Source organism: Hyaena hyaena, unplaced genomic scaffold (assembly GCF_003009895.1).
Source record: "Hyaena hyaena isolate Hyena2069 unplaced genomic scaffold, ASM300989v1 scaffold_52, whole genome shotgun sequence".
Taxonomy (NCBI): Eukaryota; Metazoa; Chordata; class Mammalia; order Carnivora; family Hyaenidae; genus Hyaena; species Hyaena hyaena.
In genome coordinates, this window is record NW_024080684.1 from 3,829,676 (window position 1) to 3,956,111 (window position 126,436).

At 39.8% G+C, this 126,436-nt stretch overlaps 4 protein-coding genes and 2 pseudogenes across 7 annotated transcripts; 2 read left to right on the top strand and 4 right to left on the bottom strand.

Moving 5' to 3' along the window:
- Positions 1-20,150: 20,150 nt before the first annotated feature.
- Positions 20,151-21,099, bottom strand: LOC120231044 (annotated as a pseudogene).
- A 9,659-nt stretch (positions 21,100-30,758) lies between these two features.
- FUCA2 (alpha-L-fucosidase 2) lies at positions 30,759-47,549 on the top strand. Of its 2 annotated transcripts, XM_039230873.1 has the most exons (7): positions 30,831-31,148; positions 34,841-35,028; positions 38,193-38,532; positions 40,562-40,772; positions 41,019-41,206; positions 44,915-45,023; positions 46,783-47,549. In XM_039230873.1, the coding sequence occupies exons 1-7, from the start codon at positions 30,925-30,927 to the stop codon at positions 46,921-46,923; spliced, it is 1,401 nt and encodes a 466-aa protein (XP_039086804.1). In that variant the 5' UTR covers positions 30,831-30,924; the 3' UTR covers positions 46,924-47,549. The 2 variants fall into 2 exon arrangements, with proteins under 2 accessions (XP_039086805.1, XP_039086804.1); XM_039230874.1 differs by lacking the exons at positions 44,915-45,023; positions 46,783-47,549 and adding an exon at positions 43,187-43,291 and having other exon boundaries at positions 30,759-31,148.
- LOC120231034 lies at positions 36,802-37,748 on the bottom strand (annotated as a pseudogene).
- Positions 47,550-51,433: 3,884 nt separating the features above from the next.
- Positions 51,434-89,683, bottom strand: PEX3 (peroxisomal biogenesis factor 3). 3 transcript variants are annotated; one of them, XR_005528233.1, is made up of 13 exons: positions 89,409-89,677; positions 83,911-84,042; positions 71,207-71,288; positions 65,084-65,127; positions 64,406-64,530; positions 63,843-63,909; positions 63,681-63,735; positions 62,967-63,135; positions 60,346-60,416; positions 58,221-58,343; positions 55,161-55,257; positions 52,723-52,884; positions 51,434-51,470 (listed from the first exon to the last, which is right to left on the bottom strand). XR_005528233.1 is itself a non-coding variant. In XM_039230871.1 (12 exons), exons 1-12 carry the CDS (start codon positions 89,479-89,481, stop codon positions 52,801-52,803), a joined length of 1,122 nt encoding a protein of 373 aa, XP_039086802.1. In that variant the 5' UTR covers positions 89,482-89,677; the 3' UTR covers positions 52,064-52,800. The 3 variants fall into 3 exon arrangements, 2 of the variants coding, with proteins under 2 accessions (XP_039086803.1, XP_039086802.1); XM_039230871.1 differs by lacking the exon at positions 51,434-51,470 and having other exon boundaries at positions 52,064-52,884; XM_039230872.1 differs by lacking the exons at positions 51,434-51,470; positions 58,221-58,343 and having other exon boundaries at positions 52,063-52,884; positions 89,409-89,683.
- A 149-nt stretch (positions 89,684-89,832) lies between these two features.
- Positions 89,833-110,869, top strand: ADAT2 (adenosine deaminase tRNA specific 2). The gene is made up of 6 exons (XM_039230875.1): positions 89,833-89,988; positions 100,600-100,704; positions 103,405-103,555; positions 104,237-104,343; positions 109,143-109,215; positions 109,332-110,869. Exons 1-6 carry the CDS (start codon positions 89,890-89,892, stop codon positions 109,373-109,375), a joined length of 579 nt encoding a protein of 192 aa, XP_039086806.1. The 5' UTR covers positions 89,833-89,889; the 3' UTR covers positions 109,376-110,869.
- LOC120231035 (40S ribosomal protein S21-like) lies at positions 91,241-91,543 on the bottom strand. The gene has a single exon (XM_039230907.1). The coding sequence runs from the start codon at positions 91,541-91,543 to the stop codon at positions 91,241-91,243; it is 303 nt and encodes a 100-aa protein (XP_039086838.1).
- Positions 110,870-126,436: the final 15,567 nt, after the last annotated feature.

Genomic DNA, 126,436 nt, shown 5'->3' on the forward strand with positions numbered 1-126,436 from the left:
TAAGAATATAAAAGACAATGAAATTTATCAGTTACTTCAATCTGCCCATTAGAACCTAGAATACTCTAAGCTTTCAGCAGGAGCACTTGGATGTGGCATGAAATGCACATCCTTCAAGGCCACTGTCTTCCTCCTCCCTCACCAGGCCAGGTGAGCCTCTCCTAAAGTCACAACTGACTTCAGGGCTCTTTGTATATTATAGTTTCACCTATGGAAGGAGGTCTTTTTATTCAAAGATTTTAATACATAGTGAAAGGTACTGGTAATTTCTGAACTAAAGATGCTAGTGAGCTGAAGGATATTTAGTAAATCGTTGATATTTCGCAGCATAGTAGTTTTGGGATATGAGTGGTGCCCAACATTTGTGCTGCTCAGGTTAAAGTCAAAATCCCTGAAGACACTCCTTGAAGACAATACCAGTCCCCTTGTAACTTAAATTACTTTTATAATGTAATTTTATTGTCCTATCTTCCCCTGCCCACCCCCATATACAGAAATTTCCATTTATGACATTTTCTATATAAAGCATGCCCACAGCAATACCATTCCAGAATACATTGCACCAGAAATGAGTATCTCTGATGGACAATATTATTTCCTTAATACAGGTAGATAAAAATCACCACAAGTAAAGGAAGGGAAATCAAACTAATATCTGAAAAGCAGTGTCAGAGATCAGAATGGATGATATACAGTCAAAATGAAATAACAGAGAAGCAGGGAATACAGGTAATAAACAAAGCTTGGTAATAAAAACAAAAAACAAAAAAAAATTAAGATAAAGGACCATAATGTGTGAATATGGGTCTGCATTTAAGGCTGCACTATAAAAGAAAAAGAAATAGGAAACTCTTTATGATGACCTCTATGGTTTCTTCTGGTCTGAGATTTGAGAACTCTACAATAATTTTTCTTTGCATTTGTTTTAAAATTGAAGATTAAATTGTTTTGTGGGAGAGCCCAAAGCTGGTTCAGAGCTTTGAGCCCAACCTGCCATTTCTCTGTGGGGCACAAGATGCCTACAAAAGTAAGCATCTTCCTCCGTTTTCGTCTTCCCTCTCTTCTTCCTTTCTCGCTCTACGTTAAACAGATACTCTGTCCTATGTGTAGGCTCTGTGCCGGATGCAGAGGTAAAGGAAACTCTCCAACCTCAGACTAACAGCCACGGAGACAAGGGTGTACAAACAACACTGGCAAGAAAAAGGGGGCAATCGCTGATCCCCTGGCATGGGTCAGGAAAAACGTCAAGGGGAAGAGCAGAAGAAGGAGGTCCTAAAAAACCGAGTGGGGTTGAAAAAGAGAAAGAGGCAGGGAAAGCATGGCAGGAAGATAGAATACCACCGCAGGGGCCCAGGAGGAGAGTGCAGAAATAGGATATGAAACAGAGAGGGTCATCAAGGGATTTAAGCAGTGTTGCAACATGATCAGAGTCATCTTTTGTTTCCATTTTGATACCTTAATTTGATACCTAAATGATACCTATACTTAATTTGTTGAGTTGTTTTAAGGATTTGATATAATGTACATAAAGTGCTGAGTGTAATGACTGGCATAAACAGGTACTTGGAACTCAATACAATGCTCTAAGACAAATGGGATATGCATTATATTTCTTTATTTCCACAAATCATACCCAGCTCAGCCCTATCTCCAAGGTGGCCCAAAAGACATTTTCCAGAATTCCTTCCTTCTCCTTGAAACAAACAAGAACTTTAGTGTATACAGCTTTAAGAAGATAGGAAGGGAGTGTCCTGTGGTTCCCAAGGTCAACTACAGGGTCCTTCACCCAGACTTCCAGGCATCAGCATGTCCCCATGACACTCAGTCAACACAGAAGTCACCATGTCCTGACTCCCCAGAGACTGTTAAATGCTAAGGTGCCCCCCATTAAGATATCAAAAGTCTCAACCCCATTCCCAGTTAGAGCTGGGGGTGTCCAACCCTGCTGGGGACTGGGTCCTCCTCAATTCAACCCTCAAAACGCTAAAATTAGTTTGTTGGTGGAAATGCAAAGTGGCCCAGCCCCTTTGGAAATTAGTTTGGCAGTTTCTTGTAAGGTGGCATGCACACTTACTCTGTGACTCAATGATCCCATTCATAAGTGTTTACCCAAGGGAAATGAAAACATGTGCATGCAAAAATCTGATCCAAGTGTTTATAGCAGCTTTATTCATAATCTTCAAAAACTGAAAACAACCCAAAAAAGTACATCCGTACAATGGAATACTACTCAGCAAGATAAAGGTATGAACTACTGATAGATACAAGATTCAGGAACCTCAAAAGCATTATGGTAAGTAAAAGAAGCCATATGCAAATGACTTCATGCAGTATTATTCTACTTCAGTAGCATTCTGGAAAAGGCAGAGGAGAGACAGAGCAGTTGCTGGGCATACAGAGAGGGGATGATTTTTTGGCTAATGAAACTGTTCTATGTCTTGACTGTAATGGTGATTGCACAACTGTGTTTGTCAAAAGTCATAGAATAATATGCTAAAAAGAGGAAATTTCACTGTGATTAAATTATACCTCAAGAGAAAAAAAAGGGAAAAAAAATCCCCACCATGTTGCCCTCCCTTTCCTTCCCTTAAGGAAATTAACCAAACCAAAGGAGAGTTCACCCACCTGATGTGCAGTAGGCCAATAGAAACTCACATTGGGCTTCACAGTGGAGGAAGATAGGTTTTTTACTGGGTGCGGTGCCTTCTAGAAGAAAGGGAGCTAATCCTCAAGTTCCAGATACCCTGATGGCTTACAATCAGGAGTTTTAAAGGGTGAAAAAGCAGGATAAGGGTCTCAGGGTCTTGGATCATGATGATTGATTAGGTGTAATCAGTATCAGCTACAATATTTCCTTTCTTGATCATCTTGTCCCTTCTGGTGACTCTGTCTGGTTTCAGTGTGATTGTAGTGAGGTGGTGGTTCTGCTTTATTATTTTTTTTTAATGTTTATTTATCTTTGAGAGACAGAGAGAGACAGAGTGTAAGTGGGGGATGGGCAGAGAAAGAGAGGGAGACACAGAATTAGAAGTAGGCTCCAGGCTCTGAGCTGTCAGCACAGAGCCCAACACAGGGCTTGAACTCATGAGCTGTGAGATCATGACCTAAGTCGAAGTTGGACGTCCCACCGACGGAACCACTCAGATGCCCTGACTGGTTCAGCTTTAGGGACCTGGAACTGCAGAACACTTCTGGGCAGATGGAGAAAGGCAAAGGTTCTACATCCTGTGACTATTATCACTATTTGCTTGCAAACATGGCACATTATGTTTGTTATCTCAGGCGGAACAGCATCCCACAGACTTGTTGGGAAGCAACTTTATATGGTATTTCCTGAGGCAATTTTAGAGGCTTCTTTAACAGTCACTAAGGGCTATGTGACTCTGGCCAGAGGCAGGGAGGAGCCATAAGTCTGAATTGTGGGATGGGGGGGAGGGGTTGGGGGCAGCTTCTGTCCCTGGTTTCAGGAACAATCCAGCCAAGGTTCCTTGAATGGCCAAAATGTCCAGCAAACAGAAACCTGCTTAAAAGTTGTTCTATGCTTAAAAATAAACTTTTGGGACCTCATCAAGATTAAAAGCTTCTGCACAGCCAAGGAAACAACCCAGAAAATTAATAGGCAACCAATGGAATGGGAAAAGATAGTTGCAAATGACATATCAGATAAAGGGTTAATATCCAGAATCTATAAGGAACTCACCAAACTACACGCCCAAAAAACAAACAACCCAGTGAAGAAATGGGCAGAAGATATGAACAGACACTTCTCCAAAGAGGACATCCAGATGGCCAACAGACACATGAAACGATGCTCAGCATCCCTCATCAGGGAAATACAAATCAAAACCACACTGAGATACCACCTCACGCCAGTCAGAGTGGCTAAAATGAGCAAATCAGAGAACTCTAGATGCTGGCGAGGATGTGGAGAAACGGGCACCCTCCTACACTGTTGGTGGGAATGTAAACTGGTACAGCCCCTCTGGAAAACAGTGTGGAGGTTCCTCAGGAAACTCACACTAGAACTCCCCTATGACCCAGCAATAGCACTGCTAGGAATTTACCCAAGGGATACAGAAATGCTGAGGCATAGGAGCACAGGTACCCCAATGTTCATAGCAGCACTCTCCACAATAGCTAAAACATGGAAAGAGCCTAAGTGTCCATCAACAGATGAATGGATCAAGAAGATGTGGTTTATCTATACCATGGAATACTACATGGCAATGAGAAGGAATGAAATCTGGCCATGTGTAGCAACATGGATGGACCTTGAGGGTGTTATGCTGAGCGAAATAAGTCAGGCAGAGAAGGACAAATACCATATGTGTGCACGTATAGGAGGATTAGGAGGAACTTAACAGAGGACCAAGGGGGAGAAGAAGGGCGGGAATGGTGGGGGAAAGGGAGAGAGGCAAACCATGAGAGACTCTTGAATGCTGACAAAAACTGAGGACTGATGGATGTGGGGGGGAGGGGGGGTGGGCATGGAGGAGGGCACTTGTGGGGATGAGCACTGGGTGTTATGTGGAAACTAATTTGATAATAAACTATTTGTAAAAAAAAAAAAGTTGTTCTATGCTTAGAAACTTCTCTGGTTTGGAGGCCTTGTAATCACATATAAAGATAAATATAAAAGTGCTGTTATATGGCTCCCATGAAACAAAGGTCTACTCTTCTGGAAGGGAGACAAAAGTATCTTTTGTCCCTTCTTGATTCATCTGCAGCTGCATGGGGTGGTGGTGGTGGGTGGGGGACCCAAAAAACAAAACACAGATGCCAGTATAGAAGTTTCCTTTTGGACTTGGTGATTTCGAGTTTGTTTTTAAGCAAATAAGCCCCAAACAAATTGAACTTTCAGAAGGCGGACGGGTAAATAATTCCTTGATGAGTTGACCCTGCAGGAAAAAGAAAAATAAAAACAAAAAACTCTTGAACTATTTTCTGCTCCATTCTTTCTCAGAATAGCATCCCACCACAGGATGGGGATGCAGCCTGGGTCTGCTGGAGTGAGAAGGGGAGATGGAAGCTGTAGAAGGTTGAAGAGAAACAGGAAGTGCAGAGAAACAGGTGGGGAAAAAGAAATAGGGAAATAAGGTCAATCGTCATGGGTATAATCCTTCCAAAAGTGCTCCAACAGGAAAGAGCTGGAAGAGAGGGTACTTTACCTAGGTTGGCCAGGGACGCCTTCCAGAAGATGGGACCTGTGCACGGATCTAAAAGATGAGGCATCATAGGTACCAAGGGCACAGAAGTCACCATTCCAGGAAGAGGGATGAGCAGATGGGAAAGCTCTGCAGAAGGAATGAGCCCTGGAAAGGCAGCCAGGAAGGCTGGGAAGTAATGAGAGAGTGTGAGCAGGGCATGGTAAGGGTGACACAGAGAAGTAAGATGACAGATCCAAGGGCCTCCACTAATCCACAAAGAACAAAATATATCAGATTCTAAGCGGGAGAGTGAGATAATCTTCATTACACCAATTTGGGTTTATTTGTCTATTTTGTGTATGTGCATGCATGGGTGGATTAGAGGTTGGAAAGCAGTGAACGGAGGTCACTTTGAGAATTTTGGCTTTGAAAAAAGTGGCAAAATTTGCTTTTTTTTAAAGAAATAGGAGTGAGAAAAACTGGTTTTATTCTATATGTAGAAAATAAGCAAAGCTAGGAGCGCCTGGGTGGCTCAATTGGTTAAGCAACCAACTTCAGCTCAGGTCATGATCTCACAGTTTGTGAGTTCAAGCCCCATATCAGGCGCTGTGCTGACAGCTCAGAGCCTGGAACCTGCTTGGGATTCTGTGTCTCCCTCGCTCTCTGTCCCTCCCTCGCTCATGCTCTGTCTCTCTCTGTCTCAAAAATAAATTAAAAAAATTTTTTTAAAAATAAGCAAAACTATAATAATTAAAATAATGTGGTGCTGGCAGATTAACAACTGTTAAGATTTCTTTAACACATAAAATTTACCAGATATCATTCTAAGAACTTTATATGTATAACATCTTTAAGCCTCACAAAAACCCTACAAAAAGGGACTTTGCAGCACTATTTTAAGGATAAGGAACAAAGGCACAGAGCGATTAAGTAAAATGTCCCAAGTCCCATTGCTCTTGCATGGTCTGGCTCTAGAGCTCATGTTGTAATCACATATCACATTGGCACCAATGAGATGGCCAAACTCATGGACAGAATATGGAATCCTAACCAGTCCCAAATATATCCAATTTTCTATCATAAAGGCACCATCACAAATCAATGGGAATTAATCAATAAACAGTGCTGGAAATTTTTCCAAAGTATTTTGAAACTATTTTGATAAACTTCCTTTGACACATTCACTAATAAAGGTACATTAAATAAATATGGATTAAAGAAATAAATGCTAAAAACACAAGCCATGAAAAGTTAGGGGAAAAAATGGGACAGAAAAGCACTTTCTAGGGAAAAAAAGGAAAAATACTTTCTAGAAATGAAAGTAAGGGAAGAAGTCACAAAGTAAAAAATCAATAGCTTTGACTTCATAAAAATTTAGGACTATAATGTAAAATAATTCAGAAACAACATGAAAAAAATTGCTTTCCAGAAATATTGTATCCAAGTTTCATTATGGTTCACAAGATTGCATCAATTTATACACCTGCTTGCAGCATTTGAGAGCTCTGATACTTTGCCAGGATTGGCCATAAAATTTTAAAAAACATTTTCTAAATTGACAAGAAAGAAAATGATAGATTTCTGTTATTATAATTAGCATTTTAAAAGTCAAGTGATTTGGAATACCTACGTGATTGCTTTATTGGCCATTTGTATTTTCTGTTTGTGAAATGGTTGCTCATGCCTTTCTCTGTCTATCTGTGGGGACTTTAGCCTTATTGATTTTGGGAGCACTTTATGGATTAAGGAGAGTACAATTTTTTTCATATTTGTAGAAAACATATTTTCCCAGTTCATTGTTTACTTTTTCATTTCTATTTTACTTTTTTTTTTTTTTTTTGCTTCTGTTAATGGATTTTTTTTCCAAGCCAGTTGTTGTGTGTACAGGAAAGCTATTGATTTTTACATCTTTGTGATCTGGTATCTTATTGAACTCTTTTTAGCTGTAGGAGTTTTCAGTTTATTCTCTCTTGGGTTTTTTTTGTTCCATAATAATATTATCCACAAAAACAAGGGAGGGATAAAGGGAGGAAAAGAGGAAAGGGATGGGTGGGGTGGACATGGGGAAGATGCATAAAAGGACAATAAACTCTTATTTAGGCTTGATATGCTATTTTTTTTAGCTAGAATTTCCAGCAACTATGGTCATAATCAGTGTCATAGTTTCTTCTTTATTCTAATGAGAATGTCCCTACGATTTCACTCTTAAGTACGAAGACCTTGATTTTGTCTACAACAGTTTGTGAACTGAAGGAGCTGACTACAAAGCGCTAGCACTCTGAGAACCTCACGCCAGCATCCCGGGCACGCAGGAGAGGGCCATCCATGTGAGTTCAATTTTCCAGCCATGGAGAGCGTACTGCATGAGAGCCCATCCACAGTCGTCCTGGGCAATCAGGGAAATGACCATGAGTGGGAAGGAAAAACTGTGAAGAATCCAGGAGGCCAGCCCTAAATGTGCCACAGCACAAACCCGGGATTGTTTGTTCAACTCTGTAGGGCAACAAAATTCACAGGCAGGTTGGGGAGCAGCAAAAGCAGTTGTGGATGATTCAACACCGGTGCTCTTCCCACTGGGGGTGTGGAAGTTGGGACTTACTGTTTTTTAAAACAGCCTTTTTTTTTTTTTTAAAGAGAGTAAGAGCAAGCAAGAGCATGAGCAGGGGAGGAGGGGAAGAGGGAGAAACGGAGAGGAGAATCTTAAGCATGGGGCTTGATCCCATGACCCTGGGATCATGACCTGAGCCAAAATCAAGAGTAGGTGGCTTAACCAACTGAGTCACCCAGGTGCGCAGGGACTTACTTTTTTTTTTTTCCTAATATTGTGAGCAGCAACAACAGCTCATGTGGAAAGGGAGAGATATTAGCATATTAAGCCTTCTGCCAAGAAGATAAGTAGGTATTTGAGGCAGAATTACTGAAAAGAAACAAAGCACAATGAACAAGGTATCAGAATTTTAAATAAAGATAGGATCCAGCACTGTACTTAAAATGAAAGAGCAAACGAAAAAATCCTGTTATTGTGAGAATGAATCCATACATGTAAGATCGTGTTTCAACATTTTACAAAAGTAAGGCAGTCCTGAGAGTTCTTTCTTTATTTGTTATGTTGCTCAGTAGCTGATATGGAAAGATTCAGATATGGATCTTGCCTTCAAAATTAAGCAAGAAGGTTGCATAGTAGTTTCTGAAAAACTAAAATGAATGTTTCATTTTTACAAACCCATTTTACTTGTTGATGAATAAACTACACCATTTAAATTTTCTGTGAAATTTGGAAAGCAAAATCTAGAGAATAAATCTTATATAGATGTTTGAGTCTTCCTTTTAGAATGAACATTTATGCAATTTTGTGGTCAGATAACAATATGGACTGCACTGATCTTCACAGAATGAAGTTCTTTCTGATAAGTTCTCAAGGTATCAGTATCCATGGATGAAGATAATGTATTGTAAAGGGAAGTGGGTTATAGTCTCTATTGTAGGAGATTGTAGTCATGTGCATTACATATGTCATCCTCTTTATTCCTCAATAAGAGGTTGTACAGATAATAATATGAGAAAGGGGTCCCTGCCTGGTGCCTGTCTGTAGGGCATGGTATCTCAATATAGTCTTTGCTGGTTCTCAGGTCGCACCTATTATAGCCTCACATCGGTCTCTGGTCATCTTTTTTTTTCTTTCCTATTTTGTTTGTCAGGTAATCTCTACAACCAATGTGGGGCTCAAACTCACAACCCTGAGATCAAGAATTGCATACTTTACCAACCGAGTCAGCCAGGCACCTCAGCGCTCTGGTTATCTAATGAGAACATCATAGGAGTTTCTTCTTAGATTTTGCCTGCAAGACTAACTCTTGATATCTTGAAATGTCTTCAGCTACACTAGTAAATGGCCCTCAGTGCTCTAAAAGGGGTGAGATCCTCTGACTGCCTCTTATGAAAATTGCTTGAGGCTTTTCTAGTCTTCCTTATAGGTCTTACCTATAGATTGTTTGAAGACTCCCTCCCCCTGGTGATTTTCCTCCCCTTACTCAAATACTCTACACGACTCTCCCACAACAGCCCTTAATCATTGCTTATCTCTGAGGTCACTTTATCTCCTTACATGGGACTCTGGCTTTTGAGGGAAACACAGTTCTTTGAAGCTTTTTTTTTCTTTTTTTAAAAAATATTTTATTTATTTCTAGGAGAGAGAGAGACAGTGCGAGCAGGGGAGGGTCAGAGAGAGAGGGAGTCACAGACTGAAACAGGCTCCAGGCTCTGAGCTGGCAGTCAGCACAGAGCCCGACGCGGGGCTCGAACCCACGAACCGCGAGATCATGACCTAAGCGAAAGTCGGACGCTTAACTGACTAAGCCACCCAGAAGCCCCTCTTTGAAGCTTTTTGAGGGCCGGTTTTACATCCTGGGCACTTGACCTATGCTGATGGCCTCTGCCTAGAACATCTTTGTTCCCACTGTCTGGCTAACTGAATTAACTTACTCATCCTTGAGACCTCAGTTTGAATTTTAATTCCCCAAAGAAGTCTTCTCTGCCCCCAGACTAGATCAGGGGTCTACAGTATCTACAATGTTATATTTGGGTGGTCATTTTTGCTTTTTGTTTGTTTTCTTTTGTTTGGGTGGTCATTTGTTCAATGCCTTTATTCTCCACTAGAAAGTAAACCATATGGGTCTGTTTCCTTGCCAATGCCACTGCTGGGCCCAGCTCAGTGCCTGGTGCAGAGTAGGGGCTGAATAAATGTATTTTGACCTAATGAAATAAAGGAGTGATGACAGAACAGCTCTGAGTTTAGCACGCTGGTTGAAAACATGGGCCATAGTCTATTTGGGCAAGTTATTTAGGCTTTTAGGGGCTTAGAAGAGAGGCCAGCTTAGAGTAAGCCCTAAACACTATGTACTGGCACCTTCAAAACCTACGTCTTTACAATCATGGGATTTCCACGAGCACTACATTCAATTGTTGCTTTTCTAATGCACTTACCCAGCTCACATCAATATAAATATTTCATCTAATCTCTTTGTATATTTTTAGAGTTTACAAAGTTCCCAGGGCTGACTTATCTATCAGTGCAGCAGGCACAGTGCCCAGGCCCACAACACTTATAGAGGCCCACAGAAATGTTTTCACTTCTCCTAAAATTTGCAAGGAAAAATAACACATTAAAGAAAATGTTTACATGTATAAGTATATATGAACCGTGTTTTATTTTAGATATATTTTATATATATGCCATTTATATATGCTTTATACATGGCTTTTATATATTATAAAATACATCAAATATAATTGCTTTTTACCAACAAATCTATTATATATATTAGATATATAATATTTGTCTATTACATATATACAAGTATGTATATATTACATATTATATATACATATGTATCTATCTATCTATCATCTATCTATCTATCTACCCATCCATCTATCCATCTATCTACCTACTCATCTATCTATCTATCTATCTATTGCACATGAATTTAGCCTCGGTCCTTCCTTCTTGACCCAGAGTTTACCTTCTGGGCCTGCACTCGGAGGGCTATGTGACTATCCTCAGGTGCAAGGAAAAAAAACAAATAAGAAGACAAGGGTTAATGTTCCCTATCAATGGTTATTTATGACACAGTTTGCTTACTTTGTCCTTGAGATAATGGCTATTCCCTTGAAACTCCCCAAAACCCAAAGCCGTGCCTTCAAAGTAAGAAATGTTTTCCTACACACCAGGATAAGGGCCGCTCTCTTTATCACTTTGTAGCCTTTTTACAATAACTGCGCAATTCTGCTTCTGTACTGCCCACTCGCCTGCTTGCTCATTATAAAAAGCTCTAAGTCTTTGGACTTGGGGCCGCACATCGAGAGTTCTGTGTTAACTCTGTGCGGTCCCGGCCAGTAATAAAGACTCCCTTACTTCGGCTTCAGTGGTCTCGGTTGGTCCCTGCGTCTCTCGGCATAACATATCTATCTATCTAGGAAGGATGCCGTGGAGACACCAGGCCTGGCAGTTCCCAGCCTGCTGCTCTATGTCAGAGTCTTTCTGTTTCAGTAAAAAGAAATAAGAATTGAAATACCAGTGCGATGGATGGCGTCACAACCTCCGCACACCTTCTGAGTGGTTTAGCCCCAGGGCAGGCCATTGTGAAAGGCCACCCCAGCAGCAGGTGCTCTCTCCATTCCAGCCCTTTCCTCTGAAAAGAATGCGCTCCGCCAGAGCCAGAACGGGCTGTGGAGAGCAATGGGCTCCCCTTCCTCCGCAGCTCGCCCCCTGCCGCTGGGCCCATCTCCTCAGGCAGATTTCCTGCCATGCTTACCTCGTCTCCCCGCCCTGGTGGGCCTCGCGGGACACCACCTCCTGCCCCCAACCCGGTGCTGGTCTCCCCCATTGCGGTGGCTCCTCAGGTACCGTGGTCATTCATCCCCCACCTCTCTCAGCCTCCCTTCCTTCTCTTCACTCATGGTTCCTGCACACGGTCTGCTTTCGTCCACATTGTAGGTTCTTTTTGATTCCAAATTTCAGGCACTCTGTTTCTCTTGCTACCTTTCTATTTTCTTTTTATTAGCGTCATGGTCTTGTGTTAAGTTCTTTTTGTTTTTTGGTTTTCTTTTTTTCTTTTTTTTTTTAATGTTTTTTTTAAATTTATTTCTAGGAGAGAGAGAGAGAGACAGCGCGAGCAGGGGAGGGTCAGAGAGAGAGGGAGTCACAGACTGAAACAGGCTCCGGGCTCTGAGCTGGCAGTCAGCACAGAGCCCGACGCGGGGCTCGAACCCACGAACTGCGAGATCATGACCTAAGCGAAAGTCGGACGCTCAACCGACTAAGCCACCCAGGCGCCCCATGTTTTTTGGTTTTCTTTAATCTTTCTTTTCTTTATCTGAGTATAGTGGCACACTGGAACAGTAGTTTCAGGTGTACAATATAGTGATGTGACAAGTTTATACACCACGCTGGGTTCGCCACAAGTGTAGCTTCCATCTGTCCTGTTGCATCTGTATTACGGTATCGCTGACTGTATTCCTTATGCTGTGCTTTTTATTCCTGTGACTTACTCATTCCGTAACTGGAAGCCTCTAGCCCCCGCTTCTCTTCATCCAGTTTGCCCATCCCCCTCACCCCTTTCCCTTTCGGCGACCATCAGTTTGTTGCCTGTATTTATAGGTGTGATTCTCCTTTTTGTTTACTCTTTTTTTAGATTCCACTTATGAGCGGGATCATATGGTGTTTGTCTTTCTCAGTCTGACTTATTTCGCTTAACACATTAGGTCTGTCTATGCTGTCTCAAATGGCAAGATCTTATTTTTTACGGCTGTGTAATATTCAATTACACACACACACACACACACACACACACACACACACACCACATTTTCCTTATCCATTCCTCTATTGAGGACATTTAGGTTGCTTCCTTATCTTGGCTGTTGTAAATAACACTGCAATAAACATAAGGGTACATACATCTTTTTAAATTAGTGTTTTTGTTTTCTTTGGGTAAATACCCAATAGTGGAATCATATATGGTATTTCTATTTTTAATTTTTTGAGGAGTCTCCAACTATTCTCCACAGTAGCTGCTGCTTCTTTTCTTTTTTCCTTTCCTTTTTTTTTTTCCCGTCCCCTTTGCCTTGCCTTTCCTTTACTTATGTGTCCTTTCTCTCTTTTGCCCAGCTCCCTTTCAGCCTTCTCTTAGTTCTTTCTTTTTCCAAGCTCTCTTTTTTAAAAAAAAAAATTGTCCCTTTTATGTTTTTTTGCTTCCTCTTCCTTTGAAGACCTGGCCCTTCCCTCTCCCACTGCTAACCAGGGCTGTGGAAACTCCACCCCCGTTCTGACTATCAGAGCCCTGGGGACATCAGTTGCCTCAGCTATGAGGACCACTGGATGGGAGCCTTGTTGTGTGACACAGCCCTCTTCTCCCAGAATTGGGTCTCCATGCACAGGCACTAATTAGATCACTTACTTTTCAATGAAGACGTTGGGAAGGAGAGAAATAGGAGGCAAACGTGTTGCACATTCTGATGTCTGTGTATCAGGGTCATAAAGTCACTGGCTGCTACCCACTGTTGTGCGGAGAAAAGGTAGTTTTGATGCGGTTTTGGGGTGTTGGTGGGGGTTCAGAGCCAACAGCCAAGAAAGAATTCTTGAAGACGTCTTTGATGCAGAAAGGTGATTTTATTAAAGCACAGGGACAGGACCCATGGGCAGGAAGAGCTGCACTGGGGTTGTGTGACGTGACTGCTTATTAGCTGTGAAGTCAAGAGGAAGTTTCTTAAAGGGATCTCCATATGCTAAAGAGGATTTACAAACTGCTGGAGGCCTTCTATTTATTGTTTTTCCCTCTAGAAAAGCATTATGATTAAGATAGTAGGGAGTTCATGGAGATTAGGCTACTGATGAGATACTTGTAAACTGATGGAGACTCTATCTCTTTAACCATTTGTTTTCTGTCCTTTGTTTGTTCTTGGGCAGCCAGGAGTGTCTGAGGAATATCACGTATCCCACCTGGGGGTGCTGATTTGCAGGCTGTCAGCTTGCCTTATGCTCCCTCATCAGTTTCTTTGTTTTGTTTATATTTGTCCCGCTTGCCTCGGTAACCCAGCATAGTTTTCCTCTTCCACAAACACACACCAGTTCATTGTTGTGCAAAATCAATTGTTCAATCTGGATAAAATGTAGATAAACCCTGTAAATTAAACAGCCACTTTAGCAAATATTTAGGCTTTACTTTGGGTTGAATTGTCCAGTCTCCAAGACTTTCCTCTCCCCTGTGTCTTCGTAATGTGGCAGGGGGCTGGGGGCAGGGGGGCTTAGGCGTTGTCCTTCAGGTGCTGGCTAGTGAGGATCATGGTATCTCTGCTTCTTCTGATACGGAGGGTTTTCCCAGATTGTTATACCCAGATCGCAGTATCCTCACCGACCAGAGACCACCAGGGAGACCAAGTCACGCATGCAAAGGCAAAGGGCTTTATTACGGGCTTAAGCTCAGGCTCACAGACTTCACCAGCGCATGGGTCCGTGCTGAGAGCCCCGAACAAGGGCAGAGTAGGGTTTTTATGGGGTTTGAGACGGGGGAGTTACAGAAGTTGTGACATGGGAACAGTGATCTAATCATAATTATTCAACATCATTGACAGCGGGTTTGACCATACACATTGTCTAGAGTATTCGTTACTTTTGGCGGGATCCAATTACAACATTTAGAGTACCTTTAAATTCAACCAATCACAGAGCGAGCCTGGGGTCTTGTTCGGCGACTAACAGGTTAACTTTAACATTAGGTAACAGGGTCCTATCTATAGTTTCTATCTCCAGGCCTCTCCCTTAACAATGTGGAGGGTGGTCAATGGCCTTTCTTGATTGGGTGTTGCAAGGGTGGTTACTCCTGCCTTGGGCAATGTGTAACTGCCTGATAGTTTCAGGGGAAGCCAAAACTCAGGCCTTCTAGTTTAGAGGGGAAATTTAAAGCCTGTCATGGAGTCAGTTTGGTTTAAACGTTTAGACTTGTGGCCTTACAAGATGAAGCCTGAAACTGCTAGAATTCATGATCTGGTCTCTGATGGACCCATATCTGTTTTCACTGGCAAGCTAGAGTCCTCTGAGCTATGGCTACAAACCCCACATCCTTGGCATAGAGAACCGGCCACAGGGAATCACTCAGGCCAGACTTCCTGTCAAGTTCTCAGCTACTTCTGGGTCCTGTCTGCATCACTCAAGTATCAAGGTCACCCAGGAAAGCTTAAAAGCAGCCTCTCCATCTGCCCAACCACATGGCTTCACCTAATTAAATTTGCCTATCAGCCTAAGACACTCCCTCTAGAGTCTTAAGTCCCCCACCTTATTTATCTAACATATATAATGACACTAGTCTATAATTAGATGAGGCTGAACACTTGCTTTGCATGATTTAATTCTTACCACAGCCTTATGAGGAAGATGTACTATTATCATTCATATATATATGGTAAGGCTTTATATATATATATATATATATATATATATATATATAATTAGTAATCTCTACATCCAACATAGGGCTCAAACTTATGTTCCCAAGATCAAGAGTTGCATGCTGCAAAATCTGGGCAGGACTCTAGCCTTTGCTGCTTCCTTCCTCCTCTGAACTCCTCTGCTTCCTCCCTTCATTATTCCTTGTTTCACTCCCCGCCCACCAGGCCAGAAAAAGGCAGGATTTTATTTCACCCATGTCCTAACCTCCCTCTACCAAGAAGCTGGTTTATTTACCATATAAAGAATAGAGTGGGTTCAGTTTGTTCTGCAAGCTTTTCTTCTGCATTTCCCAAGAACGACTGTGTTGATGTTAGCTGTGAGGCAAAGGTTTCACTTCCTCTGTTGTCCACTTTGGAAGTGTCAGTGAAAATTAAAAAAAAAAAAAAGCCAACCTCAAAGTAGGTTAGTAAATGCTTTATTCATTGTCCTACTGAGGACCATAGCCTGGTAGCCCCGGGGACTGCCTTTCAGGCTGTTCTGAGGAACAGCTCTGAAGTTTTGTTGCTTACAAGGAATTCTATGTGAAAGGGGAAGGGAGATAGATGCTTGCAAACAGTTCTGCAAAGTATAATCGCATATGGCAAGGTATAATTTGTTTGGTTGTAAAAATGAAGGTTACTGATTTCCACTTAGACACATGAAAGACCCTTAGTTCATCTGAATGAATTGTTTTTATCATATCTGTGCTTCCACTTAACTGGTTTTCGGTTCTTATTTTTGGTTTCTCCTTGAGGTCACTTGAGATGGTCACAGGAGGCTGACATCAGTCACCCACCGCAGTTTTAGTGCAAGAAGACTTCTGGGAACTGCTGAGGCTGGCTGGTGACAGTCACCAGGCTCCCATGTGGAGATCCAGACTGTGTCCTGCGAGCCTCACTCAGACATCAGTTCTGCCCTCAGCAACTAATTGTACCCCTGAGGATATCGACAGCATGACTACTTCCTCTGGCAGCAACAAAGTTGTCTGGCATTGGCCTCTTGCTTTCCCCCACCTGGGAAACCAGGAGCAGACCATCGTAAGCACCCTGAGAACCTGTCGCTGCCCAACATGTAGTGGCGGGCTGTCGTGACTCCACAGTAACACGCATCTGTTGCTACAGGGACAAAGACTTTGTCCTTCTACTTCGGCATGTCCAGGCGACCTCAGACAAACAGGATGTGATCAGGACTCCTTGACAGTATTCCCCACTGAGACCCAAGGCCCCCCCGAAATGCCTTACAAACAAGCCATGTGCAGCTGGATCCTCTATCGCAACCTTTAAATACACAGTTTAAGCCTGTTAAAGAATAAAAATTTATCTGAGTACATCTGAAGATCCAATGGTTTTATTGAATGATTCCTGAATTGGGCAGCATCCCATCTAGAAAGGTCTGAGGAGTTGTTTACAGTTGTCCTACAGAAAGGAGTGTGGGGCAAGGAAGTGATTAGGAAAAGAAAAGAAAGGATGTTTTCAGGCAAGGTCACCTTCCCTTAGAAGGAGTAGCAGGAGATCTCTTCATGCAGATGACTTCACTGGGCTGATCAAAAAATTCCAGACAGACTGGTTTAAAACTCCACTTCCTGGAGAGGCAGGAACTGAAGTTAAGTTAGATATTAAGTCTCCGTGGAGCTTAACATAAATCACTCCATTTGGGATCAGTTTCCTTTTAACAAGCCTTAGTGCAGGTGTATTCTATTGCTCAGTTAGCAGTCACTTTAAGAGCAAAAGACTGTAGCTTTGTAAAGCTTTCTCTTAGAAAATGTAAAGTGGAGGGGTGCCTGGGTGGCTCAGTCGGTTAAGCGTCAGACTTCAGCTCAGGTCATGATCTCACTGTTCCTGGGAGCGGGCCCCATGTTGGGCTCTGTGCTGACAGCTAGCTCAGAGCCTGGAGGCTGCTTCGGATTCTGTATCTCCCTCTCTCTCTAACCCTCCCCTGCTCACAATGCCTCTCTCTCTCTCTCTCTCCCTCTCTCAGAAATAAATAAATAAATAAATAAATAAATAAATAAATAAAAGAAATAAAAAAAGAAAATGTAAAGTGGAATCTACTCCTTGCAGGTCTCTCCTTGAGTGATCTCATCCCAAAATATTTCATAGATTTCATTCTTCAGTCATTTAACAAAGTAAAGTTTTTAAAAAATTTTTAATGTTTATTTATTTTTGAGAGAGAGAACGCCGCAAGAAGCCAAGAGGCAGAGAGAGAGGGAGACACAGCATCTGAAGCAGGCTCCGGGCTCTGAGCTGTCAGCACAGAGCCCGACGTGGGGCTCGAATGCATGAACCATGAGATCATGACCTGAGCTGAAGTCGGATGCTCAACCGACTGAGCCACCCAGGCGCCCCAACAAAGTATAGTTTGAGTAGAATCTCTTCTCCCTTTTCATTTCCAAATAAATCTATTTCCTATTTATTCCAAATCCTGGATCAAAGGTTATCCACCTGTCATCCTAGGATTCCTATGTGTCCAGGGCACTAAGAAAGCCCTTTCATCCATTTTCAGTATTTCCTACACAAATTGTACTTAAAATTTTTTTAAAGCTTATTTATTTATTTTGAGAGAGACAGAGAGGGGGAGAGAGAGGGAGAGAGAGAGAGAGAGAGAGAGAGAGAGAATCCCAAGCAGGCTCTGAGATGTCAACCAGAACCTGATGCAGGGCTTGAACCCACAAACCCCCAGATCATGACCTGAGCCTAAATCAAGAGTCAGACACTTAACCAAATGAGCCACACAGGGGCCTCCAGAGATTGTACTTTTATGATAAGGTTGTACTCATTTACTAAAAATAAGTCTTTGCCTTTAAATGAAATAATCTATGACCCAAGTGACATTTATGTGGATCAGAAGACCTCATTAGCATTCTTTAGTGGAAATACATGGAAATGTAAATAGTTTGATAAAAGAAATTTGGAAGATGGACACTTTCAGAATGTGGGGCTCCCCTGGGCAAATGATGTTTAATGAGAAATCAGCCCCATGGCTGCATTGTCACCATAGCTATGTCTACTGTCCCTTTGCTACTGATACATCTATCACAGCCTCTAACTCGGGAAAACCCGAGAAGCCCAGCCCACTGCTGGGGCCAACTTCTCCACTGGGGAATCCCCACAGGGCTGGCCAAATCGAAAGCATACCTCCCTGCTGGGTTTGCCAACCCTGCTGTCCAGAAAACTTGGATACACTCTTCACAAGAGAAGCCACTAACTCAAGAGCCAAGGGTGTGGAAAAGAGAAAGGGAGAAATTTATTTCGGGTGTCATCAGCTGTAACAGGCTCAAGTCTTAACAACTGACTTCTCTACGGGCAAGAGGGACATCTAGAGTATTATAAGAAGAGGTTGGGGTGGGGGGACGTGCAAGAGGGAAGGCAGAGAGTTCAGTGATCATGGGTGGGGCTCAGTATGTGTTCAGTCCATTATCATGGGTATAGTCTTCTAGGCCTTCCATTGCTATTGGGGCTTTTCTGGTGTGGTGGTGGGAAAATGTCTTCTTCAATGCCTCAGGAAAGTGTGATGGGCAATAAACACAATGCGTTTTATTTAGAGCATGAGTTAAGTGGGCTTGTCTATTTCTGGTTTTAACTATTGGGGTCTAAGTTGAGCAAGAGAGCTCACTGATGCTGTTGGGAGTTCAACACAGTTGGCAAGAAAAAAATTTTCCTTTACCCTTTGAAGTTTCTTCTGGCTGGTTTAAGAATGAAATTGACAGGAGACATATTAACTGGAGAAAATCTAATTTAGTTTTATAAGTACAGGAACCCTACATACATGAGAGATTCAAAGACAGAAAGGTAAAATGGGGTAAATGCCACCCTAAGCTAAGGAAAGGGGGAGGGGCTCAAGGATTCAAAAGCGCAGAGGGCGATTCACAGGCCAATGTGAAGAGCAAAGGTTTGGAAATTCAGTGTTTGCCTTGTCATACAGAAGGGCCACTCAGATAACATGTATCTCTGGTAACAACTCTTATTTTGAAAAAGATCCCCAATTTAGACTTTTTTTTAGAAACCCTAAATTTTGGGGGGGCATCTGAGTGGCTCAGTCGGTTGGGCATCTGGCTTCAGCTCAGGTCATCGTGGTTCATGAGTTCGAGCCCTGCGTCGGGCTCTGTGCCGACAGCTCAGAGTGTGGAGCCTGCTTCAGATTCTATGTCTCCTTCTGTCTGCCCCTCCCCCACTTGCACTCTTGTCTTTCACCCTGTCTCAAAAATAAACAAACATTTGAAAAAAAAATTTTTTAATTAAAAGAAAACCTAGATTTTTTGTTAAATGAGTACAAAGACAAACATTTAACATCTGAAGTACTTTGAGGATTTCATCTCAATTTCACTTGTTCTGTTACAGAAACTGACCTAAGAGGTTAGAAATTCAAGGATACAACCTACGAGGTTATAACTAACGGAACGGACTGGTGAAACATGGTGGAAGGAGTAAAACTAGTCAGAAGTACTCGTGTTAGAGGGTATATGTGTGGCTAGGATGTTTTCCAACAGGCTCCCTAAAGATATCTGAGTGAACTAATCTGGGTCCCTGTGGAGGATGAGTAGATGCCAGAATCTCTCAGAGATCTCTGTCTTTCCTTTTAAAGGGTATCCGTAGGTATGCTTAGCCCCTCAAGGGGTACAAGTTAGACTGAGCCCCAACCCTTTTCCTCCAGTGTTCCTCTACCTTCAAGCACCTGCACGCTGTCATCACATCCACCCGCTGCTTACAGAAGATGCATATAGTGAAGGTAGGAACTGCAGACCTAAACAGAGGGTCCCCAGATACAGAAAGTTGTGGGGGGTAAATGATAATCTACAAATACCCTCTTGGTTAAGCTAATGCACCTTTTAAAATAAAGACCATAGTTTCTTCTGCTGGTGACAACTTGTAGTCTCAGCATGGTCTGTTTCAAAAAAAAGGACCTGGTTCAGGTAAGTTTCAGAGAAGGAAAAAGACTTTCATCAACACCCAGTGCACAGTGGAAGAGGCACCAAGTTCTCTCCTACATTAATGAGAATTCCAAAGCGGCGTACATCATTTTCAGTGATGAGTATCAGCATCTCCAAACTGGCCAACAGCTGTTGGTGGAGTAGCTGCCTCCATTCCATCATCATAACCTCTTATCGAATCTTCTGTCCAGACTCCAGCCATGGTAGATGGGCTGCCCACAGACTGAGACAGACTTCCTTCCAATCTCTCCAGTGTAGCCCGGCCTTCTGCTGCTATATGGGATACTCCTCCTTCACAGATACGAAACGTAGGCATGTCTCCTGCTCTTGTCATGTGCTTCTACATTATATTCTTCTTCTTTCATAAGCATCTGAATCTTCATCCTGAGGATCTGAGTGCGAAGCCTGGCCCTCACACATCATGGTGAACGCTCCCTCCAAGCTGGTTTATCATGAGGCACAAATCTAAATTCGGCAATAGGTTCAGTGTCATCATCACTGTCTTCTTCTTTACCAGCAACAGATTCTTTTGACTCTTCTCCCAATTTGGCATTTGCTGTAACATACAAATGCTCATCGTGGATAGATTTTTAGGTTCCTGGATACCGCATGCACACTAACGGTGGAGTATTCCAGTGAGAACCTTAATTCAGAGCTGTCTAACCAAGACACGCAGCTTTTGGCATTGCAAAAGGTGCTAGCGCAGGGGCCCTTCCGGTTCATCATAGCCTGGAGAATCTGACTGCTGCTGCTGGAGCCCCTCAGCTGACCAGGGCTTCAGTAAACTTAAATGTTTTTTTAATGTTTATTTATTTTTGAGAGGGAGAGAGACAGAGCATGAGCAGGAGAGGGGCAGAGAGAGAGAGGGAGACACAGAATCTGAAGCAGGCTCCAGACCCTGGGCTGTCCACACAGAGTCCAGTGAAGGGCTTGAACTCACCAAGGATGAGATCATGACCTGAGCCAAAGTCAGAAGCTCAACAGACTGACTGAGCCACCCGGGCACCCCAGGGCTGCGGTAAACTTTTGAGGAAGCTCATTGCAGCAGAGAACTCAGAGACATAGGCTCAGAGGAGCACAGCAGCCCTTCAGTTCAGATTTTTCTAGGTAGTTAGGGGAGGAGCAAAATTTGTCTTGAGGCTGCAGGATCTCAGTTGCCTTCAGCTCAGAATAATCTTCATGCCACAGTTGATTCATCTTGGGGCCGCCTGGCTCCAGCTTCTTCTACAGTTTCTGAACTGTAACTTCCCTGAAGTTTCACACATTACAGTTTGAGCCGGTAGGTTGTTTCATCTCATTGGAATCTGTTAGTCCTGACAGTAGGTTAGTTTGGTCAAACTCATTTCAGGTGTACTCTCAAAGTTAGGCCTGTGGTTCCAATAGTCAGATATTAAGTAAGAGACATTTTTTTTCTATGGAACAAAAGAAAGACACTGGCTAATGACTGGATTAAATGTTAAGCCAGTTTCTGAGTTTTTAGGTAACCGGTGGAGGAGGCTTTTAAGCGTCAGATTCAAGCATCTTCGGATAGCGCGAAGGCAGGTGCTGGCAATCTGACAGATCTGGTTTGTAGATCAAATGTCTCTGATGTTTTCTGAGCAAGAGGCATGAAGATTGTCTATTCATGAGCTGTTATGGCAATTTCTCGGAAGTTTACATCAAGTCATTTATATTTAGTTTGTAGGGCTTTAGGGAAAAGGGCAGTTTTAGTTTTCAAATGATCCCAAGTCAGGAAGGTGGGAGAAAAGGCAAAATGTTAGTTTGGAGAGCTGTAGCCAGGCGTTGGAGGACACCAGAAGAAATCTAGGATTTCTAGTCTAGTTTATAATGAGTAGTATTAAAATGGAATATCTACAAGGATGTGTTCTTGAAATGTATGTTTTCTCTATAATCATTTTTATCATTTTTTACCAAAATAGCCAAATTATCAATAATTTGTTTGCTAAATAAGTTTAGCTTTAAAGAAGAACTTGGCCTTATTACTTACATGCATGTGTGCAGCAAGAATAATGGTTGACCATACAGACGGCTTAAAACCTGCTTTGTTTGGAGCGTGTGGGTGGCTCAGTTGGTTGAGTGCCTGACTCTTGGCTCAGGTCATGATCCTGGGGTCATGGGGTCGGGCTGCATGTTGAATGTGGTGTCTGCTTAAAATTCTTTCCCTCTCCCTCTGCCCCTCTCCCCTGTTTGCATACTCTCTTTCTCAAATAAAATAATAATAAAAACTGCTTTGCTGGAACTTTTTATTAGATCTCTAGATTGAACTTTAAAAAATTTTTTTAAACATTTATTTATTATTGAGAAACAGAGACAGAGCATGAGCATGGGAGGGGCAGAAAGGGGGAGAGACACAGAATCCGAAGCAGGCTCCAGGCTCTGAGCTGTCAGCACGGAGCCCCATACGGGGCTCAAACCCATGAGTGGTGAAATCATGACCCAAGCCAAAGTCGGACGCTCAACCCACTGAGCCACCCAGACGCCCCTAAATTGAACTTTTAAGTCTCTTGAAACTAGAAGCCAAGCCACACACCTTGACTGTAATCCCTTTGAATTTGGATGCATGCCTCTCTTTTTAAAAAAACTTTTTTAAGTGTTTTTATTTATTTTTGGGGGGGTGCGGGGGTTGGGGTAGAGAGGGCACAAGTGGAGGAGGGGCAAAGAGAGAAGGAGACACAGAATCCGAAGCCGGCTCCAGGCTCTGAGTTGTCAGCACAGAGCCCGAGGCGGGGCTCTAACAAACTGCAAGACCATGTCCTGAGCTGAAGTCAGACACTTAACTGACTGAGTCACCCAGGTGACCCTGAGTTCTTCTCTTCTTAAGGTCTGCCAAACATGAGATTGTTGCTCCAGCCGGGAAGTACTCTTAACTCACTTGGTAAGGCCGCTGGGAACTCTGTAAGCAAAGTATCAGGCTGATATTTCCAAGAGGACTTATTGGCTCCATAAAGTCAACATTAGCTCCCTAAAGCTGTCTGGTCAGATCTGAGTCTATGCATGTCTCTCTCAAATAGAACATTCCAGTCAAAGCCCTGGTAATATAACCAATGTTTCCAATTGTGTCCTGTCACCAAGAGAACGAATTCTTACTGGACTTATGTAAATAAATAGATTGCCACAAAAATATAAGAACGCTCACTGAGAGTTTCTGAATTCTGGAGGGTTCAGGTAGAGAGAAAAGATAAATGTTTCAATTTGTCCACAAAGGTGTATTTTATCTAACTGCTGTAAGTCAGTTAGGTTAAGAAGAAAAGTTTTCTTAAATCTGGAAAAAACAAAACACTTTAAAAAATGTCAGCAATGTTTCAAATAAGAAGCCATAAAAAGTAAGATTATCTGCCTCCATTTATTCGGTTCCCGCCCTTCCCATGTTCTTATTTCTTGTTCTGATTGAATTCAATTTTTCTACTAGTTCTGGAAATTTTTACCTAGTTCAGTTTTATGATCTAAGATTATCAGAAACCTGTATTCAGAGGTTTTGTTATGTTTTTTTTCATGAGTCTCACTGATGATGAGGCGTATTTGCAAGAAACTTACAAAGCCACCTTAGTAAAAGTGTAACTGTCTGTAAATGATAGAAGACTTAAAAATGGCTAAGGTTAAAGATCTCATTAGAGTTCATTACAATGCAGTTGACAAGGAAATTTGGTTATTTTTGTGACATACAACACTTCAAGATAATAACATAGAAGGACATCAGATTTCTAGATGTTTCATATAATTTTTGAAACATTTTAATAACATGTCCATATTAATATTATAAAAGAGAGTTTAATATCACATATTTGACAATATTTCCCATGTAACTTAACATACCAAAGAAGTCTCATTAGTTTAATTTCTCATAAAATTTCTTTGGATTGTTCCAGTGGCTTGCTAGAAAGTTTCAGCTAGATTGTGGTTAGCAGACTCCATTTCAGAATTTGATTTTGGAAAGTATATATGTATACTTGTATAATGATTATGGATCATTATGAAATAATATTTAATTATCTATTTAACCTAAGTGACAAGGAAAGATTTCAAAGGCAAAGGTCACATAGTTGTGAATGAAATTTAGTTTCTTTAATATTAAGACTAGTTTTGTTAAGTAATCAAAGAGCTAATAAATACAGGAAATTATTTTGGCAAATGTAGAATCACTACGTGTCTCAAAATAGAAATACTTAAACAGTAAAGAAAAACTTCTGTTTACAATTTTTTATGAAGATCGGACCAATGGTTCAAGAAAATTTTGTACCTATAACAAAGAGAAAACAAAACTTTGTACCAGTGTACTTTTGGTGTTAAAACTCATTTACTCACTTAAATTATCCTAATTTTTTTTAAGTTTATTTATTTATTTTGAGGGGTGGAGAGGTTGTTGCAGGCGAGGGCAGAGAGACAGAATCCTGAGCTGAAATCAAGAGTCAGATGCTTGGGGTGCCTGGGTGGCTCAGTCGTTTTAAGTGTCTGACTTCAACTCAGGTCATGAACTTGTGGTTTGTGGGGTCAAGCTGCACATCGGGTTCTGTGCTCAGAGCCTGGAGCCAGCTTCAGATTCTGTCTCCCTCTCTCTCTGCCCCTCCCCTGCTCATGCTCTATCTCTGTTTCTCTCTCTCTCTCTCTCAAAAATAAATACAGATTAAAAAAAAAAGGTGATGGGTGCTTAGCCAACTGAGCCAGCCAGGTGCCCCTAAATTATCCTAATCTTAGCCAGCACTGAGCACACATAAAATTTCTTTCTAAAAATTCTTTCTCCATAAACCTACAACATTTTTAAAAAACACATTTAGATTTCGTCCTAAATTTTACCTCTTTAAAATAACCAGTCTTACTTTAGGACAAAACTATTTTTCCCCCTAAACAAATATATATATTTTTATCCCTTATACTTTTTCTTAGAAAAAAACATGTATCTTACTTCTCTTGCATAGAGTTGTTTCCCTTATTATTTCTAGGAGTCTTAATTACATTTATGAGAATTCTTAATACTTAGCAACCTTAATTCTAGTGAAAACTGTGTAATAAGCAACTGTGAACCCTGTTACAGCAGAATTCTTTAGACTGACAAATTTATTAATACATTTCATAATTTTTAGAAACATATTTATATAGTACAATATTTTTTTAAATGTTTATTTATTCTGAGAGAGAGTGAGAGTACATGAGTGCATGTAAGCTGGGGAGAAGGAGAGAGGGAGAGAGGGATCTTAAGCAGGCTCCACACTGTCAGCGCCGAGCCCAACATGGGGCGCAATCCCACAAACCCAACCATGAGATCATGACCTGACCTGAAATCAAGAGTTGGATGCCACCCAGGTGCCCCAGTACAATCTTTCAATGAAGCATAAAACACACTCACTAACAGACTCAAATTTGTCTTTAGTTTCTTTGTAAGACAAAAGTAGGTAAATATGTATTCACTATTTTATCTTATTTACACTTAAAATTTTTTTTTAATGTTTTGTTTGTTTTTGAGAGAGAGGAGACAGAATGTGAGCGGGTGACAGAGAGAGGGAGACACAGAATCCGAAGCAAGTCTGGGCCCTCAGTTGTTAGCGCAGAGCCTGATGCGGGGCTCAGACTCAGGGACCGTAAGATCATGACCTGAGCTGAGGTCAGACGCTTAGCCATCTGAGCCACCCAGGCACCCCTACACTGTTTATTTACTTGTCTTAACAAATATGCTTAGACCACCCACAAAACTTCATGAGGAATTAGATAGAGTCAACCATTCTATTGTTTTTGTTTTGTTTTATTTTGTTTTGTAACAAAATAAACTTTTGTTACAAATTTTGCAACAGAGATACTATGAACTTATGTGACTTTTAAAAAAAAAACATTTATTTTGAGAGAGAGAGTGTGTGTGTGCATGGGTGCAGGTCAGGGAGGGACAGAGAAAGAGAATGGGAGAGAGGGAATCCTAAGTAGGCTCCATGCTGTCAGCAACGTACCTGACTTGGGCTCAATCTCACAAACCACGGGATTATGACCTGAGCAGAAACCAAGAGTCGGCCACTTAACCCACTGAGCCACTTAGGTGTCCTGGACTTATCTGACTTTTAATAAACACAAGCAGAATAAAAGTTTCATATTTAATGCTGGTAACTCTAAAGATATGTCTATTTTAATTAAACCAACAACCTTACATTAGCTTCAAAACTAAATATTTTCCCAGATCATGTGAACTCAAAAGACATTTGGGTTAGTTTTTATCTTTCTGAGTTTTAGAATGCTCAATCTGTACAAGTATGTGCCTTCATACTAACTAAATAAAGCTCTTTTACAAATTAATTTTAGCAATATCATCCAGAGGTAGAGAAAATATCTCACATTTAGAGCATACTTGGACACACACACACACAAAATACACAGACAAGATGTACACAAAATCTTAATTTTGTTTCTACTAATATTTGTGGAGAGGACGTTGCAGGCTCAATTTTAAAATACTTTTCTCTATTTTTTCTTCAGTCTCAAGAGATTGTGGGCTGTAATTTACGTTTTAAAGACATTATAAGATTTATAATTTCAAGGGACAAAGACAGAATATAAAAACATTTTTCTCGAGTTTCAGGGTAAATGTTATTTAAAATTTACTTTAAAAAAATACAGAACAATTTTGTTCCAATATCCCAAACTTTTATAGTATCCACAAACATTTTGAGAGGAATAGGCAAGGTTTGGAGATTGGTAAAGATAGGGGGCTTTAACTTGTTTCTAGAGTTGTATTTCTGGTTTTATAGAGAGTTGTAAGATAAAGACAGCTATTCCTAATTCCCCAAAGACCTGGATTACAGCCTGGCTATCAAGGGATTGGCCCACCTTTTAAAACTAAAATTGCTTCCTTATATCAGGGAGAATTTTAACTAAAATGGGAATGAATACATTTATGCCTCTGATAAAATCTGATAAAGCATTTTTAACCAAAGCCTTTTTGGGGGGGTACACAATTTAACTTGGCTTCTATTAGCCCCTGAATGTTGGTCTTTTGCAGACCATGTCTAGGAGGACCTTGGAAAAATTCTGGTCATCTATTTCCTCAGTGAAGGGAAGGTTGTGAATATAGTAAAATAATCTTTCTAATTAGTCTCTAATTCGGTGTGATCTTTTGAAAATAGAGGTAAAATGGCTTTTTAATTTAAAAGATCTGCTGCTGTCCAGACTTGGATTTTTTTCATGGTGGTGGGTTGGGGTTGGGGGTCTAAGATACACCTGTAACAGACGTCGTGTAGGAGTGTCTAAAGCAGGCAGAACCTGATTACAGAGCCCTGGAAGGTACGAGCAAAACAAGCCTTATTGCCAGTCTTGGATGTTTTTATTAAAGTTATTTTCTGGCTTTCAACATTTATATGAGCATCTTATATACTTAGAACCTAGAGATTAGACCAGAGTAATCTCTAAATTTTATAGGAAAAGGAAGTTAAAATAGGCAGGTGACGGTGGATCTTAAGGAGAATTAACATTGAATGTGGACATTTATTTTTGAGTTCTAAGCCTAATTTCTGTGCTTTTATCTTGTCAAGAGTCCCTAAGCCTAGCTTTTATGCTAATAAGACAATTGAGAGCTCTTTATAAAATATATATATGTATATTAAAGTAGAGCCAATTTAAATGATCCATCAGCCAGCCATTGGCAAATAGGATCTATTAATAGCAACTCAAAGCAATAAGGCTCTTAATGGCTAAACCAAAGACAAAAGAGGTGTCCAAAGAGGGCGTTGATGATGTAGCCCTCATGATCCAAAAGTTTATTTTAAGAAAGCAAAGGCCTTCATTGCACAGGCAGTGAGGCTGGTGTGCTGAATATGGTGTCTCTGGTCTCCCACAAAAATGTGAGATGCCACCAGTCACAGACCCATTAATCTGTGACACCAGACGGATGCTTATGGAATGAGACTTTCCAGCACTACCGAGCAACAAAGGTTGAGACAACAAAGGTTCCTATGAGCTACAACCTCTTATGCTAAACACCCCTGAGAGCTGGCACAGCCAGACAGAGAGAGAGAGATTCTTGGATCCCCAGTCTCTTTACCTAGCCACCAACGTGCACCCTGGCAAGTGCCCCTGGCTAAGTACACCCTCTGGGTGGTGGAGACCAAAGAGAATATTCTTGCCGGTCACAAAGCCAAGGTATCAGGACATAGTACAAGACTAATGGAAAAATCTGACAGCTTTAGCCAAGCCTTGGATAAAAACTAATACCTTGGATCCAAACTAATACCTAGGAGGGATATGCCACAGAGGGCATATTGGGGATTATTAGTTGCTTACCATGTGCCTCATTGCATGGAAGTTACTTTGAAGTTGGCAGGTGGTCTAGAGTCAATCTAACCCATTCTGTGACCAATTTATCCTACCACGGGGGTCTTCTTGAGGTGGTGAGTGTCCTAACAGCTTTTAAGTGTTCACCCCATGCCTGCTAATTTTGCAGCTTTAACTTCCAAGATGTCCCTTAGCAACAGATGACAAGCAACATGAAAGACACAACAGAGGAAAACAAAGACCGTCTCTGGGAGGAAGTAGACCAGTAACCAAACAGTGTTCTAAGAAACTTAACCAAAGAGTCGCCAGACCCAAAAAACTAGTTCGACAAATATTTTCTCCTGCTAATCTAATGTAGAAAGTTTCTAACTACAAACTAGAAAGTGAAGAAGGACTCTGACCACTCTTGCTCCATTGCCCTCCAGAGACAGAGGTTCTGGAAGGCTGACGTGGTACGGAATCTTGCCTTCTGCTGGTTCTATGTCAGATGCCCCAGGGTCCCTCAGCTGCAGGAGTATCAGGATGAGCTATATCCAGGGAGTTAAAGTGTCCTGCTGACCATGCCAAATGTCAGGGAGCAAGACTTCCTGTCCCCTCAAGGTCTGTCTAACTGGACTAGGAAGCAAATTGACATGAGACAGGTTAATAGGAGAAAACGGAATTTCACAGTGTCTCTCCCTGTGAATCCACAGAGACACAGAGGCAAAATCAAGTATATATGTCGTTCTGAACCAAGGAGAAGGGGGCGGGGCCTGGGATTTTGGAGGAAAGGAGTGCACTTCTTCACAGGGCAGTAAGAAGAGACACTGATGTTTGGGCCTTAGAAGTCTGACCTGTCAGACAGATGGGTCACTCAGATAACATTTATCTCAGATAATGACCCTTATTCTGAGAAAGACCCCCGATTATGTAGAGAGGGGCAAAAGTTTCTCTTGAGCCCTTAGGGTCTCTGTTGCCATCAGCTCAGAGTCATCTTCATGCCACAGTGGCCCATCTTGAGGAAGTCTGCCCTCTGCCCCCAGAATGATAGGAATTATCACCCTACTTTATCACTAACTGAGGCTATTGCAACTGGTAGTGCATGTTCAGCAGATTCCCTGGACCCTCTCTTCCAGGAGCCTCTCATCCTGGGAAGACCTGGGGGCCCTCGTGGGGGAAAAGCTGTGATCCTGGGGAGCCATTAACACTGCATCAGGAGGGTAACTGCCCTTTTCCATGGGGTGCTGCTCCCATCTTTGCTGCGATAGGTTACTGTCATTTCCTTCTCTGTTTTCTCATAACGCTCAATAATTAGAACCTCGGTTCATTGAAGAACTTCAAGAAGGATCCTTTAAGTGCTGCTCCATGCCAGGTGTGGCTTTATTTATTTATTTTAATGTTTATTTATTTTTTGGCCAGAAGGGGCAGAGAGAGCGAGACACAGAATCTGAAGCAGGCTCCAGGGTCTGAGCTGTCAGCACAGAGCCGGGCGTGGGGCTCCAACTCACCTGAGATCGTGACCTGAGCTGAAGTTGGAGGCTTAACGGACTGAGCCACCCAGGGGCCCCCAGGCTTTGCTTTAAATTCAAGGACTGCTGAAATGGTTGCCACACCCGTCCTCAGGAAGCTCACAGCCTAATGGGAAATACCTGTGTCCTCCTAACTACAAAAGGGTCCACGGAATCCTACAGGTGGTTGGAGTAAGAAGTTAACACACAGGAAGTGGTAAAACATTTGGGAGGGAAGGTGGTGACAGAAAGGGGGAGGAGGTGACCTTTGAACTGGCCCATTCACTGGCCCTCTTAGAGGGGTAGGAGCAGAAACATTCTGGTTTTATTGTGAAAGCATTTATGGAGGGGAGAGGTGAGCTTGTGATGATGTCTCTTGATTAATCATTCCAAGTTTTGGGCTGCTTTTCCCAAGCCTGCCGATTTCTTAAACATTCATGTCACTGGTTTCGCCTTCAGTCGCCTTGTTCTCCAATGCGGCGGTTCCCAAAGATTGGTGACTGGGACCAGCAACATCAGCAGCATCTAAGCCTGGGTTAGAAATGCAAATTCTGGGGCCCCTCCCTGCCCTGGAAACTGTTGGGATTTCACCTGACACAGACCCCAAGTTGACAGCCACAGCTGTAACACACCCAAAAGTTGGGGGGCTGGGGGCTCCAGAGGCTGAGTATGATCTGGGTGGTTTCTGGTGGTTGGACCTGGAAGGGACTGGATGGACCCTGTCGAGGTTCCTGCCTCGGCCTCCGCGTGCGGGGTTCCACACGGACAGTCACATTACACTCCCTCCCGGGCAGTTGGTAAGGGTTGAGCTGCTCCAGCAAATAGGCGCTTCCGCGGCCCCCGGACCTGACTCACCTGCCCCCCATCTAGGCGGCCAGACCGCCTGGGAGCCCTAGCCAAGCAGCCGCAGGGCCGGCTGAGGCTACTTCTGGCCCCTAGAGCGAGGTAGCCCCCCTGGGGTCCCTGGAGCGCCGGGGACGGCAGCCCCTCCCACGCCTCTGGGGGGAGGGCGCCTTTTTCCAGACAGCGCGGTCAGGTGACTTCGTAAGCCGAGCTTACTTCGCGGGAGCCGCGGAAGGAAGGGCGCCCAGAGGCCGCGCGGAGCGGCGACGGCACGGAGGGCGGCGCGCGGCCATGCGGTCCCCCGCGCTCCCCGCGTCCCCCGCGCTCGGGCTGGCGCTGCAGCTGCTGCTGCTGCCGCTCGCGCCCCGCGCCGCCGCGCGCGCCCCGCGCTTCGACCCCACCTGGAAGTCCCTGGACGCCCGCCCTCTGCCCGCCTGGTTCGACCAGGCCAAGTTCGGCATCTTCGTCCACTGGGGGGTGTTCTCCGTGCCCAGTTTCGGGAGCGAGTGGTTCTGGTGAGCGCGCCCCCCTCCGTCGGCTCCGACTCCGCTTTTGTGCCCCGGCCCGCAGCCGCCGCCCAGCCCGCGGCCTCTGTCTGAGGGTCTGGTCCCCGGTCCGCTTCGCCTGCCGCGGTGTGTTTCAGCGGCGTCCTGCACTTCCGGGTGTTAACTGTAACTCACTGTGTCAGAGCTTGGACGAACTTGGACTTTCTCTTCCGCGTGGCTGCGGGAGTCCTCAGACAGCGCAGCTCTGGCCTCTGCTTCTCGGTGGCTGCACGGCCCAGGCTGTAATTTTCACGCTCTAGCTGCAGAGCGACCCAGAGATTCATAGAGTTGTGTGGCTCTTGGGCGTAAAGTGTTGTCCAAGGGGACAGACTCGAGGTCCCAACATGGTTCTGCCCTGAAGTATGGCTAAAACACAAATTATGCCTGTGGGAAACTTATGTTCATTTGGACATGCGCTGGCTCTTTAATGTTAAAATGTTACCATGTGTGGCTCTCGGAATTTAAAAAAAAAAAAAAAGGTTCTAGAATGTCACCCTAAAGAAAATCTCTAGTTAATTAGTAGACTATTCTATAAAAAGTGCTGCACAAAAAAATTGCTCTTTAGATTTTACCTTGAGCTCCATGTAAAAATGTGCATGTAGTCTCTTACAGCTTTGAACTGTTTCACGTACCTTTCCTGATTAAATACTTCCGGTATTAAGTTCTTCAAGATAGAAATGTTATCAAATACGTACATGTATAATGCTGCACACATATATAATACATTCCTATGTAAAATAAGAAAATAAATGAGTATTTAACTCTTATACTATATACCTAGTATGCATCAAATTTAATATATACAATATATAGTAGATACAGTAGAATGTAAACTGTATACGATATTGACATTACATTGTATACATCATACTACTTTCAACAAAGAGCTTGACTTTCTGCAAGCAGTAACCTTTTTTAAAGTTTATTTCATTTATTTATTTTGTCATTTCCTTTGCTGTTTTTTCATAATGCTCTATAATTAGAACCCCAGTTCATGGAAGGATTCAGCAAGTATGCTTTAAGTGCTGGTCCATGCACTTAGAGAGAGAGGGAGGGCAGAGAGAGAGAGAGAGAGAGAGAGAGAGAGAGAGGGAGAGTCCCGAGCAGGCTCCTCACTTCAAGTGTGGAGTACAGCTCAGGGCTTGAGGTCACTAACCAGGAGATCATAACCTGAGTTGGAATCAAGAGCCAGAGGCTTAACTGACCGAGCCACCAGGCCCCCAAGCAGTAACCTTTCTTTTATTAAGTGAGGCCAACTGGTGTAAAAGAACTGTGTAAGCTGTGAGGTGCTATTCATATACTCTTCTGTCAACTTGTAAAACAAGGGACTCTTTTTCCCCACATTGTGTATTACCAGACACATTACTTAAGGCTATTATAAATCTTTGCAGGTTTTGTGCTGTAAGGCATTTTGAGTTTATTTTTGAAATGTTTCAGATTAGCCAGTTACATAAACTGACAGATTTTCTTCCCCTCATATCAAGATATAATAAATTATACCTTATCATTTTGTTCAACCAGGAATGTTAGATAAACGCTTATTTGGTGCTGGAGGAGGATTTGATGCTCTACCAAAAATACCTAGTTTTGAGTCATATTGCTCTTTGCAGTGGTTAACTTTTCATTTTCTACCAACAAATACAGAATTGTTTGTTTTGACTTAGAACAATAAAGATACCGCTAATATAAAACTAACTAGAATGTGGAGGCACCTGGATGGCTTAGTTGGTTGGTTAAGCGACCAACCTCAGCTCAGGTCATGATCTTATGGTGCATGAGTTTGAGGCCCATGTTGGGCTCTGTGCTGATGGCTCAGAGCCGGTAGCCTGCTTTGGATTCTGTGTCTCCCTGTGTGTCTGCCCCTCCCCCGCATGTGTTCTATCTCTCTCTCAAAAGTGAATGAACATTTAAAAAATTAAAAAAAGCTAACTAGAATATATTTCAGATGGTCTGGAAGTGCATTAACCCTGTAGAAGATTCTTTAATTATTTATGGTTTCCCTTTGTGTCCCTTCTAATCTTCTGCTCCCCACCCCACCCCCCTCCAATGACTCAGGACAGTCAATGGTAAAGATGAATATATCTGACTGTCTTTAATGGTAGTTCAACTCCAGATATAAATGATGGAGTCTTTACAGTAAATGACTCTTTTTACCTCTATTAGTGTGACATTTGAAAAGTAACTCTGGCCTATAGTAGAGAATGCCGGATCAAATTAAGCAGTGATGGAAGAAAAGAAATCTCTTATCCATGTTCAACCTTCCAACTGTCCCAGTTTGTCTTTTATAGTTCCATTTAAAAAGCAAAACTGCATCATGGATCAGTTAGGAAGCTTTCACTTCAAGGTACAGAAATCCCAAATACATGATGTAATAATAGGGGCTTGTTACTTCAAGTAATGAGAAACTTAGAGGAAGTTGTCTCATGGACACAATCAAAGAACAACTATGTCTGTCATCCTCAGCCTGTTGACTTGTCCCTTCATGTCACCTGATGGCATCCAGGCATAACTTCACACAACCTTGTCCAAAGGCAGGAAGGCCTTGCTCAAAATGAATGCATAGAACAAGGAATCCTTAAATGCAGAGTCAATGTATTAATAACAGCATCTTAATGAAACTAGTGCAGCCCCTCTGGAAAACAGTGTGGAGGCTCCTCAAAAAACTAACAATAGAACTCCCCTATGACCCAGCAATAGCACTGCTAGGAATTTACCCAAGGGATACAGAAATGCTGATGCATAGGAGCACATGTACCCCAATGTTCATAGCAGCACTCTCAACAATAGCCAAATCATGGAAAGAGCCTAAGTGTCCATCAACTGACGAATGGATCAAGAAGCTGTGGTTTATCTATACGATGGAATACTACATGGCAATGAGAAAGAATGCAATCTGGTCATTTGTAACAATGTGGATGGAACTCGAGGGTGTTATGCTGAGTGCAATAAGGCAGAGAAGGACAGATATCACATGTCTTCACTCATAGGTGGATCTTGAGAAGCTTAATAGAAGACCATGGGGGAAGGGAAGGGGAAAAAAATAGTTACAGAGAGGTAGGGAGGAAAACCACAAGAGACTCTTAAATACAGAGAACAAACTGGGTGGATGGGGGTGGGGAGAGGGGAGAATGGGTGATGGGCATTGAGGAGGCCACTTGTTGGGATGAGCACTGGGTATTGTATGTAGGCTGATTTGACAATAAATCATATTCATAAAAAATAAACTAAAATAAAACAACATCATCTTCTTAATTTTATTGTTGCCAACTCCCCCACTTCTTTGCTGGTGAATATAAAAGATTCATATTGTTATAGGCACGTGGTCTTCCTCTTAAAAACTGGCACTTATTTTGCAAAGGGCTAACTATCTAAAGATATAGACTACATGTTGTGATTTAGAAATGAAGAATTAAGGGCAAGTAGGTGGCTGGGTTGTCTAGAATGTTCTAATTTATGAGCTGAGGGGATTTCACAGAAGGATGGTTGGAAAATGAGGAAAGTTTACATAAGCTTTCCTTAAGGCAAAGTCAAACTAATAAGGAAGTGAAAAAGAGAATCTGGGCAATATTTGAGTAAGGGGGAATTAATAAAGGGAGCTGGGGCAATTATTTCAAATGTTTATGTGCATGCCATTTACATGTTGTTTCTCTTCCTCCCTTCAGGTGGTATTGGCAAGAGAAAAAGATACCAATGTATGTGGAGTTTATGGAAAATAATTACCCTCCTAATTTCAAATATGAGGATTTCGGACCATTATTTACAGCACGGTTTTTTAATGCAAGCCACTGGGCAGATGTTTTTCAGGCTTCTGGTGCCAAATACACTGTCTTAACTTCCAAACATCATGAAGGTAAATAAGTGCAACATTTGCAAACACCGACAATAGTTATGAAAGGTAAAGTAGTTCTTTTAGAAGAAGAAACTAAAACACATCATATCAGTTTTCTCTTAGGAGCAGCAGTCAAGTGGCTACTGACATTTGCCTGTAACTTAAGGGATCATATATTTCATTCCAATTGAGAGGCATTAGGTTTGTAGAAAGATCATACCCCCCCACCCCACACACACATAAAAACAAAAAGAAAGAAAAATGATCATATTTTTTATGTGTATATATAACAGTATTTCCAAGATTTCTTTTGAAGCTACTTGAAGTGAAATGTGAGTTGCAGCATGAAGTTTATAATTACATTTGCCTTCTTCCCTTTCACTGCACCTCTGTAATACATTCTGGGAAGGCTCCACCACCACGGGGATTGTGCTGCTGCAGTCTTGTGTCATTACCAACACCTTGCTGCACTTTTGGCCAACTCTTAGATAGCCAAATGGTAGGCAGTTTGCTGGTGATGAAAGTGATACAGGTCACCTGGAGGGAAAAAGATTATGGAACTGTAACTGTTCCCATAAATGGCAGAGATAGTGGAAGAATATCTAAAAGGAAACATGGTATATGAGTCAAGGTTCTCCAGAGAAACAGAACCAATTGGAAGTCTGATGTATAAAAAGAGATTGGTTATAAGAAACTGAGTCCTGCAGTTACGGAGGCTGAGAAGTCGACTCAAGAAAGCCTGAGGTATACTTACAGTCTGAGTCCAAAGGTGGGAGAAGGTGTGAGCTCAGACAGGCTACTAGGAAATTCTTAACGAGCCTTTTATCCTGATTAGGTCTTTAAGAGATTGACTGAGGCCCACCCACACTGGGGAGATCAATCTGCTTTACTCAGTCTACCTATTTACATTTTTTTAAAGTGTTTTATTTTTGAGGGAGAAAGAGGGCACAAGCAAGGCAGGGGCAGGGAGAGAGAGAGGGAGACACACACTCTGCAGCAGGCTTGGGGCTCTGAGCTATAAGCACAGAGCCAGACGTGGGGCTTGAACCCATGAACCATGAGGTCATGACCTGAGCTGAAGTTAGACAGTCAACTGACTGAGCCACCCAGGTACCCCTATTTTTTAATTAACTTTTTAAATCAGTCTAGCTATTTAAATAATCTTGGGGTACCTGGGTGGCTCAGTCTGTTAAGCGTCTAACTCTTGATTTCAGGTCAGGTCATGGCCTTGTGGCCCAGCCAAGTTGACACATAAAATTACCCATCATAGTGGTCCTACATTAATAGGATAGTTTCCACCCATTACCATTCCAGGATCCAAAAGATCAAGGAAGCATCAACAAATTGTTACTGTCCCAACTACATGTTAATTCATTTGATGATTGCCTTTACGTGAGCATTTTTGCCTTGGCATAAGAAATTCTGCCACAGTATTTTCTACAAGGGTGGAGAGGGAAATAGGAGGGCAGAACCAGACCAAAAATCTGTAATCATCTTCAGATACTTTTCCCTTTGGCCACATTCAGGTGGCTTCATGATTTTCTCCTATAGATGTTTCTCCTACTGAGGTGGATATTTAGAAAGTGTATTTTTTTGTGAACATGTTGATTTCCTGATGTCTAGGTAAACTCTCTAAGCTGTATGGCACAAAGTATTACATGGGCACATTTTGTTTTAAAACATTTTGTGTTAAAAACAAAACAAAAATAACTTTTTTTAGATCTTTAAAAGCATTTGTAAGAACATAATTTATAATACTTCTTTTATCCTTTATGTACAGTCACAAAGCTGTAGTTATACATCTAGAAATTCCTCCGCTGTGCCGCCACAGCATAATCTATAGCAACCAGTTCTCCAGCTTACAGTAGGGTCCCATCATGCCGACAAAAAAATGTATATTGTCATGGATTCATGGAGGAACCAGGCTACTGCATAATCACATTTTGAAGAACACAGTGTGCCTCTGGGACACCCCTGAGTTGAATGTAGTCAAATGTAAACCAGGGCAGGCAATGACCCATGAGAAACACCATACTGTTCCATCTGAATTCATGGTGGGCTACCCATCCAATAATTCTGGTAACAAAGCACTCTGAAATTGGCTCACAAATTATTGTAGTAGGAAGCATATTAATTCTCAATTTGGTCCATCTCATCATTCTGGATCAAAACTGGGAAGCGGAATAAGAGCCAGAGTTTTGCATTGCAACCTGAGTGGACATCACAAACCTCCAACCTCGGTCAGCAATGGCTTGGGCTACCAAGTAATCTTCAGCAGTGTGTTGAGCATAAGCTATAAGCCCTCCTGCTTGATCTAACACATCCTTTCTCATTAAACAAGACATTCCTATCTCACATTTGAAGCCATTTACATTGGCAGAGATCTAGGACCTTGGATGGGAAGTTCCAAAATATACCTGCTCTAATGTGGTAGCAAAGCCCTGTCTGTCTGCTATGTAATGCAAAACAGAATGACTTTTAATCAAACCGTGAGGACAGATACTGAAGCCCACATCTGTAAACTTTCTTGTACTCACATTTTCAGATGTTTGTACTGCTTTATGAAAAAAGTCCCGCCGAGCTTGCTTAGGCAGGACGATCTTTCTGTGAGCTTACGTGGTGGTGATGAAGCGTTAATACTGTCTGGCGTTAGATCTTGTCAAGTTGGTACATTTTGAATAGGACTTTAAATATTGCTGCTTTGAAGCTCACCACAAACATCTTTGACAAGAATGAGTCATTTTAGAACCATTGTTTTAAAAGTTTATTTATTTATTGAGAGAGAGAGAGAGAGAGGGAGAGAGAATCCTGATGTGAATCCTGATGTGGGGCTCAATCCCACGAACTGTGAGATCATGACCTGGGCTGAAATTAAGAGTTGGACTCTTAACTGACTGAACCACCTCAAGGAGCTTATATTCTAAGAGGAAAAATACAGGAGATAGATCAAACTAGGCAGGCCTTAAAGAGTACCCAGAATGTTACTTAAAAAAGCCTTAGTTCCACCTTGTTTAGATTCTCATTTGTTTCTCATATAAAAACAGAATATGTGCTCTGGGAAGAAGTTCCATAAAGCAGTGGTAGAAGTTTTTGTGTGTCACATATACTGTTTTGGCATTTGTATAGGTGGAAATGTACTAAAGCAGATTCACATTCTTACAAAGACTCTTACTATAATTGTACAGGCTTTACCCTGTGGGGCTCAAAGTATTCATGGAACTGGAATGCCGTAGATGTGGGGCCGAAGAGGGACCTTGTCAAGGAGTTTGAGGCAGCCATTAGGAACAGAACTGACCTTCGCTTTGGACTGTATCATTCCCTCTTTGAATGGTTTCATCCACTCTTCCTTGAGGATAAGTCCAGGTCATTCCATCAGCAACAATTTCCAGTTTCTAAGACGCTGCCAGAACTCTACGAGCTAGTGAACAAGTATCGGCCGGAGGTCCTGTGGTCGGATGGTGATGGAGATGCCCCTGATGACTACTGGAACAGCACAGTCTTCTTAGCCTGGCTATATAACCAAAGGTGGATGTACTATTATATCGCCATGGTGACCCCAAATGTCCCTCATACATGTATAATGTTTGAATTCCCTTGTTTTGTGAAACATTCTCTTTTGGGCTTATCTATGGTGTGAGGCAGGGGGAAATCATTGTAAATAATGCTTATTAGATATATCAGGTCTTCTAATGTTTATTTTTGCGAGAGAGAGAGAAAGAGAGAGAGAGGCAGAGAGAGGGGGACAGAGGGTCTGAAGTGGGCTCTGTGCTGGCAGCAAAGAGCCCAATGTGGGGCTCAAACTCATAAGCCATGAGATCATGACCTGAGCTAAAGTCAGACACTTAACTGATTGAGCCACGCAGGCATCCCTAGATATATCAGTTTTTACTCAAAGTAATCTGTCAGTAATCAAGACTTACAAATCAGGAGTCAAATACAACTCAAGAGTCTGATTTTGAAATCACTAAAAACCACCAAAAATTTGAAATCACTGGAAAAAAAAGATAAAATCACAGAATCAAGAACTTTGAAGATGTTAATTTTATAGGTTTTCCCCTTTTCCCTGCTGAGACAATTCATCCCTGTGATTATGTGGTTTTCAATTCCTCTAATGGCTTCTTTTCATCTTCCCCTTTGGTATCTTTGGTGCTCAGTCCCTGTCAGCCTTGTCTGCCTCCTCTTTTCCTGCATCAAGCACCACCGTTGCTTCTTCACCTGTTGCTTTCTAGCATGTTCCATCCAGACTGCCCCATTAGAACAAGGGGTTCTGGCTGAGCTCCTCTATTAGGCTTGAACCTTGTGACCAAATTTATATTTGTAACTAGGAAATACTTGGTGTTGTGCTATGAAGTCAGGGAGCGGTGTACTTGCGTTCCCTGGACACACGAGGGGTGTGCATACAGATACTCTGGAAGCTCTTAATACTTAAGGCAGCAGTTTGCCCAGGTACGTCCAAGGGGAAAGACTGGGAACCATCCACTTCAGTTCATAAATCAAACTGTCTCTTCTAAGTGGAGAGGTGCAGGAGCTTCCCACCTGCTGTGATAATACCATTGTGGGGATTATTTCATGCCACCACGCATTCCATGATGGCAACAGTCAACCTTCTGGAGATTTTTCAACATCAGGCACAATTGTAAGAGAAAAGCTAGAATATGTATGAGATTATTTGGTTATAGGTGAGAAGAATGTTTTAAAAAATTTTTTTAATGTTTATTTTTGAGAGAGAGAGAGAGAGAGAGAGAGCACAAGCTGGGGAGGAACAGAGAGAGGGAGACAAGGAATATGAAGCAGGCTCCAGGCTCTGAGCTGTCAGGACAAAGCCCAATTTGGGGCTTGAACCCATGAGCTGTGAGATAACGACCTGAGCTGAAGTCAGATGCTTAGCTGACTGAGCCACCCAGGAGTCTTTATTTATTTATTTTTTTTGAGAAGAATGTTTTGAGTGTTAAGTTAAGTTCTGGCTATCATTCATAATATGTGGGAGAAGGAGCTTCATATAACAGAATGATACTCTTTTAAGTGCTGTATGTGTTGGGTACTAGGTTAGGGCTAGGTGTTTGACATAAATTCTTTTTACTTTCTTTTTTTAATGTTTATTCATTTTTGAGATACAGAGAGAGGGCGTGAGTGGGGGGGATGGGGAGAAAGGGACTCACAGGATCTGAAGCAAGCTCTGGGCTCTGAGCTGTCAGCACAGAGCCCGATGTTGGGCTCGAACCCACAAACCACAAGACCATGATATGAGCCGAAGTCAGACCCTTAACCGACTGAGCCACCCTGGTGCCCCTACATAAATGATTTCTGATCTAAGAACAGATGAGGAGATTATTCAGAGGAGTTAGGTCACTCATGCTGGGGCAGGGAGCTCAGAAAGTGACCAAGCCCAGACTGTAGCCCACCCACGGGTATTTGGCTTCAAAACTGTGGGCTTTGCTCTATGCTATTTATGCTATGATTATTTCTCAGGAGGGGATTTCAGTTAGACTTCTTTTCAGTGACATTTCCTTTTATGTAAAATATTTTATTTTTTGTTTAAAAAATTATATTTCAGCCCTGTTCGGGACACGGTTGTCACCAATGACCGTTGGGGAGTTGGTACCATCTGTAAGCATGGTGGCTATTACACCTGCAGTGATCGTTACCACCCAGGACATCTTCTGCCTCATAAATGGGAAAACTGCATGACAATAGACAAGTTTTCCTGGGGTTACAGGAGAGAAGCCAGACTCAGTGACTACCTTACAATTGAAGAACTAGTGAAGGTACTATAAAATGTCAGGTGACTATTAAGGTAATATTCTTAATTGTGTGGATGTGTGAGAATTATGTTTTATAATTTGTAGAGCTCCGGGGCCTGTAAACACAGGATACTATTCTATGTTCTGTGTTTGATCTTCTGGACAGTGGTTACATATGCGTGTGTAAGCACACAAACACAACGTATTATTAACACATTGACGATGGAGTTGTTTCATCTACCTAAGAACTTTATTCTTAATTTTTTTTAGGAACTTGTAGAAACAGTTTCATGTGGAGGAAATCTTTTAATGAATATTGGGCCCACACACGATGGCACAATTCCTGTAATTTTTGAGGAGCGATTGAGGCAAATGGGGACCTGGCTAAAAGTCAATGGAGAAGCTATTTATGAAACCCACCCCTGGAGATCCCAGAGTGATGTCACCTCAGACGTGTGGTAAGTTATTCTTATTACCAAGAACTATTTGATGGAGGAAAGCATCTAAAATTTCTGAGATACAAAGAGAAAAGTAGGATAAAAAAGGAAGTTGGAGGCATGCCTATTATACAAAGCACTTTCCAAACTTTATTTACTCTAGAAGAAATCAGCATGTGCTTGAACACTTATTGTTTATCCAGTCAAGCTTAAACCCTATCTAGAAACTTCCTAAGCGTGGGCAAATTTTGGTGAAAAAAGTCAGCTCTTATAAAAATCATAAGCCATTCAGAAAAATGAAAGATGCTGAGTGGCTAATCCAAAAAGAGGACTTTGATTTAGTCATTTAATCCTCATTTCTGCAGATGCTCCATCGAAACTGGCAAGGAAGAGGTGCCAAAAAAATATTTAAAATCAGTCCAAATAATAGCATTATTTTAATTCATAAAAACCTGATAATTTGTTCATGTTATTCTAATAAATCTAAACCTGAAGGTTTTTTTAAAGAGCATTTTTTAAAAGTTTATTTTTGAGAGAGAGAGAGGGAGAGAGCGAGCGAGCATGAGCAGGAGAGGGGAGCAAAGAGAGAGGAAGACAGAGGATCCAAAGCAGGCTCTGTGCTGACAGCCCACAGCCCATTGTGGGGCTCAAACTCACAAACTGTGAGATCCTTACCTGGGCCGAGGTCAGAGCCTAACCGACAGCCACCCAGGTGCCCCTAGAAGCTTCTTTTGACTGATCTGTTTACACCCATCCTTGCCCCTTTCATCTTTCTGCCACAAAACCTTTGAAATAATAAAGTCAGGTTATGTCACTCCTATGCTCAAATTTCTCCAATGGCTTCTGGTCTTAGAGAACAAGCCAGATCTTATAGAGAGGCTTACAAGGTCCTATAAAAACTGGCTCCTTGCGGTCTCTGGTCTTGGTTGCCATCATGCTTTCCCTCACTTTCTCTCCTGCCCTTCTTGCTGCCATGTCAGCAGGTCAAGCAGACGCTTGCTTACTGTGCTCTCTTCCTCTGGAAACTCACATTCTTCAGGTCTCCTCAAAGCCACCTCCTCAAAGAGGTCTAATGGACTATTAGATTGAAAATAACAACCACATCCCTCCTTTCCAACCTTGCATGCTCTGTTCTCACCTGGCTTCAGTTTTCCCCATAGGACTTAATCATTGCATTCTTATTCTAATTTTTCCACTACCACATAAGCTCCATAAGGACAGGGACTGTGTTCAGTGCTGTGTCTCCAGCTCTAAAACAGTGGTTAGCATTTTAAGATTTCAATAAATGTTAAAAAATTAAGAATGAGTGAGTTCTGTTTTCTTTGTCTAGAGCTTACTCTTACCTTTTCTCCTTTTTTCTCATTCATCCTCTAGGTCTCAGATGAAATGTCAGCTTCTTAGGGAGGCTTCTGCTCATGGTCTAATCTTTTTTTTAATTAAAATTTCTTTAAAATGTTATTTATTTTGAGGGAGAAAGATAGAGTGCAAGTGAGGGAGGGGCAGAGAGAGAGGGAGAGAATTCCAAGCAGGTTCTGCGTTGTTAGCATGGAGCCCAATGCAGGGCTCAAACCCACAAACCACAGTGAGATCATGACCTGAGCCTATGAGAAGTAAATGAGATGATTTGTTTTCAGAAATACCAAATAGGGGCGCCTGGGTGGCTCAGTCGGTTAAGCGTCTGACTTGGGCTCTGGTCATGATATCACGGTTTGTGGGTTCGAGCCCCGCGATGGGCTCTGTGCTGACTGCCAGCTCAGAGCCTGGAGTCTGCTTCAGATTCTGTGTCTCCCTCTCTCTCTGACCCTCCCCTGCTCACACTGTCTTTCTCTCTCAGAAATAAATTTTTAAAAAAAACATTAAAAAAAAGAAATACCAAGTAAAAGCTGTGCTATCTAGTTACCAATAGGTTTACAACCTATTGGAAATATGCACCTCTCCAGTGAAGTCCCAAACCCTTAGACACTTCACTTCCTGATTCTTCTTCCCTTCTCCTTTTCACAGGCTTATTTTTCACAGGTTTTGCAATGGGCATGCGCCAAAGAACTGAAGTGTCTGGGTCACCTCAAGGAATGTACATTTGTTTCAATCAGACTACTTTTTGCCTTACATGAGCATAGGTGACTTCCATAAGGCTGTAACCTCTGTAGTACTCAGCAGATCAGGAATCAGGGGAGGGACTTCATGCTAGCAGATAAATTGCCTGCTGTAATTCCCTGGAGTGTGCCTGTCTGTCACACACCCAGTCTTGCAAGAATGTTGATTAAAGCCTTGCTATACTGTGCTCAGAGTCTCCAAGTTCCTCCTTTGCTTGGGTCAGTGGGCTTGTTTCTCACAGAGCTGAAATCAAGAGTCAAGAGTCGGTCACATAACTGACTGAGCCACATAGGCACCCCACTGATGGTCTGATCTAAGAGATCCCTTGGTTATAATCTTTCAATTTCCTTTTCTTTTCTTGTGCTTGTCAAAACTCACACTTTGACATTATTTGTGTGATTATTGACTGTCTGTCTTCCTCACTCTAGTCTTAAGTTCCATTAAGAATAAGAACTAAGTGTTTTGTTTCCTGTTGTATCCCTAACACCTCAGGACATGGCCCAGCATTGACACATACATATTTTTTGATGGGGGAATATAAAGATTTGGATCAGCAGGTGGAAAGCCATTTACTCCTGGATCTTACCTTCTTTGCTCATAATTCCATCCTATTTCCAACTCCATGGGTACAGTCTGATGAAGAGTAATATTAGAAAAGTCTTTGTTATTTTTAGTAGAGGGAAAGTGGGGGAGGGAGGTGCTATGATATTATGATTTATGATAATAAGTATATATTTGGTCTTGTCCCCATTTCTGCCATAGAGCTCCTTAAACTCTTGGAGTTTCCTAAGTGACAAGAACTATACAGATGTCTTTTTCTATGTTAATGAGGTGACTTTTCCACTTCACCAAGGGTGAGGCTGGTTGCTTGGAGACTTCAGTCCCACCCCCCACCTCCAGGTTGAGGAGACAGGCTGGAGGTTGAATCAGTCACCAGTGACCAGTGACTTTAATTAATCATAACCATGTAACGAAGCCTCCATAAAACCCAAAAGGACCGGGTTCGGAGAGCTTCAGCATTGTTAGGAGAGTGGTGTGCCTGGAAAGTTCATGGGAGCTCCATGCCCTTTCCCCATACCTTGCCCTATACGTCTCTTTCTTTTGGCTGTTTCTGAGTTTTTTTATCCTGTTATAATATCCTGCCAGTAAGTAAGATGTTTGTGTGAGTTTTGTGAGCCGCTGTAGAAAATTAATTGAACCCAAGGAGGAGGTTGTTGGAACCTCCCATCTATAGCTGGTGGGTTAGAAGACCAGGTGATACCTTGGACTTGTGATTGGTGTCTGAAGTTTAGTGGTGCAGGCTAGCAGTCTCGTAGGACTGAATCCTTGACCTGTGGACTCTGACACCATCTCCAGGTAGATTGTGTCAGAATTCAGTTGAATTGTAGGACACCCAGCTGGTGTCAGAGAATTGCTTGGTGGGGGTGGGGAATCCCCTTCAGCCTCCAAAAGATACATTATAATTGGGAACCCCTTTTGGGTGCTTTTTACTCCATCATGGAGCTATTTTTCCTTCCCTCTATTAATGAAGATATGGGTAAATATTTACTGCATGACAGTATCTCTGTAAAACAATTCCATACCTGACACATAAGAAATATTACTCTGCTTCCCTCCCCCCGGCCTTTTAACCAGGTACACATCCAAACCGAAACAGAAGCTGGTCTATGCCATATATCTTAAATGGCCCACATCAAGACATCTGTTTCTTGGCCAACCCATTGCTACTTTGGGGGCAACAGAGGTAAGGATATTTTATCTTTATTGTGCCTTTAAATTGCTAGCTACCTTATCCTAGTGAAAAACAGGATGAAACTTCGAACTTCAAGGAGAGCCCTACATATGTTCCTTTTATACCTCATGAGAGTATGGGTTTTCCCTACTACATCCGAAAGCAGAGCAGTCCTATAAAATCTTTCATAAGCTGAAATGGTGTAAAGCAAAGAAGCAATTACCATTAATTTATGTGGAAATGTTTTTGAACAGTCCAGACCCCCATGATAACCTCTCTCAGAAGAGGTCTTCTGATACCTTAGAGCACATCTTGCTAACGGATGCACAAAATGAATGGAGACAATGCACAGATGCTCACAGACTCAGTGCAAAGCTATGGCAGCTGGATGCTGAGATGCTGAGTGGAGGAAGGAACCTGAGGTTACCTCTTGCTGCTGCTGGGGGTATGCACTGCCTCTAAAACAGCTCTCTGCAAAACAAACACTAAATGCTATTTTACTTTTTGCCTTTTTTTGTAAAAGTGAAAATCCTCTTTAGATTTCTTTCAGTTACAAAAACAGGTACTAATGTAGGCCTTTTATGAAAGTGAAGGGATATAACACAGACTAGTTGGGGATACCTGTAATTTTAAAATGAATTTCATCAATGGCAATGTTTGGCCAAATCTTGGAAAATTTTCTTTTGTTTCCCAAAAAACTAAACTTCTAAAACAGCTCTATTATCTCCATACATATCAATGTAAAATAGATACTATTTTTTTATGGTTATGTTATGTTCTTCAAGTTCTGCATATACCCAAAATGATTCCGGTATTTATCCATAAATAAATGAGGAAAGCAAATTCAAGTTCTCTCTCAGACATCCATTCTAGAATATGCCTGGATAAAAGTAAGATGTTGTAGTCATACTATTTTAAGGTCATTAAGAAAATCTGGAGGAAGTTAATCTAACAGTTGTAGCCAACAGACCTGGCACTGAGTTCATTTTGATATATTTTATAGCTTGCTTTTAAAGAAACGATTTCCTTGGACATAGATTGTCCATATGCTTCTCCTTGTATCATCTTTCCATATTTCATTTCTAAACTGTAGTCAGTCTGGCAGAAAGGAAGATGGAATTAAGATTCAATGTTTAATTACAGCTTAGTGGCCTGGGTATGACATGATCTTTTTGTTTTATCTATATTTTGTTTGGCCCCCATTGACTGTTATCTTAAAAGTTCATGGGTTTTGTTTTTGTGTTGCTCTACATGATAGGCAAAGTTTTTTGGTTCAAAATAACCATAGATATGTACAAAACATTTTAAAATCCATTTAATGTAAGACTAAGGATATAAAACAATTACAGTAATAATTGATCAGACTTATGTATTGTTGATCAGTTACTGGAAAATCTGGGGAGGAAGGGTAGATTCCTAGATAAGGGACATTCTATACAAGAACTATACAAGTCTTACATTGGGCAGATTGGTCCTGTCATTTTCCCGGATTCTCTCTTCAGTGTTTTCCCTACTCTAACACTATTCAGCCTTTACAGTTCTTCTCTTCCAACTCTTGCACGCTTTTATTTGAGAGGAATATAAGACTAAGATACATATATGCACTCATTTGGATCAAAGGTTAAAATAGCTTGTGAACCACTAAATAAAACCAAAAGCTGAGTTTCCTGTCTATAGTGCTTTAAAGAAATACCAGCCACTCTTTCTGAATCAAGTGGATGAGTCAAAGAGATACATTTGAAGACATTTGTGTGTATGTTTCTAATTTCAGATTAAACTACTGGGACATGGACAGCCACTTAACTGGACTTCTTTGAAGCCAAATGGCATACTGGTAGAACTGCCACATCTCACCTTTGATCAGATGCCCTGTAAATGGGGCTGGGCTCTAGCACTAACTAACGTGATCTAATTTGCAGCAGAGTGGTTCATGCTGCAGGTACATTGAAGACCAGAAAATATCCGGTTTCCATAATTGTAGCACAGAGAGAAAGCAAATGTAAAATTGGTCAAGATAAGTCAAGTATTAAGTAAGAAATTCAGCCCTTTCTCCTCTTACTCCTTATGTTTTTCCTACATTACCCACGTAATTGTTTTACGTCTCCAGTGTACTTTGCCATTGCGGTCTCTTCACATTGAATTTATTTCCATATGTGATTAAGAGGTGGAAATTTTTGTTTTATGGTAGCTAGGAACTGGTGGTGGTAAGAACTGAATTATGTCTCCTGAATTGTGTCTCAAATTCCTATGTTGAAGTTGTAGCCCCCAATGTGACTGTATTTGAAGACAGAGCCTTTGAAGAGGTAACTAAGGTTAAATAAAGTCATAAGAGTAAGAACCCAATCTAGGATGACTGGTGTCCTTATAAGAGAGGGAGATGCCAAGGATGCAAGCACACAGAGGAAAGGCCAAGAGAACGAAGAGAGAGGGCAGCATCTACAAGCCAAGGAGAGAGGTCTTCAGACAAAGCCAACCTGCAGACACACTGGGCTCTCAGCCTTCAAATTGTAAGAAAATAAATTACCGTGGTTTAAGCCACCCAGTCTGTAGTATTTTGTATGGTGGCCCTAGCAGACTAATATAGATGGTGGGGAAATAGTAAATTTGGCCTAATACATACGTCCAGTGCTCATAGTAATTGCTTTTTTTAATAAAAAAGGTTTTTTTTCCCTGTTGGTAATAAAACTGATACGGATTTACCGTAGGTATTTTAAAACATATGAAAATGCTCAAAGTATTTCAGAAATGCTAAAGTCATTGTTTAGATCATTATTATTACTGTTTTAGTACATATTCTTTCAGGTTTTTTGAGGGAGTGGAGGGGTGTGGGATTGGACATACGGGCGAATTTTGTAGGTGAGCTCATTTGAGCTCCAATTTAAATTAATAAATATGTTTCCTACATTTGTCTTCAAGCAAACTGAAGTTGAAAACCTAAGTTGAAAATTAGAAATTCTATTTAAATCTTCCCTAAGAATGAAGTAAAATAATGAAGCAACAATAATAATCATTTTAATGTGAATTAAAAAAAACACTGATTAGAGAACTCGTTCTTCTCAACAAAAGAAGTTTAATATGGCCTCTCCTTTCGTCACATTAATCAAATGCAGACGTCTGTTTCTAAAAAATGCTTCCAGTAGAGAATGAAATAAAATACTATTCATATTTATTTCCTAAAATCACAGTAAAGTTGAAAACCTTTCAAAAAATTTCTCATTGTTGAAGTTCCTAAAACAAACCATGCTAAGGTATTTACATAAATAAGTATGTTAATAGTTCTAAATCCCAATTAATATTTTATTTGAGATCCAACTTGGACAGATTTATATGATCCCAAAGACTAGACTAAGAAAAAACAAAAGAGGAGTAAAACCCAAACAAACCCAAGTAAACAGTGTTACAAGATTATCATCATAAAAGTAGGGTCATTTGTTTGTTTCAGGAGTGTAATTCTGAGACTGAACTCTGTCAACCACTTAAATTCCTACCTTGTCCATCTTTACCTTTACAAATTGATAATAAAGGGAAAAAAACAAATATTTAAGCAAATTATAGGGTTTAGTGACTTAGTAGCTATGAAGGAGCTACATGACAAAATACAGTTTAGCATTCCAAGGTTCTGATAAAATGCTTTTAACCCAACTCTTAGAAAAAATATGACCCCAGGGGTGCCTGGTTGGCTCAGTCGGTTAGACATCCGACTTCGGCTCGGGTCATAATCTCATGGTTCGTGGGTTCGAGCCCCGTATCGGGCTCTGTGCTGACAGCTAGCTCAGAGCCTGGAGCCTGTTTCAGATTCTGTGCCTCCCTCTCTCTCTGACCCTCCCCTGCTCATGCTCTCTCTCTCTCTCTCTCTCTGAGAAATAAATAAAACATTAAAAAAAAAAAGAAAAAAAATGACCCCAAATTTATTTAAGGTATATCTTGCTTATATATAAAATGTACTATAGTGGAGTTTCATAACAAGGATTTAGAAATATTCCAGCAAGTTCTTAGAATTATTTGTGGTATGAGGGCAAGAATTATAGTAAGGATAATTAAAAATCAGATCTCTCATTAACTATTTTAAGCCAATAGTTTTTATCCTCCAATCAAATAATCCTTTTCCCAGTGTTATTAAATAGGTACAAAATGGCCTGATTTGAATTTCAGTAATCTCTGGCTTTCCTTTAATGACTAGAGAAATACTGAAGGCAAACCAAACTAGATTATTAGACTGAATAGTCTAGATGTTGATTTAAAAAAATTTTTTTTAATGTTTATCTTAGAGATAGAGAGAGTGGAGAGAGAGAAAAAGAGAGAGGGAGAGGGAAGGTGTGTGTGTGTGAGCAGGGTAGAGGCAGAGAGAGAGGGGGACAATTCAAAGCAGGTTCCAGGTTCCACATTGTCAGCATAGAACCTGATGTGGGGCTCGAACTCATGAACCATGAGATCATGACCTGAGCTGAAGTCAGATGCTTTACCAACTGAGCCACCCAGGTACCTCTAGATGTTGATATTTTAAACATGGATATCACTTTAATAAGATTCTATCTCATTTTCTTTTTTCTTTTTTTAAATGTTTTATTTATTTCTAGGAGAGAGACAGAGAGAGAGACAGCGTGAGCAGGGGAGGGTCAGAGAGAGAGGGAGTCACAGACTGAAACAAGCTCCAGGCTCTGAGCTGGCAGTCAGCACAGAGCCTGATGCGGGGCTCGAACCCACGAACCGTGAGATCATGACCTAAGCAAAAGTCGGACGCTTAACTAAGCCACCCAGGCGCCCCCATCTCATTTTCTTATGAGTGTCATATTCAGGCAACACATTACTGTAAAAGTTCAGGCTATTCAAATAAATATGAATCAGGACAACAGAAGATAAGACAGATGTTTTATCTTCTGTTCAAGTTTGTAAATGAATGATCTGGTTAGATAAAATCTTCCTATCTTCCAAGCAAATAAGATAACATGTTTATATATACACGGTAACAAACACATTTATACAAGTTTGACGGTAACAAACACAAAGTTTGACGGAGAAAAAATAGAAGTAGTTTTAAATAATCTCCATTTAACCAATTTACTGGTAAATTGATGCTCTCCCTCTCCTTGGAAAAGCATACTGATTGGTGCCTAGGGCAGGCTGCAGGCCTTCAGTTGGTAAGCCTTCTTTCTGTTTGGTGCACGCTTCACTTTGATTTCTACTTGCTGTAATCTATGTTTACCAAGTTGAGTACTGTTTGTTACTATAGTGGGTTGAAGAGTATTCTTCAACAATTCATGTCCATCTGGAAGCTCAGAAGGTGATCTTACTTGAAAATGGTGTCTTTGCAGATGTAATGAAAGTAAGTATTGAGACAAGATCAAACTGTATGTGGGTGGGTCCCAAATGAGGGTAATCTTAAAGGCCTCCTGAAGACAGAGGCAGAGATCGAAGTTAGCTGCTAAAAGCCAAGGGACCCCGGGGCCACCAGAAGCTGGGAGAGTCAAGAAAGGACTGACCAATTTTCCCTAGAGCCTTCAGAGGAGGCCTGGCCCTGCTGACACCTTGATTTTGGATGTCCAAAATCAAGAATGGTGAGAGGATAAATTTCTGTTGTTTTAAGCCACTCAATTAGCAGTAATTCGTTATAGTGGCTCTAGGAAATTAATAGTTACCAAGCAAACTGATTATGGCAGTTGAACTTGTTATCATGAGTATATAAACTGACGATTTGAGTGTGAAGAGCTGTAGGTTCTGTGAAAACCAAGCTGAATGCTGAAAAGACTTGATAAAAAGTGTTGTATTTTTAGGGGCGCCCAGCTGGCTCAGTTGACGGAGCACGAGCCTCCTGATCTCAGGGTTGTGAGTTAGAGCCCCATGATGGGGGTAGAGATTCCTTAAAAATAAAATCTTTAAAAAAAAGTGTCTTGCTTTTTTAAAATTAAAGGTATTGGTTAATTAATTGTGGGCAAAACAGTTCTAAAAGATTGGAGGAAAATATAGCAAAAACCTACAAGAATTCTGTACTGGTGGCTCACAATTATATGATGTAATGTAGTACACGTGATCTGCACAAGGAGTTAGAGGGTGCCTGCGAGCAGACTCATACACAGGTAATAAAAGACCTGGCCCCTAGATTAAATAACTGGCAACTAAAGAATATATTTTAAGTTAAAATATCTAAGAATAACTTTCTTGTGTGTGATAGATACCCTGCTTTAAGTGGCCTTTGGATTAACCAAACAACTCTAGGTGCCAGACAAGAGGGCTCCTATTGTACTAGCTAAAGACAACTTTGTCATACCTAAGGGCAATTAGCCTCAAATGCATGTGGTTTTTACCTTGTCATCTCTTCAACTGCCACAACTCCACAGATGCAGGTGACTCCACATGAAAATTTTCGGCTGATCGGATTTTGATCCTTTTTTTTTTTTTTTTTTTAAACAAGGCCACACCTGTTCAGTCTCAAATATTCCTGGATGAAATCCTGGGTTAATACTGCTGGAAGAGATGCAGGCCCTATTACATACACATTCACTAATTTTCCAAAATGCAGTTTTTCTACCACCCTGTTAGAAAATAACATCACTATTTTCTGTCAAGTTTTGAACAGAAGTGTTTGCTACCTTCAACACTTTTACATCTGTTTTTTATTTTTTTAAACATTGTGGGCATAGACTCCCTAGCAGTGGACTCTGGGCCCAGCCTGGCCTTAGAAGAGACTTCATTTTCCACCTTCTACTACACAGCTAGATGTCATGTTGGAGGAACATAAAGTGATGTCACTGACAATATTCTTAAGTTACTGAAAATATATCTAATACATTGATGATATGCAATGATTAATTTATTTCTGCCTAATTGCCCTTATAAATACAGAATATAGATTTACTAAAGATGATGATGAACTGTCTCTTTTCAGAAGGGAATGCTACTCATTTTTTCTAAACATAAAAGCTAACGCATCAATTATATTACTAGTTAAAATAAAACTTGAAAACTAGCATATTCTCCCAAAATAACAGCAAAAATGCTATAGGACAAATAATGGCTGTAAAGTATTAACTCAACAAAAACATATTTTACTAAAATATTTTATTGCAATAAGATATTTACTGTGCTCAAAATCAATACAAAGTAAGTTATTAAAATTATTTACATACAAATGCTGAAACCACATAGCTAATAATAGCTGCTGAGTAATAACAACAGCACAATTTCAGCCTCTAAAATACGTAATTTTCTAAGGATTGTTAACAATGGCAAAGAAAAAAATTACTGATCATGGTTGTTAAATTCACTGATTTCCATAAAAAGACATGTCCTTCATCAGGGTTGTCTAAGGTAAATAATTTATTCCTTTGAAGAGTAACTGGAGAAAAATCTGATTCATTCATGTATATTACAGTCCAGTGAACTTTACGATTAAGTAGTACATTTTCTAAACTTCATACCTATTTCTCAGATTTTTCCTTTGTATAAATGTCAGTGTATACTATATTTCATATTCTATATAAAAAAAAGTATCCACATTAGTTTTTTGTCAGTTTGGAAGTAATATCCATGGTTGTAACAAAGTATTAACAATTCTGATATCTGCACTGTGTATACTCAGATACGCCCACAAAAACTAGTCTGTGGATGACTTTAAAAAAATATATTAAGATGCCAAATAAATCTATTTTATTACGAAATGAAGACTTTGATTAAGAATATATTTTTATTAGGCAATTTGGTAACAAATCATTACCCTATATATAGTTGAGTTATTCAGTGTATTTTTAAGAGCAAATGAATTCCATTGTAGTTTTTCTTGAAGGAAAAGAAATCATTTCTCCAGTTGTTGAGGAGTACTAAAAGCTTCATACACATTAGCAGCAAAGTCTTTCACTTGCTCCATCATCAACAGATCCTAGCAAAGATGATAATAAAACATTACAGTTTGTAAGAAGTATAGGTAATTTGAATCCATTTCTGCAATCAAGCAATACATTTAGCTTTAAGTTTTGTGGCATTAAGGCCAAGAAGAAAATCACTTAATGAAAGGAGTATTTTTTCTTATAGTAAATTGTAGGAGATATTTATTGTTTAGGTTATTGTGTAAGAAATGGTGGGTATGATAAGATTTCAAGTGTGACTTCGAGAAGAAGACCCAAAACAGTCTTCAAACAGACCTGTGTGTGCCACATGCTAGGTAAGTATATGTTGAATAAACAATTCAAATACTAAAGATACAAGTGTAAAGGTACATTGGCTGGAAGCTGACATAACATGGTTGTAAGTTATATTACTTTTTAGAAGATCTGACATAGAATATATGTAGCATGTCATATATTATGCATACACAAACATAAGCTACATATATATACTTCAGAACAAGTGTTCTTAAGGGATTTGTGAATATAAAAGTAACAATTACATTTTTATTTTCATTAACCTTTAAAATCTAGCATTTCTTTCAATTATGAGTTTGACAACCAACTGTGACAGCAGTAGCATGGCTTATGCATTTGTCTTCAGTGGAAATCAGACATTTTCACATCATATACTTGTGGAAGTTACGTGAACTGCCATTACATCTTGTTATTTATTTAATGCATGAACAAAGAGGCAAACTGTCACTTCATAAATTTGATTTTAAGAAGTATTTTGAAAACTGTATATAATTAATTGGATTTCTTTAAAACTTATATATTTTATAATACACATTTATACACATTATTCTGAGAAGGGGTCCATAAGCCTTCACCGGGTTGTGAAAAGATGCATGACAGAAGCACTTAAGTGCCCCTCTGAGCATCAGAGAAACAGTGAATGAATCTGCCCTTTGTGTTCTTTGTTTCTTAGGTATCAGAAAACCCAAGTGAACTTTAGACCAGTTTTGACCTCAACAAATTTATGGCTAAATTCTCTACAGGCAACTTGGCATTTTATAGCTAAATACATATTTAGCATAGAGATTATGGTTAAAAAAGCTGGTGGGAGTCTTGGCAACCAATAGTGTAGTAAGTACATTTTAACCCACATTCAGTTACACTAAAAAACTTCAAACATTAATATCAATGGTATTATTTTGTTTTCATTATCAAGAATACAGATTTTGATTAATGTAACACATCAATTACTTAAGCCTTAAAGTTGCTGGTGGTGTATTATGCCTGGTTGTATTTTCCACTTGTCTGCCAAGATGAATAGCCTACTGATGAAGCCAGAGACTGCTATGAAACTGGAGAAAGATAAAGTTACAAACTTTATTCTCAAAGTGATATACGTGTGAAAATTAATCTCTTCCTTCTGCAATATGAATGCCTGTCATAGGTGAGAAAGATGACAAAGACGACTGAAGAGAACAGTGACGCAAAATAAGCACAGAAAGGACAAAGTAAGGACACCATACACAGAAAGAAACAAATAGAATCTGTAGTCTTACTGCTGTTCATGTTCCCAAGCAAAAAGTACACAGAAGATAATCTAACTTGTCCGAGACACATGGTACCAAGAAGACACCATCTTTACACTTATTGCAGTTGCAGGGTCTCTTCGCTGGACATTACTGCAGTAGTTTGGAATTGAGGTGTATTGCAAACAAGTTTTTAATCTAATACAACTTTTAGTTTTCTAATTCAGGTTGCAAGTGACTCAGAAAAACTATTGTGGATTCAGAGTTATTAATTCAATAATATTTGCCTTACTCAACTCCATGCACTCCAAAATGCTTTTCTAAGAAAGGATGGAGTTTTAGGTAGTACTGTCTATGGAGCTTTTTGTGAGAAGATTATTGGTACATTATTAATAGTCATGTTTATTAATACTAAAATGCTTTCTTTCTTCAAGACAATTTTTTTTGGTTTTCCTCAAAATTTGAGGAACTGGATCACACTGATCTCATAGCTCAATCTTATTACTAATATAGTTTAATGCAAAGCATTAACATGGTAATTTCACAATGTATGTAAGATACAGGCTAACTGGTGTTGGACTACAACATGGGGAAAGGTATTCCAACCTCATAAATTTGCCATGATATTTTTGTTCTCATGGGGCATTCTACCACACTCTACATGTGATTTAAGTTTTTGGTTTCTTTGAACAAATATCACAGTAGAGAAATGTGATTTTATGTCAGACCTATATAACCACAACCAAAAATACAATGTTTTTAAGAATACCCCCAAGCTTTCTTCTTACCTGAACAAAATGACTAGGTGTTTCACTGCAAACTGAATGGATCTGTCCATTTACTATTGGAATTATCTTAGCTAATGGCAGGCTGACACTGGAAAGACTGAAAAATCATCATAGTAATAATTATTTTCTGAAATTATCTTACAGGATCTTAACACTTTAATTATAACACAATATAGTCACTGAAGAGTATTTACAAAACATATTAGGAAGAAAATGAAAATCACACATAATTCGATCCCTTAGAAATAACAGCTACAACTGTCATTTCTTCCAGTAATTTTTATACATATCTATGCTTTTATTAAAAGGTTTATTTATTTTTGAGAGAGTAAGAGTGAACATGTGCCTTAGTAGGGGAGGAACAGAGAGAGTGAGAGAGTGAGAGTGAGAGAGTGAGAGAGAGAGAGAGAGAGAGAGAGAGAGAGAATCCCAAGCAGTCTCTGTGCTGTCACTGCAGAGCCCAGATGCGGGGCTCCATCCTTGGAACCGCGAGATCATGACCTGAGCTGAAATCAGGAGTTGCTCAACTGGCTGAGCTACTCAGGGGCCCTTTTCATTTGTTTTTGTTTTTTTTTTGTTTAATGCAATACTATAACTTCCCAGCAATATTGTTTTGAATTTCTATTAATGTTATAAACATTTTCCATCTTATTAAAAGATCTTCTCCAAAGTTTTAATCTATTTTTTAATGATTATAAAAAGTAGTTCATCCTCTAGCTGTGACAATTTATTTTCTAAAGAATTTTTTAATGTTTTTTTTAAATTTTAACATTTATTTATTGTTGAGAGACAGAGAGGGAGAGAGATCGTGAGCAGGGAGGGGCAGGGAGAGAGGGACACACAGAATCGAAAGCAGGCTCCAGGCTCTGAGCTGTCAGCACAGATCCCAACTCGGGGCTCGAACCCACGAACCGTGAAATCATGACCTGAACTGAAGTCAGACGCTTAACGAAGCCACTCAGGTGCCCCCCTCCCCTATTTATTTATTTTTAATGTTCATTTATTTTATTTTATTTTTTAGAGAGTGCTCAGGCGTGAACAAACACCAGTGGGGGAGGGGCAGAGAGAAAGATACAAAGAATCCCAAGCAGGCTGTAACCTGCCAGTGCAGAGCCCAACGTGGGGCTCAATCTCACAATATTGGTGTATTATACAAAGAAGTTAATAGCATTATGGACACATCAGTTAAGGAAGGAAACATGCAAAGGAAGAAATGGCCACAGACATGAACTCAGAAAAGCGGAGACAGAAATGTCAATTTTTCCATTTATTTGGCATCTATTTGCTGAACACCTACTATGTATCCAGTACAATACTAGGTCTCTGTCCTCATGGATCTTACAATCTAGTAGGAGAAATAGACAATAAATAATTGTACAAACTATGATAAGTATTAAAAGGAAAAGAACATTGAACATATAATAAAAGTATTTGAACAAACACGGAATGTCAAGCAGTTCCCTTGAGGAAAACTAAAAGATCAGCAACTGTTAAACATGTTTAATTAAATCATGGAGTGTAAAGTAGGTTATCAATATAGAAGAGAAAAAAAAAACAAACTTAAGCCAGGAAATATCTACTGAATACCTAGAGTATGTAATGAAATATGAAAGGGCATGAAATAGTCTCTGACTTTGAGAGGAGGCTTAACATTTAATTGAGGAATACAATTCCAGTTCTAGGTGAAAAACGTAGGTTATATAGGAAAGTACAGTAGTGAGTCCCATAGGGAGTTCAAAAAGGAAAAGTATCAATGGCTGATGTGGTTATAACACATTTTTTATAACTCTTCAGTGTATAAGATCAAGTATTTGCTTGTTAAAACAACTGTTACAATTCTTTATCACTACTCAGGAAATAACTAATACCTTGCTAGGTAGAGATTATAGTGAAATTTTATTAATTGGAGCACCCTGATTTAGGAAGTATATAGGGACTGAAATTTATTTTTGTGTAACTTAAAGAGTTCCTAAAAAAGATTTTAGGGTGATAATTGCAAATTATTCTTTTTTATACAATAAACAAGTGTTCTAGAGAAATGAGTAAATAATTTCTTGCCTGATGTATTTAAGAATTGAATTGGATAGGGGCGCCTGGGTGGCTCAGTTGGTTAAGCATCTCGCTCAGGTTCAGTTCATGATCTCACAGTTTTGTGGGTTTGAGCCCCATGTGGGGCTCTGTGCTGACAGATGGAGCCTGGAGCCTGCTTCAGATTCTGTGTCTCCCTCTCTCTCTGACCCTCCCCTGCTCATGTTCTCTCTCTCTCCCCAAAATAAATAAAAACATTAAAAAAAGAACTGAATTGGATATTGTACATACATACTTCATATCACTTACTGTTTCTCTTAATTTTAATGGACCAGTTTATAGTCAGTTAACATTGATTTAGTACCTATTATTTTCTGAGTTTAATATAAAAAACTTCAAAGCAGGTGATTAAGGAGTATAAATTCCAATAGGAGAGCGAAGGTACTCATGCTAAGGATATAATAAAACCATATGATACATTTTAGCAGTATGAATGCATGACTTAGAAATAATTATGATTAAAATTACTAACAATTGTACTAACTAAATACTCCCAATCTTACAATAAGAGCTAAAAATGAATACATTGTGTAGTTGTAAAAGTAGGCGATAATTCATGAAATAAGAAATCTGTAACAAGAATGACTGGTTATCATAATGACTAAACTACTGGATTATGTAAGCCAATTATGGCTTGCAGCACTTAAATACATTTTCAGTTTTATATTCTAAAAAGTTTAAAAAAACCCCCAACAATCTAAGAATTGGGATTTGGCCTACGGAAAGATAGCTCGACAATATAAATATTTCTATATGGTGGCAAAATTGGGGGAAGAAATGAAAATTTTAATACTGAATTCAAAAGGACTTTCTACTAATGAAGGAGTTATTAGTTTAAAGAAGTTTAATTTGTTGAAACTAGGTCAATCAAATTTATCCTCTACGATTTTTTTATTACTCGGAACAAAAACACATCGCAAGCCCTCCTTTATTAGAGCCTTCGTTACTGATAATATTTTTATGTCCTCTTACCTACTCAGGGAGTTGCTACGTTGCAGGTCCTGTTCAGTAGGTCGAAAGAACTCAGCCATATTGTCTAGAAGTCTGCTAAAACCTCGGTTTAAACATGTATTCAAAACTGTACTAAAATCTGGACTATACAAAATAAGAAGGATAAATTGCTTTTTAGATTCTCAATGGAAAAGGAAATAAATTCAATAACTATGTTATCTTTGGCAGCCACCAACATTTCTAGTCACAATCTATTTTTTATAGCCTAAAATGCTGTTAAGAATACATCAAGAAGTTAATCTTTAAAAAATAAGCATAAAAAGTAAGATTATTTAGCATAACACAATGACAATTTTCATCCATTTTGCTAGATTTTCAGCACTTTATACAAGGTGTTTTCAAAACAATCAGTAACAGTATTAATTCCCTTCAGAAAATTCTTGAAGAAAAATCATCTTATAGTCACAGATATTGATTTGCTTCACATATTCTATCATAACATCTTAGTCAGAAAATTTTGTTATCATGTACAGATGAGAAACTGGATACTTAGGGATGAAAAAATTTGTCCAAAGGCATGTAATTAGTAAGTGGGGAGCTAGAATTTGAACCCAGGCCTTTCTGTTCTTAAAGTTCAAGCTCTTCTTGTTATGCTATGTCAGTATCTTACTACACCTCTTTGATAGAATTATATATATGTGGCATTAAAGTTAGAAAATGCCTAGTTCAACAGATTAGTTTAATTTTTGAAATGTAGAAATCTTACATCAGACCAGCTCCTGGGAGTGGTGGGCTAGGGGCTACACATTTGGGAATTGTTAGCATACAGACAGTAGTTAAAGCAGTATATGAAATTGCTTGGTGCAGCTGAGAATGAGATAAGAACAAATACCTTGGAAAGCAAATGATTACAAGAAAGATGGACATAGAGGAAACTAGAAGAAATAATCTGAATACAGGGAGAGAAATTAGGAAATGACACTGCCATGGAAGCCACATGAGAAAAAAATTCCAAGAAAGGCCTAATCAACAGTGTTAATTATCAGAGAAAACTTAAATAAGATAAACATTACAAGTTGATCAGATCTGGCAAAAGATCACTGACTAACTTTTCTAGAACTTTGTGGAGTGATGTGGTGAAAACCTGAGTAAGAAAAAATGTGAAGAGGGCTACTGTAAAAAGTCTGAGTTAACCTTTAAATTTGTTGATTTTCATCACATCATGAAAATATCTTATAAGCAGAGGGTATAATTTCCTCAGAAAACAGAACTAGAGAATATGGTCCTACATTATCCTTAGGATAAAAGAAATTTCCAGATTCTACAGTGATAAAACCACCTCAAGAGTTTAAGTGGCTCAACCAAGGTTGAAGAGCTAACAAACAGGAAAGTCCACCTTGAATCTAGGTCTTCCGGCCTTCTAATGCATAGTCTGGTGCTTTCTCCATTTTTAACACCCTGGCTGTTTTCTGGGTGACTTAAAATAGTAATACTCAGTTTAGGGAAGATGTGAAATTTTTACCACTCAAAGTTTTAGGAACATTATAGTCTATCCTGAGAAGGTTATGGGGGGTAATTCTCAAAACTGAGAATTCACAACTGAGTGTGTGTGTGTGGGGGAGGGGGGAGCAGTGTGCACATAGGTAGCATATGTATGCATGTGGTATACATGAGGATTAGCTACCTCCTGCTCACAAGTGCATTTCTCCCCAACTCCTCAAGTCAGTATCAAGTGATTTCAAGTTGGCAGTCAGAACAGCTGCAGCTATAATTTCAGTTTCTATTTTGTTTTTAAATGCTAGTTGTTAAACATTTCCTTGCATACTGGGTATACCAGAATCAGCTCTGAAAGCTTTTTTTCAAAATATAAATACTATCTTCCAGTCCCTCAACTAGTATTTCAGATTCTCTAGGCTAAGGAAGTAGATGAGGAAGGCATGGGCATCTTGAAAAAAAATACACTTTTCTCATTACCTTAATAAAAGAACCATGAGTTTAGGTAGGAAATCCTAAATGCAGGGGAATAGATTCAAAATGTAATTTTAACAAGATACCATGCTGCATATGTTGTTTAGGAAAATCTAAAAAAACAGTCATAAGTACATTCAAAAAGAAACACGTTTTCCATTACATGTAGTATACATACCTTTCTAACATGTCTCTAGTTTCATTGAGTAGTTTAATAGTGGTAACATCTCTAGGAGAAAGCCCACAGGCCTGTGAAATTAAAATATCACACTTTAGGGTTTCAAATATTAGTACAGGTATGATGACAATAATCGTATTAATAAACCCCAAGAGTTCAGGAAATCTACAAGTCTATGTTCTATCAACAATCAAGAAATGTTAAATTAAAAAAAACTGTAAAAGTTCATGTGTACAGGTAAGTACTATTTCAAAGATGAGTTAGTATCTTAGTTATTGTAAATAATGTTGCAATAAACATAGGGGTAAATATCTTTTCAAATTAGTGTTTTTAATTTCTTTGGGAAAATACCCAATAGTAGAATTATTTGCTCATACAATATTTCTACATATACACACAATGGAGTACACACAGCCATAAAAGGCTGAGGCTGTGCCAGCTGAGACAACACAGGTGGACCTAGAGGGTATTATGTTAAGTGAAATAAGTCAGACTAAGAAAGGCAAATACCATATGAATTCCCTCATATGTGGAATATAAAAAAGTGAATAAATAAAAAGCAGAATCAGACCTTTATAGAGAATAAACTGATATAAACTGAGACCATATAGAGAACAAACTAATGGTTGCCAGAGGGAAGGGTGGTGAGGGGGTGGGCAAGATGGGTGAAGGGCAGTGGGAGCTATAGGCTTCCAGATATGGAATAAGTAGTCATTCCATAAGCAGGTCACAGGAATAAAAAGCACAGCATAAAGAATATAGTCAGTGAGGCTCTCACAGGGATATCTGGGGACAGAAGGTAGTTACACTTATGGTGATCATAGCATAATGTATAAATTCATAGAATCACTATGTTGTACCGGTGAAACTATTGTAACATTTTGTGCCAACTATCCTAAAAAAATGAATCAAAGTAAAATTATATTTTCTAAGAGCCTTGTTTATGTGGACTCTCTTGAATACATTTCTAGAATACATTTACAAGGAAAAAAATCATCTTTTAAGGTTGCAAAGGCCTGGGAATTTTCTTTTATTGGTAAAACATTTGATCAAAATGTGTGTCTTTTTTCATCAAGTCTAGTCTAGTCTGGAGCTCTGGGTGCCCTTTCGATCCAAAGTTTCAGGGTTTAATTCAGTGTAGGTAAGATCTGGTCTGTCATTCCTTTCTTCACCTGTTCTTTTGAATCTTTTTTTTTTTTTTTAGTTCCACTGTTGAATTTCAAATTTGGAAACTGTTTTCTCATTCCAGAAAGTTTTTTTTAATACTCTCATTGCATCTCCGTGAGATTCTAATTTGTAAGTAAGATTCCTCCTGTTTCTTTCATTAATTCTGTTCTATCCATTCTGTTTGTTCAGTTTACCCTCTCTCCTGTAGCTCACAGGGTTCCCTTAAATGGCAACAACTTTTAATTGGCCTACTTATGAAGGTAGGGTCTCTGAACACCCAAACAGGTCTACCTTTGGGGTGTCTCGGAGAGGGACAAACAGTAGGTAAGAAAACCATGGCAACCTTCGTTCTAAGGGAGCCTCTAGGTTAAGGTATGGCTTAGGAGCCTCTCTGGTTTGTCAAATAAGATACCCTTCTCTTAACTGTAAAGAATGGGCATAACCCACTTACATATTAAAAAAACCCCAATGATTATTTAAATATAAGATATATAACCTGAAATCTTTGACATTTTTCTTTTGTTTGATTGTTTATTTTGCATGCAAGCTGGGGAGTGGCAGAGGGAGAAAGAGAGAAAGAATCCCAAGCAAGCTCCAAGACCAGCACGGATCATGACCTGGGCTGAAAATCAAGAGTCAGATGCTTAACTGACTGAGACACTCTGGCACCCCTTTCTTATTCTTAGTCAATGAATAATTTAAGTCACAACTGCCCAGGACACACTAGTGTGTAGCAACACCATAAACGATAACTGTTAGGTTAGGTCTTTGTTTCTCAACTGGATGACTAGAACTTTCTTCCGTCTATTTTGATACTGCCATTAGTGATTTATTTTAAAAAGCAGATTGTGTAATTATGGTACTGGACTGGTTAAGATCTATCTTTGTCTATAAACCGAGGTTTGGACTCTTCATCTTGGCATACGAAGCTCTTCATGACCTTGTCCCAGCCATCAGCTATATCTTGACCGTATAAATACAGGTTGGCCACATGAACTGAAAATTTGCTGAATCTCTAAAATTATGTTTCTAAGTAGAAATTAGTCATAATTGCTGTTTGTTTTTTAAACAAATTGCTGTTTAATGAAGTTTTATTTAAGTCAATGAGATACAGGGCTTTATTTATCTTTTAAAGTTTATTTATTTGTTTTGAGAGAGACAGAGATAGCGCGAGTAGGGGAAGGGTAGAGAGAGGAGAGAGAATCCCAGCAGGTTCTGTGCCGTCAGCCCAGAACCCCATGTGGGGCCCCACCCCATGAACGTGTGAGATCATGACCTGAGCTGAAGCTAAGAGTTCAACACTTAACTGACTGAGCCACCCAGGTGCCTGTAAAATACATGGTTTTAAATCAATTACCTTTCAAGAGCCTCAGAATTCCAAATTTCAAGGGATAGCAAAAAACTTTTAAAAATATAGAGTAACTGGTTTAGTTAAATGGTCATGAATTACTCACCTGAACTGCTAATGGAGTTTCTTCATCTGGCATCATATAATGGCATAACAAAGATTTGGATCCATCTTTATTAATCCAAGAAGAAGATTTATGCTGCTCTACGAGATTTCTGATTTCTTTTAGTTTTTGCTCCAAGTCCAAAAGGGACAAAGAATGTTTAAGAGAAACACTAGAAACAGAAAAGGAATATGGGATAAACTGAAATATAGAACATAGCCTATAAACACTCTTTTCTTAACAGGTTCCTATCTGAGATCCAGTCAAACCTGAAAGCGTTGACTGAAACCACTAGAGTAGATTACGAAATCAGCCATCAGTTAAGTGTCATTATTACAGAGCCACACCAAATCTTGTTGCAGATTTCACAAGAAAATTCCCATTGTAATTATAGATACTGCAATATAAATGGAAGACAAAAGGCTCAGAGGCATATTTCAAAGTAGGCCTTTTATCCTAGAACCAAATATTTCTGGTTTGTTTGGAAGGCGATCAATAAATAATGAAACATTAAAACTTTCTCCTTAGTATCAGATGATTGACACTAGTGAAGAAAACAGATTCACAATGCAGTATCCCAGGGCTGTGCCTGCATTAGGTTACAGAGAATTTCACAAACCACCATTTGTCAAATCACCAGCTTCACTGGAGTAATTTTAATTTTTCTTTTATTCACCAGAATCAGGAAGTCAGAGAAGCCAAAGCAAAACGCCTTACCTTCCTAAAATCTTCTGCACAGCCTGTTTAATGACAGTGATCAATTCTGTCAGACCTATTAAAAGAAGAACAAGCATAGAAGGCTTGTTCACTTTTTGAATTCCTCAAAAATACAAATGAACAAATTAAAATTAGTTTCCAGGTCACAAATAAGAATCTTACCGTCTCCAAGGAGGTGTTGAATACTTGATAAATACTGCTGTTGGACATCAGGGGGAGCAAGAACTGTCTGTACAAATAGAAATAAGGTTAAATCACCCAATATTATTAGTAAATAAATAATATTTTCACTGTAACTTGAGCAGAGATTTTTAGGAACTGGAATGATAGGAAAAATGATATTCTCTAACATAACAAAAAGTCTAGTTTCAAAAATATGAAAAATAATGCTAAAAGTTTACAATCGTATCAAATATAAAGATACATATTTTATAGGGGAGCCTGGGTGGCTTAGTCAGTCAAGTGTCTGACTCTTGATGTTGGCTCAGGTCATCACCTCGCTGTCATGGGATACAGCCCTGATTTGGGGTCCATTGTGCTGAGTGTGGCGCCTGCTTGGGATTCTATCTCTCCCTCTCTTTCTGTCCTCCCCTCCAAATAAATAAGTAAACTTTTTTAAAAAGACAAAATATATTTTATAGAAATTATCAAGATAAGTAATATTCAGTTAAATTTTGAATCTCTTGGGAAAAAGGGCAATATCTATGAAAGTCTATTAAACTTACAGTGCCATTTTTGCCAACTGCTGCATTATCCAAGTAAATATATCCACCAATTATGTTTAACTGGACTCGCAAAAGAACAACCAGCATACAAGTACTGTATACCGCTACAATACTTCTTGTGAAACCTTCACGGAGAAAAGAAAACCGTTTGGTACTATTACTAAAACAAACAAGTGTGTAAAATAACAAACTCTCCCTATGGTTATGTTTTCCACAAGATGACTTTAAAAATATATTTGTAAATGTTTTAAGTACAAAAATATATCAATTCAAAATATTCATAGTCTATTTCCTTACAACCTGCTTAATGTAAATTAGGTATGATCTCTTATAATGAAAGTTTGCATACAATATCAAAGTAAAGTTACTATCTGCGTGAGAGCAAAAACTTGCTTTAAATTTTGCATCCAACAGTACCTACTGCAGGCACATGTTGCCTAGGACAGGTTTACATACCACAACAATAACAACAGTAATACTACCACCATCACTAACATTTATTGAATATTTCTATGACCAGATATTGATCAGCGTGCATCAGGAGAATTCTTTAATATGCACAACAACTCCATGGGGGAAAAAAGAGTCATCCACAAGAGTATAAATATACAAGAGTATAAATGCTTCCCTTTGTAGATCTTTTAATAATGTGCTGTCACATAGAGTAGGTAGACTTACTTATTATCTTTAGATCCTCCCATATTTCTAACTTGTTTGAAGGCCTAAAGAAGTAAATCAGAAAATATGAAAATAGTAACCAGGTAATCTAATAGAAAACTTAGAACTTCATAGCTTTATATTTAATTATACTTTATTACAGGATAACTGCAGGAAACAAAGCCCACAAAATATAGTAAAAGAACAACTGTAATTCCAGTAACCAATGATAACAACCATTTTCACTAGGGTACATATCCTTCCAGTCTTTATCTTCCTTCTGAGCAAATGCATATATGTATTATGAAGTTATACAGGAAAATCAAGAATAAAATCTACTTCTTTCCCTTATTCACCATTTTACAAATAATGAAGCATGTCAGTAATTCTTCAAAGGTAAATAATGAGGAATTTTTAAAAATTTAAAGTATCAATACTTTAAATATATATTTGATGTTTCAGCAAACTGTAGTTATTATTTTTATTAATGTTCAAATTGCCCATCTTTGACCATTGGGGGTACTATTCTAGTTGGTTCCTGAATCCTTCTAATATCACCCTAATAGTCTTTGATAGCTTCCTTGCTTACTGACAAGAAAAGATGTTCTGAGTTCATCTTGTCCAATTCTTGCTACGGACCCGAAAATCATCCATTTCTCCAAGAGTCCTGGTTCCTTACAGCAGAAAATGGTAGCCTGTGACTGGAATCTTTGATTAAGGATATTCATTGCTAGGGTGCCTGGGTGGCTCAGTTGGTTAAGCATTCGACTTCGGCTCAGGTCATGATCTCAGGGTTCAAGCCTGACATCAGGTGAGCTCCAGCCTCGCTTCAGGCTCCATGCTGTCAGTGCAGAGCCTGCGTGGGATTCTCTGTCCTTCTCTCTGCCACTCTCTCACTCACACCTCTCTCAAAAATGAAAAATAAAAAGGATATTCATTGCTACTGGAGAGGTGACTGTTTCTAAGCCTTTCTGTAGATTAAGCTATTTAATATGTATTTATATGTACATATATTCAAAGAGATACAATGTCATGATTTCATACTGATACTTTTAAAAAAATGTTTATTTATTTAAGACAGCGAGTGTTGAGGGGCAGAGACCAGAGACAGAATGAATCCAAGCAGGTTCTGTGCTGATAGTGCTGAGCCCCATGTGGGACTCAAACTCGCAAACTGCAAGATTATGACCTAAGCCAAAATCAAGAGTCAGATGCGGGGCGCCTGGGTGGCTCAGTTGGTTAAGTGCCGACTTCGGCTCAGGTCATGATCTTGTGGTTTGTTGAGTTAGAGCCCCGCATCGGCCTCCGTGCTGACAGCTCAGAGCCTGGAGCCTGCTTCAGATTCTGTGTCTCCCTCTCTCTCTGCCTCTTGGCTTCTTGCGGCGCTCTCTCTCTCAAAAATAAATAAACATTCATAATTTAAAAAAATAAATAAAAAGAGTCGGATGCTCAACTGACTGAGCCACTGTAATGATACTTCCAATTCCAAATTAAGATCACAGGGTTTTTAACTTTGTCTCCTTGCTCTTATATCTGTATTCCTTTTTGCCCACACTAGCCATCAGCGAAACCAATATAATTACTAATTTGCTTCATCCCTCACTCTATGCACAACAGTCTCAGATGCAGCAATAGCAACATGGAAGAGTTTTAAGGGTTTTGTTTACCTGACATAGTTTCTATCTTTGTGGTTACAACACCAACTACATACTTAGGTGAATTTGATTTATTTTACCATCTGTTTTTAGACATTGCTTTGTAAACACTAAATATAGTTTTATAAATATGTAAAATATCTACATGGTTCCAAAGTAAAATTTATACAGCACAGTATACTGAAAGAAGTCTGTTCCTATTCCCCTATATTCTCCCCCCTTCTTCATAGGTGACTATTAAAAAATTTTAACTTACCATTGTTTTGCTTTAAGTTTATTTATTTTGAGAGAGAGCACGTGAGCATGTGCACAAGTGGGGTGGGGGAAGAAACAGAAGGGGGGAGAGAGAGAGAGAGAGAGAGAGAGAGAGAAGGAATATCTCAAGTTGGCTCTACACTGTCATCGCAGACCCCAACTTGGGGCTCAAATTCATGAACTGTGAGATCATGACCTGAGCCTAAACCAAGAGCTGGATGCTTAACTGACTAAAGTACCCAGGTGTCCCACCATTGTTTTGCTTTATATAAGCAAATATGCATATATATTCCCATCTGCATCCTTAGATACACACACACACACACACACACACACACACACACACACACAATCAAATCCCATCAAATCCTGGAAATCATTCCATTGAAGTACACAAATAATAGCCATCTTTTTTTTTATATAGTATATATATACTATATAGATACACACACACACAATCAAATCCTATCAAATCCTGGAAATCATTCCATCGAACTACACAAATAACAGCCATCTTTTTTTTTTTCAGCCTTGGCATTGTGCTCCACTGTGTGGAGATACCACATAGATGGAATTCAGTGCTTTTCAAACCACCTATATGGAGGGACCAGTTTTATTTTTCTTTCCTATTTCCAGTCTATCACAGACTGATACTTTTGTAAAATACAATAAAAATAAATTATAAGGAAAATAAAATAAAAAAACCCACAAAGACATACAAACTATAGTCCCATATTCTTTACTATTATATTCAGACATAAGTTTACATTTCAGTAAGAAGTTGAGCTACCAATACAATTGTGGGACATTACTGACTTCTTATCTTTCTTTGCCACTGAACTGACCTTAGAGCTTCAGTTATCTCCTTTCTAGATGACACTGGTTCAAGACATACGGTGTAAATCCTACAAGGTACTGCTGCAATCTTAAGCTAATGTTCAAGCCTTGTGGTAGAATATTTATTCTGAATAAATTGGAAATTAAACAAAATTCAAAGGTCAGGTATTCTAATGCAAATAACCCACTTTTTCTTTTGAATGTCACTTCAAAAATATTTCAAAGTGCTTTTTATAGAAATCCAAATAAAACAACATAAGAAAACGGCAGTTCCAAAAATTTCAACATAGGAAGTACTGAGTTGCAGTGGTCTGCAGTGGGGCAAATTGGGTATGTGTCTTCAAACTGTATTTATTTGGGGGGACTATGGTGGGATAGGGAGGAGTTATAGTCATCCAGGATATTTCACCATGTTGACATTACCATCATTGGATGTCAAAAGTAGATTTAGACTTAAGAGTTATAAGATGAGTAAGTTCTGGAGAGCTACTAGACAGCATGGGGAGTACAGTTATTAATGCATTGTATGCTTGAAATTTGCTAAGAGTATATCTTTAGTCTTCTGGCTACAAAAAAGAAAATGGTAAGTAGTTGAGGTGGTGGATATGTTAATTAGCTTGACTGTGGTAACCATTTTTTTCATTTTTAATGTTTGTTTATTTTTGAGAGACAAAGAAAGAGAGCGCAAGCACACATGTGGGAGACGTATCTGGGTATTTCTCTTTCTCCAGTATACATTCCCCTGAGTAAAATGAGCACAGGTCCCTTTAGGAAAATATTGGGGGACTCATTACTGTACACACTTGCTGAAATATTGCAGGGTTCTGTTCCCTGGGAACCCAACCATCTCTTCAGTCAGTGAGTTTTGAGTCTGAAAACAGGCTCAACTTTGGAAACTGGACAAAGGATTACAGTTGTGGAGAAGGGGCGATCTCAGCCCCCTGCTTATCTATTCTTGCTCTCTTTCGATTATGTAGAAAGCATTACCCTGTTGGCTACCTCAGATGCCATGTTCTATTAACCATCTCCATAAGGCTACAGGTTAGGTTCCCTTTGCTGCCCGTTTTTTTTTTCTCCTAATGCTTATTTATTTCTGAGACAGAGAAAGAGACAGAGTAAGTGGGGGAGGGGCAGAGAGACAGGGAGACACAGAATCTGAAGCAGGCTCAAGGCTCCAAGCTGTTAGCACAGAGACTGATGTGGGACTAGAACCTACCAACTGTGAGATCATGACCTGAGCCAAAGTCAGATGCTTAACCAACTGAGTCACCCAGGTGCCTCTACTGTGGTAATCATTTCACAATGTATGCATTTTCAAAAAATGGAACAAAATTAGGTATGTGTCTTCAAATCTTTTTTAAAGATTCTAATTCCAAATCTATGTAGGATAGAGAAAAGTACTTTTTATGCAATGGTTCCTCAAATGAGTTATCTGATGAAAATCAACCCTAAATTAAGTATCTTTAATATCACTAAAACATCTGTTTAAGAATTAAACCAGGGGTGCTCAGTGGGTTAAGCATCTGACTGGGTCTCGGCTCAGGCCATAATCTCAGGATTCCTGAGTTCGAGCCCCACGTCTGGGCTCTGTGCTAATAGCGTGGAGCCTCCTCGGGGTTCTGTCTCTCCCTCTCTGCTCCTGTCTCTCTCTCTCAAAATAAATAAATAAAAATATACTTAAAAAGAAAGAATTAAACCAATCCTGGGGCCTCTGAATGGCTCAGAAGGTTAAGCGTCGCCTCTGGGTTTCAACTCAGGTCATGATCTTATAGTCCTGAGATCAAGCCTGTGCTGGTGAAGAATCTCTCTGCCTCTTTTTCTGCTCCTTCCCTGCTCTTTCTCTCTCTCTTAAAAGAAGGAAAAAAACCCAGATTCTTTCCTGACAAAAATTCATTGCCATTATCAATCTTAAATAAGAATGCCAAGTGTTGGAAACACTGGTGGATGTTTATTTGTGATTTATGAAACTGACAGAATAAAATTATCAAGTCATTTATTTATTTCTGATTATTATCATAATTAGTTTAAGGAGAAAATTAACTTGCCTGACAGGCTTATATAAGACTAAAGTTGACTGAAAACTAATACAAAAGCAGTCATAAGATTGGAGGCCTTATTTCAACACTTTGTAAGGGCTCAAGCCCCTGTTTATCCAAATATTTTTTCAAATGGACACTCCCCCCCCCCCAAAAAAAAAACTAAACAGTAATTTCAGATCAAAAGGCCAAGAAAAAATACACTAAGATGCTTAAAAGAGGAAACAGTGAATAGGGAGAACTACTGCCTATCATAAACTCTTAGGAATTTAAGAAATTCTGTGTTCTAAGAAAAGAGGAATGACACCTCATCCAGGAAGCTGTCTAGGGTTATCCATCAAAATAAATCCCTTTTTATCCTCTAGCCTCTCACATTATCTCCCCACATTTTGCTTTTACTTTTTACCATAGACTAAATATAACATGTCTTGAATTATGATAATTTATGTCAAATACTCCATTCTTTGGATATCAAAGTCTTAAAGGGAAACAAATTTTAATTATCCAGAATTCTCTAAAACATAGGGAACACAGGCTCTTGCAGGAAACAGTAACTAACCAAGAAGGAAAATGCTACTATATTCATTGTGCCTGTTACTATGTTGCTTTTTATAAAAGTGCTATTTGCGTATTTCATTTGTGTTAACTTCCCCAATAAGACCCAAACTTAAGGCAATTAAAAGCTATTTCTCTGGGGCACCTGGGTGGGTGGCTCAGTCATTTAAGCATCTGACTCCTGATCTTGGCTCAGGTCATGACCCCCAGCACAGAGCCTGCTTGGGATTTTCTCTCTCCCTCTCTCTACCTTTCCACCACTTGCTCTCTCTCTCTCTCTCTCTCTCTCTCTCAAAATAAGAGCTTTGTGCTCAGTGAACTATCATAGTAAGGTAAATTACCATTATTGTATGCTCAGGTTATATTTGCACTTCATTTTGTTAATAATAAAAATTGTAAATTAATATGCCTTGTTCAAAATGTATGTCCATGTGCTTTACCTATTATACTGTCAACTCTTTAAGAAGCTTTACAACATCTGGTTCAGGAACATGTTCCATAAGCACTCAATAATTAAATTTCCGAATAAGGTCAAAGTGGTATAAGATCTATTTAAATGAAAACCAAAAGACACACAAATATTGTTGACCTAAATACTTTGTGCATCAAGGTAGAGCAAAATTAAATGGACAAAATAGGAAGAATTCAATGACAGCTACCAAATATTTTTCTAAAGAAGTCTGTATGAACTTTAATTAGAAAAATAAGGAAACGAAGATGTTTTAAAAATATTTTACTGCATTCTGTAGATTTAAGTGCCCCATATAAACAACAACAACAAAAAAATGAGGTTAACTCGCACTTACCTGTTTTTTAGCAGAGCTGTGAGGCTCTCGGAATTGAGTTGCTGCATTAAGGCCTCTCTCAGTGTTGGAAGCATGGACAGCACTGCAATGCAAACAGGAGAAAACAGGTTGCAGGTGACAAGAATGCTTCATGACAGAAGGCACACTGTCGTAGGCTACATGATAGGACTAGCCAGGGCTGGGAGGGAATGTCAGGGCTAGAGTTTGTTATCATTTTTCATAATAAACACTGATTATAGGGGCACCTGGGTGGCTCAGTCAGTTAAGCGACCGACTTCGGCTCAGGTCATGATCTCACGGCTCATGGGTTCAAGCCCTGCGTCAGGCTCTGTGCTGACAGCTAGCTCAGAGCCTGGAGCCTGTTTCCAATTCTGTGTCTCCCTCTCTCTCTGATCCTCCCCGCTCACCCTCTCTCTCTCTTTCTCAGAAATAAGACATTAAAAAATCTGATTATATATGAATAAATCATTTATCTGCTTATGTTAAGTGAAGAGAATTATATATATATATAAAAATATATATATATATGATCACAGCAATGTAAACAAGTACACATACAAGAAAGAATGGGAAGAATTATTCTGAGATGTTAACAGTGGTGATCTGTGGGCTATAGATTATTAATAATCATCTTTTTTCTTCTTTTCTGTACTCTCCAAATGTTTTTTACAATGAATTTATTTCTGATATAATAAAATGATCAAAAACATTTTTATCTTTAGCTATACTTTTTGTTTCATATTTTATTTATAATTCTAGAAAAGTTTATTTATTAAATATTGCAAAGCATTAAGCGCTAATTGTAACCGAGACAAATGTGTGTGAGGGTAGGAATTAAGAGCTGCTGGGTTGTAGTTCTGGTTTTGCCAATGGTTATTGCCTGTAACTCCCAAGAAGTTATGCGAAGATAAAATAAGACACAGTACTCCATGGAAAAACACAGCATGTAATTTATACAAGCTTATTTATGTCTCTATGTATGGCATAAGAAATGCTGTGGAAATGCACATATATAAGTTAAAAATTAATTTCTAACTCTAAATAAGTAATGATAACAAAATGAAAAAAAATCAAGAGATCACAAATACCACATTCTAAAAGGGAAAACTTCAGTGTATGATATTTATTTCTTGACTAGGTAAGACATGTTAACTATAAAATATATATTATTTTTTCTCTAGAAAACTTGGCTTTTAGCCTACTCTAGACATTTATTTCAGTGCTGCACTATGGTAGCTTCAGCATAGTTCCTCAAGTTGTGTGATTCAATCACTTAAGTCATTGAGACCATTAACTAAAGTCGCAGCTCAGAGCCAACATAAAAGTTGACTTATCTCTTAGTGGACTTGATAGATATACCTAGCCCAAGTGCAAGATGCTCCCCTACCAAGAAAAATCAAGGCTGGAGTCCTACATTCAGAAAATGGAGTTAGTAGGGAACTAGTTTAAAGATTATGTGGTAAAACCACATGATTCTCTTCAAAAATTCTCCTGATAAGAGCCTTTTACTTTTCATTTAGGCCTATTCAATTCTTCTCTTCCAGGCACTTTTTCCCCCTTAAATAGTTTACTGTCAAGTTGGTTTCCATCCCAACAAGTGCCCTCCTCATGCCATCATTCTCCTTCCTCTCTCTCCAACCCCCATCCACCCAGTTTGTTCTCAGTATTTAAGAGTCTCTTGTGGTTTGCCTCCCTTCCTCTCTGTAACTATTTTTCCCCCTTCCCTTCCCCCATGGTCTTCTGTTTCTCAAGATCCACATATGAGTGAAGACATGCAATATCTGTCCTTCTCTGCCTGACTTATTTCACTTAGCATAACACCTCAAGTTCCATCCACGTTGTTACAAATGGCCAGATTTCATTCTTTCTCATTGCCATGTAGTATTCCATTGTATAAATATACCACATCTTCTTGATCCATTCATCAGTTGATGGACACTTAGGTTCTTTCCATGTTTTGGTTATTGTTGAGAGTGCTGCCATGAACATTAGGGTACATGTGCCCCTATGCATCAGCACCCCTGTATCCCTTGGGTAAATTCCTAGCAGTGCTATTGCTGAGTCATAGGGGAGTTCTAGTGTTAATTTTTTGAGGAGCCTCCACACTATTCTCCAGAGGGGCTGCACCAGTTTACATTCCCACCAACAGTGTAGGAGGGTGCCTGTTTCTCCACATCTTTGCCAGCATCTATAGTCTGCTGATTTGTTCATTTTAGCCACTCTGACTGGCGTGAGGTGGTTATCTTAGTGTGGTTTTGATTTGTATTTCCCTGATGATGAGGGACACTGAGCATCATTTCATGTGTCTGTTGGCCATCTGCATGTCCTCTTTGGCGAAGTGTCTGTTCATGTCTTCTGCCCACTTCTTCACTGGATCATTTGTTTTTCAGGTGTGGAGTTTGGTGAGTTCCTTATAGATTTTGGATCTATAAATCTAGTATAGATACTAGATTTTGGATACCCTTAACCTGATATTTCATTTGCAACTATCTTTTCCCATTCCATCAGTTGTCTATTAGTTTTACTGATTGTTTCCTTTGCCGTGCAGAAGCCTTTTATCTTGATGAGGTGCCAGTAGTTCATTTTTGCTCTTGATTCCCTTGCCTTTGGGGATGTGTCAAGTAAGAAATTGCTGCGGTTGAGGTCAAGGAGGTTGTTTCCTGCTTTCTCTTCTAGGGTTTTGATGGTTTCCTGTCTCACATTCAGGTCCTTTATCCATTTTGACTTTATTTTTGTGAATGGTGTGAGAAAATGATCTAGTTTCCTTCTTCTGTATGTTGCTGTCCAGTTCTCCCAGCACCATCTGTTAAAGAGACTGTCTTTTTTCCATTGGATACTCTTTCCTGCTTTGTCAAAGATTAGTTGGCCATACATCTGTGGGTCCAATTCTGAGTTCTCTATTCTATTCCATTGGTCTACGCGTTTGTTTTTTGTGCCAATACCATACTGTCTTGATGATGACAGCTTTGTAGTAGAGGCTAAAGTCTGGGATGGTGATGCCTCTTGTTTTGGTTTTCTTCTTCAATATTACTTTGGCTATTTAGGGTCTTTTGTGGTCCCATACAAAATTTAGGATAGTTTGTTCTAGCTTTGAGAAGAATGCTGGTGCAATTTTTTTTTTTTTTTTTTACAAATAGTTTATTGTCAGGTTGGTTTCCATATAACGCCCAGTGCTCATCCCCACAAGTGCCCCCCTCCATGCCCATCTCCCCCCCTCCACCCCCCACACCCATCAGTCCTTAGTTTGTTCTCATAGTTCTCTCATGGTTTGCCTCTCTCCTTTTCCCCCACAATTTCTCTCCTTCTTCTCCCTCATAAGCCTCCGTTAAGTTCCTCCTGATCCTCCTATACGTGCAAACATATGGTATCTGTCCTTCTCTGCCTGACTTATTTTGCTCAGCATAACACCCTCAAGGTCCATCCATGTTGCTACACATGGCCAGATTTCATTATTTCTCACTGCCATGTAGTATTCCATGGTATAGATAAACCACATCTTCTTGATCCATTTGTCCGTTGATGGACACTTAGGCTCTTTCCATGTTTTAGCTATTGTGGAGAGTGCTGCTATGAACATTGGAGTCCATGTGCTCCTATGCCTCAGCATTTCTGTATCCCTTAGGTAAATTCCTAGCAGTGCTATTGCTGGGTCCTAGGGGAGTTCTATTGTTAGTTTCCTGAGGAACCTCCACACTGTTTTCCAGAGGGGCTGTACCAGTTTACATTCCCACCAACAGTGTAGGAGGGTGCCCGTTTCTCCACATCCTCGCCAGCATCTAGAGTTCTCTGATTTGCTCATTTTAGCCACTCTGACTGGCGTGAGGTGGTATCTCAGTGTGGTTTTGATTTGTATTTCCCTGATGAGGAGGGATGCTGAGCATCGTTTCATGTGTCTGTTGGCCATCTGGATGTCCTCTTTGGAGAAGTGTCTGTTCATGTCTTCTGCCCATTTCTTCACTGGGTTGTTTGTTTTTCGGGCGTGTAGTTTGGTGAGTTCCTTATAGATTCTGGATATTAACCCTTTATCTGATATGTCATTTGCAACTATCTTTTCCCATTCCGTTGGTTGCCTATTAATTTTCTGGGTTGTTTCCTTGGCTGTGCAGAAGCTTTTAATCTTGATGAGGTCCCAACAGTTTATTTTTGCTCTTGATTCCCTTGCTTTTGGGGATGTGTCAAGTAAGAAGTTGCTGCGGTGGAGGTCAAGGAGGTTGTTTCCTGCTTTCTCCTCTAGGGTGTTGATAGTTTCCTGTCTCACGTTCAGGTCCTTTATCCATTTTGAGTTGATTTTTGTGCATGGTGTGAGAAAATGATCTAGTTTCATTCTTCTGCATGTTGCTGTCCAGTTCTCCCAACACCATCTGTTAAAAAGGCTGTCTTTTTTCCATTGGATATTCTTTCCTGCTTTGTCAAAGATCAGTTGGCTGTATACTTTTGGGTCCACTTCTGAGTTCTCAATTCTGTTCCATTGGTCTATGTGTCTGTTTTTGTGCCAATACCATACTGTCTTGAGGATGACAGCTTTGTAGTAGAGGCTGAAGTCTGGGATGGTGATACCTCCCGTTTTGGTTTTATTTTTCAGTATTACTTTGGCTATTCGGGGTCTTTTGTGGTTCCATACAAATTTTTGGATAGTTTGTTCTAGTTTTGAGAAGTATGCTGGTGCAATTTTGATTGGAATTGCATTGAATGTGTAGAGTGCTTTAGGTAGTAATGACATCTTAACTATATTTATTCTTCCTATCCATGAGCATGGAATGTTTTTCCATTTCTTTGTGTCTTCTTCAATTTCCTTCATAAGTTTTCTATAGTTTTCATCATACAGATCTCTTGTATCCTTGGTTAGGTTTATTCCGAGGTATTTTATGGTTTTTTGTGCAATTGTGAATGGGATCAGTTTCTTGATTTCTCTTTCTGTTGCTTCATTATTGGTGTATAAAAATGCAACCGATTTCTGTACATTGATTTTGTATCCTGCAACTTTGCTGAATTCATGGATCAGTTCTAGTAGGCTTCTGGTGCAGTCTGTCGGGTTTTCTATGTAGAGTATCATGTCATCTGTGAAAAGTGAAACTCTGAATTCTTCTTTGCCAATTCTGATGCCTTTTATTTCCTTTTGTTGTCTGATTGCTGATACTAGGACTTCCAGCACTATGTTAAACAACAGTGGTGAGAGTGGATATCCTTGTCATGTTCCTGATTTCAGAAGGAAAGCTCTCAGTTTTTCCCCACTGGGGATGATGTTAGCTGAGGGCTTCTCATAGATGGCTTTGATGATGTTTAAGTAGGTTCCTTCTATCCCAACTATCTCGAGGGTCTTTATTAAGAAGGGATGCTGTATTTTGTCAAATGCTTTTCTGCATCTATTGATAGGATCATATGGGTTTTATCTTTTCTTTTGTTAATGTGATGTATCACATTGATTGATTTGTGAATATTGAACCAGCCCTGTAACCCAGGAATGAATCCCACTTGCTCATGGTGGGTAATTCTTTTTATGTGCTGTTGGATTTGATTTGCAAGTATCTTGTTGAGGATTTTTGCATCTGTATTCATCAAGGATATTGGTCTGTAGTTCTCTTTTTTTGCTGGGTCTCTGTCTGGCTTGGGAATCAAAGTGATGCTGGCTTCATAGAATGAGTCCGGAAGTTTTCCTTCCATTTCTATTTTTTGGAACACTTTGAGAAGAATGGGTATTAACTCTGATTTAAATGTCTGGCAGAATTCCCCAGGGAAGCCATCTGGCCCAGGGCTCTTATTTGTTTGGAGATTTTTGACAACTGGTTCAATTTCCTCATTAGTTATGGGTCTGTTCAGATTTTCTATCTCTTCCCGTGTGAATTTTGGTAGTGAATGTGTGTTTAGGAATTTGTCCATAGTATTCCCTGATAATTGCTTGTATTTCTGAGGGATTGGTCGTAATAAATCCTTTTTCATTCATGATTTTGTCTATCTGGATGCTCTTTCTTTTCTGAGAAGCCTGGCTAGAGGTTTGTCAAATTTGTTTATCTTTTCAAAAAACCAACTCTTGGTTTCACTGATCTGTTCAATGTTTTTTGAATTCTATATTGTTTACTTCTGCCCTGATTTTTTCTATATCTCTTCTCCTACTGGGTTTGGGGTGCTCTTGTTGCTCTCCTTCTAGTTCTTTTAGGTGGGCTGTTAGATTTTGTACTTGCTCTTTTTCTAATTTCTTGAAGTAGGCCTGGAGTGCAATGTATTTTCCTCTTAGGACCACCTTTGCAGCATCCCATAGAGTTTGAGTTGTTGTATTTTCATTTTCATTTGTTTCCATATATTTTTCAATTTCTTCTCTAATTGCCTGTTTGCCCCATTCGTTCTTTAGTAGGGTGTTCTTTAACCTCCATGTTTTTGGAGGTTTTCCAGACTTCTTCCTGTGGTGGATATCAAGTTTCATAGCATTGTGATCTGAAAGTGTGCATGGTATGACCTCAATTGTTTTATATTTATTGAGGGCTGCTTTATGACCCAGTATGTGATCTATCTTGGAGAATGTGCCATGAGCACTTGAGAAGAAAGTGAATTCCATGGCCTCAGGATGAAGAGTTCTAAATATATCTGTCAAATCCATCTGGTCCAATGTGTCATTCAAGTCAATTGTTTCTTTAGTGATTATCTGTCTAGATGATCTATCCATTGCTGTAAGTGGAGTATTAAAGTCCCCTACTATTAAAACATTCTTGTTCATAAGATTGTTTCTGTTTCTGATTGTTTTATGTATTTGGGTGCTCCCATATTCGGTGTATAGACATGTATAATTGTTAGCTCTTCCTGATGGATAGACCCTGTAATTATTATATAATGCCCTTCTTCATCCCTTGTTACTGCCTTTACTCTAAAGTCCAGTTTGTCTGATATAAGTATAGCTACTCCAGCTTTCTTTTGACTTCCAGTAGCATGATATATATTTCTCCATCCCCTTACTTTCAATCTGAAAGTGTCCTCAGGTCTAAAATGAGTTTCTTGTAGACAGCAAATAGTTGGATTTTGTTTTTTTTATCCATTCTGCTACCCTATGTCTTTTGATTGGAGCATTTAGTCCATTTACATTCAGTGTTATTATTGAACAATATGGGTTTAGAGTCACTGTGTTCTTTGTAGGATTCATGCTTGTGGTGGTGTCTCTGGTACCTTGTGTTCCTTGCAACATTTCCCTCATAGAGTCCCCCTCAAGATTTCTTGTAGGGCTGATTTAGTGGTGACAAACTCTTTCAATTTTTGTTTATTTGGAAAGACTTTTATCTCTCCTTCTATTCTGAACAACAGGCTTGCTGGATAGAGGATTCTTGGCCGCATATTTTTTCTGTTCATCACATTGAAGATTTCCTGCCATTCCCTTCTGGCCTGCCAAGTTTCAGTAGATAGGTCTGTCACCATTCTGATAGGTTTCTCTTTGTATGTTAGGGTACTTTTATCCCTAGCTGCTTTCAGAATTCTCTCTTTGTCCTTATATTTCGCCAGTTTCACTATGATATGTCGTGCAGATCGATTCAAGTTACATCTGAGGGGAGTTCTCTGTGCCTCTTGGATTTCACTGTCTGTTTCCTCCCCCAGATTGGGGAAGTTCTCTGCCATAATTTGTTCAAGGACTCCTTCAGCACCTTTCCCTCTCTCTTCCTCTTCTGGAATTCCTATGATACGGATATTGTTTCATTTGACTATATCACTCAGCTCTCAAATTCTCCCTTAGTGTTCCTGGATCAGTTTATCTTGCTTTTTCTCAGCTTCCTTTTTTTCTATAATTGTGTCTTCTAATCCACCTATTCACCTCTCTGCCTTTTCAATCCGTGCACTAGATGCCTCCATTTTATTATGCATCTCATTTATAGCATTTTTTTAATTCATCACAATTATTTTTAAGCTCCATAGTCTTTGTAACAATAGTTTCTCTGATGTCTTCCATGCCTTTTTCAAGCCCAGTGATAAATTTTATGACTATTATTCTAAATTCTTGTTCAGTTATGTTGCTTATATATGTTTTGAGCAGTTCTTTAGCTGTCATTTCTTCCTGGAATTCCATTACAGAAGAGTTCTTCCATTTTATCATTTTGGCTAGCTTTCTGTCTCTTGTTAGTTTTAAAAGCTTGTCATGCACTCTGCACCTGCGAGTACTGCTGTATAAAGAAGGGTCTTGACTGTCCAGGGCCTGTCTGTTCAGGAAGTGTTCTTTGAATGGTGTATCTTGGTCTCTCTTGTTGAAACTTTGGTTATTTTATTTCCTTACTCATAGTGGTATTTGGGACTCTCCACCACGTGTTCTTTGGTTTGCTTCTTGAGGTAGCCCTGGAAAAGAAAACAGACAAACACACAGGGAACAAAGGCACACAAACGCACAGACAAATCCAACAAACAACCAAACCAAAAGGGAAAAAAAAAAAAAAAGACGGAAAAAAAGGAGGAAAAACAAATAATAAAAATAAAAAATAAAAAAGTAGAAAGGTCACAGTGGAGGTGCAGAATATACATCTAGAGAGTGGATTAAATGTGACTGTTTAAGCAAACCAATGACCAAAGTGCCCAGTCCAGCAGAGGGGAGGAATACGAATGAGACAAGGGAAAATATATCTGAAGAGAACTGACGTAGAATTAATTGTGGAAGTACATCCATGTTTGTCTTGCCCTGGGCTCCAATAAAAAAACAAAAAAAAGCAGCTCTCTACCAGGAAAAGGTGTGGTTTGGTGTAGGTGGGTCTTAGCCTCCACTGCATCTTCTGGGCTGCTCCCTGAGGTCTTGCCCTGGTGGTTGTGGGGAGAAAAACGGTGGCGTCCCAGTCTCTTCTTGAACCAAGCATTCCAGATTATTCTTTTGGGTGCGATCTCCCTGTGCCGCAGGTGTAGCCAAGGTGGGCCATGCTCTATGTCCCAAGCCACACCTCATTTCCAGATCTTAGTCCGCACTCTTTATTGATACTGCTCGAAACAGAAACCCGCAGGCTGAGTCCTTCTGAGCAGTTTCAAGCCTGCTGCTTCCCCACTGGGGATCGAGCTGGGAGAGCGGTAGAGTGGTTTCAGCCCACACCGCTTCCCCTCCGGATTGAGCTGGAGACCAGAGGAACAGTTTCTCCTGGCCCCGCCTGGGACCGGGTGACCCAGCTCAAAGTCAGAACCACAGCTGGAAACCGGATTGGTCTCTGTCTCCAGCCAAGGTTTTTCTCTTCTCCAGGGACTGTTCTTTGGGCAGTTTCAGCCACTCTTTATTTTCCCCTCAACTAACCGTGGCTCTCTGAAAAGGGGGCTCCCTCCTCCCCTCCATGTCTCTGGGTCCCGGTCCATTTTTATCTTCCCCAGTTCACACTCATGCACCTATAAGGTTGTTTTCTTAGCGGACTCTGTCTCCTTTTCCTCCCAAACTCCTGGATTCTGGAAGGGTTCCTATGGCTTTAGGCCTTCTCCATTTGAGAGATGGGGGCGAGTGAAATGTATGGAACGCCCTACTTCTCTGCCATATTGTCTCTCCAGGCATTTTTTTTTTAACAGTGAACAAATATATTTCTGTATCTAGTTGAATACAGTATTCATATTTTCCTGTCGCCATTTGGTCTCCATGATAAACAACCCCAGTCCAACCACAAATCACAAGACAACCCTTCACCAGTTATGAATCTGTGTGACCCTGAGGAAGTTATTTAACCTCTCAGTGCCTCAGTTTTTTCTGTAAACTGAGGATAACATTGGAACTACCTTACAGAATTGTTGTAAGGACTGATTGAGACAAATAAAGGATTTAGAACAGTGCTTCTTTGCACATGAGAATGCTCCATAAGTGTTAGCTCTTATTATTACCTTATTTGACCTCTTCTGACACATTCCAGTTTGTTTATTCTTAGCATGTGAGAGTCAGAAATGGACCTGTACTCTGACTACTCCAGAGCATACATACTGTAACTACCCTTGACTTGAACCAGGATTTTATTAATGTAGTCTAAAATTAATTTAGTATTTCTAGAAGTCATATCAAACTGTTTATAACAAACCTTATGCTTAACTAGAATTTCCAGCCCTTATTCATGTATCTTGCTTGCAAGCAAACTTAGATAATTCTGTATCTGTACAATAGACTTTTAATGCAGAACAATTCATTTATCCCAACCTACCACTGTGTATAAATTTCATAAGCATCACTTCTAAATCTTCATAAAGCCACTGTGAAGAGCACAAAAACACTTTATTAGATACTATCTTTCGAGTTGGGGCCAATTTTTTGGGTGAAAAAAACCAGCTAGATTTACCTGAAAGTACTAAACTTTTCTAGTATATCCATTATGTCTTATTCAAAAGGATAGAAACTTAATCGTATGATGTGCAACCCCATTATCAATGCATACCAGAAAGCTAATTTGGAAACCTTTCAGTGAACCTATATTTGGCTCCTATCCTATTTTTAATTACTTATATGCAGCTATTTATTCATCTGAGGGTTGTGATGGTCACAAAATGTGCCACCAAATCCAAACCTGCTAGGAGGAGTGTGAGTCCATTACCAGATCCGCACCACTGCCAGACAATGAGAGTGTTCCATGGAGATACTCCCACAGGTCCATTCCTGTAGATCTTGTCTGCCAGGGAACTCAGGGAACTTTGGCTTAAGGACTCCCCACTGGCCTGCCAAAACTTTCTTGAAAACGTGCTGGAGACTGAGACTTTTCTTACATAATCTTCCTTCTCACTACCCTTGACCCAGCAACAGCACTACTGGGAATTTACCCAAAGGATACAGGAGTGCTGATGCATAGGGGCACATGTACCCCAATGTTTATAGCAGCACTTCCAACAATAGCCAAATTATGGAAACAGCCTAAATGTCCACCAACCGACAAATGGATAAAGAGGATGTGGTTTATATATACAATGAAATACTACTTGGCAATGAGAAAGAATGAAATCTGGCCATTTGCAGCAACATGGATGGAACTGGAGGGTGTTATGCTAAGTGAAATAAGTCAGTCAGAGAAAGATAGATCCATATGTTTTCACTCATATGTGGATCTTGAGAAACTTAACAGAAGACCATGGGGGAGGGAAGGGGAAAAAATAGTTACAGAGAGGGAGGGAGGCAAACCACAAGAGACTCTTAAATACTGAGAACAAACTGAGGGTTGATGGGGGGTAGGGGAGAGGGGAAAATGGGTGATGGGCATGGAGGAGGGCACTTTGGGATGAGTACTGGGTGTTGTATGGAAACCAATTTGACAATAAATTATATTTTTTAAAAAGTAAGTAGGTAAGTAAATAAATAAATAGTAAAAAAAGAAAAAAGAAAAGAAAGAAAAAGACCTGCACTACGATCTAAAGGCTTTCCTTGTCTCCTCCTGCTCTCTCCTTTATCCTTCACAGCTGTTTCCCCTAACACATCTCTTGTCCATCTAATCCCATCTTAGCACCTGTTTCCCAGAGGACACAAACTAGCACAAGGGTCCATGTCAAACTGAAATATATTTTGAGACTCCAGACTACCTTATTCAATTTAAAGAATTATGTAATTTTTAAAAGGCTATTTTATTTACGGAGTATTTATTAAGATCCAAGCACTTTATATGCATTATTTCATCACATTCTACAAAACATTTATGAAGTGGGTTTTATGAAGATTATTTTACAGAAAAGAGAACTAAGATTTAGATTTGCTGGGATATTATAAAGAAAAGCTGGGAACCAAACTCACTGAGATTCATCTGAGCTGCCTTCACACAGTGCTTATGATTATTGTTTGCTTTATAGAATGAAGTATTAGCATTATACTAAAAATAAAGGCCTTTAAACTCAGGAAAAAAATTCTATTTTCAAAAGTAAACAAAGAGAGACTAACTCTCCTTCTAAATTAGCTGTTCTTGAAAGAAGTATTAGAGAAAAAGTTTTAAACAATAGAAAAGAAAGAGGTTTGACAGGGATTTAAGAACTAATTCTTGAAGGGTTATGCTAGTTATAACATAACACCCGTTCTCTTCTTATGTGGGCAGCTGACTGTCACAGCATTCTCCCAGTCGGCTTCCAGGTTAAATTATTACTGTTAATTTATGCTGATTAGCATATACTACTGTACTAGACTCACAGGTCTATAGTTGTATACTGTGCATTTAACACACTTGGAACTCTTTACTACAGCATAGGAGGCCCAATGAAATAAGGCCTATCCTTATAGTCATATTTCCCACAGTTCTTCCATTGCTCATTCTGTTCTACCTAGAATGTGCCGAGCTTGTTTTCCACCATAGCATTTTGCTCCCTCCATTGTATCATTTGGTTCTCAAGGAGGCCTGACTTTCCTGATTGCTGTTTCTTAAAGAACATCCCCCCCTTCTCACACAGCTTTATTCTCCTTATGGAGCCATCACTTACCTGAAGTTATTTATTTGTTTTATTATTGTTTGTTACTCTCACTAGCATATAAATTCTAAAGGTCAGGGATTTTTTATTGTTCACGTTCTGTTTCCCCAGTACTGGGTACCCCAAGTATTTGCTGAATAAATAAGTAAAATCAATGAACATTCACTGTATATTGTATTCATTTATATTGATTTTAAAAATCCACATTAAATGATGTATTTCAGTTAAATCATACAAATATTTGATAGATTTATCATTCTTCTTTTGCCTTTTCCTCTAACTTTGATCCTAGAAGTACGCAAATTAATATAAATCATCAAGGAACTTTACACATGTATAAATATTTCTCTTTGCCTTACCTGTCATATTGCAAGTCCTCTGGTTACTTTCAAAATGGTATTGTCGTCGTGCTTGAGCAATGTATTCTGCAGCCTCTCTTTCTTGTATTTCTCTGATTTTCTTCTGTCCATATTTTCCCAGGATATATACTCCTAAAATTATTTTTTTTTAAACAACCAAGTGTATTAATCTAATTAATTAGAGTATTAAAAATTCCAAATAGTATTTTTAACCTGCTTCATTGCTATAAGGTTTATAGCAATGAAAAGCTAAAAACCACAATGTTTAAAAACCTAAGTTAAAGAACTTGTATAAGAACTGTGACCTAAATAGAAGGAAAAGGAGATTGGCATTTTAACAGTCAATGATGGGCTGACAGCCAATAAGGACTAGGCCTGAAGAAACAGAAAGGAATTAAATGTACAAATCTAGCAATGCCTTTAATACTGAACTGGAGATATTTTAAGAGTCCAGCAAAAGGGGATTGTTTAGATAAATTATAGTCTATCCATACAACAATCTTATGAAATCTTACATAACTATTAGAAACTACATTGCTAAATAGTTAATAACTCAAGGAAATAATTCCTAAATTACAACACTACCTATATAAAAATATAGGTGGGATCATGAGGCCTATAATTTTGTTGAGCACATTTCCGCACAGACAGTATGATATAAATGTGCACATTTTGTTCTAGGCCCCAGGGTCAGTTAATTGTCCTAACTGTGAATGTGAATACTCCAGAGTGGTTATTTAGCATTTGACCAAAAACCACACTCCAAGGTTTAAGTATTTCAACTAACTTTTATCTAGCATAATGAACATCGGAAATGGATTTTCACAGATTAAATTAGGGGTATTTAAGATACTGGATTAGCTAAAACTATTTTAGTCATACTCTTTTGAGGAAGAATATAGGAATCTAGCAAGTCCTTCCTTAGGAATGGTTTAGCCTTGAATCCTTAATTGCTACCCAGGAGGATTCCTCTTAGTCAAAGTTGTTAACCAAATGTCAAAGTTGCTAACCAAATGGCCAACAGAATTCTACAGATGGAATAGTGCTGCATTTGCTTCCAGCTAATCTTTTATGCACGGTTCTGTTGCAGTACAGAGAGGACACTGGAACTTCAATAAGCTCATAAAAGGTAGTTTTGATACTGTTTTATTTATACTGGCTCATAGACTGTTTTTGTGTGTGTCAGAATTTGTTTCATTATAACCTGGCAACAAATTTGTAAGGGAGTAACTAATCCTCACCTATCTACAACTGTCTGTGGCTCCCAATAACTGCCAAAAAGAACCTAAGAGCTTTGCAGGACCTAAATCATTGGGTTTGGTCTATTTGTCACGAGGGGTGATGGGGCAGTCCTTTAACAACTGCAAAGTAAGCACACAGCCTGAAATATTATCACTAATATAAGCATTATACATAAACTGATAACATATATATTCTAAAAAATAATAGCTCAGTAAAAGGTATATCCTGCAAGTAATTAGAAATAAAGTAGGACTGTTATGTTTCTATGCAAATAAATGTATCATAATTATGTTTAAAGAGTAAATAAATGTCATATAAGTGGCTTCAAAATGACCTTTCTTGCAATCCTTTCTTAATAAACTGATGACAGTACCATACCAACAGAATGAAGTAACTTACTTATGTTTCACAAAGTAACTCTTTGACAGGCAATTCTTAGGTAACAACCACTTCTCAACGAATTGCTTGTATTTTATTTGCACAACAGATTGCTTAAAGTTATGTGTAAAATGATTATTATTTCTCAAATGATAATAACAATGTAAAATGAAACACTGCAATGATGCCCTTTTTGTAGCTAAGAATTTTCTGGAATAACAGTAAATGACTAGTAGATGTGTTTTTCTAGGAAAAAAGGTACACTGCTTTCATTAGATTCTCAACAGAGTCTGATAAAATTTTTCAGGAACTACTTACCATATTTGATAAGTGTAGTATATTCTAACTCAAGCTAAAAGAAAATGAATTGTTGTGGATTGAACTTTATCACACCCTTCCACCTCAATTCATATGCTGAAGTCCCTTTACTTCAGAATGTGACCTTATTTGAAGATAAGGTCTTTATAAAGGTAATCAAGTTAAAAGAAGGTCATTAGGGTGGGCTCTAATCCAACATGACTGGTATTCTGATAAAAGGAAATTTGGACACAGACATGTGTAGAAGGAAGATGATGTAAAGACACAGAGGAGATAGCCATCTACTAACCAAGGAGAAGGGCCTGTAAAAGATCCTTCCCTTACAGACTCTGGAAGAAACAAACCCTGCCAACACACTCATCTTGGATTTCTGGCCTCCAGAACTATGAGACAATACATTTCTTTTGCCTCAGCCACTCAGTTTGTGGTACTTAGTATGGCAACACCAGCAAACAAATACATGGAATTAGGATAAAATGCCACAACTCATTATTATTATTTTTTTAATTTAGCATTGAAGTCCGTTCCCATACACAGTGAAATTTCACCAGGCTCTCATTCCTAAAATTAATATATTCTTATTTTTTTCCCTAGGAAAATAAAAACGAAGGCAGAGAATTCATTAGCTGAAATATGGAGCTCAGGATCATCTACATACTTGACTGACTGCCTGAATTTGATCTGAAGACAGTAGATATTGATGGTTGTGGCACCAAATAGGTAGGTAATTTTGAGCAAGACTCTTCCTCTCTGTACATTTTTTTATCCATAAAATGAAAGACTGGGTTTATAAGGTGCTTTAAAAATGTCTTCTGTGCTATGACTATTTATGAATAATGAAAACATTCATGAAATACCTCAAAAATGAATATAGAATGGTTTGAGGTTTCCTTTCAGAACACTGCTGGTGAAGCAAAATATCTTCTAATCTTTCCACATCATAAATTCAGTTTTGGGGTTGCCTAAGTGGCTTAGTCAGTTAAGTGTCTGACTCTTGATTTTGGCTCAGGTCATGATCTCATCATTTGTGAGATCAGGCCCGGAGTTGGGAGTTGGGCTCTGTGCTGACAACGTGGATCCTGCTTGGGACTCTCTCACTCTCTCTCTCTCTCTCTCTCTCTCTCTCTCTCTCTCTCTCCCTCTCCCTCTCTTTCCTTCCTCCCTCTCTCTGCTCCTCTCCTGCTCATGCTTGCTCTCTCTTTCAACACAAGTAAGCTTAAAAAAAAAACAAAACTACTCTTGTCATGCCCACTGAATAGAAGAGCCTAGCACAGTGCCCACTGGGCACCCAGCAAGTGATAGCTATTACTATTAAAAATCTGTAACTCTTATACTTCCAATCATATTACCTTCAACACTACAGGCACTTGACAACTATTTCTTAGATTAACTGAAATGTAACGTGTTGTAGAACCTTCCCCTTGAAGATAAAACACTAGGATTATTTTCTCTTTCTGTCCCTGTGGACTTTTTTTCCCCTTTCTCATTTCTCTTAATCTGTAATTATAAAGCTCTCAACAGATTTTTGAAAAAAATCTATAACTACTCTAAAGTACACTCTTTAGCTTCTCCTACCATTATGTCTACTCTACCATTAGGTTATTCCATAAATCTGAAGGGGTATGCTATTCTGAGACTGCTAGAGAGAGATTATTTTCCTTTCTTCAGTAGTACAAAAATATTTTATTTATACTTCTTCCATCATACATATGTCTTTAACTTCTACAAATAAAATAGATTTAGTAGTCTCAGCATAACGGAAATGTACAGACAGTACTTGAATTATGAAAATTTCAACTTTATGATAATATGAAAGTGATATACATTTAGTAGAATCCATACTTTGGGTTCTTTGAATTTTGATCTTTTCCTGGGCTTGCAGACATGCGGTACGATATTCTCTAGTGAGGCTGGGTGTCAGTGAGACCTGCTCTCAGTCAGCCATTCGATCACTGAGAGTAAACAACTCTTACGATCACTCTGTACTCATTCAACCATTGTTTTTCACTTTCAGTACAGTATTCAATAAATTATACGAGGTGTTAACACTTCATTATTGCTTTTACTCAACTGTTGCCTAAAGTAAGTGTTCTTTAGACAGACTAGGATAAGCTACGATGTTTGATAGGTTAGCTGTATTAAGATGTACTTTCACCTTGTGATATTTTCAGCTTACGATGAGTTTATTGGGTCATAACCCCACTGTAAGTTGAGGAAGATCTGTACATTAGATGTTAATGGCTGAAGATATGGAAAATATACTTTATTGGTAAAGGATTTCTCAAAGAATGCTGTAAAAATTTACCTAAAAATTTACTGATTTGTGATAGGCCACAGAGATGAGGAAAAGATTCTCTTTGCCATCAAGAAGCCAATTTCAAACTTTCAAGAATGAACAGTTCTAAGTTATTGATGTCAAAAGTACTGTTAATTTCAAATTGTTTGGGGGCAATAGAATAAATCTAATAGTAAGAGAGAAGCAACCAAATTGTTTGGAAAACTGCTGTTCTTGTTTTGTAAGTACTTCTGTAACCAAAGCATGTAGTTAGTGATAATTGCTCAAAAAAAATCAAATTCTAAAAATTCCCTCTTAACATTCCTATATTTCCTTCTCCCACACCGCCTTTTATTCTCCCCTTCAAATCCCTGCACATTATGACATGACTGTCATATGGGGCAAAAGGCTCTCAAGATTATCTTACCTGTTTCTAAATTGCCTCTCAGCCTGTGCAATTCAGTTACACCAGCTGGGTGGGCACTGATCCTAACCTTGAAGATCCCTGGGGAAGACATCACATTTCCCAAACATTTTCCTACCTTATAATTTGTATTCTAAAGCAGAAACAGAACTAAAACACTGATTTGTGTTTCTTTGTCTAGTATATATCTCCTAGTTCTTTAGATAACTGTGGTTTTCAAAAATTCAAATTAACTTAAATTTTTTTTATTATTGAGAGAGAGAGAGTACCCATGCACAAGAGCTGAGAAGGGGGCAGAGGGGAGAGAGGGAGAGAAGGAGGGAGGGAGAGAGAGAGAGAGAGAGAGAGAGAGAGAGAGAGAGAATATCCCAAGCAGGCTCCAGGCTCACTGACTAAGCCGCCCAGACGCCTGTAACTTTAAACAACACTGCAAGGGCAGGCTTTCGGTAACTCCTATAACATTATGAAACTTCGGCTAAGGCTGAAACCCAAACAAAGCACCGAGAGTGCCAAAGAGAAACGAAGAGTCTCACAGGAAAACAACTTAAAAATATGTGTCCGTAAGAGAATGATTATCTTGAAACAGAAACAACTGTGGTGGGTTCTTCCCAGGTCCATGAAAAGGAAGGACAGGAGAGAAAATAGAGTTAAGGGGCAGCGTCAGGACAAAAGACACGAATCCCACAACTGCAGAGACGTGAAGACTCTTAAGGGTTAGTCACCCGGCTCCGCGTCCGACGGGCGAGCGAAAGCCCCTCCACGTATCCGGGACCATGGTCGCCCGGCCTCTATTTTCGAAGACAGTCACCTCTCATCCGCCCCCTTCTCCCAATGCCCCTTTCCGAGGACGCTGTCACCCACCTCCGAGCACTGTGCCCAGGAAGATGCATTTCTTTTTGTGACGTTTTAGAAAATTCCACATAGATCTCAGCATCTTCAGACCCTGGAGGTGCGAGCTACCTAGGGGCCGCGGGGGTGAGGGGCTGTTCGCCAGGAAACCGTTTCCTCGTCACTTGGCCCCAACGACCAGACAGCACCGCCGTGGTGCCGCCCGGTGCTCTCCAGAAATCACAAACGCGACTTTCCGCAGAGACTGTCACCGGGACGGGAAGGGGGCGTGGACTACAGGCGAGCAGCTGCGCTTTCTGTAGCTGCCGCTGCGCCGCGGTCCGCGCTCACTGGTCCAGGCCACCCGGGTCCGTCCGGAATTCGCTCCCGAGTGCATCGCCGTTCGCCTTCCCTGGAAACCGCGGCCCGCATCTGCCGCGTTCCGTTGCTAGCGCTCTGCTGCTGCGGCTGCTGCTCCAGCCTCGGGCGCTGAGCGCCGCGGCCCGGGTGCAGGATGGAGGCCAAGGCGGCCTCCCCGTCGGCTGCTGGCGGCGGCGGGGGCTCGGTGACCGCGGAGGAGACCGAAAAGTGGATGGAGGAAGCGATGCAAATGGTGAGGAGCCCAGGAGGTGGGTGCCGTGGGTGGGAATTTTTCTTTGGCCCTTTACCGACCCAAGCATTTGAGCAAACGTCCTGCGTTGTGCTTTCTCGTCACCATAATCTCGATGGCGGTCACATTTCTGGGTAAACAGCTGGCTTTATTCTCCTGAAGTTTTCTTTAGTCCATTCTCACAGTGCTGTGAGGGAAGGAGGAGAGGAAGTAGAGAAATCATTTCTTTTTTCACTGGCATCAAGTATGAGCCAAACATCCCCATTCAGCCGGTGATGGTACGTACCTAGTGCATCCCCTTTCCCCGAGGACACGCTCGCATATCCGGAAAGTCACTTTATTTTGTATTTATGACCTCTTGAACCTGTCTAGTAGGAGAAAGGACGCTGAAGGTGTGTCTGATGGAGAGCAGGGTAAAAATAATTCCCTGCACAGTCAGATCTACCATTCATTCATTCATCCATACTATTGGTCTCTTGTCTTTTTCACTTCCTTCCCTCGCTCCCTTCAGGACTGCTGGTTAAGAGGGCTCTAATCAGATCTGTGTATAATCTAAGCTTTACTCATGCTTATGAGTGCCAGTAAGCTCTATAATAGGGATAAAAATGTGTTTGGCATATATACCTATATATATAAAAATATATGTACCCGCACACATATACATGTGTTAAATGCCTTTCAGTGTTACATTTCTCTAAATGTTAATTTCTCTAACAAATATTTTTTTCATACATGCTTTTGATTATATTCTTTTTTTTCCTTTTTATCATATTCCTATCCTTAGTGGCTTCTGGTCTCCAATAGTTAATTAGTTCCACAATTATGTATTCATTCACTCCATAGATATTTATTGAGTACACTATGCTTGGCATTGGGAATTTAGTGCTGCAGATGATTTTGGTATGTTCTTTGTTCTCTACTCATACTATTCCCCCTGTATTTGTTCACTATTAAAGCCAAATATTTTTCTCTAAACCATGATGTATTATAGCATCTATACATGTGTTTCAGTTACTTACATAATGTTCTTTTAAACTTGTTCCTCATACTTTTTTTTGGAAGTGACTCAAAATAAAAAAGAGTCTACTTTTTATTACAACCCAGTAAATACCCACATAGCTATAACTAAAAGAAAAGTTTCACAGAACAGCACTTAACCTTCCTACAGTTTTCCTGGTATTTCAATTTCTTTGAATATTTTTTTTGGGGGGGTTGCTATTTATGACAAATATTCCACATCCGTGATCCTCTCTGGCTAGAAGTTCTTTGAAACAATGCCGTTGGCCTTGGTTTGTAGGAAGATGGAGTCATCTGACCTCCCCATCCTGTTAGCTGGTTCACAGATACTATAGGTTTTAAACTGGCTGTTGAACCTAATTGTCACCTGGTCAACCTCAGCCAGATTCATCTGGATGGACGTGTGGTACTTGGCACAGATGATACCCTTGCTGGTGGGGCATTTCCATGTCGCGTACACATCCATGAACTGGCCAGCATGGTACTGCTGGTCCTGATCCACTAACTTGATTTTAGGACCTATTCTTTGAGCACATTTCATAATTTATTTCCTCCATTAAACTTACATGATACATAGTTTCTGATACTTTAACTACTGTTCACATACATTTAAAAATTAATTCGTAACTTGTAATATGGATTTGTTTGTCCTGAACTTCCTTTATGTTACTAAATACTCTAAGTTGGAGACAAGGAATTTTCACTTGATATCTGTGAGAAATAAGCCCACTGACCCGATCAAAGGAAGGACGCCGAGACTCAGCACAGTGAAATAAGGCTTTAATCAACCAAGAATGGGTGTCTGATGGACAGGCACATTGGGGACAGTCACAGTGGGCAGTTTATCTCCTAGGGCACAGGTCCTTCCCCTGATTCTTCATTGGCTGAGTACTACAGAGGTTACAGCCTTTCCTGGAAGTTGCCTATGGCCATGTAAGGCAAAAAGTAGTCTGATTGGAGCAAACCTATTCCCTGCGGTGAGGCAGAGACTTTGAGTCCCTCCTCCCTTTATTCTGTGGCTCATGCTCATTGCAAAGCCTGCAAAAATGAGCCCACCAAATGGGGGCGGGATGTGTGTGTGAAGAAGAACCAGGAAGTAAAGTATCTAAAGGTTGGGACTCCATTGTAGGGGAATTGGGGGTAAGGGTTGAATATATTTCTAGTAGGTTGTAGACCTTGTTAACTGGACAGCCCGGCTTTTATTTAGTATTTCTGAAAATGAACCATCTCCCTTACTTCTCACAATATCAAAATTTCACTCTTCCCCCAAATAATTTCAGTAATATCTTAGGCAGCTTCTTACGAGGGAGGATGATAATATATACACAGGAAGACTAAAATATCTTAAAGTAAGCTCTCACCCTTCCATGCGTGAGTGCCCCAGAGAGCAGATGATGCCTGAATGCTAGGAAGTCAGAATTTCTGGGCCCTTCTGTTTATTTTTATTTGCTTCAGGAACTCTCCTCAAAGAGAGGACCTTGCTTAGATGAGATTTTCAGAGATGCTACCATAGAGGACTTAACAGAGGTTTTTGGAAACAGCTGGCTTTAATAAGTCATTGAGTGTTCCCACTCATGTATCAGAACTGTGTTTTTTCCCCCATCTTTTTGTCTTTTGGGTCTTTATTTTCCTTTAAGCATCATTTGGTTATAATATATTGGGGCATTTCATCCACATACCTCTGCACTATTCTCTAGACTTCTGGACTAAATATTTAAGACATTTTACTGCCTTTTGCTGCCTACCTCTGGGGTTTCCCTTCCTACTCTATAAAAGGAGATGCATCCAGATAGTTTCTCTGGCCTTGTCATTTTTGTCTCTTGATTGGATTATAAGCACCTAGGGGATGTGATTGCCTACTTTACCTATTCCACAGGGTCAAGGAGGCCCTTGTTGTGGTTTGGGCTGGTACCTGTTCTTGCAGGCCTTAAACAAAGGGGAAGAAGTACTTGTCATAAATCTTGTGCTTTGTTTAATCATCCCCTCCCCACTACAGAGACTTCAAATCTTAAATCACTACAAAGATTGTTGAGGTGATTCAAAGTACTCTATGTATTTATGAGAAGAGTTTAAGATTAAACAAGAAACATCTCTAGGGCCAAATCTGTTAGGCTCTGAGGGATTTGAAAGTGCAATATGCACTATTCATGTAATAGGGAAGATATTAGCATCTTCATAACATTTGTACAGAGCACACATATTTATATGGCCAATGTAGATAGCTAGAATGTCTTACTCTCTTCATGTTTAAAATAAAGTTGGTTGCCCTGGAAAGTTTCTATCCTAGTCTGTGATTTTAATATACCAGCATAAGTCTGCGTAATAAAAGAAAGAAAAGAAAGAAAAATGATTTTGAGAGAGCTTAAAAATACATTTTTTAAAAAATGTCATATGAAATGAGTGAGGTTGTACAAAAATCAATGCAACCCTGCCAGTCTAATAGGTACAACATTTTTGGAAGGCAACCTGGCATAATGTAATTAACAGCCTCAAAAAATAAATGTTCATATCATTTAACTTATAGTTGTATGGCATTTATCTTAAGAAAATAGTTTAGAAGCATAAAAGCAATCGTCATTTCAAGGTTCTATGTAATAGGGAAAACTAGGAAGCATTTAAAACTTCCAATGAAGGGAAATGGTTAAATTGTGATATATGACTGTGTTGAATAATGTGCTGTCATCAAAATGATTATGAATATTAGGTACAAACATGACATTAACTATCATAACTACATGTGATATTCAACATTAGGCAAACAGAAATACAAATTACTTTATATGTGTAGGCATATATTTATATAGGCATCTATTTAAACCTCAGAACAGCTACTGACAGCCAGCTAACCTTGAGAGGGTCTTAACCTTTCTGCCACAGAGGCCTCTTCTGTAAAATGGGTATATAGTATCTAACTCACAGGGTTGTGTAGATTAAAAGAGATCATGTTTGTGAAGCCTCTGACATATTATGCTCAGTAAATGAAAGCTGTTTTTTTAAATCAAGTAAACAATATATATATATTTATATAAATAAATCAAATAAACAAAGACTAAAGGAGAACACACAAATAATTAGCATGGTAAGATACAGTTTTTTTGTTTGTTTTTTGTTTTTTGTTTTGAGAGAGAGAGAGAGAGAGAGAGAGAGAATCTCAAGCAGGCTCCACACCAACTGAGTCACCCAGGTGTCCTAAAGACATCTTAAAGGAATATATTACTATGCTTTTGTAAGTTTAAATATAAGTCTAATTGAAATAGCATAAGAAGACTAAAACCAGAAAGAAGATACTGGTAAATAAATGTTAGTGTTTATTAGGAGAAGATCTGGAAGATGTGGAATGAAGTTGGTTTTTTTTTTTTTATATGATCAAAGGGAGAAAACAGAAGAGAAAAATGGATGGGTATTTACATAAATATTAAAAACATCTGCATCTTAAAAGGACCAGGTACAAAGTAACAAAGCAAATTTGTAAAGAAATGATTGGACTTGAGAGAGAGTTGGTGGGAAAGTTTGAAAGTAGGAGATGGGATGAATTGAAGATTATGTGAATTATTTAATTAGCTTAATTAATTCTGTTTTGAACTTGACAGCAAAGCAAATATGTATTGAAAAGCATTTCACCTAAACTCATTTCTGTGGGGTTTTTGGGTTAATTCTCTCCGCCTCCTCTGTAACCCACCCTTCCCAGCCCCTCACCCACTCGCCCTCAGCATGGTGGGCTGGGTTCTTCCTCACCAATAATGTGATTTACCCTTTTAAATACTCCTACCACTCATGTTTTTCTCTCTCATTTGGACAGCACTTGAAGACTTCACAAAAAACAAGTTACTCTAAATAAATAGGACGATAACATTGAGAGGTAGGACGTGGAGTAAAGGAGGTAAGTTTGCTGGAAGGAGAAAGAAAAGCTGAAGGAAAGAATGAAAGGCACAGGCCCAGCCACCTGGAGGCCTGGGTGGAGAGAGGGACAGCCCTGCGCAGCAGGGTGGTCCGGGCTCCCTTACAGGTGACCGGGACTTGGAACCCCATTGGGAAACACTCCCTGTACCCTGCCACTGCTTCTTCTCCCCTTGGTCTTGAACTCTCTCCTACATGCTTGACCTGGCCACACATAGAATTCTGCAGGAGATAGTTTTACTGACAATCTTGGTCACATGGGCCCCTCCATCATTTATTCTCTTGCAGTTTTTTTATCCTTAGACTTTCTATGTCTCACTCCCTTAAATGTTCCTTCTCCTTCTGTCCCTTAACCTAGACCTATTTGGACCCCTAAAAGTGATAAAGTAGCTGATTGCTGGTGACTAGAGTAGAAATTTGAAGCTAAATGGCCAGAAACCTGACACTTGGTAGGTGTTCCATAAATGTTTGTTGCTGATCTGAATGCCTGGAAGAGACTCTCTGGATTCTGGTCCCAGGCTCGCATGTGAGCAAATTCCCTACTTACCCCACATCTCTGTTTACTTATCTTAATATGTAAGATACTTTACTTAATATGGAGAAGCTCAATGAGTCTATCTCAGGGTTGTAAACTAAATATGTTAATACTTATAAAGTGCTTAAAATAGTCCTGGGTCAAAGTAAGTGTTTCAACAAGTTGTAAGCTCTTATCATTTGCAAGCTCAGAATCAGAACACTTGTTATTACATAACAGTGTTTTGTAATAGGAGCTAGAGATTTAACCTACAGGCAGATCAATTTTCAAGCAGTGGATTCCATTTCCACCATTCCACGAAAATTGCCTCTGTGTCACTGACCTTTTCTTCTTGGCATTTTTTTTTTTTTGTCTTTTTTTCTGGGATCTTCCTTAACACCAGACACTCCTGGTTTTCCTCCTGTCTTATTAGGCATTTCTTCTTAATCTCCGTCACAAGCTATTTTTAGTTTACTCTACCTTTATTATTACTTTTTTTTTAACTTCCCCTTTTGAGATAATTATAAATTCACAGTGAGTTGCAAAAAAGTATTGCAGGAAGGCTCCTGTACCCTTCACCCAGCTTTCCTCAATGGAAACATCTTACATAACTTTAGTTGCAATATCCAAACAAGGAACATGACATTGATGCAAACTGCAGAGCTATTCAGATTTCCTTAGCTCCGTATGGACACATGTAGTTTTGTGCACATGATATCATGTTTACCCACCACCAGGATTGCTCAGTCATCACAGGGCTCCCTCATGCTACCCATTATGGCCACCATTCCCTCTCAAGCCCTTAAGAGGCAGGCACAATCTGTTCTTTGTAATTTTGCGTTCAGGAATGTTGTATACGTGAAATGCAACCTTCTGGAGGTTGGTTGTTTTCATTCAGCATGATTTCCTTGGGGTCCGTCCAAGTGTTGAGTGTATCAATAGTTTATTCCTTTTATTGCTGTGTAGTATTCCATGGGATGGATATATCACATGTTTGCTTAACTGTTCATCCTTTGAAGGACATTTGGGTCATTTGCAGTTTCTACCTATTACGATTAAAACTCCTGTGAACATTTGTGTCTTTATATGAATATATGTACTGTATGAACATAAGTCTTCAGTTCCTTGGGAGAATGCCTCAGAGTGCCATTGCTGGGTCATATGTTAACAGTCTAGAAGTGATCCTGTTCTTCAGCCTTGCCAGCCTTTGGTGTTTTTACTTTTTATTTTGGCCAGTCTGACAGGTGTGTATTGATAACTCATTGTGGTTGTAATATGCATTTCCCTAATGGCTAATGATATGAGTATCTTTTCAGGTACTTATTTGCCATCTGTATGCCCTCTTTGGTGATGTGTCTTAATAACTTTTGTCCATTCTCTACTTGGATTTTGTTTGATCTTTCTTTCTTTCTCTTTCTTTCTTTCTTTCTTTCTTTCTTTCTTTCTTTCTTTCTTTCTTCTTTCTTCTTTCTTCTTCTTTCTTCTTCCTTTCTTCCTTTCTTCCTTTCTTTTCTTTCTTTCTTTCTTTTTCTTTCTTTCTCTCTTTCTTTCTTTCTCTCTCTCTTTCTTTCTTTCTTTCTTTCTTTCTTTCTTTCTTTCTTTCTTTCTTTCCTTTCTTTCTTTCCTTCCTTCCTTCCTTCCTTCCTTCCTTCCTTCCTTCCTTCCTTCCTTCCTTCCTTCCTTCCCTCCACCAGCCTTTGAGAGTTCTTTATATAGTCTTGATAATAGACCTTTGTTGGGTATGTAGTTTACAAATATTTTCTTCCAGTTTTGGCCTGTCTTCTTAACAGAGTGTATTAGTTTCCTGTGGCTTCTGTAACAAAGTACTACAAACTTGGTAACTTAAAACACCACAGGTTTATTCTCTTACTGTTCTGGAGGCCAGGTGTTTGTTCTAAAGTCATTTGATCAGGCTAAAACTACAATGTGTCAGCAGAACATATTCTCTGGAGGTGCTAGAGACTATGTTTCCTCACCTTTTCCAGCTTCTGTAGCAACATTCCTTGATTGGTTTATGGCCCCTTCATTCATCTTCAAAGCCAACAGCATAATATCAAATCTTTCTGCCTATCTCTTATAAGGACACTTGTGATTGCATTCAGAGACACCCTAATCATTCAGAATAATTTCCCTATCTCAAGATCTTCAACAAATGTTTGTTGGATGATTAAATGATTTCTCTTTCTTGTGTACCTGAGGTTATGTGTACTTTTAATATTTTTTTAAAGTTTTTATTTTAAGTAATCTCTACACTCCACATGAGACTTGAACTCATGACCCCAAGATCAAGAGTCTCATGTTCTTCTGACCGAGCTAGCCAGGAGCCCTGTAACCTTATTTATTTTTTTTCTCTTTTTAAAATTTTTATTTATTTTTCTAATGTCTAATTATTTAGTTTGAGAGAGAGAGGGAGTGTCAGTGGGGGAGGGGGAGAGAGACAGAGAGGGAGAGAGAGAATCCCAAACAGACTCTGTGCTGTCAGCACAGAGCCCAGACGTGGGGCTCAATCCTGGGAACCCCTGGGAACCGTGAGATCATGACCTGAGCCAAAATCAAGAGTCAGATGCTCAACCAACTGAGCCACTGAGGTGCTCCCTACCCCCAATCTTACTTCCTTACTTACAATTCTTTGTGTGCTTATTGCCTTAACTGCATGGATACTCAGCATCTCCATCGTCTCTAGCTGTATATTTATTTGTGTATATCCACCAAAACTTGGTACTCTGCAGACTTTTCAAACTTTGCATAAACTGGGCATACTTTAACCATTGTTACAGAACTAGACAGCACTAGCCTGTGGGTGGTTCATGACGCAGTTCTGAAGAATGCGGTCTCCCTGCTTCAAATACTGAGCCCTTACTTCTATGCAGGCCCCAGCTCTATCCCACCACCCTGAAGGAGGAAGGAAAGGTACAATTTCCTACCACGGTGTGCCTCTCCTTTCACTTATTCCTTATTGGCCCAACAAAAAGTTAAGGGTCGGTTGAGCATGGTTAAAGTGGCTAAAGATCCCATGTTGGCATTATGATGGGAAGTTATTGCTACTCTAAATTAAGTAGAGCCTGGAATAGGGGGCTAGTGCAGGAGATAGAACATGCTGTCTTAAAGCAATGTCTTCACCTTTGCACTGTATATGCCTTCTGTGTATGAATACCTACATTAATTGGTAATCTAGTCTTCCAAAGTGTCTTCAGGCCTGCCAAATATAAGAAATGCCATGGCTTTCTAGAAACAGCCATACTTGGATTTTCTTGACTGCAGTACGTGGAGATGATTGTACACTAGGTTCAAGGGTTGTGTTCTTCCTTTGTTCTCTCTCAGCAGCAGGGTCAGGAGTACTCAGATATGACCTGCTTGCTTCTACTGTATGCCCAATAAAGTATTCTTTTACTGTCTTGAGCCCCAACTGATTCAATCACTGACAAGGCCAGAAGAAAAATAAACAGCCTGTGATGGGGGAGACTTTGCGAATATAACCATTGGTTTGCCATTTCGGGGATGGTGGTGATGGAAATGTTCTTAAGCTTATTTTTCTAATTTATGTTTTTCAATTGAGGTGTACTTTACATACAATGAAATGCACAAGTCTTAAATGCATTGTCTATTCTGTTTTGACTGATGCAAACATCTGTGTAACCCACACCCTTTTCAAAATAGTTTTGAGCACCCTGGGAAAGTTCCTTGTGTCCCTTTCCAATCAGTCTACACGTGACCTACCATGAAGAAATTGCTATCATCGGTGTTTAGTTTTGTCTGTTCTGGTACTAAACCCGAAGGGAATCAGATAGCGTGTATGCTTCTTTTACTCATCATGTCTGAGATTCACCCATGTTGTTGTGTGTATCCCTAGTGTTTTTCTTTTTGTTGCTCAATAGTATTCCATTGTGTTATTAAGCCAGTTTGTTTATCCATTCTTTTGATGAAGGACACCAGTGGTGTTTCAAGATTTGGGTATTACAAATCAAGCTATTATGAACATTCTTTTACAAGGTTTTGTGTGTGTGTGTGGACATACATTCTCTTCTCTTAAATAAATACTTAGAAGTGGAATTTGTTCATAGGCTCTATGCGTGTTTACTTTTTAAAGAAATTTCCAAAGTGTTCTCTAAAGTGGTTGTGCCATTTTAACACAGAGTGCTCCTAAGCTTTTCGTGTGTCAAAGCAGAAATTGTGAACAGAGTGGCATCCAATCTGGTTACCTTTATGCTATTGGAACCCAAGAGGATATTTTCTATACTATTTAGAGAAACAAAAACAATTAAGCAAGTAGAATTTCAACAAGAAATAGATTTCAGTTTAAGTCAGGCAGAGAAGGACAAATATCATATGTGTGCACGTATAGGAGGACTAGGAGGAACTTAACAGAGGACCAATCGGGAGAAGAAGGGGGGAAATGGTGGGGGAAAGGGAGAGAGGCAAACCATGAGAGACTCTTGAATGCTGACAAAAACTGAGGACTGATGGATGTGGGGGGGAGGGGGGGATGGGCATGGAAGGAGGGCACTTGTGGGGATGAGCACTGGGTGTTATGTGGAAACTAATTTGACAATAAACTATTTGTAAAAAAAAAAAAAAAAAAGAAATAGATTTCAGTTAAGTATTTATACATGTTATTCTTTTCCTTTGCAAATCTATATATGATCTCTGAAAAGCTGCACAGACCCTGCCAACTTAATAACAAGAGTCAATAATAGTCTTTTGCTCACTTCTGCTTCCAATGGGAAGAAAAAATTGGGGGGCTCAGAACCTATAAAGGGAGTTTGTTCTTGAGTCTCCTTTCATATGGAAACAATGGAGAACAAAGGCACTAAGCACTGAACTGTATTTGAGGAGAGGGAGAGCTCAGTGTATTTATTTTTTTAATGTTATTTATTTATGAGAGAGAGAGAGAGAGACAGCGTGAGCAGGGGAGGGTCAGAGAGAGAGGGAGACACAGAATCTGAAGCAGGCTCCAGGCTCTGAGCTAGCTGTCAGCACAGAGCCCGATGCGCGGCTCAAACCCACGAACCATGAGATCATGACCCGAGCCGAAGTCGGGCGCTTAACCGACTGAGCCACCCAGGCGCCCCTCAGTGTATTTCTTTGTTCAGTGTTTATACGTGTGTCTTCACATTGCATCTATTTCTTTCTGGTCATCTTTTCAAGTATTGAACATTACATCTTAATTTTTCTACTTTGTCTTTTAGGCCAAAGAAGCCCTAGAAAACAATGAAGTTCCCGTTGGCTGTCTCATGGTCTACAACAATGAAGTTGTTGGGAAGGGACGAAATGAAGTTAATCAAACCAAAAATGTATGTCAGTTGAATAGTATAATTGCAAACATAGCAGTTAAGGTAGGAGTGCCCGGAACTTCATCACAATTGGCGAGAAGATGAGTCTGAGTAGAGACTTGTAGGGATCAATGGAAGGGTAGTTTCTCTTAACATTTCTTTTTCTGAATGCCTTTTTTTTCTGATTATAAAAGTGATACATGCTGGTTTTTTAAAATTTGGAAAATTCAGAAAAATTTAATGGAGCAATAAAATATTTGCGCTAATTTTCTATTTCATGGAGTTTTACTTTAACACTTAAGTAAAACTCAAGAGGGGTTTACTACATTGGAGTTTCAGTAGTAAAGAAATGAATCTAATCTCTATCTTAAGCATATCTAATATACGAAAATTCCACTTTACAAAACATCAGTTTAACTCATATCACATTTTTTATTACCTTTAAATAATCTGTTCTTCCTGCTAAATTAAACAATCACCTTCAGTGTATATCTTTGAAGGTATAAAAGGATTATATAAAGAAAACTGTTTGTGTCTTAGAGAATTCAATGGGGTAAAGTCTACTACCTTCTGTTTCTATATCTACATGTGCTATCACACTTTAATAGCATGTGTGCCTTATATTATTGTGGTTAGATTGAGGAGTTCATGAATTAAGGCAGTACTTCTTGATAGCACCACAGTGTGTTACAATTTCATGAAAATAAAAAGCACTAGCTGGACTCATGGACAGCTTATAACCATAACGCCACTAACACAGACTTTGATTGTATCATTTGATCTTGGTAGGTAGAGAAGAAGCCAGTATTGGTAATGGTGCTGTGGGAGATTTAAAGTTTGTCCATCATTTCTATCAAAAAAAAAAAAAAAAAAAACATGCAAAGTAGGAACCCAGATTCACAAAGCAATTATTATGTGAATATCAAAACATTTTTGAGGTAAGTAATAAACATAATGTAGCAATTACTGAATAAACAGATACTTGTCTGGAAGTAGAATTCTGTATTTTAAATAATTATCCTGTCTCTCTAATTACGTTTTGTGATTCAGTATAATATTTTTAATATGAGAACTTTGTATGCCCTAACATCATCCATCTAACTCTCCAATGACCTGGGTTTCTTCTGTATCTTGAAATTGGCCTGCATTTATTTTGGTATTGTGTCCTATAGATTACCCTGGGGCTCCTGGGTGGCTCAGTCGGTTAAGTGTCCGACTTTGGCTCAGGTCATGCTCTCATGGTTCGTGAGTCCTAGCCCCGCATCAGGCTCTGTGCTGATAGCTCAGAGCCTGGAGCCTACTTCGGATTCTGTGTCTCCCTCTCTCTGACCCTCCCCTGCTGTCTCTCTCTCTCAGAAATAAAACATTAAAAAAAAAAAAAAAGATTACCCTATAAAATAGTATAGAAAGACTCTTGACCTCAAATGAGGAGACCCAAGTCCTACTTTTGGCTCGGATACTACCACCACACCTTTCACTACCATCACCTTTTCCAGCAGTGTGTTTTTAACATGTCCTCACTTAGCTTCTGGCTCTTCACACTAAAGAGAGGTTGATTGCAGTGATTTAGTTCAACAGTTACTTCCTGTGAATTCTGGGGAGATTTGGTTCAGTAATTCTGAATCTGATTTTTTTAAAAGCATCGAGTTGGGGAAACTTTTTAAGCTCCCCAGTTAGGTCTGGTGTGCAGGCAGCTTTGGGAACCTGTTTGCTAAGGTGCCTTATAGCTCTGAGTTCATAATTCTGGACCAGCCCCACTTCCACCTGCTTCTAGCCTCCATGGCAGCTAGGGCCACTGTGCCAGCACTTTCCAACCCTACTCTATGTCACAGTTAGCACCTTCCTATTTACCTCATTAGATTTTTATAGTTGTTGAGGACAGACTCTTTAACCTCACATAGGATTTAGCACAATGACTTGCACTTAGTTAGCAATCAGTATAAGGTTATTGATGTATGTGATCATTCTATTTTTAATAATTACTGCATAGCAGAGTACCTATATAGCATTCAACATATGCTTCTTGTAATCCAGTGTTTTATGAGGTGTATGTGCCAGTGTGCCCTGTTTTGCACATGGGGGCCCCAAGGCTTAGAGAAGTTATGTAATTTGCCCAGGCCATGTAATGAGTGAGGCCACAGTCAGAATTCAAAGTTAAGTATGGGTATTTGCAACTGCTGTGTGATTTCTCCTATATTCTGCTGCCAGCCATGAGGTATCCGAGACTGATACCAAATTTTTGGTTCTCTCCAGAGTCTGCCACAATATTAAATCTCATCCCAAAGAAAATAGAGGTGATGACATTCTAGTAAACTAAATATGGATTTGCTTAGAGTGAGGTGAGAGATGGCCTTGAAAACTGGAGCACATGCTTATGAAGACTTCAGGCTTCCCCTAGAATATTAACAAACCCTAGACTCTTTTTTTGTTTTGTTTTGAGACTTCTATTCTCTGTGGTATTTAATTGAAGGAACATCCCCTGAAGTTCTTAGGTACTTAACTAAAAATAAAGCATAATTCACATGGCATCTCAGATAAGCTGTCTTACGTTGGTGAGGTTACGGTACTTGAGCCAGGGATGCATTGTCAAGTGCTAAGGGTGTCCCTGAAACCCTTATTCATTAAAATGTTGGCAGAAACATTAGGCCCATTTGGGGTGTTTATTTTTGAGCGTTTGTAAAATACAGTTCCACGTTGATGCCAGCACCTCTCTTTTTCCAGGCGACTCGACATGCAGAAATGGTGGCCATCGATCAAGCCCTAGACTGGTGCCGCCATCGTGGCAAGAGTTCTTCTCAAGTATTTGAACACACCGTGCTGTATGTCACTGTGGAGCCATGTATTATGTGTGCGGCTGCTCTCCGCCTGATGAGTATCCTTTGACTTTGTGAGTTAATGTCTCAGGCCCTTTCCTATAAACTTGAACATGGCCAGACACATAACTTGCTTTCTAACATGTGAAAGCAGACTTATGAAACAGGTTACAAATATTGTGCCCCTTGGCCAAAAATATATTTAGGAAAGACTTTTAAGTAATAAAATTACTTTGTTTCATATCAATAGATGTAAAACTATTAACCAAATGAACTAGAGAAAGAAAAAACTAAGAGCTAACAAGCTACTATAGGAGGATAAATCACAAATTAGATTATAAAACTGTGTGCAGAGAAAAGATCTAAAGACTATGTACCTTTGGGTAATAGATTATTGGTGCCTTTGGATAATAGATTATAGGTAATTAAAATTTTTTCTTTCTCTGTTTATATGTTTTTGTTTACTTTTGCCACGAATACCTATTACAATGTATGAAAAGTATTAAGTCAAAAGTGAATACCTGGTAAGAAACACATCACTTATGACATTATAATTGTAAATAAATGGGAAATGGAACAAGTTACAGCTCTTTGAACTGTGTCTTTCTTAGAGTAAGTAGTACAGATACTGAGTGTAACAAGTTTGTCTCTAAGATCTTTAAAAAATTATTTGCTAGCTCAAAACCTACCTACACACACTTGAACTGCACATTTGCTTCAAGACCTTAATTCTTTCTCATAAATTCCGCTGGTGGTATATGGCTGTCAGAACGAACGATTTGGTGGTTGTGGCTCCGTTCTAAATATTGCCTCTGCTGATTTGCCAAATACTGGGAGACCATTTCAGGTAATATGACCTGCTTGTGCTTTTTCTTTCTTTTGAATTCCTTTGATCTCCTTAGGAGCTTGGGAATTGTTCATGTATGGTCAGTATACCAAAGAGCCGTGCTAGTACCAGGTAGACTCTGGGACCTCTGGTCAAGTTCATTTATGCTTCATTGTAAGATGACAGGTAATCATTTCCAGGTAGGTGCTTGGCTCTCTTTATTAACAGAATCTTTCCAGAAGGAAAGTCCCCAGCCTTTCAAGGTATCTTTCCTGACGGTCTTTACCAACGCTGTCACAGATGCTTGGAGATGTGGTCACTGTTGGCATTTTCACTCAGTGAGTGTCCCCAGCTCTGTGCTGGACTGAGTTTGGGTGAAGCTTGGACTCTGTCAGTAACAGTAGATGCTATTTACAGTGCACACATGATATTTTTGCACGAAGCTAATCATTTTGCTTTATCGCTATGTACTATTTTTGGTGTGTAGCAATTAATACCTGTATTTTCATTATTTTTCCCCCTGCCTTTTCAATATTGAAATTTCCCCTAGACCCAAGAATCCACATTGCTTTAATCTTCCCTTAAAAATTCTACTTTCCCTTTAATCTTGCCACCTCTCCCCAAGTTTTTATGTTTAAGGCTATGAGCAGTAGGAATTTCTGTTTCAGAGTTTGGCCTGTAGATACATATCATTTTGCATAAACTGGTGTGATTTTTTTTCTCTCCAAAGTTAATCCTGAGGTATTATGTTTTATTTATTTATTTTTTAAGAGTTCTTTTTTTTTTTAGTTCTTTTTTAATGTTTTATTTATTTCTGAGAGAGAGAGAGAGAGAGAGAGAGAGAGAGAGAGAGAGGCAGGCAATGTGAGCAGGGGAGGGTCAAAGAGAGAGGGAGACACAGAATCTGAAGCAGGCTCCAGGCTCTGAGCTAGCTGTTAACATAGAGCCCGACATGGGACTCAAACCCACGAACTGTGAGATCATGACCCGAGCCGGAGTCGTATGCTCAACCGACTGAGCCACCCAGGTGCCCCTGAGGTATTATGTTTTAAAAAGAAAAGGATTTACAAAAGCTTGACATGGTGGGCAGTTCACTTCAAAGACCTCAGATACTCTTAGGAGAATACCAAGTACCAATGAAGGGCTCAATTTGGCTGAATCCCACTGAGAACAAATTTTGGAAAACATTCTATTATGAGTTTTTCCAGCTGAACAGTAGCTTTCCTAACAACTTCTGCATATTTGAGAATAGATGACTTTTAACATCACATCAGAAAAGAAATTGTAATAGAACAAGAGTAAACAATGCTATCGGCTTGACTGTTAAAAAAATCTTCAGGCCGCCTGGGTAGCTGAGTCATGATCTCACGGTTCATGAGTTCAAGCCCTGCATGGGGTGAGCTCGAGCCCCACTTCGAGTGAACATGAAATCTACAAAGTGACACTTCTAGTGAACATGAAATCTGCAAAGTGATTTGATCTTTCCAGTCACTTCTCTTAGTGGCTCAGATTTTACTTACATAACTCTTTGCAAGTGAATTGCTGACCCTGTACTTTATTTATGAGAAAGATCTAAAGAATTTCTCAAAGCTTCTAGGCAGAACAAAGATGAGCCCTTGGTATCAGATATGGGTAGAAAATTTCTCTCCAACACATCAGTGGCACTGAGTGCATAAACAGCCCTCTCCTACACGTCTCTGCACAGAGTTGATCTTGCTGAACCAAAGAATAAGACTGTAGTGTGTGTACCTGGACAAACTGGCTCCAGTGAAATGAACTACCATCATTTGAAGCCATTATCTCCAGGTTTGATGCCAAATTATGTTTGTTTGTTTAACCGTTTTAGATTCTAAAGAAGACATTGACACCCCAGGCTTCTGGATCTGGTGTTTTCTTCCTTTATTTGGTTGGTTCAGGTTGGGGTGGGGGGTTTGTGGGAGAAGGGATGCTGTTTTTGTATTGCAGAATCATAGATTCCTTTAATGCTATATTATAAGCTGAATTAAGCTCCTAGAGGAGACTTACAGAACTATTGTTTTTAGGGAAGATAGTGATTAATTTATAATACATACCCATTCCATTTTTAAAAGTTTATTTTAATAAGAATGCACGCTTTTTATTAAAGCCACAATTTATTGCTATAATGAATAGTTGAAAACACTGTCTTGGTATCTTAGAATGATACAATTTCCTTCTCCATCTGTAACTCCGTGGATCTCATCCCAGACTGCATATTACAGAGATTTTTAAATGTGCCTGTGGGAGGTCCCTGCCCCAGACCAACTGTATAAGAAGGTGAGAGGGTGGAGGAGGAGGAATATTTGTATTTTCTTAAGAGAGTTCCCAGGCTATTGCACTGAGCAGCCAAGGTGGAGGGCCATTGCTCTGACTTCACAGGAAGGGAGAGTGCTTTGTGCTGGTTTGGTGCTCATGAGAGCATGAGGAGAGGCGGGAGCTCTGAGGAGCACAGTGTAACGTGAGGAGAAGGGGACTGACCACCATGGTTAGACTGGTCTGAGAAGGTTGTGAGAATGGAGAAGCCGAGAGAGGAGAGAGCTCTAAAAAGAAGCAAGAATGGTCAGTAGTCCACCATTGCTGACAGTTGAGGACAATGGAAAGGAAACCAGTGTTTTGGTCAGTAGGGTCCCTTGGGAGGTCTAAGAGCACAAACCAGCATGGATGAGGTTGAAGAGGAAATGAGAGCCACTCAAGGGACAGCCAGGGGTCTGGAATGTTCTCAGGAGCATCAGGGTAGTAGCTTGCCTAGGGGGCAGGGTCGAAGAAGGTTATTGGGATTTTTTCCCTCCAGGGTTAGTGAGATACAGTTGTCATATAAAATTGTAGAAGTTTAAGGTGTACAATGGGATGATTTGATAGGTGTATAGATTGTGAAGTGTTTACTACAGTAAAGTTAGTTAATACACCATTCACCTCACATGCTTACCATTTTGTTGTTACTGTGAGAACATTTAAGCTCTACTCTCTTCACAGCTTCCAAGTACACAATATAGTATTGTTAACTATAGTCACCATGCTATTCCTTGGATCCTCAGAACTTACCTTATAACTGAAAGTTTATACCCTTTGCACTGTCTCTTAATTCCCTGAAACCCCCAACCTCCATCCCTGGCAACTATCATTCTACTCTCTGCAAGAGATAGAATGTTCCATATATATAAGAACAAGAATGTTCCATATATATAAATATATATTTTATTACATATATGCAGTAGAATATTGCCATATATCAGCCATAAAAAAGAAGGAGATCCTGCCATTTAGGACAACATGGACAGACGTTGAGGGCATTATGCTGAGCGAAATAAGTCGAACAGAGAAAGACAAGTACTGTATGATCTCTTTTTTTAAAGTTTATTTATTTATTTTGAGAGAGAGAGAGAGAGAGAGTGTGTGTGTGTGTGTGTGTGTGTGTGTATGAGCAGGAAGGGCAAAGAGAGAGGGAAAGAGGGAATCCCAAGCAGGCTCCATGTTGTCATCACACAGCCCAATGAGGGGCTCGAATTCACAAACCGCAAGATCATGACCTGAGTCGATGTCAAGAGTTGGACACTTAACCCAGGTGCCCCTGATGATCTCTCTTATATGTGCAATCTAAAGACATTGAACTTGTAAAGTTTTTCTTTTGATGGGGAAGGTTTATTCAGTCTTCATAGGTCCAGGTAAGAGCTGACTGAAGGCACTAGAGAAAGGTGGGTTCATTCTGAGCAACAGACCACACTCACAGGGCCCGTGTGCTGGCGCTCGCTCTCTGCTTCCCCTCCTATGGCTGCTTCCGGATGTGCCTCCCTGGAGTCTCTGTTCATTTTTTCATTTCTTGTGTCTTAGAAGGATGCAGCATATCGAGTTCAAACCCCTATAACACACCTTCAAAGCCCTGTATATTTTGACCTCATTTTATCTCTTTAATTTCTTCACCTGTAGCTCCACTATACCCCATTAGTTGGATTTCTCACACAATCCAAGCTCATTTTACTCTTTCCCTGAAATGCCGCGTTCAGCCTCTTTAAATATTTGCCATCTTTAAGGCAAGTTAAAGTTTCATCCTCATGTAAGATTTTATGTATAATTTCACTCCTTACCGTTATCATAATTTCTTATTCTTTCACTTAATTGATCTTTTCTTTGTAGTTAGATACCAAAGATAGATCAAACGAAACCCCTTTAAAAACATCCACTACAGTAAAGATTGACTTTTTTTTTCTGTAAAGAGCCTAATAGTAAATATTTTAGCCTTTGTGAGCCACTCGCATCTGTGTCACATCTTTTTCTTTTTTTTTTTTTTCTTTGCAAACCTTTAAAAATATAAAAAGCATGCTTAGCTGAACATTTATACCTGTGGACTACCAACTCTAGCTCAGCATCAAATGCTTAATGGGCCACCAGTGAATAACAGTAGATAAACATAGCAGACGCTTACCAAACACTTAATGATGTGTCAGGTATTTAACAGGTGTTATTTTATGTAATCTTATTTAATCTTCATGAAATCCTTTTTAGGTAAGTGCTATAATTACATACATTTTACAAGTGAGGAAGCTGAAGCATAGATCTTACCCAAAATCATCACATAGCTAGTAACTTCAGTAGTAGTTGATTGAGAAATAATAGTTGACTGGATTGATGTTTGATTCTGTATTCTCTTGGAAATGTACTTTCTTACCCACATTACTGCTACCCCCAAAGTGTATTAACATTATGTGAAGGAAGTTTACATAATTATGTGTATGTTGCTGTTTTTATGGGATACAGGCCACGTTTTCATTGGGCGATATTGATCCTCAGTCTTCTCATTTCAACAGTGCATTCCCGGATATCGGGCCGAGGAAGCAGTGGAAATGTTGAAGACCTTCTACAAACAGGAAAATCCAAACGGTCAGTTTTCCCCTGCTGTACATACTGTAACCTCACTTAAGACAAAGCAATGTGAAGAGAGTCTGACGTGGGGCCTCCTCTTCATTTTCTCTTTTTCTTTGCTATTCTTTTCACAGCACCAAAATCAAAAGTTCGGAAAAAGGAATGTCAGAAACCTTGAACTTGTTCTGAGGGAAGGCTGATGCCCCTCAACGAAATTCTTGGACTGAAAGTTGTTGACATCATTGAATCGTATGTTCCTATATGTCCTTATCCCCTGGGAAAATCATCTCCCACTATTTGCTGTGTTAAGGGAACAAATGAGCACTTTTTAAAAGTCTGACAGTTGTAAACAATGGTTAGCTTTTCCATAAGCATAAAGAACATTTTAAGAAGGGGAGAAAAAATAAAGTTGGAAGTTTTAGAAATTAGTAAGCAGTACATGCTCTTCCTGCCAAAATCATTGTGCCCCGGGCCAGGAGAATGCTGAGCTTCAGCAAATGTGTATCCAGACCCAGTTACCTGGTGTGTGTGGACTGGAGCGTGCCACACTGACACCTGCTCTAGGCCTGGCTTTTCAGAATCGGGCCCTGCATTCTTTGCAGCCACTGTGTCCTCCTTGGGTGTTGAGGGCCTGTGACTTTCTTGGAATTTGTATATGAATTATATACATATAGATTATGATTGTGTGTGCCTCAGAACAGATATCTTTTTGCTTTTATAAAGCAGGTCAAGAAAATGCATACTTCTAAAGCAATTACTTAAGTGTCATTTTTAAATTATAGCATATTGCTATAATAAAACCTTACGTATGCCTTCTTTGAAGATGAAGATGAATATTTTCTTCAAACATAAAGGCAGAAATGAGACAATTCCTTTATTACCGAGCAGCTATACTCTGCCAGGCTCCATTCGCTCATTGAATCAGTGAACAAAACAATGAATCCTGCCGTCCCGGAGCTGATATTCTAGCAGGGGAGACAGACACTACGCCTGATAGATTATGCAGTATGTTAGATGGTCTTAAGGATCATGGCGACAAGAAAGGGAGAAGGGAGTGGAGGGGGTGGGCGTGCCATTTGGTGACGGGTCTGCCGGTTGCACAAGTAAATAGAATGGCTTCATCTACTCTGAAATCAAATTGCTATTTCTTTTTATAAAAGTCCAAATTTAGAATTTAAAATCTAAAATTGAAAAAATGGGCACACAGCCCCGGGAAGGGTCTCTGCAGCCGGAAGTCCCGGATACTCACGCTTTCTGACTGCACTGAGGGTTGGTGCCCATGGAAGAAGAGCTCGGTAGAACCTCACTGGGGTGCGCTGCGTCTGCCCAGAAGGGGGCCTCGCGGTTCCACCAGAAGCCCAGCTCCAGGCCCCTGTTGCATTTCTTCGGTGGATTCATTTCCTTGATGCAAAGCATCTGTATTTGTTGGTTCTGCCATTTGAACGATGTCTGACTTGTTTGTTTTGAATTACATTACAGCCTGGAATGTAATTGTGGTGAAAGTATTTTTATATTGCTGAGAGTAGCAGCTAATCACAGTTACATGCTTCAGAAGATTTATAATTGCTTGGTTTTGTACGTGTGTGTTTTTAACTGCATTTGAGAAATTTGATGGAGAAGAATATGCATGATTTTTAAATTTACAATAATGTTACATGTAACGTTTCTTCAATTTCACCTACTTTAAAAATTATCTTCTCATTAAATTTTAGTGCTTTGACTAGTTTATTAGTTTCTGCAGTTGGTCATGATTCATTTCTGGCTCCTTATGGTTTTCTGCAAGCAGACTTTTTTGCACTTACTGTCTTCATATCATTGTTTTCTCAGGGACCATTTGTAGACAAAAAATCTGAATCTTCCCTCTGGTACCAGTAAGTACCAGTAAGTCTGGCTATCAAGTAGGATCTTGGTAAATATTTGTTAAGTAAGATTATTGATTAAAATTTGGAGAAAAATGAATAATAAGGGGGAATATCTAGCATAAAAAGTCAAAACTAAAACTAGTATATGGGTATTTTAAGTTACAGATAGTCAAGACTAAAGGTTCCAAGAGAATAATAAAATGGAACCAGGAAGGATAGGAAAGACTCACCAATATATGTATGTTCTGTCTCTGCAGTGTTTTGGAGAATAGCAATTTCCTAATTCCTAAGCATGGCTGGAAATTTTAATTTTGGTTGTGACCTTTTTGATTCTACCTCCAGTGATGGACTTATAGAAAAGTCTTTCCTATATTTTTGGTCTTTGGCATAGTTCCCTCTACTGATTCTCAAGAAACAATTATTTCAGGTTGGAGGTCAGCACCTCCAGTGGTGATAGAGGAGCATTGTCATGTCATAGACATTGAGGATGTGGGATTCTGATGGCAGTTTCAAAGTGGTGGCAAGTTGTGGATACGTGATGAGGTAATGCTGCCTCCTGAGATCCACATTCTCCAGCTACTTAGACATGGCTTAAGATATGAGAATGATCCGGGGCACCTGGGTGGCTCAGTCGGTTAAGAGTCCGACTTCAGGTCAGGTCATGATCTCATGGCTCGTGGGTTCAAGCCCTGCATCGGGCTCTGTGCTGGCAGCCAGGTCAGACCCTGGAGCCTGCTTCAGATTCTGTGTCTCCCTCTCTCTCTGACCCTCCCCTGCTCACGCTGTCTCTCTCTCTCTCTCTCAGAAATAAATAAAAAACATTAAAAAAAAAAAGATATTAGGATGATCCAGTTCAAAAGATTGAATCCACCTGATTGACATTGACAGTGCCTGTCTGAAAGATTAGCTGAGAGACTTGTTTTGTGCATGGAGTGATTCTGGAAGTTGTAGGATATGAGAAGGTTTTAGAATCAAGGCCCTGTTTGGAGGAATTAGCAGGAAATGATTGCATCTAAGCTGCTAGAGTATCCAGTGCTTGCTGGTCTTTGCGATGGACTCGGCTGAGAATGGATGGTGTGTAATGCTTGGGCAAACTTCAATCACTGACAAAAAATTATGTTAAAATATCTTTGCACTTTCTTGTTTCTTGGCACAAGCATCTCTTCCTTGTGTTGCATTTGGAATATTACGGAGGGAAAATGGATAATCAAGAACGCCAATTTAGGCATAGGCAAGAACAGTTCATTTTTCTTTAAATTTTCGATTTGCAAATAATCTCAAACTTACCAGCTAATAATTTGTTAACAATTTTTACCTTTACCTTTATCATTGGCTCTGTTTATTCTCGCTCTTTCCCTATCTATGTGTGAATGTCTATAATTGTTCTTCTGAACCATGTGATAGAAAGTTACATCACCCATCATGACCCTTTGCTCTGAAATGTTTCTGTGTTTCCTAAGCATAGGATATTGTTTTATATAATCATAGTATAGTTATTGTCTTCAGTGTATTTAACATTAATATAATATACTTTTTAAAACAATTTACATCCAAGTTAGTTGGCATGTAGTGAAATAATGATTTCAGGAGTAGATTCCAGTGATTCATCCCCTAAGTATAACACCAGTATTCATCCCAACAAAGATCTTCCTTAATGTTCCTTCCCCATTTAGCCCATCCCCCTCCCAGAACCCCTCCAGTAACCCTCTGTTCTCTATACTTAAGAATCTCTTATGTTTTGTCCCCCTCCCTGTTTTTATATTATTTTTGCTTCCCTTCCCTTATGTTCATCTGTTTTGTATCTTAAATTCCACATATGAGTGAGGTCATATGATATTTGTCTTTCTCTGACTAATTTCGCTTAGCATAATTCTAGTTCCATCCATGTTGTTGCAAATGGCAAGATTTTATTCTTTTTGAATGCCAAGTAATACTCCATTGTGTATATATATATATATACTGCGTCTTCTATATCCATTCATCTGTTGATGGACATTTAGGATCTTTCCATACTTTGGCTATTGTCGATTACCTACTATAAAGATTGAGGTGCATGTGCCCCTTCAGAACAGCACGTCTGTATCCCTTGGATAAATATCTGGTAGTGCAATTGCTGGGTCATAGGGTAGTTCTATTTTTTAACATTAATATAATACATTTATCTAATATACTGTTTGTATTCTAATATTGTCAGTTGACCCCATAGTGCCCTTTAGAGAATTCTCCCCACCTACCCTGCCATATTGGAAGATTCCGGGGTCAGATATCTTAATTGTCATGTATCTTCAGCTTATTTGAATCTAGAACACATCCATGGCTTTTCTTGGCCTTTTATGACGCTGACATTTTAAAAATCATTCTGCCCCGCCCCTGTCAACTTTTCTCTTTTTTTTAAATAATGGTGTTTTTCTCATGACTAGATTCAGGTTATGTGTTTTAGGTGATGTTAATAGTCTCAGAATATCACACCTGAAGGCATCCAAAGGCCATGAAGTCCTCACTGGTGATGTTAATTTTGGTCACCTGGTTAATTTTGATCACCTAATTTCTGTACTCCATTAATTATTTGGTTTTTTTCTCCCTTGCAATGAATAAGCAGACTGAGGAGAGAAACTTAAATTTTTAAAAGAAAATGTATTTGACATTAGTGGAAAGGAGGGGATGAAATCAGTGATCTAAATTTCAGAGCAACTGTTAGGTTATTTGATTGCAATCTTTCTTTTTTATTAAGTCTGCTGAAATCCACAAAATTCTTTTTGTAATAAAAATGTTTTATTATTTTTTAAAGTTTTATCTGTGTATCTATTATTTATTTATTTATTTATTTATTTATTTAAAGTAATCTCTATACCCAACATGGGGCTTGAACTCATGACTCCAAGATCAAGAGTCACATGCTCTAACTCAGCCAGCCAGGCACCCCAAGAATATTTTAAATGAGGATGTCTTTCTAAAAATTAAAAAGAGCCTCAAATAAGTTCTTTCTCTCCTCATCTCAACAAAACTAATACTTATACATCAATTTATTTATATCTGATATGGGAGAGAGTTTTGGAAAAATAGGTCTGAGATGTTTCTGGTCTCAAGGATGACCCGTAGTGATCCAGTAGGGTATATAATCTAGGCAGGTCGTCATTGGCCATAAAAGCAGAATTCTCTTGGGTTTCCATAGAGACATCTAGACTTAAAATGTTTTAAGCACTGCTGCTTTTAAAATGGGTGTCAGTAAAAATAGCAAAAACCAATGCTTTTAAAAAAAATCATTAAAAAAAAATTTAAAGTAGTAAAGTTCCTGGTTAAAAATCCACACTGAAGCCAAAGCTTGTCCTCTGTCATCCCGGATCAACTGGCCTTGAGTAGCCTTGGGAAGAAGAGGCATCAAGAACTGGTTTCTCTGCCTTTTGGCAAAGGAATGAGACTACACTGACTTCATCTATGAAGACAACTGACAACTATTTTCTTATTCCGTAAATTGTTAATTGTGTGTGGTGAAGAAAGGGGTGATGGGTGATGTTATTTTTATGGGTAAGACTGGCATTAAGTTCTGGTGAAAGTTTGACATCTTTAGGATCTTACGTTTTTTCAAGTTGAGCTAATAAAAACAGGCTCATGGGATTATTTCACACCTTATTTTTAAGTGAATATTGAGCTAAACACTATGTGTTGATGATTATTAGGGGGATTTGTTGTATGGTTGAAGAAGCATGAATTTATGAGTCTAGAACAGGAGTCAGCAAAATGTGGCCTGTGGGCCAAACCCAGCCTGCTGCCTCTTTTGGTACCACTAACACGTTAAAAATGGTTTTATGTTTTGAAAATGGTAGGGGGGAAAACATCAAAAGAAGAGTGTAGTGACCTCTGAACATTGTATGCAATTCAAATTTCAGTGTTCACACATTAAGTTTTATTGGAACGTAGCCATGCCCATTTGTTTACGTGTTGTTTGGAGCAGCCTCTGTGCTACATCAGCAGAGTTGAGTAGTGGTGACAGACACTTATGGCTCCCAAAACCTAAAGCATTTAAACATGTCTGGCTATTTAGGAAAATGTTTGCTAACCCCTGGTCTAGAGAATATAAAACATTGAGGTTCCGTCTGTAAGGTGCTTATTGAAGTTCTCTGACTCTGGAACAGAATAATGTGGCTCATTGTGCAGTGGTCGTTAATTGCTTTAGTACCACGATTTTTAAAAATAATTTATTTATTTTTTAATTTGCATCCAAGTTAGTTAGCATATAGTGCAACAATGATTTCAGGAGTAGATTCCTTAATACCCCTACCCATTTAGCCCACATCCCCCCCACACAACCCCTCCAGTAACCCTCTGTTTGTTCTCCATATTTAATAGTCTTTTATGTTTCATCCTCCTCCCTGTTTTTATATTATTTTTGTTTCCCTTCTCTTACGTTCATCTGTGTTGTATCCTAAAGTCTTTGTATGAGGGAAGTCATATGATATTTGTCTTTTTCTGACTAATTTTGCTTAGCATAATACCTTCTGGTTGCATCTTGCAAATGGCAGATTTCATTCTTTTTGATTGCCAAGTAATACTCCATTGTGTGTGTGTGTGTATATATATATATATATATATATATATACAGTACATCTTCTTTATCCATTCATCTGTCGATGGACATTTGGGCTCTTTCCGTACACTTTGGCTATTGTCGATAGTGCTGCTATAAACCTTGGGGTCATGTGTCCCTTTGAAACAGCATACTTGTATCCCTTGGATAAATACCAATAGTGCAATTCCTGGGTTGTAAGGTAGTTCTATTGTTAATTTTTTGAGGAAGCTCCATACTGTTTTCCAGAGTGGCTGCACCAGTTTACATTCCTACCTGCAGTGCAAAAGAGATCCTCTTCCTCCACATCCTCACCAACATCTGTTGTTGCCTGAGTTGTTGATGTTAGCCATTCTGACAGGTGTGAGGTGGCATCTCATTGTGGTTTTGATTTGTATGTCCCTGATGATGAGTGACGTTGAACATTATTTCATGTGTCAGTTGGCCATCTGATGTCTTTGGAGAAGTGTCTATTCATGTCTTTTGCTAGTTTCTTCACTGGATTATTTGTTTTTTGGGTGTGAGGATTGATAAATTCTTTATAGATTTTGGATACTAATCCTTTATCTGATTTGTCACTTGCAAATATCTTCTCCCATTCTGTGAGCTGCCTTTTAGTTTTGCTGACTGTTTCCTTTGCTGTGCAGAAGCTTTTTATTTTGATGAGGTCCCAATAGTTCATTTTTGTTTTTATTTCCCTTGCCTTTGGAGAATGTTGAGTAAGAAGTTGCTGTGGCCAAGGTCAAAGAGATTTTTGCCTGCTTTCTCCTTGAGGATTTGGATGGCTTCTTGTCTTACATTTAGGTCTTTCATCCATTTTAAGTTTATTTTAGGTATGCTGTAAGAAGGTTAGTACCATGATTTTTTGAAAAAGTCAGTTTGTAAACAAGAAAGAGAAATCCAAGACCCTAAAATTATTCTGACTTAGAATATTTTATGTTTGTGTGTGTATTTTAGTTTATTTATTTTTAGTTAGAGAAAGTGCAAGTGGTACAGGGGCAGAGAAGGAGAGAATCCCAAGGTGGTTCCACACTATCAGTGTGGATGGAGTCCAACGTGGGGCTGGAACTCATGAACTGTGAGATCATGAACTGAGCCAAAGTCCAACCCTTAACTGACTGAGCCACCCAGGTTCCCCGGACATAGAATATTTTGTTTCCTTACATATACTTTAAGAGAGTGGCAAGGAGGAAAGACAACTTATCAATTTTGTGGGGTAATAATAAATATTTTATTTATGATTGTCATATTAAAAATATTACCAAGTACTTATCATCTGTAAGAAGTTACTCTAATGACAGAAATCTATTGTACACTTTTAAGTATTTAGTTTTGAGAGAAAGAGAGCTCAAGCAGGACAAGAGGGCAGAGAGAGAGACTTTCAAGCAGACCCCGTGCTGTCAGCACAGAGCCCAGCGTGGGGCGTGAATTCACAAACTGTGAGAGTGTGACCTGAGCTGAAACCAAGAGTTGCATGCTTAACCAACTGAGCCACCCAGGCGCCCTGGACCCTTAAAAAAAAAAATTTTTTTTTAATGTTTTATTTATTTCTGAGAGAGAGAGAGAGCTCAAAGCATGAGTAGGGGAGGGTCAGAGAGAGAGAGAGAGACACAGAATCTGAAACAGGCTCCAGGCTCTGAGCTAACTGTCAGCACAGAGCCCAACGTGGGGCTCAAACTCACGAATCGTGAGATCATGACCTGAGCCAAAGTCAGGCGTTTAACCGACTGAGCCACCCAGGTGCCCCCTGGATCCTTTTAAAAAAACAAGACTCAAACAGAAACTATCTTCATACCATCCCCATCACTGTGTCTTCCCCAGTTTTCTCTGTAACAGGTTTGGTAGCCCTTTGATACTAGAATTACATACACTGAGTTTGAAGAAAAGACAAAAAAATAAACATTTATTAGGAATTTTGGTTTTTTACTCAGCACTGAGTTCAGGACAAAGCCTTTCGTGTAATAAACAAATACTATGTGTAAAGTCTACGTTGCATGGGAAAGCAATTTTTGAAGACCTGGAGAAGGACGAGAGGCTGTGCCGGAGAGGCTGGTGGGGTTTGGGGGGTAGGTGGGAGGGTGAGGGGCAGCATACGCAGTGTTAGAATAGAAGATGACAATCACGCGAAGAAACAGGGAAGGGATGCTTGGGCTGAGTTGTCACGAGTATGATCTACTTTTCTCTGAGGAGGGGGTAATTTTTCCTTTCATTTTGATGTGTGATTTCACACGTGTTCCTGGAGTATGTGTGTTTTGGGGTGGAGCATTGCCAGCAACAAAGGTCCTGATACTATATTCACTGAGGTAAGGAGCCTGGAATTACATCACTAGGCCAGACTTGAGCTGTGGGGACAGAGTCTGTCAATAATAGAAGCTAATATTCACTTAGAACTTGCCAGGCTCTATTCACATGTTCCCTTATTAATCCTTGTTAACAACCCTATGAGTCAGTCCTATTATTGTCTCTGCTTTACATCAAGGAAACTGAGGCACAGGGAGATTATGTAACTTGCCCAAGGTCACAGAGTACTAAGTGATGGTGTCAGTTGGAATGGGCTAGGTTATGCCAAAGTAATAGCCCTCAGGGTTTTAGTGCCTTAGAACAAAGTTTTAATTCTTTTATGCTTCACTTGTCTGTGTCCAGTCAGGCCAGAGGTCTAGTCTAGGTTATACTGCACCACATGGAAAGGGATTGAACGGCCTCAGTCACTGTGGTGGGGAGAAGAGAAGATGGTGAATATTGCTCTTTCTTCAGTCAGGGCTTCAGGGCTGCCAACTTGAATGCGCATATGAATGACCCAAGGAACTTGTCAAATGCCCATTATAATTCAGGAGGTCTGGGCTGGCATTTTCTAGCAAGCCCCCAGGTGATTCCTTTTTTAAAAAAATTTATTTCTGAGAGAGAGAGACAGCGTGAGAAGGGGAAAGGTCAGAGAGAGCGGGAGACACAGAATCTGAAGACAGGCTCCAGGCTCTGAGCTAGCTGTCAGCACAGAGCTTGACATGGGGCTCGAACCCACAAACCGTGAGATCATGACCTGAGCCGAAGTTGGCCACCCAACGACTGAGCCACCCAGGCGCCCCAGCCCCCAGGTGATTCCTATACTGCGGGACCAGGGACCACTCTTGAGTAAGGAGTCTTCCTGGCTTTTGCCTAGAAGTGATATGTCATTTCTGCTCACCTAAGTCACATAGCCATGCCTAATGTCACGGTGTCAGGAGATATAATCTCCCAGCTACCTCAGGAGGAGGAGAATTGGAATATTTGTGAATAATCTCAGTGAAGAGCAGGAAATTCGAAGCCAGGATTTTAATTCTGACAGGCTGTCCCCGGAATGTGTGCTCTTAATCATCATACCATACAGTCCTAGGTGTTGGTCGCTTCTCTATCTAGAAAGGACAGCACGAGAGTACCTGCCCTACTTGGTGGCCACCAGTCAGGGTAGCTCTCAAGACTGACCAGTTGCAGTTGATTTATGTGACACTGATGCTGGGTGTCCTAGGCGGCTTAAGGTCAAAGGCAGCACTTGTCAGCACAATGTTGCAACTCTGTGAGAATGTTTTAATTCATTTTTTTCTTAAAAAAATTGCTGCCATCTATGAATTATTTATTTTTGTTCAAAGCATACCTTAGTGCAGATTCAAGTCTTTCCCTGTTACTTTCTCTCTCTTCGAATATTCTGCCATGCTTTCTTGTTTTGGACAAGGGGTGTGGTTAAAGCCAGCATTCAGGGAATTGTGCATGATCTTGGGAACGCCCATGGGTGTGTGTCTGCACATGCACACAATTCATCATGTATGTTTGCCGCAAAGCCCTGGAGTGACCGCCCTGGAAGTGTCCTCGGCTTGTGGTCAGCATAACAAACACAATTCCCAGAGGGCGGTAGCTGAGAAGCAGCCTCTTCGAGACTGCTCATATCCACATAACTGGGAAGTTCTGATGGATCATAAACAATTGAGAACTGGGGGAGTGAGGGGTAGATTCCAGACTTAGGTTAGCGTCTCTAAATGGAGCACAGTGGACTGGGTAACGCACTTTCTCTGACTGATCTTCCAGAGCCCACCTTCGTTCCTACCACAGCCTACTTTGCTGTTCGTTCCTAGGCTGAAGTATAGACAAACAATTCAGAAACATTGGTTTAGGGGTGCCTGGGTGGTTAAGCATTGGACTCTTGGTTTTGGCTCAGGTCATGATCTCACAGTTCATGAGATCAAGCCCCATGTCAGGCTCTGTGCTAACAGCGTAAAGTCTGCTTGAGATTCTCCCTCTCTCTCTGCCCCTTTTCTGCTCACGCGCACACGCACTCTAAACAAACAAAAAACCAAACAAATAAGACTGGTTTAAGCAAGACCTCTCTCCCCTTTATGGAAAACCTGATCTGCAAATGATACTTAGAATGATATAAGGTTGTTCCTCTTCCATTAAAAACAAAAAAATCTTCCCAAAAAGGAGAAACTGAAATAAAGGCACATTTGAGTTTTACATCATAATTACAGTTAAGATTTCAGAATTAACCCACTACATTAGTTGCCACAGTCAGCAATTTAAACACGAGGCAGAAAATGGGCCTTGACAGTTTTTACTTTGGGATAATCGGGCTTGCCATATTGAAAGATGCTTGCACCCCTGTCCATCTGTCCTGTCGTTCATCTTGGGGAGAGACAGACAAACCCGGTTGTTCCTCCGGGGACACTTTTGTTCAGTTAAACTATGCAGATGAATGCCAAGTTCATAATTAAGGGAAAATGATAAAGCAAAGTATTCCTAGTTTTATTAACTTCTTGGACTGAAACCTACAGAATGCCTTTTTTAGATTTAACGGAACAGAATTCTATTGCTTGTTGTAATCCTAATCCCAGAAGGTATTGCCAATGCTCTTTCTCGGCTGCGAGTGCCCTTTGGAAAAGGCCTATCACTCCACCAGTCATCCTGACTCCACATGAGAGTGCTTTCAGCTTTTCTTTTCCTTTTCCTTTTTCTTTTTTTTAGCTTTTAATCTAGCCTGTACTGGCATTGATAGAAAGTCATTTCTCTCAATGACATTTCTATATTGGAGGGCTAAATAAGTTAAGGATGTCAGCTGGGTTTTTATATGGGCAATGTCACCGTCCTGATTCAAATGCTAAACAATTTTCAGGGAAGATTAAATTTCTTCTTGACCTGAGAGAAATCCCACCTTCTTAGTGAGAAGCTCTGCCGGCAGGAAGCCAAGGGGAACGCAGCTCACTGCTTTGAAGGATCTACTCATCAGGTAAACCCACTACACCGCACCGCGTTCTTTTATCCTAAGCACACTTTATCAACTTCGTAAGCCCCGAGCCTTATTCTACTCTTCCCTTCAAAGTCCTGCATTCTCCATGAAATCTTTTCCAACTACTCCAGCCCACAATGATCGTTTTCTCCAAACTCCGACTTAGTGTCACACAGTTTAATCTCAATTGATCTCTAATTACAGTAATTAGATTGTAAGCTCCTCCGGAGCAAGGATTTAGCCCAATGCTGGGCCCAGAGGCGGTTTCAGTAAAGCCTTGCCGAGGGATGGCTTTGCGGTTCTGGATGGTTTCCAGTGAGCAGGACAAACGGCCGAATTAGCACTACCAGGAGAACGCTGTCTGGGCTTCCCGAGCCGAGCAGACCTCCGTCTACAGGCACTTTTGCCAGGGCCGCTCCTGCCAGACAGCAGGGCAGCCAAGGGAGCATGACTTAGAGCCCCCGTGTTTTCCTCCAGCTCAGCTTGTCTCATTTGGAAGCCTCCGCTTTGGATTTGGGTTTTGCGATTTCCCATTTTCAGGTTTGAGAAATCAGGAAGCAGGAGAGGGGCCGAGAGGTAAACACTTTGTATGTGCTTTGTTAGAACCTAACGGTCTTGCGGCGGCGTATCAAGTAAAAGAGGACACGTTGCACAGTTCAGAGCAACTAAAATGCTGTGTGGACATTGATTTATAGAACTTTCGTGCTAGATTTAGTCCAGAAACGGGATTGATATTTTCATCATATTCCCCTGAGAGGAAAAAGCAGCTGGTGAAATTGTTGGAGGTGACACGCCAATCTGCAGAGAAACCGAGTGTGGTTTGGAGACCACCATGGAAATAGTAACTTCAGTCATTAAGTGGGGAATGAAAGGAAGAAAGAAACCAGATAAGTTTTCCAGGATCAAGAAGTTATTTTTATTATAAACTAACCTTAGGGAGACCGTAAGATTTATTATTATTTTAACATTTAAATTCAAATACTGATGGCTTTATCTTTTCACTGCTGATTACTCTTGGCAACAGCGGGTTGCAACGGGTGTACAGAACATCCTTCATCTTTTTATTTTGCCATTTGTGTATACAAGCTCCGTTGTGCAGACAAAACACGGCAATGAGCACATGGTGGCACAATTCACGTCTTGATGCAGAATTTCTCTCTTCCTGTGAACTTGACCTCCCAAGACCTGAATTCTGTGATCTGGTGCAAATTCACTGGCATCCTGAAATCCAAAGGAAGAGGTCTTTTTCTTCTTTTGCTCCCTTGCAGACCTGGATAACACCAAATCTTTACAATGGTCTCTAGCTGGCGGTAGCAACGAGCATCTGGCGTATTAGGCGTTGGGCTCTGGGAAATGCAATCTTCTGCTTGGGAACTGCCCCCCAGATGGAAACTGATGTTTACGTTATTACTGGGAATTTGTTTGTGCTTCTGAATTCTGTGGGATTAAGGCCGGCACTGTGATATTCTCATGTGTTCTGTTGACCCTTAAGTATTTTTTAAAAAGAGGGAAATGAGAGTCTCAGGGTTGAAATAATCAAGCTTCGGAGGTGCTAAGGCTCTACTCCGATTGTATTGGCAGACAGCCCAGGGTGCAGCTGCCGCCGAAGAATCCCAGATTCCACTCGAAGGCCCAAATACCACCTCTTCTGTCTGGAACGGAGTCAATAAAAGGAAGTAGGGTCGGGCAGCGTGTTGGACTGAAATTTCTCTGTGGGAGCAACAGACTGAATTGATAATGGGAGAAAGTTTGTATTGTTAATTTTTATAAGGTGGCCCAGTACATTTGATGAATTTTATAGGATTGGCATATTATTCAGCCCATATTTTTATCTGGTGCTCATTGTTCACCCTGTTTGGTTGGATTGCATAGCCGAGCAGGGTCCAAGATGAGAAAGAGAAATGGGGCTGACAGACCGTGGCATTGGGGCTAACTGAGTAATATCCTGACCTGTTTCAGCCACTTCTGGAAGCCACGACAGAGAGGCGTTCATAAAAACCCAGAGGGGATGAAGTAACCATCTCTTTGACACCAGGAAAATACGGGGAAAGAGAAAGTAAGAGAAAGTATAGAGGAAGTGCCCCCGTGAAGGAGAGGGTTCTCTCCTGTCCCCCCTTCCTGACAAAGACAGCATTACTGTGGCTCTGATGATTCATTTTACTGGATTAATAAGCGAAATAGACAAAAAGGGAGGGATTTTGGTGTCTAAGGGAGGGCGAGCCACTTCTCTATTCATTCTATTGGTTAGTTCAGTGAGGAGCGTGGATGTGTGTCTGTGCTAATGGACAAAACTACAGTGCGAAGTTAGAAGGTGTTCTGGACTCTCATAAGAGGCTAGGAAAGATGGCTTTGAAGCAGCTGAAAAAATCGCTCTTGACATTTGTCCGCACCCCGTGTCCTCTCTCTCATGTGGGACTTTTCCTCACATTGGAATGGAACATCTAAGATTCAGTTTTTGATTTACGCTGAGGTTGGATATGGGTAGTTCGATATCGAAGGGCGGTTTTGAATCAAGGCCTGTAAGCTCACCTTACTCAGACAGTGTTCTGTACAGTCTAGTCTAGTTGGAAACGAAGTTGACAGAGCACACGCTTGTTCATCAGACTCACCAGTAATGGCTAATATTCATTGACCCTTTATTGTGGGCCAGGCACATCTGCAAAGGCTTTGCACCTGTTATGTGATCCTCGCAGCAAACTTAGGAGGTTACTGTTCTTTTTCCCACTTAAGGAGTGTGTTAATAGAGGTTTTTAAGGTTTCATTTGCTCAAGATCACAGAGCTAGTCAGGGGCAGAAGTAGAATTTAAACTCTGGTTTAAATTCCAAATAGGAAAAGAACCAGAAGGATGATGGTTGTTTTCCCCTGCTCATCCCTCCACTGAAACAAAACCCCATAATATGGGCTTATGCATGAGGCTAGCCTTTGGGTTCTTTCAGTAGGTAGTGAATTGAATGTCTTTTTCTACCCTGTGTGTATGTGTTTGTTTTGTGTTTTAAAAAAATTTAACAAAGTGAATTTTTAGAAGGAATAGAACTGTTTTTCTTGTGAGAATGGATCCCAGGGTACTTAGAAGATTAAAAAATATAATTGGACCATCAGCTTTGTTCTTTACAAAAACTGGAAATAAAATTGCGTGATTTTGTAGAAAGGACTTCAATGAGACATGTCCTGTGAAGGATCCACAGATGAACTGCCAATACCTTTGCATTCTGTATTGTTCCTTCAAACTAACTGCACATGTTTTCCTACTGTTACTATTATTAGGTATTGTGCTAAGTGATTTACATGTATTTTCTCAAATCAATACGTATGTGACAGGTTTTACCATCATGTATCACTTACCTACTATCACAGCAGTGCTCCTGGACAAAAACCCACAAAAGCTCAGTGGCATACAAAAATAATGATTTATTGTTTCTACATCTAGAGGGATTGGCTAAACAGATCTGCCAGTCTTGGCTGGATTGGCTCACTACCTGTAGGGTTTGGCTGACTGAAGACTGATCCCTCTCGGCCCTGTGTCAGATGAATGGGGCAATGCAGCTCCTCCATTTGTCTCTTATTCTCCAATAGGCTGGGCTGGGGTGGTGATTACAGAGCTGCAATCTCTGAACAAGCCTGACTCCATAAATCCATTTCTACCTTCTGCCTGTAATGCGTCTGTTAATATCTCATTGGTCAAAGCAAGTCATGTAGCTGAATGTAAGGATGTGGAGTTCTGTACTCCATCCCTTGGAGCAGGGAACACTGGAAAACAGCATGGCAGAAGGCATGGGTATAGGCAATGCTGCCCAATTGGGCCAGTTTTGCAATTAATCACATATTCTTTTTTTGCAGGCAAAGAGCCTGAGACATGGAAAGTAAGTGGCTTGCCTAGGGTCACATAGCTATTAAATGATAGAGCTTGAATTTGAACCTGGGTTTATCTTTTCTCATAGCCGGACCTCTTAATAATGGTCTATAATTGCAAGATTTAGAAGCCAGTTCTGCCTCCACCTCCTTTCCAGATATGCACAATCTTTTCACTCCCTTTTAATGTATCTTCCCCAATGAAGACAACATGCAGCTGTTGATATTATAGAATGAGAACGCTGTGAGGAGTAATTAACATGAGCAAATTCTATGAACAAGGGCTAGGTATTATGATCAAAGAAATACATAGAGTTTTAAATCAGTGCTTGACCTCATTCTACATTTTGTAGTCTTTCAGGTCTCTCTCACCTGCCAGAGTTTGGGAATGTACTGAGTATAGAATCTCTTAATGCTCTGACTCCTCTCCCTTACAAACCATCCCAGCAGCTCCTAGATTAGCAGTAACTGTACGTAAAGATAACACCCTATACAGATTTCTTTTTAAAACATGACAGTTGACGGTAGCATCTTTAAGATTGTCCAGAAAGTTGTACATTTTAGCAATTGGCAAATGTGGACTCTCAGCTGATACAAAATCCAGTCTTTGTATCAACTGTCCTTTCTTATTTTAAAAAAAATTTTAAAGGTTTATTTATTTTTGAGAGAGAGACAGAGCATGAGCCGGGGAGGGACAGAGACAGAGAGAGACACAGAATCTGAAGCAGGCTCCGAGTTCCAAGCTGTCAGCACAGAGCCCGACGCAGGGCTTGAACTCACGAACTGTGAGATCATGACCTGAGCTGATGTCGGACGCTCAACCTACTGAGCCACCCAGGTATCCCATCAACTGCCCTTTCAATAGACAAAAGCCTAGTTTTGCTTTGTAACTTGTTGCTACTATTGTTATTCCTTTCATTAAGTCAATTTCATGGCAGGTGTTTTGGAGACAGTTGAAAACTTTAATATACTGCTGTTGACCTAGAAGCAAAATGGCAGATGGGCACATTCAGACAGGCTGCTTGTGAAAAATACATTCCTAAATAAGAAATTCCATGGTGTGCCCTTTGGCTCTTGACCTCCTGGTCCTGTCCTAGACCACTGACAGTATAACAGAGACAACTTTCTGGTTTCCAAAAATTGAAAGCAAATCTTCTATGGAGCTCTGAGGACCACTGAGGGTCCATCAGGATCTTTGTGAATGCCCTGTGGGTCAGAAAGGTGTTCAGATCTCTTTAGAAATTCAGATTTCGCAAGGCAGACCATAAATAAAAAAAGGGGAAAATTTGGGGAGAGGTTATACTGTGTAGATGAAAGGACATTGGCTCTGAAATAAGGGAAAAACCAAGGCTGATCAAGATACAAATGATTGACAAAGACCAAGAAATTCAGTTCAGATTCTTTGTGAACATAAAAACTTTAGGAACTTCAGTGTGTGCTGTATCTTTTCATCCTGGCACCCACCACACATATGGAACTTACCTGTTCTCCCACAAGACCATAAACTCAATGAGGGCAGGAACTGTGTGAGTCTTGACTGGTGTTACTATCACAGGATAGCTTGATGCATTGCACTAGTGTCCACTACAGAAATATTTGCTAATCAGCTAGTACTTCTGTTGTTTTCTGCTAGCAAAAACTCAGAAACTACCTTTATCTTGTACAACAAAGGAATAACCTATGAGTTGGATGTAACATGGGAGTTAAATAAA

Excerpts from the sequence above, each read along its gene's own strand:
- PEX3 (XM_039230871.1), bottom strand. The coding sequence starts at position 89,481 with ATGCTGAGATCTATGTGGAATTTTCTAAAACGTCACAAAAAGAAATGC. Across the intron at positions 64,531-65,083 it reads GGAGGATCTAAAGATAATAA|GTTTCACAAGAAGTATTGTA; the intron begins GTAAGTCTACCT and ends TTCTCCGTGAAG. Across the intron at positions 58,344-60,345 it reads ACTAGAGACATGTTAGAAAG|TCCAGATTTTAGTACAGTTT; the intron begins GTATGTATACTA and ends TATTTTGTATAG.
- LOC120231035 (XM_039230907.1), bottom strand. The coding sequence starts at position 91,543 with ATGAAATGTGCTCAAAGAATAGGTCCTAAAATCAAGTTAGTGGATCAG.
- ADAT2 (XM_039230875.1), top strand. The coding sequence starts at position 89,890 with ATGGAGGCCAAGGCGGCCTCCCCGTCGGCTGCTGGCGGCGGCGGGGGC. Across the intron at positions 103,556-104,236 it reads GGCTGCTCTCCGCCTGATGA|AAATTCCGCTGGTGGTATAT; the intron begins GTATCCTTTGAC and ends ATTCTTTCTCAT. Across the intron at positions 104,344-109,142 it reads ATACTGGGAGACCATTTCAG|TGCATTCCCGGATATCGGGC; the intron begins GTAATATGACCT and ends TCATTTCAACAG.
- FUCA2 (XM_039230873.1), top strand. The coding sequence starts at position 30,925 with ATGCGGTCCCCCGCGCTCCCCGCGTCCCCCGCGCTCGGGCTGGCGCTG. Across the intron at positions 31,149-34,840 it reads TTCGGGAGCGAGTGGTTCTG|GTGGTATTGGCAAGAGAAAA; the intron begins GTGAGCGCGCCC and ends TCCTCCCTTCAG. Across the intron at positions 35,029-38,192 it reads AACTTCCAAACATCATGAAG|GCTTTACCCTGTGGGGCTCA; the intron begins GTAAATAAGTGC and ends ATAATTGTACAG.